This window comes from Chrysemys picta, chromosome 8 (genome assembly GCF_011386835.1).
Source record: "Chrysemys picta bellii isolate R12L10 chromosome 8, ASM1138683v2, whole genome shotgun sequence".
Classification (NCBI taxonomy): domain Eukaryota; kingdom Metazoa; phylum Chordata; order Testudines; family Emydidae; genus Chrysemys; species Chrysemys picta.
Window position 1 is genome coordinate 31,358,717 of NC_088798.1, and position 144,179 is coordinate 31,502,895.

General features: G+C 41.3%; 1 long non-coding RNA gene across 2 annotated transcripts; it reads right to left on the bottom strand.

Annotated features, from left to right (window-relative positions):
• Positions 1–24,665: 24,665 nt before the first annotated feature.
• LOC135973012 (uncharacterized) lies at positions 24,666–97,352 on the bottom strand. Of its 2 annotated transcripts, XR_010589692.1 has the most exons (5): positions 97,222–97,352; positions 82,835–83,042; positions 34,892–35,028; positions 33,312–33,362; positions 24,666–29,881 (listed from the first exon to the last, which is right to left on the bottom strand). It is a non-coding gene; the product is annotated as an uncharacterized LOC135973012 (long non-coding RNA). The 2 variants fall into 2 exon arrangements; XR_010589691.1 differs by lacking the exons at positions 82,835–83,042; positions 97,222–97,352 and adding an exon at positions 35,302–35,405.
• Between the last annotated feature and the right edge of the window lie 46,827 nt (positions 97,353–144,179).

Consider the following 144,179-nt stretch of genomic DNA (forward strand, 5'->3'; position numbering starts at 1 on the left):
CTTAAACAATCAAAAGCAGAAGTCCTTACTAAGACCAACAGATTAACGTTCATTTTGAGTTTCTTAATAACTATTAAGACATGAAAAAAAAAAGCAACAAGCTAGGAAATTGTTCAGGAAGCAAGATCATTTCCTTATTCATACCTTTGTTGCATCTTCTCAACATTTTGACCAATTTACCTCAACATTTCCTGGGGCGGAAAGTCAAACAAGCACATCCTAGCATAAAATTATGATTCTGAAATTTCAGGTGGATTGATTTAGCATAGGTGAAAACTGGATATATAATAAAAAGCTAACTCCAACCTTAATTATAGACATCTATATCTTCTCTCCACAATAATAAAGAGGGAGAAATATATTCAGTCAGGTTAACTATTGCATGACAAAAAATATTTTTACTTAAAAAGAAATTGAGAGGCAGTACTAATGTATGCAAAGTATACCCAACTTGTGTGTTCAAATCCCAATGGGATTTAATTAGTCACTGGGGATGCAGATACATTTTATCCATTGTACAGATGTATTAAAACAGCAGAGCTGGACTCATATCTGGTGATGAAAATGATCATTTTATGCATTGGTTCCATGAGTGTTTTTTATTAGTGTAACAGAACAAAGAAACAACTAGAACCACAGCAGACACTCAGAGATGAAGCACGACTTGGATGGCTACTATGTTCTTTTCACACTTAAGTGTGAAACTCATCCCCAAGCAGTGAGCCAGCACCTGACCCCTATTTTGAGTGCTTAAGTGGGACTTTCGTGGTGCACGGGCCTTGTTCTGATCTCCTTCTCAGGGGTCAATTTCACTCATAATGAACCAATTTGTACTTAGTACCTTAAGAAAACGTTGCAGAATTAATTTCCTTTAAAATTGTATGATAAGCAAAGACCTGAACCTTTAAAACAAATAGTCTCTTTTAGCCAACCTCGATAATCAAACTCTTTCCAACAGCGTTCAGAATCTTTGTTAACTTGGATACAGAGTCTAATATTTTGTAACTATTGTATTTTGAAAGTGTCAGCTCTGCCTGACATAATAAGCCGTAAGCACAGAGCCTAAAAAATTCCATTAAAAGTTAAAGTTTCAGTCCAATAAACAAAGGTGCATGAGGTAATGTATCTACAATTCTCAATCACAATCTCTTTTATTATGGCCTATTTCAACTAGTGTGATCTATAATGAATGTATTGGTTTTTGTTTCATTCTGTAGGTGCAGCCAGTGTATCTCTGCCCTTCCTCCTGGTTTGCTTGGTAGTTCTGGAGCCTAAGGGAGGGGTGGATTAAATTGGAAAATATAAATAACAAATCAAAAATTAAAAATTGATTGGATAAACAATTTCCCTTAGTCTGTTTCTTAATAAGTGATCGATTTTTTGATCAATATTCATTATTTCTCAGAACATACCAAACTGTTTATTGAACAAATGAAGGGATAGAACTACAATGACATGAAATCAAAAAGGTGAACCAATTTCTTTAATAACATGGGTTGAACAGTCCCTCTCATCTTACTTGGTTGTTCCACACTGCATCACTTGACAGTGTAGCCCTTTTATTTAAAAAAACCAACCAAACAAACAAAAACAGAACAAAAAACCCTAAACTAAACTACAAATTAGAAATTCAGGAACATGGAGGATGCGATTCATTAAATATTGGCAGTAATTTGCATAAGGAAGCATGTGTGGGTGCGTATGTAGGCATATACCAATGTGCTGATTTGCACTATATTTTTATGTGCAATTTAAGAGTTCCTTCTTTTCGGAAATTGTTTTGTAATCTTTCCCACTAGTCTGTGTTACCCTACAAACACTTCAGATTCTGAAAGAATATTCACATCAGTAAAACATTCACAAAAAGTTTTCGATCACGTCAAATGTATTTCTCTAATAAAGTTTTCATTCATCAATATCAGATTCAGCAACACATACAAACTATATACTGCATCCTGACTACATACATCAAGTTATTTCATATCACTTGGTGTAACATAAAATAATCTGTCCTGTTGTGGTAGAGACTTATTATTTATTTACCTTGAGGTAAAATTTGTGTCCTTTCTTTATTTGAATGGTAGAGGACTAGATCTTTCAGAGCTGTAGTCATGCTTTAATTATATGAGTAACCCCATTGTCTTGAATGGGTTTATCCATAAAAGTAAGAGTTTGCAGGATCAGGCACTATGTTAACAACATAGACCCAAATCCCATGAATACTGGATCCCAATGGGAATATTCATCTGGGTTCTAGTTTGCAGGACCAAGGCTATACAAAAAACAAGCAAGTTCAATACCTGTGGCCTCCAGGCCTCTTCCGGCTCCTCAGGGTACACGGAGGCTGGCACTCCGGGCCAGTCCTCGTCGGCATCTGAGGATCGGGAACAGCCAGGCATAGGTTCCCTTCTGGGACACTGCAGAACAGGCGGAGCATCCTTCTCCTCTGCAGGCTCTGCCCCAACTGTGCTGCAAGGCCTGCCTTTTATACTTCTGGCCATGCCCCGGTACTTCCAGCAAGGGGGGCAGGGTGATCTAAGCTCCGCACTCCAAGGCGAGTGTAATGGTCCCTCACTCTCCTGCTCGGAGGGAGGCCACTCAGCCTCACTACAATATTTCTTGGGGATTTTTCAGATTGCACAGATTTGATATGTGGGTCCCATACATTTGCTTCTACCAGAATTAACTGCATGGGCATCAAAGACCTTTCTACCATATTATTATTATTATATGCAGCTCTTACATACCTTCAACAGTAGGTCTCAAAGCACTTTATGAAGGAGGTCAGTATCATTATCCCCATTTTACAGATGGGGAAATTGAGGCACAGAGTGGCGAAGTGACTTGCCCAAGGACACCCAGCAAGTCAGTGCCTCCCAGTAGTTTTACCAGACTCTAAATGCATGCACCAAATAATTAAATCAGTGAAAAGCAACAATTGAGGAAAAGCTTAGTAAAGGATCACCAAGTCCTCCAAGCTACATCTCTGTGGAGTCCCACCAAAAGCAGTGGCGCTCTGCACGGGCATAATGGTTTTCCTGCTTGTAGGATCAGGGCTTTACACATCATCAATTCCATGTGTATGGATATATGTATGTATATTGAAAACAAATGTTTTTTTTCCTGCAGAGAGACAGGTAATATTGTGCAGATTGTCTAACTCAGTCACTATAATGGATTTGATTAATTTTGTGTAACATATTTCAGCAATATCTGGCAATGAACAACCATGTCAGGATAAATTTTTTCCAGTACAGTCATATTCTAAAATGTGTTAATTCATTAAATGAGCTTTCAGCTTCCATAGTCTCACAGATTTTCCTTTGATACACATCTGCCGTGTAATGTGTTTGTTAAAAGTCCAGTTCCCCCTCACTAACTTGAATAAAACATTTGTTATTTGTCACTAGTAGAATGTTGAATTTCTTTAAGTGGCTATACCTTCTGGTATAGACAAGAGGCAGCTATCCCCTCTTGGAACAAAGTGAGGATGTTTACTTTCCGTGAACTGGCCAGAAGATGGTGCTGAAGAGCAGTCAGCAAGTGTTGGCCTTCCTCTTTTCTGTTTTGATGACAGAGATAATCTTATCCATAACAGACCCCATGGTCCTCAGGGCACCTAATTACATTGTCAAGGAAGGGTCTCCTGCCTAATGCCACCAACATGTTATTTTATATTTTTAAGATAGCATAGCAAGTTCAAAGCATTGTTTTACATCCCGTTCATTAGATTAGTCCCAGGTTGCCTGTGTAAACACATTACACACAGAGCACTTTAACTTCCGGAGAATTATCCACTCTCACATGTCTGCTACAGAAGCAAGTAGCATGACATCAGTTTTGGTAGTGATAAAAATCAAACATTTTCTGAAGCCATTATTGTCTAAAATGTTAATGCAGTTTACTTTTTTAAATGTGATCGATAGCTGGGGGAAAAGTGCCCATAAATTACTAAAGGCAAATACCATTCTATTAGCACTCAGGAGATTTTGCAACATTTGCCAGTCCATGTTTTGCTGGGAAAAAAAATTAATTTACTGAAAGCCTACTTTTTTTTTTTTTGTTACCTGCCTTTGTCTTTCTCAGTAAAAGAGATATTTTTATCATGAGTCATTTAGGAGATGTAATTCTAATGTACTATAGCTATAGGTTTCAATTAATGTTCTACCCTTCTGACAGTCTTTACGTTATATGTTTTATGAAATCATTAACTATTGTCATGTTCCTATTATGATACCATTAGGAAATAAAGAGACTTATGTAAATGGAGATGTAAAAGAAATGTATGACAGTTACTAGGAGCAACATCTGTGCACTATCATACATGCTTACACTAATTTTCTAAAGATTGTTCCATTCATTACAGAGCATTGTTCCTTACTATGGCACAACCCTTATTTCCATGCAGTTAGGGATTGAAGCAAAGAGAGGGTAAATGAGAGCCTAATCAATACCACTTTTCATTTCGCTTCTAATGTGCTGCCTTTCCCTTTCTTTTGCTCATGCACAAATCCAAAAAAGATCCTGACGTTACAGTCATAAAATGTAATTCTTCTGCAGAAACACAGACAATAATGCTTTCTGTATTCAGGCGAATTGCATATTCTAATGGCATTTGGCTAAATTGAGTATGGATTTAACATCAAAGGCTTCATGAATTTTTCAAATGAGATATTAAAGTCAATATTTCAAGTGAAAGATATTTCAATTTAGTTGCATACACAACAATAAAAAACTTCTACAAGGCAGAGGTACTAGTGGTTGTGGCAGTATTAGTTCATTCAGGAAATTATTAGTTTATAAAGAAAATCAAACACAAGGTTGTGATATGGCAATGACACTGAATACGTCAGATTAACCAATATGCATTAGCGTACTTTATCTCTTGCGGTCTGAAGCAGAACTTGCCACTAGCATGTTCAGTAATCCAAGCAGGGCTTGGTTTGGGGGGCAGGGTTTGTTTTAGGGTATATTTTTGTGTATCTTGAGGTTTGGTTTTTAGGTTTTTGGAACTGAACTGATTAGCATAAAGATTGTATTCCCTCTTCAGAAATTTGCATATTTTCATTTCTAATGGCATAAATGTAGTGTGTGCAAAAAAAATTACTTTTTAATGTAAATGGATCTTGTGTCAAACTGTCAATACTTTGGATGGCTACACAATGCTGCTGCTCTTATGGGGAGTTATTAAATGTTCAAATTTAGTGCCAATGAAAGGTGTACTGAGCTCTCTGAAAACACTTCTCCCTATGCTAGTGGACAGATCCATAAAGACTTGCAAACAGTGCAAACATATGCCTCTGTGGCTCCTTTCCTATCTGTTTTTAGGTGCATCAATGCAGCATAGCAGTGTGTCATTTCAATCAGCATGGTGCTATACTACCCATGTCTTGACATATCACTGAAGAACACTTATATCACTTAACACAGCATGGATTAGCTCAACATATATATCTTATGGAATCATCCACTTATATAGTGAGGTAGCACTGTGCTATCATAAAATCAAATACATCATTTGCTCAAACTGACTACTATTATCACAGGATCGAGCACATTGTTACTTAACAAGTAATAAGTAATAATTAAGGGGAGCACTACACTTGTAGTCATCTGCCAGTGCTACTGTTATTCAGCACTACGATTACAGTGGCTAAAAGCCTTCCCGGCCTACATACATGTGCTGAAGAGCATACTTCTTCCACGTAACCCAGCCGTAGGGCCTTAAGTGTGTCCCTTAAATTAGGAAACCAGGGGAAAGTCTGAAATTTTTTTTAAAATAAAACAGTTATCAGGTCATTTTGGCCTGAAACTTAAGTATTGACAGAACAAAAATCCTTCTAGTAACAGAATTTTAAAATGTCCATTAAAACAGTTGTGTGTTTGGATTTAAAACATCCACCTGCAATGTTTGTAACCTAAATATTTCAGCACTGTGTGGGTGCCCAAGATCCAGAAAGTGAATTTGGCTATACGCACCAGTGAAACTGCCAGGTTGATTTGCATTGTCCAAGGTATATAGAATGCAAAAAGCAAAGAGCATAAATGTTAACAAGCAAATTAATCTTTTACCATTTTCACTTTTAATAACCTAAGATTCTATTTTCAATAAATATCAGAATATTAGTTTTACGATTTCTAGTTATGGCTTTTAGCCTGAGAGTGTCCCTTTAATATCCAAACAGAAGTGGTAGCTGCCACTATTGAATGTAATCGTTTTAGGGACAAATGTAACTCCCAGAAACAATATATCTTGAAATGATAAGAATAAGATAACCGTCTTGCAGTTCAAAACATTCACGAGAAACAAGAATAAAATCTGCCAAATTGCCTCTTGGATTTAGAGACACAATTTCCTTTTATTCTTTTGTGAACTGGGCATCCACACCTAGTAGGTGGCTTTGAAAAATCTCAAGTATTCATTGAGCACGCATAAGGAATTGGCAAAGTTTATTATCTCAATCAGTCAACAGTTACATAAATAAATTAAATGGAGATATCCCATCTCCTACAACTGGAAGGGACCTTGAAAGGTCAAGGAGTCCAGCCCCCTGCCTTCACTAGCAGGACCAAGTACTGATTTTGCCCCAGATCCCCAAGTGGCCCCCTTAAAGATTGAACTCACAACCTTGGGTTTAGCAGGCCAATGCTTAAACCACTGAGCTATCCCTCCCTCCATCAAAGATGTTCTCATATTCTTTATAGAGCTGTTTGAAATTATCCACCTTTTGATTTTTTTTGGTGTCAAAATTTCTAACTGTTCCCATTTCTGACCAGCTCCCATCCTTTACTTCATCTCACAAGACTTCTTGCTGTCGGGTAAACCATATAGTGGATGAACAGACACTGTTACAGTTAAAGATTCCTCCACAACCCCTGACACTGTTGGAATGAGCATCTGAATGTAGTAATTCAATATTTTTCCCTTTTGTTACATATGTGTACACTGAGGTAAGAGTTCTTTTCTCACCCGAAAGATGCCAAAATTAGAACTGATTAGAATGATTCTTCAGTTCATTGTTAACTAAAAGAGAATATTTAGAGCTAAGCTCACAATAATACATTGAGCTATGATATTTGGTACTCTGCTGGGATGACAGAACACCATGCCAATAACAAAACAATTCACATCTCATCCTGTACACAGCTCTCCTTTAAAACATGAGCTTTTATTAAAAACATAAATGTGAGTTTTCCATAGAAATAATTGAAGAAATTGTGTCATCTAAAATATGATTTTAAGCCCCTATTAACTGGTGATTATCTGCACTGATCCACATTACAATTCCATTGCAGATGTTGCTGACATTAAGATGTATGATGCAGAAACTATAGGAAGAGCCTGTTTAAGACAGGTGAATATTTAGTAGTAACTCAACATGTGCAGTATAAAATGTCTTTCATGGGAGTTCAAGGTTTTTCCTTTTCCCTTCCAATTTTATATGAATGTTTATAAATAAAGGGAGAAATGAAAGTCCATTTGGCAGTCATTTGATTTCTCTAGTTTAATAGCCTTTAAAATTTGCCATTTCATCATTTTAAGTTTCTTTCCCATAGGATTTTTTTTTTCATTTTGCTCATCTTCAGAGAAGAATCACATCACTATTTAGATTGAATTCATCCAAAATGGAGTGGTCGGTTACTTCTTTTTCGGTATCTAAGATCTTTACAGCTCGAGCAATAATAGCTAGTTGCTGGTCTGCAAGTGTGCAGCCAATTATCATCGTGAGGGTTGGGGTTGATCCTATCAGTTCAATTGTTACAGATTCCAACACACCGTGAAGTTGGGAGTTCACCAAATGTCACAATGTGTGAGATTCCATTGTACACAAAGAGGAAATGACTGCAGTGGAGTACAGTAGAGAAGCAGCTCACAGATGGCCATGAGAGAAGGGACAGTAGAGGGGATGAAGGAGGCAGTCAAGAAACTAGGACAGAAAGCTGAAAGGTCCCTGAGTAGTCACATGGACAAGACAACTTCACATGAGCCAAGCACCCCTCTGGTCTATACCTTCACGCACCTGCCTAATCAAAACTGCCTCTAATTTGAATCTCCTTCTTAAGAACACAGGATTCACCATTCATACCAGCTCATTTGTTACATGGATAGTAAGACCATTTGTTTAGTGAACTTTTATTGTAGATATTTTTCAAATTACAGATTTTTTAAAATTTGAAAACTCAACTTCAGCCCTGATCCTGAAATGTGCAGAGGCCCAATAAAACCAATAGGGCTCTGCACAACCACAGCAGTCAGCATGAACACTATATATTGCAGGATTGGGACCGAACTCTGTAACACAGTTTAACAGCTATATTAGAACCAAGACCCCACTATTGATTTAAGAGCAATAGCTATTAAAATATCCATCACCTTCTTCAGTTTAACCTCGCATTATCAGATGATGCTGCCATTTAATGACCACCAGTTTGTAAATTTAGGTGATGTGCAACATTTGCCAATTTCTTTAAAAAATCCCAAATCTGATTCCAGAGGCCCAGGCTTCAGAACTTTGTTGTCGTAGTTTTTGCAGTCATTAAAAAGAGTAGGGCAATACAATAATTCCAGACCCTGTTTAAAATGTCAAAACTATTGCAGCAAATTTTGTGATGGTGTTCAGTCTTATTGAAATAACTGACAAAAACAATTTTGTGTCATTTCTCTTGTTTTCCGGTCAGGTCACAGTAATTCTTTTTTTTTTTTAAACACTACCCAGTCCTACTAATTCGTTATGGTAATATAAAGCACATCAGAGTTTAAGATCTTCATGTACTTCTGCTGTTGGATTGTGGATTCTATTTGTTTCTTTCTTTGCCTTTTTTTTTTTTTTTTTTTTTGCGCTATTGATTGAGGAACATGTCCATACACAGACATGCAAAGAAAAAGCTTTAGCACATCTTGGGTGAGTCATTATTCCAACATGCTTTATATTAACTCCCACTGCTTTGGACATGTGAACATGAGCAATAGCACATACCATATGTGAAGAATGTGTTACTATTAGACATTACAAAGAGTGATTAGAACCAAGCAAACACAATGCCAAATTATTTATATGGATTTGTGTGAATTCCAATCTGCTAGGGAGCATATTTCAGAGTACAAGCTTAATGATAATCTTATGTTTGCCTCTGGCTGGGATGATTTAGTTGGTGCTGGTCCTGCTTTGAGCAGGGCGTTGGACTAGATGACCTCCTGAGGTTTCTTTCAACCCTAATCTTCTATGATTCTTTAACATAACCTGAGATGTTTCCATTTTGCAAGACATTTCATATTTCTGACAGTTCTGTGTAGTGTGTTAGATTTCAGGAGAGATTTATTCCTATTCCAAGGTATTGTGGCAAGAGGGAAAGATGCCAGCACCATCTTGACTGATCAAGGATGCCAGCTGACCTTTACAATGCCCCTGACACTCAATCAATAATTTCGTAAATTTCAAATCACATCAAACTTGCACAAAGTAGAAACTGTCAGTTGTATGTTTCAGGATCAAACTGCATGTTCAGTGAAATGCCTTTCTGCAATTCAGTATTTCAGGACAATTGTGGTCTTTCCTTTTCTTTTCATCTCATAGAAGCTTGAAACCACACAGCATGCACTGTATTATTATTCCTCCATTCCTCCATCTAGATGGAGAAAAACATATAGGGCCAAATTTAGTCCCCAAAGACTTATTATCATGGGTATGAGGGCACATGAATTATGAGGTCTTAAATGGTGTATAGCACCTGTGCTGGCTGTCAAGATTTGGGTGCATTTTACTCTATATGTCTATATAGTGTGATAAGTTAGGAAAAATACAAAAGGAAATCTAAGGGAGAGGGATAGCTCAGTGGTTTAAGCATTGGCCTGCTAAACCCAAGGTTGTGAGTTCAATCCTTGAGGGGGGCCACGTAGGGATCTGGGGCAAAATCAGTACTTGGTCCTGCTAGTGAAGGCAGGGGGCTGGACTTGATGACCTTTCAAGGTCCCTTCCAGTTCTAGGAGATAGGATATCTCCATTAATATATATAAAGTAATCACTATAAAAGAATCCCACCATATATCTACTGAGAAACACTTGGAACTGAGTGTTTTACTAAGCCTACTGAGTAATTATATAATAAATACAACTATCTATGTCTCTCTCTAGATATAGATCACATACACACACACCTCCGCCCTCACTACCATAGAGGTACTATGGACCCAAACCTGCTCCCAAAGAAGACAATACCAAAAGTCCAGTAACTAATTTTTTTAAATAGTAGCAATGCTAATGTTCTGGTAATTGCAATATTAGTGTCAAAAGGTTACAACTGCACAAAGGAAATCCTTTACAGACACAAATCTAGACTTCTTACCTCTCATACGCCCCTTGGGAACCTGACATTGTTCAGTTTTGGGGACAAGGCACGGACTAATCAATATCTATCCACCATCATAACGGACTATCATCTTCAGTGTTTCATGAATAATGTCAATAAATAATATGACAAAAAACCAAGGACCAACCACATCGTTATTAAGAAATAGAGTTTTTTTAATAAAAGGTAAAACTATTCGTTAAAATAGATCATGAAAAAAATGCTTTCTATTCCATATGACATGACCATGAGACAACATAAAGCCTACACGAAATCTAGAATCTTAGATCCATCAGACTGGTTAATGCATAAATGCTGCCAGTGCACAAAGTCGCATAGAATAAGCTTAATTCAGATGCTCAGCCAGTGACTGAATGACAGAAATGAGTTGAAGCCTCCCTATGAAAGAAAAATCAACTAGCTCCTGTCCATAATAGAAGGCCCAAGGAAGCAACAAGACACCAGCTGTACAAGGGCAGAAGTTATTTAATCAAATGCAGATTTGTACCAGAAATCTAAGAAGTGCAAATTGGAACATATACCTAAAATCATAAAGTACTCTATGTAATTCCAAGGAAAAATTATTTGAAGCATTCAGAAAGGTGTGAGTGTACATAATTCATTACATAAAACATGCTTATTCCTGGTTAATGTTAGTGCTGAGTTCCTTGCTTAAATGAACACTCAATTCATGTACAAATTGAAAATAAACAAATAAAAAAAGACACATGTATGACATCAGTTACTGGCAGCAATCAAACTGCAATTTGTCCCTAGAATTCTGGAGCCACTTCCTACCAACACATCACCAAGTTATGCTCAACAGTCCACTGATTTGTATACAGCATCTCTCTTTTGCTGGTCAGAGCAGTTGGCAACTCCTATCAAAACACTTTGGGTTTTATTCAAATGATAATTTTGGTCAACCCCAAACTGTTAGCAAATTCACACCAAATTCGCTAAATGGTTTTAATTAAAAAAAAAGTTTTTTCAGGCTAATTTCTCAAGAGACCTTAAATGGCATTCAGAAAAACAAGGAAGAGAAGGTGATGGTGCTCCCTTACACTCAATAGCCCAGTGGCTTGGGCACTTGTCTGGAATATAGGAGATCCAGATTCAAATCAGGAGCAAAGATTTGAACTTAGGTCTTCCACATTGCAGGTGGGGTGCTCTCAATAGTAGGTATTGGGTATTCTGGGGCAGGTCTCTCTGTCTTGCTTTTGAAGCTGCTCAACTTTGTATAAATAATTAAATAGTCATCAAAGCAAGGACTAGAACACAGGTGGATGCCCTAACCACCTGTAATGAGTCATCTTAGACTCTCATGAGTCATCCCTGAGCCTAATCACCTGAGGGCTCCACATCTCAACCAGGAAAGGGAACTAGGTGTGGTGCCTCATACCCCACATTATGCAGATGTTATGGATGTATACTCATATTTGTTCTGATACTCCAAACATCATAAGGATAATGCCTGCCCCTATTCCAGCTGAGGCATTCTGAGTGTCCATAATTAACCCTAATCATTATTATTAACCATTGATGTCAATCCTTTTTCAATTATTTCCTAACAATTTCTATGTGTCAACACGACCTACCTACCTACCCTATTGCCTAGTGACTTAACTGCCAAAATTCCTTTTTCACAAGACGTGTGTGTGGTGTACCATCCCTTTTGTGGTCTCCTGTTTATCCTCTCTGAATGAAGGTGCAAAAAATATGACCTCAGGTTATATTCCTTTAGGCCTGTACTATCATAACTAAAATCCAGCTCTTAGCATAACTACTTCTAATAAACTTCCTGCTAATACAGCAAATCCTTAATACAGCAAGCCTGATTAACCAATTAGGTATGTTCACCTACTTGTGCCCATGTATGTTCCAAACTAATAAGCAACACAGCAAGGTAAGTCATACCCCTCTGATAATATCATTACTCTAATTGAAACAGCAAATGCAGGGGAAGCAGAGAAAGGTCATAGGTCAACAATAGTAATTCTCACTCTCTCTCTGTGGCCCAATAAATAACCTAGGTGAGTGCCCTAACCACTGGTCTATTGAGTATTGGGGGTGGGGGAGGTAAGAGTGAAGGACATGATAGTGGGTTGCCAACTTTCTAATTGCACAAAACCAAACACCCTTGCCACACCCCCTTCCCCAAGGCGCTACCCCACCCTTCTCAGAGGCTCCGCCCCAGCTCACTCCATCCCCATTCCCTCTGTCACTCGCTCTCCCCCACCCTCACGCACTCATTTTCACTGGGCAGGAGGGGGTGCGGTAATTGGTTGGGGGTGCAGTCTCTGGGGTGGGGCCAGGAATGAAGGGTTTGGGGTGCAGGAGGGGACTCCGAGCTGGGGGGTGGGGCTTGGAGAGTGGGATGGGGCTCCAGCCTGAGGAAGGAGGTTGGGGTGCAGGAGAGGGTTCGAGGTGTCAGCTCTCGCAGGGAGTTTGGGTGCAGGAGGGGGTTCCAAGCTGGGGCAGGAAGTTCAAGATGCAGGCTCCAAGAGGGAGTTTGGGTGCGGTGGAGGGGGGGGGCTCAGGGCTGGGGTTTGGGGTTTGGGAGGGATTTCAGGGTGCGAGCTCTAGGCAGTGCTCACCTTGGCTGGCTCGCCGGAAGCAGCAACATGTCCCTCGGCTCCTAAGCAGAGGCACAGCCAGGTGGCTCTGCGTACTTCCTCTGCCCGCAGGCAGTGCCCCTCGCAACTCCCATTGGCCGTGGTTCCCAGGCAATGGGAGCTGTGGAGCCAGCACTCGGGGTGGGGTGGGGGCAGCGCACGGAGCCCCCATAGCCGTCCCTCCACCTAGGAGCAGAAGGATATGTCACCACTTCCAGGGAGCCTGCCAGTCCAGTCAGAGGTGCTGACCTGAGCCGCAAGGGTCCCTGTTTGACCTGTCATTCCAGTCGAAAACTGGACAGCTGGTTATCACCAGAGCTGCTATCACCTCTACCTCCTCATCCTACATTTTGTGAATGCCTGCAATAAAACAGTTTTTATTTCAGATTGAAAAATCGTATCTCCCAAATACCTCAGACAAGTCAAATAAAATGGTCAATTAAAAAAATTCTCCTGTGAAAAGGTACCCTTTTCCCATGAAAAAATTTGTTTGGGACATTTCAGGTGGGAAGGTAAAAAAATCAGTCTCAATACTGAAAGCTGCTAACAGATTTATCTACCTGTTCAGGTATTGCTGCCATTCCATAACAATCTTGTCACTAAGGCTCTGATCCTATCTCTTCTCTGAGTTTGATCCCAAGTTCACAGAAGTCAATCGGAGTCTCTTCATTGACTTTAATGGCCTCTGACTCAGGACTTATCTTCCTGCATCACTTCCCACCCTGTTGTACAAGAGACCGTGTAAACAAAGCAGCAAAGCCAATAAGCAATAGCAGTGTATATTCTGGTAAAATGTTGTATTCATAGAAACTAGCACTCCATACTGTAAAAATAAAATTGTACTATTATCTACATATGTGATGTTTTTCAATGAAAATAGAAATCTGGTGTTTATCAGCTTTCCAGTTTTAACAAATAGGAATGCCATTTATTCATTATAATTTGAAAGACAAAATACAGTATCTACCCACTATCTCTTTGATAAACTCAGTCCAATGAATCAAATGCACAATACATATCACAAACAATACATAAAAGATCCAATAAAAGATCAGAGACACTGCATGCATAATCTGGTCTATCGATGCAGCCCTGCTAGTTGTAAGTAAATACAAGAGACTGTGTGTGTTGCTATGAAGACCTACATACTATAAATTCTTTTATAAAATGGATCATTATTTATACATCACCATAGGTGTTCAGGGCTCCTTACATACAGGATTAGTTATTATCTCTCCAATATCAGTGTCTACTAGTAACTACATACTGGACACAATAAGGTACAGGTTTATATTTATAATTTATGTACATATTTACAACGGTTTGCTCTGGAAATGTCATTGTGCTGTGAACTGAATACTGAACTGGGAACCAGAAACTTCTCAGTTCTAATCTTGGCTCTGATACCCGATTCCTCTGTAGCCTTGAGCAAACCATTTGATCTCTGCTTCCACATGTCATTTGTAAAATGGCGATCTGACTGCTTACCTATAGAGAGGTGTTGTGATGCACCTGACTCTTCTCTCAGTCAAGAGAAGTTTTGGAAGCTTGTAAAATGTTTTGCAGTTGAGTATTGGTTTTATTACATTGCAATCCCATCTGAGGGGTGGAAAGTAAAATAGTTTCTAAAATTCCAATAGTTGTCAATTGTTTTCTATTAACATTGGGTCTGATACGGCAAACACTATCCAGCATAGTGGTTTTTTACTGAGTATTGTTCCGTGGACTACTGGAGTTTATAGGATCATTCCCAAACACATTTTTAGCAGTGAGGGTAATTAACAATTGAAACAATTCACCAAGGGCTGTCTGTGGTGGATTCCCCATCACTGGCAGTTTTAAAATCAAGATTGAATTTTTTTCTAAAAGACATACTCTACTTCAAACAGGAATTAGTTCAGAGAAGTTCTGTGACCTGTGTTATGCAGGAGGATCAAACTCGAGATGATCACAATAGTCCCTTCTAGCTTTACTACTGGCCCCAGTGACACCAGCTTCAGTACCTCTTTCATTTCCTTCTCTCACAAACTTCTCTCGCCTTCTTCCATGGTGTCCCTGTTGCTTAGTACACGCTTCACAAACGGTTCCCCTAAGTCATCTCCCATGCCCCATCCACTTAAAAAAACACCACCTCATTTCTGCATGAAGTGAAGACAGAGGAAATGTATTTTAAAATAAAAAAGTATGAATGGCATCAAAGTGCCTATGTGCCTCAGTGAGCTACCTTGTGATCTTTGTATTGTCATCTTTGTTTTTGCTTTCTCCTTCCTCACCCCTTTATTGTGGTTTGGTCTGACCCTTATGTGTGACCTTTAGATTCTAAACTCTCAGGACAGGGACCATGTCTTTATTTGGGCCCCAAACCAGCAAACACTTACATATGCTTAGCTTTAATCATGAGAATAGTCAATTCACGTCAGTGAAAATACTCACATGTTTAAAATTAAGCAAGTGAATAAGTGTTTGGTGAAGGGCCTAGCACATAACTGGGCAGCTGAAAATAAAAACATGATTAATTTTCTTCCATTTTTATTGCTTTCCACACTACATAATTAGAGCCACATTAGACATTTTATTTTAAATTATGTTCTTAAAAGAATGTTGTTTTCCGCTGGAGTAAAAATCAAAACTCATTTCTCTTCTATTTTGGTGTAGTTGTAACATATTACGAAAGCTGAGCATCATTTTAAAAAATATTTTACTTATTTACAGAAGTGAAGGAAACATTTGCTTTAGCACTATCCAACTGAAAAAACATTGGTTTATAGAACAACAACAAAAATCTTCTGTAAGGTATTAGAATCCTGTGCAATTTCATATTTGACTTTAAAACAAAAAGTTTCCCTAGCCTGTTTTCACCAAACTAAGCTGATGAAGGGGGGGGGGGGGGGAATCACTTGCATTCATCATGAAAAATACAGGAAAATGGCTGGTACCACTGAGTGTGTTATTAAATAAAACATATACTTAGCATCAGCCCTTTTGGTACTGTCATTGTATTCCTCAATACACAGCACATTGACTTTTCATTCTTACTATTCTTTCCACGTAGAGTTTAAGTTTCACTGTGGCTCTAATTCTATGCACTGGAAAGGAAGTCAAAAGATTTCAGACACTGTTTAAATATCCAATCCAGCAGACCTGATGCAGTCAAAATTCAAATGGTAATCCTATATGAGTGAAGTCAGAATGATGTGGCCCTAAATTTGGACAATAAGGGCCATGTTATCAGCTGGCATAAACATAGCAATGAAGCTATACTGTTTTACACCAGCTGAGGATGTGTCCCATTGGGTGAAACCCTACCATGGCCTGATGGTCTCTCAGCCCAGAGGGACAGTAGATTGAATTCTGAATCATCCTCTGGATCCCTTTTGCATTTAGGTGTTGCAGCTCTGCTGGTCATATATTCATACTCACTTTACACATATTCTCTTTTTAATAAAAGAGTGCGCTTATAATATGTCTGTGCATCCCAAATGTCTTATTCTAGTTGCCAAAATCAGAAAGGGACCTTTATGTCTATTCCTCTTCCTCACTGAATACACTGACATCATCATCCTGGGACTAACCCATGCTGAAGCCCAGGTATAATTTGTGTCGAAGTGGCACCAATATAATTCTGCCCCCACCTCTCTCCACCCCCTCCCCCCCCCAAAATAGTCTCCTGAAAGAGGAGTTGGAGTCAAGGGCCCCAGTTAGCTATCCCTTGGGAAGGCTCTTTCCCTACTGCAGGTGGTGCAACATCACTTTGCCTATAGAAGAATATAGGCAAACATGAACAACACTTCTTTGTCATATACCAAATAAATAATCAACAAAACCCAAACACAATCTGCCCATCAAAACCTAGAAATTTTTCACAAACTACTCTTTCACTGCACAGATCATAAAGTGAACAAAACAAAGGAGCTGGAATGAGGTGAGTAATTTACTTCTCCAAGCTGTGGACAGAAGGAAACAAGATGTTGCACTCCACTTGCTCATATTCCTCATCTGGTTTGATTCTCATGTGTCTATTCTATCTGAGTATAATTTCTAATGGTAAGTATATGATACATGCTTAATCTTTCTCACTTAGGCCCAGATCCACCACTCCTCTGATACTTGAGAAAGGGGGCTCTGTAGAGGATCTCTTCAAGGATCCCCTCGTGTCCCCTCTGGAAGATGGCATTTACCTTCCCCCCTTATGGAGTCTTCCTGGGGACCTGGGGATTACAGTGGACGAGAAGCTGGATATGTTTCAACAGTGTGTCCTTATTGCCAAGAAGGCTAACGGCATATTGGGCTGCATTAGTAGGAGCATTGCCAGCAGATCAAGGGAAGTGATTATTCCTCTCTATTGGGCACTGGTGAGGCCACACCTGGTGTACTGCATCCAGTTTTGGGCCCCATACTACAGAAAGGATGTGGACAAATTGGAGACAGACCATGGGAGGGCAACAAAAATGATTAGGGGCTGGAGCACATGACTTATGAGAAGAGGCGGAGGGAACTAGGCTTATTTAGTCTGAAGAAAAGAAGAGTGGGGGGGGGATTTGATAGCAGCGTTCAACTACCTGAAGGGGGGTTCCAAAGAGGATGGAGCTCGGCTGTTCTCAGTGGTGGCAGATGACAGAACAAGAAGCAATGGTCTCAAGTTGCAGTGGGGGAGGTCAAGATTGGATATTAGGAAACACTATTTCACTAGCAGCGTGGTGAAGCATTGGAATGGGTTACCTAGGGAGGAGGTGAAATCTCCATCCTTAGAGGTTTTTCAGGCCCAGCTTGACAAAGTCCTGGCTGGAATGATTTAGTTGGGGTTGGTCCTGCTTTGAGCAGGGAGCTGGACTAGATGACCTCCTGAGGTCTCTTCCAAACTTAATCTTCTATGATTCCCAAACCTGGCAGACCCCTAATATCTGCATGAGGCCAGGGCCACCCAAGATGTCGTATCTGCTGCCGCACCAGCTATGACTCTTCATGGGTCCCCACCTCATCAGCACCTGAGGGTCCAGAAGTGGGTTCTGCCATAAGATACAATACACTGCCTATTGTATTATCGCCTCTCCCTAGTCATCTTCCCCAGGCTTAGGGCTGGTCTTCACTACCAGGGAGATCAACACTGCTGCAATCGATGCAGCAAGTGTCCATTTAGCGAGTCTAGGGAAGACCCGCTAAATCAATGACAGAGTGCTCTCCGGTCGACCCCAGTACTCCAGTTCTCCGAGAAGAGTAAGGGAAGTCGACTGGAGAGCATCTCCCATCAACGCAGAGCAGTGAAGACACGGGGGTAAGTTGATCTAAGCTATGTCGACTCCAGCTACGTTATTCATGTAGCTGGAGTAGCATAACTTAGGTCAACTTACCCTGGTAGTGAAGACAAGCTATTAGTTTCAGCCAGTTGCTTTTCACCGAGAAAATGAAATCACATAAGCAATGGGACAACTGGTAGGAGCTACTGCTCAGAAAGTTAGAGGGAGCTGTGCTCCCCCTCCTCTGCAAGCAGCAGAAGAGTGCCCTTCTCTATGGCTTGGGAGAGTCCTGGTCTCCAGAGCTCCCTATTCTCCCTGATTGTTGAAATGGTCTCTTTCTTTCTTCAGGAATTGTACACGGGACTTGATGTGTGATTTGTTCCATTTGGATCATGGAAGCCTCTAGAGAAGCCGTGAAGTACTGAAATCGGGATCTGTTGCCATTTCTTCAAGAGATACGACAGGAGCTTTTCTCCCAAAGATTAAAGCATGAAAATGCCTTTTCCTGACACACCCAAAAGTGTCCAGAGGTCTGCACAGAGGAGTAACAAATGGGAGCTTTTCTTGTAAATGGAAAATGCAAGAGTTTTAAAAGTACAGTTAGACACTTAAACCTCTCATTTGAGCACTTTACAATTCATTCATCTTAAAAAACATTGCCTTTTATAAACTACACCTGGTCTGAGTACCAAGGCCTGCTTATTCCATTTAGTAACATGAACTTTTACATTACAAATACAGATTATGAATAGTCATTTGAGCACAGTTCAGATGCCTCTATAAAGCTAGCAAGAAAAAATTACATTTCCTTCTTTTATAAAATGCAGTTTTCATAACTCCAAACAGCATATAGCCCCTCAATCCATGCCTACCAGGAGGCCTCAAATCCACAGGCTGTGACCTCTCAGGCTGTTTTCCAATGACTCATTTTTAATTTTAAAGAAGCATTGTCTCTAGATAGTAAATTAACAACAGCCTATAGTGCATACACACAGTCATCCATCTGCTTAAGGCTCTTGTCATATGATACCAGTCTTGTATCTATAGACTTCATCTGGTATTCAAAAGCTATCAACCCTGCCTCCAAGATAGCCCACCTTCTGGCTCCAGGCTAGAAAAGTGACTCTCCATTTCCAATTCTAATGAATGCATAGCTAACAGCAGTTTTTCCATTAAGGATCTGGTGTCCTTAGAAAACATAGACAATGCTGGAATTACTAGGATCCAGAATTCTAAGGGAGGTATGGGATGGAGGTAACTGAATTTCACCTGTAAGACAGTGATCCTAAGGCAGCCTAACCACTTCATCTCACTCCACTCATCAGCTCAAACAACATGAAACACACTTACCTTCTGCTTGTAATGTTTAGACATTACTTTTGATACAACTGCACTCTATTGGATAAAATATGTCAGGGTCCTTTAAGTTTTTATTATCAAGTAACATTGATTAAGCTCCTTTCTTACTGAAGGATCCTAGAATTGGTTTAATAAGATATACACATTGTACAAAAATAATTTCATCCAGCACTGAAAGGCAGCCACCTCTGGGATACAATGTAGCAGCTGTTTCATAGTTGCTATGTATTCTATTTAATGCAAATTATGTAATGATCTAATTTGTATATTAGAAGATTATTTCTATATAACTACACATTTCAACTTTAAACTAATTGTAAGGTTTTAACGCTAGTGTGGTTAATGAAGTCCTCTTGTTTATACAGGGCAGTAGCAGAGCAAGCTTCACACATTCTTTGTCCTACCAGAAGTCTCATCGGGGGAGGGAGGGGATGGGAACTTTCTCTAGGGATAGTAGAATAGTTACGCCTTTGGGGTCCATGGAGGTCTTGGCCTCTCTGCTGAGTGTGCCAGTAAGTGCAAAGCATGGTGGTAGGTTTCTAATGTGGGAGCTGGAGCTCAGACCCACCAAACTCATGTCACATATGAGCTACAAAACATTCATTACATGATGACAACCCTCAGTTCCCTATTGAGCTGGCCTGGATGCAAACTAGTTCCCCAGCAAATGCTTACTCTCACCCCAATATACACACACACCCCTTTGTAAGCACCTATAAAATGGGAAATGCTAGGATTAGTTATTTGTGCAACCTGAATTCAGCCCCCTTGTATTTATGCATTGTGATCTCTCATTACACAATCACATACTGTCCCCCCCCCTCCCCCGCCCCGCATTTGGGTAGTCATTAAGATTTGAACGCAGGTGTGACATTCTGCACTCCAGAGCACCCCATATTTACCATGGTGATGTAATTCTGATATGTTTTGTACAATGCCTTGTGAGGTGTCATTCTAAAAGTCTTGATCTGCTAAACACTAATATCTCGTTGGATTGTATGTGCTGTCATTGTATGTGAAGTTATGAAGTTTTGCTATGTATGTGTTAGTGAAAGATGTTGTAGTTGGAAACATGCAAAACTAGCCTTTCAGGTACAACACTGAAGAAGCTAAACAGTGATAATAGCCCATCAACAAAGGCAATGGACCATGGAAAAGGCTTGTCCTCACCTGGGAATGCTTCAGCCAGTCTATAAATAATGGCTGCTATGACTCAGCAAGGAATGAAAGGGCATGTGACCAGCCCACACGCTACTGAACTCCATTTTGGTACCTGTACTTTCCCATAACTGGGCTGGGAACCTGGTTTGGAACAAAGGGGTTCCCGCCCTATAGAAAAAAATATATAAGGGGGAAGTGACATAATGACTAGGACTCACTCCCCTACAAGACAACACCTGGAAACACCAGAGGAACAAAGACTGAACTAGGGAAGGGGTGTCCCAAGCGGGAAAGAAGAAAGCCCTGCCTGTGTAAGGAAGCTAAATCCTGCTTGTATCATCAGTATGGGTGAGATGTTGCTGATTCAAATCCTAGTATGTAGTAGACTCTAGTATGTAGGAGACTTAGATTACGATTTTGTTTAATTTCCTTGGTAACCTGCTTTGTTCTGTTTGCTATCACTTATAATCACAAATCTATCTTTCTGTAGTTAATAAACCTGTTTTATATTAACCAGTGTGTAATTGAGTGAAATGTTAGGGAATCTTAGCTCTGTTAACAAAGGCTTGTGCATATCTTCCCCACATCCAGGGGGGAGCGGACTATTTAATGAGCTTGCACCATACAGACCCCTGTGCAGTGCAAAACAGTATAATTCTGGGTTTATACTCCAGTAGGGGTGCAAGACTGGGGAGCAGGGAAATTGGCTGGTGCCTTTATTGTTGGTCCATGAGTGGCTTAGGTAAATCACTCAGGTGACTCAGTTGGGTGTGTGATGCCACCTGCTGTCACGTTGGGTGATAACGGGGCCTGGAGAGGCTGGCTGGGTATCAGCAGCAGAGCAGTGTGAGAGAGGCCAACCCAGCTGAATTGTTAGGGGGCACAGCAGTTCCAACAGCTCCCAGCCTGCACTCCAGGGGTACAACCCGTTACACCAAGACTTTCCCATTCACTTCCATTTAAGTTAAAGGTGCAACTGGCAGGTATAAACTGGCACAATTTCAGCGAGTGGGTGGGCAGTGGCAACCTGGGGATTGTTATAGGTGTGGGAGAGCCTTCCCCATTCTTTCCTTCCCCTCATCACTCTTCCTCATTCTGCTCCCATCTTTTTTCAGTCCCGGCCCCTTCTGCCCCCCTTCCTCAGTTCCTGTCAATTGTTGCTGTTGATGCCTTCTCCTGCTCATGGGACTCCATGCTGGCTGGCTGCCACTGTAGCTTCCATCAGCTGGTAGGAGAAACCGCAGCTCTTGCCCATGGGTTAGCTGGATGTGTGAGGATTCAGCTAAGCTGTGGGAATGTGTGACAGGGTTGCTATATGAGCGAGTATGACACAAGATGCATGACACTTTGTGGATCTGCTGTTTCACAGCTCACAGCAGTGCAACAGTTTAGGACAGAAAGCCTGGGCATCATTATGGGATGGGGGGTGACTCATTCTCCCAACTTTCTCCTGGGAGTAGAATTCAACAGTCTTTGCCTTCCATGCCCCAACTTCGGGTACCCAACTCTAGGATACATATGTATTAAAAATCTTCTTTGCAGGGGTGCTGCCACTAGGGGTGCTGCCACACCGCCAGCTTGAAGTAGTAATAAACAAATACCAAATAAATGATTTCCATCCTCAGCATCCCCAGTATAAAAATTGTTCCAGCACCCTGCTTGTTTGACTTCCCACTCCTACAAGTTATTCGGTATAGATTTCTATACCATCTCCATCACTATAGTATCTGAGAGCCTAGGCTGTTGTTTCCACATCAAGTAGACAACAATAACACTTAGCACTTCTACAGCACTTTCCAACCAGAGGTTTACCGAGATGAATATTAAATATAATTATCCCTATTTAGAAGATAAGGAAACTAAGGCACAGATCAGTAACATTACTTGCCAGTTTCATACAGTTAATGGCAGAACCAGAACTAGAACCCAGGTCTCCTGTGATGCTGACAGACCAGGTTCCAGCTCATGCTAATGCCCCAGGCCTCACTAAACCCTTACAAATGCACAGCTGGAAACCAGTCTTGCTTACCTCTGTGTTAACATGATCAATATTGATATTAGATGTTAAGTTGATATGAACGTGTTTAGTGCTTAAGCTTTATAAAATGCTCGTGGGATGCTGCATGTATTGATTTCTCTTATAACCTCAATGCCCCATGGTATAAAGGTATACTGAGTGTTTGCATTGTAAACCACCACACAGGAAAAGCAGCATTAATTAAGGTAGGTGCTTGTCCCACATACAGGAGGACACACTGAAGGCAAATGAGAGACTGTGTAGCATCAAAGGGCAGAGGCTCTGTTGACTGCATTCCTGACTCCCTCCAGGAATGAGAAACTTACTCATAAACCCACCCCATCAATTTAGACTCTGGAGTAGAGGGGATAAAAATGCCTGACAAGGAGAAACTGAATCTCTTTGATGCTGTATGAATTCTGAGGGGCAAAGATTCCAAAACATAAGCAAAGAGATCCCCATGCTGCTTGGCATAGGTTAGCCCCCCCAAAAAATTTGAATTGACAGATTCCTATAACTTTGTCACCTTTTGAATCACCAGACAAACTCATTTGTGTAGATATGCTTGCTTGAACCTGTAAATAACTCTCACTTCTTTTTCCTAGTTGATAAACCTTTAGTTAGTTTATTACAGGCTTAGCTACGGGTGTTGTCTTTAGTGTGAGATTTAAGGTACAGATTGACCTGGGGCAAATGACTGGTCTCGGACTGGAAGCAACCTGGATATTTTGTGATCTCTGGTGTATGTGATCATTTATCTCTAAGTCCATCTTGCCTGGGTTACAAGATAGACTGGAGTATCAATGGGAACTGTCTGTGACTCCATTATAAGACTATTGTAGTACTTTGGGAATTCACATTTGTTACTGGGTTGGTGAAATCTAAACTATAGAACATACAAACAGTTTGGGGTGTCTACCCTGCTTTTTGATAGTCTGCCATGAGGCTGGCACTTTGGAACGTGAGCCACTCCAGACAACCTGACAACTCCCATTCCTATGCCCTTGCAGCTGGACCATGATGCTCACAGTAGTTCTGAAAGCTAAAAAAATTGAATTGAAACGGGAAGCCTGCTACTCGGTCACACCCATTTTACACTGGTACAACTCCACTGACAGCTGGAGTATTACTGCTAATTTATACTTATGAAAATAAGAGGAGAATCAGGTATGATATATTTAAGGAGATTTGTAAAAAGTCAAGAAAAAATAAGGGCAAAAGATATACATATAACAAATTAACTAACCTGCATAATATACTGTATTTGAGATCATTTATCAGTCCTGTATGTACAATTAAATGCAGTACTATATGGCTCTCAGACCCCACAATGGGTGAAACTCATGACGGCACCTCTAGGCAGATGTACATTATGTGTGTGTTTAACTATTAGAATTGTTAAGCCTTATATTTAAGACAAAGGTATCACCCCTCTGAAGACTTCAATCACAAACATGCCTGGATACTTAAACACAGCAGCAGTATGTACAAGCACTTTTAGTTTCTAGTTGAAGAGGAAAGGCTGACATTACAAAAAAGTGTTTGGAGGGATTTTTGTATTTTTTTTTTTTAAAGGTTCTGTACACCACCACCTGTCTCATCAGCAGGACCACGCTAAGGGATGGGCCTCTAGGCACCTCAGTCCCAAGATTCTCCATGCCTCATTCTTCATCCACGCTACTAGTAATGTACCATCACTGGCACAGTTACACCTGAACACTCTGGTGCTGCCAAACACCTGGCTTGATTTTCCACTGTCCAAATGAAAAATAAGCATAATCTGCTTTTTGAGGATACAGCAAATGAGGGAGTTCATGACAAATTGTGTTGGTTTATGCAGAATAGTGATAATAAGATACAAATGAGAATTTTTTGCTTAATGAATAATACCAATCACGTTTCAACAAATGCTGTGCCCTTCTAATTAAAGGGAATGCATAAAATCAGCTTAATTTATTTGTGACGAGTTATACATAGTTTAAATATTTACTACAGATTTACTCTGACATTTGAGAAGATTTTAAACATTTCTTGCCATAAAAGCAGACCTATTCATGTAGAGCAGGTTGAAATTCTAACTTTTGCACTCCCGTTCGTTATGCAGCATGTGATGCATACCCTTGGTTTTCAAGATACAAGAGAAAGGATATTGTTGATTTACATGCTAATTCTCCAACTGTTACTAATTTTCTTGATTCCTGCTTCCAAAGTTGCACTTCCAACATTCATCACTGTAGTACACTAGAGGGGTTGAGCATCTTTCTCAATAAATTACAGGAACTATGACTAATTATAGTGATATTAACTATGCAAAGTAATGTGTAACTTAAAATGGATACGTTTATCATTTCAAATTATGCTTTTGACTCTTGATGGCCTAATCCATGGCTGCTTTTCTTCCCACCCCAAATACAGACTATAAGCTGTGCTATATTTTCTAAAACATTGTTTTACAGATTTAGGGACTCCTCATAAACTTGATAAATGGAAATAACCCATTTATCTCCCATAAAATGCAGAGTGAAATAGAGGACAGGTCTAGTAAAAGGGCATGCAGCACCAAATCCTGATTGCTTTAGTAAAGCAGGGTGAATTTGGCTTCAGTGGATTGGGCTACTTGCATGAGTTTGGCCCATATACTGTATATCCTTCTGATGTTATGTGGGAAATAATGGGTCTGCCTATAAGGTGTGTAGTTCTTATTGTCACAAAAGCTTCCAAGGTATTTTTAATAGAATGCAGATTATGTCCATTTCTCCCTTGACAAAGTATCGACTCAAAAGAGCTCCTTTCTGGAGTGCAATGAAACCAGTGCCAGACCTCAGGAAACTTACATTGGCATAGAGTTATACTGACCCTCTGCATGGAAGCAAATGCCACCCTGTGAAATAACCATTACGTCAATCTTGCACACCAGGGATGCTGTGGAGTTTATTCTGTATTCACCAGAACAAAACCTGAGAATTAGAGAGAGGTTGGTCTTGAGGTGAGTGCATTGGACTGGAGAGCTGGGTTCAAATGCTTGGTTCTGCCCCAGACAAGTCAATCTCTCAGGGCCTCGCTTCTCCATCGGTAAAAAGAGGGTAACAATGCTTCTTTTCTCTCTCTTGTCTATTTAAGCATGTAAGCTCTTTGGGGGAAGAGACGATATCAACCTGTCTCTCTCTGCAGTGCCTACCACAATGGAGCAATGATCTTGGCCAGGAAATCAAGGCACTACTGATAAATATTTTCTTTAAGAATTCTTCACATAAAAATGCTCTTAATTCAGTAAACAGGGCTGAGAATAAATTATTTTATTTCTGCAGTAAGAAAACAAAGTATGTCAAATGTTTAAAGTCTTCAGAATCACTTTCGTCCTAAAAGAAACTTCCAAACAGTTTTGCCAGTATTTCCTATTATATCAATGGGAAATCTGTCAAACCAGTTCAACTTTCAAACCATTAGGACCATTTCTAGTGGGACCAGTGACTGTGAACAAACAAGTTAGAACCATTGTCCATTTTTTTTAAGGGTTAGTCATGTTGATTCTTCTGTACTGTAGTGGCATGTGCCATCCAGGTTGCAGCATGCATGTAACAGTAATTGTTCCATGCCACTTGTGTCAACAGACACCAACTTTACAATATTCTCGCAGCACAGAATTTATTTTTAAATTGTTGGGGTTTTTTTGGTGTACAGGGGAAATTATTATTTTAAAGGTAAACAACTGTTTCAAGGACATGAGGATTCTTCTGGTTATGGAATTCATGATCTGCAGGAACTAACTACCATAGGGGAAACACAAAAAAGGATTGAATTTACCCCTCTCTGAATATACACTATCTAGGCACAAACAGTCTATGTGTTACTGGGTGCTTATAAAGCTCTCGGGGATGCTCAGCCAATTGCAATGAATATTCCACACTTCCAGAATCATATGCAAGATGACTCACTCAAAGAAAGTAAAACTCTAATAGAGTTGCTACCAGGGGAGAGCAAGTATTAAACCAAAATATCTGCATTTAAAAAAAAACATTGGAAACCAAAACTACTATTGTTTCAGTTAAGCTGTTTTACAATGTGGCAATCTAGCCTTTGCATATATTTATAATTGACTTTTATGGTAACTTGTTCACATTTTGACAAGCAAGGGAAAATTGCCGCTTCAGACTTACACCCACTGGGCAGCAGGTAAATGAGGTACTTATGATTCAATTAGATGTTCAAGAACTTAAATAAATAAATCAATAAAACCCACAAAGTATCGTAAGTCATGCTGCCTCACAATTCAGACAGCACCAAGGAATCTGGGAGAACCACAAATATTTGCAGAAGACAGACAAAGCTAACACAGATTTCTGGAGCAGTGAAAAGGTTTATGCATTGTCAGCACATCAGGAAACCTGGATCTTTCCCAAATGGAAAGAATGGTAGTGTTTGGGCTTAGAATTATTGCACCATTTCCAGTCAGTTTTTGTTGCATTTAGCAGCACTGCTATTTTGTGACGCTTGCTACTCTGCAGTCCTGGTCCTCTGGACAACTAGCAGCCATCCTGGACTTTGAAGACTGCAGTTTTTAGAGTGAAGCTGGACTTGAGAAGGTGACTACCTCTTGGCCAATGCTAGCTGAGCATAAGCCAGCCCCCCTTGAAACGTTTCTCCTTCCTGAGGCTGGGATGCTTGTCAGTTGGGTGGCTAGTTATGTGCTGTAAACAGTCAATAGAGCTGATTTTGGCTCTTAGAAGGTATCTTGGTAACAAGTGAGGGGAATCAGCTATTTTATAGCCACACTCCTCCCCCTTCCTCCCCCCCAAAGCCCACACACAACCAATCCCTCTTCCTAGAGGTTTATCCCCTTAAGGAAAGGCTGCTCTTCTAAATAAACCCTTTTGAGGTGTTTGCTGGAGGCAGAGCTGCTCCCTGAGCCTCACTTTGGATTACACCCAAAACTGTTGCCTGCTCCACACAACCCTTCAGTCAGCTTTGGGTCACTGAGGCAGATCTCCCTCAGCAGCCTCGCTTTTTTCCCCAGAGCAACATGTGGACACATGGCTCTCCAGCCCCTTCAGGCATCCCACCCTTAGGTGGTTCTGCCTCCCAGATAGCTAGCCCTCAGGCCTTACGGCCATTATGTTACCACACCGAGTACAGCCATTCCTCATTCTACCACCACTTCTCAGGGGTTGCTAGACCAAGCGTCACCAATGATGTACTTCCTTTCTGTAAAAGATATTTTCACCATCACTGCTCCCGATCTTAGCATACTTTAAAATGGGGCTAGTGGGGTGACTGTATCTGTTCCTCTAGAAAGATCATTTACAACATACTTCAGGATATCTGAATGCCCCAGTTAATCACTTGGGGCTGACACATGTGCTTAGAACAAGGAAAACTGTGGTTAAGGGAGGAGGAATGGAAAATTGAGACCTGACAGGTTTCCCAGCTCCAATTACAGTATACAATAGAGTATTTTGATATAGTGGCTCTGATTACCAAGCAAGATATACTGCACAGTTGTTTTGGTGAAAGTACAAGAGGAATCATTTAAAATTTTAAAAACATCTCACAGCTGTTTTTATCAATCTCATCTGGACAAGTATTCTGAAGTCCGTTGCCCCTTGTAATATTTTCTAACTCTCATTGCAAGCAAATTTTCTCTCAGTAAGTCATTAAGAGTTCACAGTCTAATTAAATGAAACTGCTGTATTGTAAAGTTCACCACAGATGCATCATCAAACATCCTCTGTAAACAGAGCTTCTCAAATTTGGAATTTCTCTAATGAAACACTAATCTACTCTAACAATTCTCCAACCAGCGTGTCCCAAGCAGGAATTCATAATTTCTTGTCTTCTTAACAAGTATCTGGTAGCTTAGCACGGTTGATCTCTGGAGTTATATGTAACAAATGTAAAATGATAATCCAAAAAAAAAAATGAAGGTGAGAAGTCTGAAAGTGGACAAATATTTCCACAACTCAAAAACATTTAACATGTCTGAAGTATGTATGTACTCTGTACATGCATTGAGTTCTCATTCCTGTGCTTTTCAAGAGTCCAGGAATTTTAAATCTATAACAACAAAACTGAACTACTGCCAAAATAAACTTCTATAGCCTTAATCCTAGATGCCTGATTTTAAAGTCATTGTTAAAAAAAATTCTTGTTGCCATGGTCAGCCAAAGCACCATCAACCTTCACAGATATGCCATCACCCTATATAGATACATCATTCCTTGCTCCCAGGAAGTGAGTCACACTTACAGGGCTATTAGACAATTTGGGTCAAGCCAATTAAGCAGGGTTGGACAGTTTGAAAGATGCTTTGGCCCAATTGCAGTTGCTTAACTATCCACACACCACAAGATAAGGATAAGGATGAGTGAAAATTCCATAGTCTGTCCCACTTGCTAATATACAGCGAGTTACAGGGGGGGAAAAAAAGATGGGAATTTGCTTTCAAAATCCAGGCAAAAGTTGAGAGAGGCAAAAAGAATTCCATCATTGCATACTGGTATGGAAGAGTATATATATGTGTAGTCAGGAGCGGCGCCAGGGTTTTTGCCGCCCTGGGCGGCAGTGCTCCTCCTCTGAGCATTCGGCGGCGGGGGTCCTTCCGCTCCGCGTCTTCGGGGCACTTCGGTGGTAGGTCCCGGAGCGGAAGGACCCCCCCGCCGCCAAATTTCTGCCGAGGATAGCAAAATGCCGCCCCCCAAATCCTGCCACCCTAGGCAACCACCTAGGGTCGCCTAGTGGAAGCGCCGGCCCTGTGTGTAGTGTTAAAATATTTGCCTGAGAATGGGTAGGAACATAGGCTCAGTTGGGCTGTCACTTGAGGGACTTTGGGATCAAGCTAGAGGTTATTTGTTCCACCAATGAGTACCTGAGGCTTCTAAAGGAGATTAGTCATTTGTGGAAGTCAGAGTAGGTAGTAGCTTTGACATGACTTACTGTTCCTATATTCACCACTACTAAACAAAAGTGTGGTTTGTTGCCTTTCCGGTTACTGCACAAACTTCACCCTTCATTTTCTACAGTCTCCTGTTTTCATCAAATCTTGGAACTTTTTGGAAATACGAACACTTAGAGACATTTCCTTTTTGAAATCTTGTTTCTCCTTTCCACGCTGTTAATTCTTGCGGACTGGCCATCCCATGTAACTGTGTTGTCTGAAAAGCAGTGAATGACTTCAAATTTAGTAATATACAGCACTTCCCAATGCTTTTTAAAAAAAAAAAAAAACCACAAAGATACACAACCAGATTTTGGAAAAATCCTTTCTAGAGGATGTTTAGAGCCCAAACCTCCCATGTTGAGAATATCAAGTTTCCATCAAAAGGGCTGCCTAACCCTTACTATTTTAGCTGCTGAAAACTAAACCAGAATACTTGTTAACTCTAGCTATTCCTAGGAAAGAAAACTTCTACCAGTTGGGCCCATTAGCACAGCTTCCTCACTCTGCATATCAGCTCCTCATAAGGAAGATTTTTAAATAAGACTTAGGTGCAATTATGGCAATGATCAGTTCTGAGATATGCTCACGTTTCTTTAGCTCCTCTAGACAAGACTTCCTCTACGAGTGTTTCAAAATAAGAAAAGTCTGACGACTTTCACACAACCTTGTCTCTTCTAGACAACTACAGCATACTTTCTCCTCTACATTTTTGTTGTAGCTGTGTGTTTGGTCTGGCATTAAAATAGACAGCACACATGCCTTACAAACACTAAAATTGTCTTCTTCATTAGCTTACAAAATTCTTCCATTAGCCATCAAAGGCTAGAATTTCAGAGGTGCTGAGCACTCACAGCTCCTACTAACTTGAGTAGGAGCTAGGAGTGCTCAACACTTTTTGAAATATCAGGCCATGTCTGTATATAGTCCAACTTCACCAATGGCACGATATGCTGAGAAGTGCTAATGGCCCACCATCCGGAGTCTTGAATACAAGACAGTCAGAGACTTCATTAAAATAAATGGATGTGCTGGAGCATTCTCCTTTGTGCCCAACAGCCTGAGCAACTGAGATTCTTTGTGCAAACCAGCTGGACACAAAGAACGGGGCTGATGCCAGGAGCCAGACTGCAAGCCCATGAGACAAAGTATAGTGCTAACAGGTATTATGAGATTCCAAAGCATGGGAAAGCAGTTGGTTCCATGCTGACTGAGTCAATAGTATCAGCAGTTGCAGTGTGACCCTCTAAGGAGGAAGAGGCAAAGATACAGCTGTTTCCTGGGCACAGAGACCAAGTGTCTGGTTTGGGATTTCTGCAAGTGCCTGTGTGCTGTACATTCCTACTGCTGTTCAGTGGAAAAGCTGTGTCTCTTTCTGCGAATAAACTGATTACGCCAAGGATTACCCTGACTCTGTCTCCAATTTCTCATCCAGATGGAACCACCCCACAAGACTCCAAAATTCAGCTCTCTGTTCAGCTGAAGGATCTGGTCAAATTTACTCATCTTTGAATCTCTCCCAGTATTATTAACTGGATAGAAACATCAACGGAGATTGGGGCTGTCGAGGCAATCCAAGTTTGGCATGCCCACCTGAGGCTTGACCTCTCTCCTGAACACCTAACACTGGATTTCTCAAGAGCATGGATACAGCCTTATATTGGTTTATTTTGCACTCCTTCACATTTTACTGATGTCCATGAGACAAGTCTCCATCAGTACACATTGCAGCCCATCTCAAACACTTCACAGATGCTTTGATCTGATCAGAATTACAAGGCACAGATCCTTAAGCACCAGTTGATCAGAGGAAAACAGACCATCTGATTTTGAATGACATGATTTTGAATAACAGCCTTAATTTTTTGTGCACTCTGTCCAGTTTCAGTCCCTTTATGAGGCCCTTTTCCCTTTGATCAGGGACCTGAACCATTTCTCCAGTTTGCAACACTGTCTTGTAACCTTGATGAAAGTGAAAGCTCCAACTCTAACAATAGAAATGTTAGGCAGAACAATCCTACTGGTCCCCCAGTATGCACTTTTCTGCTCATGGCTTGATTTTCCAAATTGATTTTCCTTATCTAAGGACACTGAAATTAATAACTCAGGAGGGGTAAAGATGTTTCTCTCTCCCCTGCAATGTTCTTCAAAGGATGTTTCTTACCACTGTATTATCAGAAAAATCCAGAAGTTGTTTTCTTTCCATTCAGATTTACAAATCTTCTGCATTATCCATGCCCTATGTGCCTGAAAATAATCCCATGTAATAAAACTATGTAAGAGTTCCCAGATGGCCATCAACACTCATAAATTTCATCTGCTATCAACATCCCTCTCTTCTTGCCACTTGTAGGGGGGACCCCACATTTGTTTCAAAGAGTGTTTCTGAGAGCAACAGACCAGATCCTCAGCAGGTGCAAACTTTCATAGCCCCACTGACATCAATGGGGCTTCACCAATTCACACTAGCTAACCAGAGTTCCATTCCTGAATGCTACCCTGAGCCTAATGTAGGTTAAAACTTATTGCTAAATACCTAAAAGTAAACAGTGAATCAGAATTATGAGATAAAGCAAGATGCTAATGTGCAATCGTACCATGTTCTCCAGTGCACTCAGATCCAGTCACTTATTTCTAACGGTTTTTAACATGTCATTCAAACTTTCTTCTAAAATTGCAGGAAGCCAAGACCCTAACTTGTTACCATTCAATTCTGTGCTGCTTAAGCCATTACAGTTCACTGAATGATGATCTCAGACACAGAGATGTTTTCATTACTCTGCTTAATTTGGCAGCTCATGCCTCTGAATTCTGTTTCCATGAGCCATTTCAAACCACACACACACACATACCAGAGAGTGTTCATATTTTTGGATAAAATCTCTGAGCCCACCATTGGAAAAAGCTGCCTCTCCAATTGCTCCTATTGACAGTGAAACAATTTCCTGACTAAAGCTGCTTGTATTCCAGATTTTTCTGAAGTCAGGATATCTGAGTTAATTTTGGATCAGTGTTCTTTAATACAAAAGTGCAGCAGTAAATACCAGAAATAAGAGTTTCACGCTTAAGATACTATATATCAGAAAAATGTAACAGTCTATCAGTGTTTCTTACTGCTTTGTAGTTACCTGATAAATTTGGGACTTTTACATTCCCCTCCATGTACTGAGCATCCATTACATTTACACATTTTACGTCTCTAATATTTTGGCAATACATTTTCCTGAATCAGTTGATGACATTTAATAGAACGTTTAAGACACAATATAAAACCTTAAATGCTTTTGCTTATTCTGGAAAAAAAATGTGCACATAGATTGGTTTTCAAATTAAAAACTACATTGGTAGAAGCATTTTTTGCTCCTGCTATACATATTAAAATATAACTAAATGCCTCTCCTTATGCAATACTGCAGCATAAGTACAAATAGCAGGCGTTTGTACTTTACAAGCAAGCTATATGATTAAGGAGCTATTAATGAAGTGAAACAAAACCACAGTGCTAGAATGTAATAGTCCATGAAATTCTTATTGGGAGAAAAGGAATCTGCAGTGAATAAATATTAACCTAATGCTATAGAAAACATAAACAGAAAAAAAATGTATTTTTAAAGCCAAAATTTAGGTAAAAACTGCTGACTACTTACGGAAAGTTGATTTGCATACCGCAGGGCTCCATCTGCTGTGGAAAATATAAGCTGCAAGAATGATTTAATATTTAATAGAAGTAGTGGCCATTGTTAATTATAATTTGCACATTTACAAATCAGCACTGATAGCAATACAAATTATGAAATATAAGGGTGTTATGCTGGATACTGGGGAAAATAAGATGACAGATAAAGTTAATGGAGTATCCCTAACAACAGCTCTGTCAGAACACATCAGAGAACTAATCCAGTTACAAAGAGCCTGCAATGGAAAATCTATTTAAAATATTAAAATGCTGTTTGGTAAAAGCTTTTTCATAGTGCATTTTACTTAAACAGTTGCTTATTGCTCATGGGTCATTAGCTGTACACTGAAATGCATTCTGCAAACTGCTATTTCAAAGAATAGTAGAAATTAAATAAGAAATATATTTCTGCAGCATTTTTACTGAAGGATAGGAAGAGCTTTCTGCAGACTTTGAGATAGAAACCAATATTGGGTAGCTCCAAGATACATGCTGTAAAAAACTAAAAGATTTGTCTACAGGCAACCATCACAAATACAGAACTTTTCTATTCAAGGCCCCAGCCCTGCAAGGAGCTCTATGTAGCTCTAAAAGTCCACATGCATGGGGCTTCTTTCCAAGATCAAGGGTCCCAATACTTAATATAATATAAATATATGGAGATATACCTATCTCATAGAACTGGAGCGACCCTGAAAGGTCATTGAGTCCAGCCCCCTGCCTTCACTAGCAGGACCAAGTACTGATTTTTGCCCCAGATCCTTAAGTGGCCCCCTCAAGGATTGAGCTCACAACCCTGGGTTTAAGCAGACAAATGCTCAAACCACTGAGCTATCCCTCCCCTGTATTTAGATTCCAACACAAAACTATAAATTGACACTTACTGAGAAATTCCCATTGATTGTTTTCATTAATCTTCTATTTCTCCTCACTTTCTTCATCGTGTAATATGGATCAGGTAGATACTGCTAATGCACAACCATTTCAACAGCAATTTTTGTTCACTGAGTCACTCATGCTGCTTCTGATGTTTGTTTTAATATCAATAGGATGACGTGCATTAGCAATAAAAAACCTCTTGTATCATTTAAGTCAACAAATAGTTTAGTGCCTACATGAAAACGTAGCTTATAATATACAAGAAGAACATGTAAATTACTTAGCATAGTATATTTAAGCCAATTATGCTCTTTTCCAATATACCCAAATGATATTCAACTCATGAAGCCACAACTGGCACCTCCATAACAACCAACATACTAGTAACTACCTTATAAACTAGAAGTACCTAGTACACAGGGACTTGATCCTGCAAGATGCTTAACACTCTAACCTAATCCAACAAAACTTCTCACATGGTTAGATGCTTTGCTGGATGAGGTCAAAGCACTCAACATTGAGCCTCAAGTTATTTTGTATTTATGTGCAGGATAATTTTCTACTTACACTCCTATCTGCTTCTAACTAAAATTCACCCCACACTACCCCTATCCCAATGCACAAGGTCCTAGCAAAGGAATTGTATGGAAAGTTGTAATGGGAGACACTCACCTCCTGAGCACATCCTGCTGCTGTGTGGGTACTGTAGGCCTTTTCCCACTCCTGGCACTGCCTGCAGGTTGTCAACCTCCCTTGTCCCATCGTCAGTGGTTCATCCCTCCAGCTGGGTCACACAGTCAAAGTGATCACTTTCCAAGATAAAAAAAAAAATCAAACTAAATTGTCCATCTGCACTCACCAGGGTCTTCAGCCCCAGCTCTGGTCCTTTAAATTCAGCTCTTTGTTTGGGCTTCTAAACAAGCCTTGTCCCCTTCTCGGAGCTCGGGAATCCAGGCCAACTGACTCCTCCAGGTTCCAACCCAGGGACCCTGTACACAGCGGAAACATACCACTCCTTTCAATAATTTTCTGCTTCTTCCATGCGCCTCTTCCCACCTGGCTCCTTTATCTTCATCCCTTACCTCAGAATTAAAGTTTTCAGGTCCTCTCTCCTCTAGTTTGAGCAAATGCAGCCAATCAAGCTCCTGTTTCCAAAGAGAAGCACCCTTCCTTGCACCTCTGGTCCCAGCCAGAAACTGACCTGCTAATATCCTGCAACTCCTTTTATCTAAGCCTGCTTAGCTCTGATTGGCTGCTTCTGTGCACCCTCTCTAAGCAGGCTTGGAGGACCCATCTTTGCTGCTCCTTTCCTGGGGCAGCATGTGGAAGAACCGCAGAGCATCAAAGGCTTAGTACACCCTGTCACAAAAGTACTATGCAGACATGGGGGAATGGAATCTATCCCCAAATCCCAGGCCTTCAGTAGCAGGGTAACTCTGCATCATCTAATTAACAGCTGGGTTGAAATAGGTTTGTATGTAGATTGTTATAGTGGGGTCTCCATAATCCAAATTGTCCTGTGGGGAAGGCACAGAGCAGCATATAAGCCTTGTGCATACTCTGCATGGAGACAAACTTTACCCCTGAGAAATGTGGCAATAAGACTTTCACTAGATACAGTGCTGATAGGGACACATGAAGACTAAAGCTATTATTATGGTGCCCCTCAACGGACCTTGACAATGCAGTTTTAAATGCCACAGCCACATGCCTGATGCTATAGCAGACAGAAATCCAATTGTTTCTACAGTATTGGCAGATATAATTTGTTACCTAACCAGAAGAACCTGAAGTGCCTCTTTATCTAGGGGTAATTGCTATCTACCAATTGCAGTTATTAATCTAATAATCTGTGTAAGTAAATTAATAATTATTATTATTTATTTGTATTATGGTAGCCCAGTCTTGAACCAGACCCTGTTGTGCGAGATGCTGTACAAACACACAACAAAAAGATGAACCTTGGTGTACACGCAACTTTGAGGAAATGTCATGAGGGAACTGATCCTGCTACATTTGAAATCAATGACTTTACTTCCATTAACTTCAGTGGCACAGCACCAGGGCCAAAATGAGCCATCCTGTCCTCAAGCAAAGAATGAATAACTGTATTTCCAGGTTAAACAGTTCCTTCTGTTGAACTCCCATCGCTTCCTTCTCTGAGTACTTGGTTTGTGAAAAAAGCCTCTCTCTCTCTCTCACACACACACACACACACACACACACGAAAAAAGGAAAAATAGATTTTGCTATTTTTGACTCTGAGTCTTTATTTATTATGGTGCAATCAGAAAGGTGATTATAATACTATGAAAATTAACACCAACAATTGCATAATTTACTCAAAGCTGTTTTTACCATCCTACTTACTTATGCTTTGTGGGGCATGGGGGGAAAGGGGGGGAATTGCAAGCACTTTCCATGACACACATGCAACTGGGGCAGTGCTTCAGGGCAAAAGCTACAGCTGTTAAGACCTTTTTTGACCATCTATATCCTGGTAAATATACAGCAGCTGAGGGTAATCTCCGCTTTTTGTTAGGCGACAATTCCACTTCACAAAAAAAGATATTGCAAGGCATAACACTGATTGCTGCAAGTTTCTCTCTTTTGCAGAATACAAAAAATGTCTGATTAGCAAAAGAAATGAAAGGAAGACAAAAAATAAAAATAAATGGTTCAAGCAGAGCAAAGCAATTCTGTTAAAATAATTATGAAAACCCTATAGAAATAACTAAATTGCTTTAAAATATTGTGAAGTTCCCTTTGTGCTATTCTAGCAGTGCAAAGAGGATTTAAAGCTATCTTAATGCACAGCTGGGAGAGGAGATTCCCCTGGTGTAACAATCTTCAGCTGGCATAGCTATCCCTACACCATCTCCTCACCCACCCACATACCTCATCATCAGGAAAATTCTGGAAAGACCAGGGCCAGGAAGGGGGTATGGCCAAAGAATAATCATGGTTGGTGGAGCAGCTCTATGGCAGTTGTTACCCACTAGTGCAGTTCGAAAAGCCTGAGGCTGCCTCAATTTGTGTTGGGTGCTGTTTTGTCCCCTGAAAGTCGCTAGATTCAGAAGGCCAGAAAACCCTTAAGCTCCCTCTCTCTCCTCAGTTGTACCAAGTGCTGCTCTGGTGCACCTGGTGATCTGGCCTTTCAATCCTCAGACAATGTAAATGGTTAAATTAATGGTTGGTCAAACCCTCATCCCCTTACAAAGCCCAAACAATAGGCTGTGTGTAGAGGCATTCCATGCAGTGAGGGAAAGGGAAGCCTCCCTCTCAGGTTGCAAAGCAGTAGCAGGGTCTGTCTACTGGCTCTACAGCAGACCCTCCCCACATGGCCTTAGTTGCTCCTGCATGTGTTGCACTCCCCTTCTACGGGGGGCAATGGGCAATATAGCTGGTTAGCTAGAATCCACTGACTTTTACTGGGCCTCATCCTTCCAACACCCTCCTCAAAGGGCCTGCCTGGAGCAGAGGAAGTGTCAATTCACCCAATGATCCTTCTGTGTTCAGGGTACACTGCACCTGCCAAAAGGGTACAGGATTTACCCCACAATGCATTTATTTGGAGAACAGATTTTAAGAGGTAACATGATTGTGATGGTCTCTAGAGGTGCTGAGCCCACTTCCGTAACTAAGGGTAAAATTGGGCCCTGTCTCTCTTTCCCATCATGCACCTTTTGCTTTTAGGAGTGTACAGCTCCTTGTGATCCTACAATTGAAGCTCAATTTAAAAAATAATCTAATGAGATCTAAAAACGGTTATGGTCTTAAAAAATGAATCATAATTATTAAATTAACACATTAATTCCCTAAATAATATTTTGGTTAAGTAATGCTGTAGTGTAAAGTGTCACTGCCACAATGTCTTATCAAAAACCCAGATGAACTCTTACAAGGTAATGCAGCAAATCAAACATCCATGGAAGTGGAGATTTTCAAAGGGGCCTAAAGCATCCAACTCCCATTTGTACCTTTGAAATTCTCTTCTGTAATGGCATCTTTGGAGTTGTTATATTCTTGGGTCAGTAGGACAATGGAACAGGCTGCCTTAGGAGGTTTTGGAAGCTTCTTCACTGGAGATTTTCAAAAGGAGGTTGGATAGCCATCTGCCTTGGATGGTTTAGACACAACAAATTCTGTATCTTGGCAGGGGGGTAGACTACATGACCCTTGTGGTCCTTTATCTGTCATCCTATATCTACTTCTCAAATACTTGAGTAACAAATAAATATTTTCCAAAATTGTCTAAACATTTGTACACAATAGTGAATCTAAAGAAGCTGATGTTATTTACTAGGCACTCTAAAATGCTGCTTACAAAACAAGACAAGAACCACAATAGCAGCAACTTTCCTATAACATCTTAGTAATGTCTCTCCATGCTGCTCGAAAAGGACCACTTCCAGAAACTGCAAGGGGAATTCATGTTGATGACCTACTTAGTACTTGTCTGATCATAATGATGAGTTTTGTGATGTAAACACTAGAGGTAAGAGTCCCACACCCACTCCAGCACCTTTTTGCTAGTTAAAAGAGCCAGAGCTGCATAAAGGGGCCCTTAGCTTTCTGGCTAAGGAAGAATCCTCCTGTCACAGGCATTGATGGAAGACAACCAGAAGGCTGCTTTCCAAAGACCCCTTCACAAGTGCTGTTGAAGGGAACGTATCATGGGCAGAGCCGTAGCACTATGGAGATTCCAAGCAGTGCTACAGCCCATGGGGCAAAAGTGGCTCAACAACCAGAATCTCATCCTAGGAATTTAACTCTGACAAGAACTCATTCATACATAGGCCCCAGAACAGCTATGGTCAGGACTTGCAGTCACTACTCAGCCCAGGTGGAATATGGACTTGTGACTTGGGGTGAAAAGCTTCAAATCCCATTCTCAGTATCCTAAGCCATCTAATCCTCTGATAACTATGTTCTAATAATTTCCTTGGTATTAGATAGCAGAAATTTCCATAAAAATAACTGCTTTAAAGTGAAACCATTTAGATCTGATTTTTGCAAAACGCACTAACAAAAAGTCTTAAATACGCTTCAAAGTACCTGATTCAAGAAGGCACTGAACAAAATCAAAAGCTGCTTTAAAAGTAATGTAACTAGTTTGATTTAAAAACTCACAGTAGATGTGGATAAGGCTAATAGAAGCATCTTTATTCCATCTATTGTGCTTACTGGGGGATGCTGTAGCCTAAATGGTCCTCCATTAGGGGAGGCTCAAAACAATGAACAACTCAGGTATAATATATGATGCAAAACCTCAACTTCAGAGGATACTACCCATGGCAGCCAAGATCTTAAATTGTCTTGCTTTTCTGGTGTAAATGGACTTTTTATAAAAACATTCTTATTGGTTTAAAATTACAGAATAGAAACAAGAAGTGCAGTACATGATCAAGCAAAGCAAGCATCTGGCTGGAACAAGTTTAGTGGTGCCACATAAGTCTGTGAATAATCAGCATTCATTAACGTCCAGAAAAGTGAAGAAGCAAAAGCAGAGTAAGGTTTGAGTAAACCACCAATCTTTGTATAGCAGTGGTTACCGACAGTACTTAAGCTGAAGTTAATTGAAGGTATTTCTGTAACATCATGCAAGTCATAACATACACCAGCCATTGGAAACTGCATCCACAGGACACATCCCCTGAAATGGAATCCCAAATCTGAAGTTTGAGGCAGAATCCAAGTCTCCCCCGACTCAAAGCCAAGACTTCATTTCAGCTAAATATTTAAGCATGTGCTCAAGTCCCTCCCTATGCCGCAAAGCATTTAAGCACATGTTTAAGTTTAAAACACAGGCCTATGTTCCATTGATGTCAATGAGATTTTGCACATTGCTAAAGAGAAATGGGCTGCCAAATTGGAGTCCAAGTGAGATCTCATACCAAAAAGGAGCTTGGCTTTCCAGATCAACATCCTGAGATGTACTGCTGCACCAGCCAGTGGTTCTATTTGTGGTATTTATGATGCAGTCAGCAGACAATGTTATGCTTCCTTGGTCCAGGCCAGGACTTTGGAAGAATCTTGTGCATTGACAAGAGTACCTCAGGCTGTATTAATTAGTTTGGGAAGCTGAGAGGACTGTAGGGTTTCAGCCAATACCCAATAGCCTCAATAAGGAATTACCTTTGGATTTAATGCCCTATAGATTCTCAACCTTGAGCAAACATTACAACATTGACAGAATGGTGATGCCATTACTAGAAAATCCACTTTATAGGGTGGTATTTCTGGGACATAGACCAGGGATCGGCAACCTTTGGCACGTGATCCGCCAGGGTAAGCCCCCTGGCGGGCCGGGCCAGTTTGTTTACTTGCCGCATCCACAGGTTCGACCAATCATGGCTCCCACTGGCCGCGGTTCGCCGCTCCAGGCCAATGGGGACTGTGGGAAGCGGCGGCCAGCACATCCCTTGGCCCGCGCCACTTCTCACAGCCCTCATTGGCCTGGAGTGGCGAACCACGGCTAGTGGGAGCCGCGATCGGCTGAACCTGTGGACGTGGCAAGTAAACAAATCGGCCCGGCCCGCCAGGGTACTTACCCTGGCGGGCCGCGGGCCAAAGGTTGCCAATCCCTGACATAGACACTGTTGTAGTTCCAAGGGACAAACTGGGAAGTAAAGAGTTGTATCTTACCCCTGGGAAAATCGTCTCCAATTAATCTTCCCCTTCTTTCTAGACAGTAATATTACAGATCATGTATGCTACAAAGCGACATTTCACTGAACACCTGAGAGAATCTCTCATGTGATGCTTCTTGGCTGGCATCATATTTACCTACAAAAGCAAATTTAAAAATAAAATACAAAATCAGCCTAGGATCAAATAAACAAGACATGAATTACTGATTTGATTCAGCCTAAAATTGCATTGTACAGATGGTACAGTTAAAAAGGTTTCTTCTGACTTTTACCAGTAGTTATTATAAGATAATACCAAGCCCAGGCCTAGGCCTGCATGTGTAGGGCAATACCACTAAAGAAAATCATCCAATTACCATACTTAAAATATATATTGAAAATATGATAAGGGCAACAGAAATAAAGACAATACTGTTGAAAATATTGATTATTTTTATGATTGCCAGTTGATTTTTCTGTATGCTTATCAACATATATACCTGTGTACTTACATTACCACTATTCTACACTACCTGTAATATTCATTGGGGGCATTTACATATGTATACCTTCATTTAATATGGAAAATACCCTCTCTTTTTAAAGGGTCTTTGCTATTAATTGAAAACTATTGAAAAGTTTTTATCCTCATTTTAAAAAGGTAGAAACCTGGGCTGTTCCAAAAGTTTGCCCCATCAGAATCAATTAGTAGGGTAGGAGTTTCATTGAATTTACTTACTCCCATTGTAGTCAATGGAACTTTCATGATTAATGTAAATGGGAGCAGTTAGGCCAGTGCTGAGTGCTTTTGAAAATCCCATTTATAATCTCCTTTAAAACTCATGATTAGGATAGTGGAACAAAAAAAGCAAGATAATTCTACAATTATTGCTTATATATAGCAGCAGTGTGCATGTACACACACGTGTATGTATGCAATACAGTCTACACATATGAATACACACACAAGCTGAATTTCTTTGCTGAAGACTTTGCCAAGTTACAGCTAAATGTGATTTGAAATTACCAGTGTTACATCAAATAAATAGGATTTATAATGTAAATGCTAGAAGAACTTCTATAATAGGGATCCTATGATGCACTGCTATAACAACATATATTTCACTCTGTTCAGTTAGAGATGTTTTTCCTTCTTTTTCTGAACATTTGAGAACAGTAAGTGAAATGTTAATTTTTTTAAAGTCAGTACCATCTAGCTAAACCATCCAAATCATTTTTGTATACAGAGATTTTATTTCTAATCTTTCTCTGCAAGCTGCTTTGTTAAATCCTAATGACAACTTTTATGCATAATGCATAAAATAAACTTCACCAATATTTAACACACTTTTATAAGCATGTAAAACCTTTTTATAAGTGAGATGACACACTGCAGGGCGTGCAGTCACAGTACACTGGGAAAACCACACTTCTCGGGTGACAAAGCACTTTGCTTTGCCTCATGCCATTAATTTCCCACCATCCAGTACATGTTATCTTGGTATAGTTGTGCATCATATTATCTATTATTTCTTTCACTAATAGACATATATAGTATGAATGCCAGACAAATCCCCATTCTCTTGGCTTGAATCTAGGAATGATACTACTTCGAGGGGGGGAAGAAAAAAATATGACTTTATCTAATTTAGATAGCCCCTTAGTTAACTAGAACACTCTCTATTAGCAAATATGCACCTATAAAAATACAGACTAACAAGGAATCAGTCTTAGCATTCATAAACGGATGCTATAAATCTTCCTTATGCACGAGGCAAAGAAATCGGAACAACAACAATGTATCACTAGCCTATGTCACTGGAATGATTTGTTTTACTCGTCTAATCTTTACCATATCTAAACTGACTATAATAAATGAATAATTACTCTGAATACAGTGCAGTTAATTGAAAGTCTGCTTGAAGTATAAAACCAAGAAATCATAACAACAAATACAAGGTTTAGTCAGTGTTTAGGAACTTGTCTTTGTCAATAATTTTTAAGGTTCAGTGTAAATGATACTGTTTACTACTATACATCATCTAACGTTACTCTAGAAAGTCATGAATTATTCCAGACTGCCTATGAATATTAAATAGTCTTTAGAGTCATGATATTTCATCAGCACACACCCAGGTAGTAAAGCCTTTTGGGGTTTGACTTTTTAAAATGAAACCAACGTAATCAAGTATGTTTTATTCTTAAGCCCTGATTTCCAAGTGCACTGTGAATGTATGTTCTCATATTTGTGAAATTCAGGCTTTCACCTGAACATGAAAGGTGTGTCATCTAACACAGAGACAGGTTGTTTTCCAGAGCTCCCATCTGGACATTCAGTTGCTATTGTGTGTACAAAACAATCTGAATTCTAAGAGGGGCATGCATTAGAATTTGGATAGGCAAAAATCCATTGTTCTTTTAAAAATAGTTTTTCCTTAGAGATCATACATTTGTGAATAAGTCCTGAGGCTGAAAATAAATTTGAAAAAATAATCAGTTGAATGAAGGATACAGCTGAAAGATAATTGTTAATTACCTTGGCCAATGGAAATGGTCTTTTTGATAATCTTTTAAAAATTGTAAGCTCCAGAATTTGCAATGAAGCGGTGTGGTATAGATTTTTCTTTCTTGAAAACAAAGACTTAGTAATAAAGACTTGTATGAGCATAAGTGCACATACCCAATTCTTTTTCCATTGAACCTGACCTGCAGATTGTTTTTTTCACCTACGCAAGTGGTGCTATAAATTCGACTAGGACTAAGGTTAAAAAGAAACATGGATGCATCCAAGTACTTACTGTACAGAATACACAACGCCACCATGGCAAATAATCCATCCTTTTTCCTATACAGTCTTGTGCAACCTGTGCTACTTTATTCCTAGCAAACCAGAAGCCCCAGATTTGAAATTAGGTTATCTAATTTAGCAGAGGACTGCTCTCAGGCAGCCACATGTCTCCTTAGCAGGGCCGGCTCCAGGTTTTCCGTCACCCCATGCAGCGGAAAACAAAGAGCGGATCGGCAGCATTTCGGCAGCAGCTCAATCGCACTGCTCCATTCTTAGGAGGCGGATCCTTCACTCCCTCTCTTCCTCTTCGGCAGAACTTTGGTGGCAGCTCAAAGAGGAAGAGAGGGACTGAGGGACCCACTGCCAAATTCCCGCCGAAGACCCAGATGTGCAGCCCCAAGAGTGGCTGGACTACCGCCCATTTGTATTGGCCACCCCAAGCACCTGCTTCCTTAGCTGGTGCCTGGAGCCGGCCCTGCTCCTTAGCAAACTGTTGTGTATGTACAATTGCTACAGGATGGGGAAAGTCACTATGCTGGATGGAAAGAGGTTGTCCAGAATCAATAATGTTAGTCATATAAAGAGAAAGTTCACACGTTAAATGCTGCTATTATACCACTGTCATCTCACAGAAACTCAGCATTTATACAGCACTGCAAAACAATTTCAATATATATTTACAATAGTGTCTCTAACCATCTCACCATGAAGGCACGGGCAACATTCAATTATCTAAGTAGGGGCTAAAATGCCATGCTGCACAATAGAGCAATGCCAAAAGTCCCTAACTGACTGCCATTATGTGCTATAGGCAGTTGTTCCCTTCCTCCACTCTCTCTTCATTCTACTTGTTGCCCATGTTATCTCACCCACAGTAGCCTGGTTTCTAAGAGAATACGGGTTTCTACAACAGAATGGGCCATCATTCGTAAATGGTAAGTATGTAGTACTGCCATGTAAGGTGGCTACAGTGTTTGGAAAATGGAAAATGAGACTCAAACATTTTGCAACATTTTATTTCAGTTTTACCAATGTTTTTCACCTAGCTCTATTAATGTAGATTAAGTGTTTTCTTTTTAACACGTCCCTTTATTGACATAGACTCCTCTCCTGTACAACATAATGCTACATCCATTCAGAGCTGACATGTGGGGGTCAAACAGAGTGGACTGTAACAGATGTTCACACTTGGACCTGTTACAAAGTGACTTTCTGTCAGCATCCATTCTAAAATACGATAAAGTAGAAGAGAATAATTATAGCATTTAACAGCAGTACTAGCAAGGTAAGAAACAAAAAGGTAAATGTTGGACCGTAAATGCCTACTGGGGGACAGGCTTTGGCAGGCCTGCCAGAGAAGGGAACATGGCTGCCTCACACTGAGTAGGGAACAGAGGAGCAGAAGCAGCATGGCTCTGCTCTTCAGCCAGCACACTTATATTTAGGTTAGGAAGGATTCAATTTTTATCGGTAAGTGTTGGTAAAAGTCAATTTCACTGTACACACACCAACCAATGAAAAATATTTCTATTGACAATAAGTGAAATGGATAGGCAAAGAAAGAAAAATGCTGTATAAGAACTTTTGGATTGGTGTGGAGGGAGAGGGGGGGCAAATGAGGCATCAAGACTCCCTTCCCCTTCAGGCCTGGCAAAACCTCGCCCCACCCCCACTAAGACAAGGTAATCATCCAACAGGGGAGCACAATCCTCTCTGAACTAGCTTGGGCACTCATAGGGATACATGATTGAAGCTCCCAACTCTTGTACAGATTTCATGGCCCAAACCATTCCAAATGTTTTGGCAGTTCTTCAAATGCAATTCAGGGCATGGTCAGCCATGTGAAAACAGCTGTGTGGGTTAACTGAGGTCCCCTCTCCTGCTCACAGCAAGAATTATCCCTTGGTCCTTGCACCAGATTTTTCTCTCCTCAATGACCCAGAAAGAATCCCAGGAGCAGCAGGATACAGTTGGGACCCAGACAGATTTTCAAGGTCAGCCGGTTGCGGTGGGAATCCAGGCTGGACCTCACAGTGAACAGGGGCTCAGACAGGGAGGCCCCAAGGGGAAAAGGTAGAGCAGACCAGTTCTACAAGTTCCTTCCTAAGTGTTGACGAGCTACCCAAGCAGCAGGAATCAACGGAGCAGGAAGTGAAGGATCTCAAGTGCTAGAGACAGCAGCTGGCCATGGATCTCCAGTTTGCTAAGGAGGAGAAAAAGAGCCTGCTCCACTTAGTATGTGATGGAAGTGGAGGCTCAGTGTACAGGGACGGACAAGTTATGGAGGCGAAGGTGAACTAAAAGGGCTCTTAAATGCTCTCCAGGTGAGAGAGACCTGGGAGAGCAGACCCTAATTAAAGGGGGCAAAAGGACAGAGAAAAACACTTTCTTGAGACAGAGAGGTCAGGGAAAGAAGACCCTGGTAAAGAGGAATGAGAGAAAGTAATAGAACTACCACCCCAATCCTACTGGGGAGGAGAGGGGTGTGATGAGGGGGACTAGGCCCAAAAGGAGGTCTCAGGGTTCTGCCACACCCATCCCAGGAAAGGAGCAGTGGAGAAGTCCTCCAAGTAGCCTAGAGTGGTTGCGAGGAAGCAACCAAACAGAGGAGTTGCTGGAACAGCCAATCAGGGGTCAGGAGGGCCCTAAAAAAAGGAGTTGCAGAACAGAGCAGCAGTTAATTGCTGCTTGGAGCTGGAGAAGAAAGAACTGCATGCCTGGGTGGAAGAGTAGCAGGACTACAGACAGCTACGTCTGTTGTCAGGGACCTGGGGAGCAAGAGGTGTTCCTGGCTGGCTGTCTGCCTGCCAGGACTAAGCCAAAGACAGTTTGCTAGCAGGGATCAGGGGAGCACTGAGGGAGCTCCTTGCTGGCTGTGGGGACTGAGTAGGGACTGAGCTTCGGGAGGGCTACAGGAAGATAGTATCTCCAGGGAGGATGTCGTGGGGATACAGCCCCATACCAGGGCTGAACTGGTTTAAAGTCCACAGACACACCCAACCAGAGGAGGCATTCACAAGAGGTGGGTGCTGACCCTGTTACAGAGCCAAATTATGGCAACCTTAATCCTCCCATTTCCTATCTTTTGAGAGCTTGACTTTGAAACCTTAATTTTTTTAAGTGTGGTTTTCTTCATAAAAAAACTAAAAGCCATAAATCCTATCATATGGAGCCATAGTGACCCCCAATGTGGGTCATCAGCAGGGTCCAGACCAGAGGTTCCCAAACTATGGAGCATGGTCCCCTTGTGGAGGGAGGGGCAATAAGGTTATCGGGGGCACAAAGATGCTGAAAGGCTGGAGTCAGGAGGGGGCTCTGTTCAGAAGGGGAAGCAGACAGGGCTCTGTGGAGAGGGTTTTGTAGCCAAGACGAGGCTCCGTGCCCACTTCACTTCCCCACTGCTGCAGCTGCTACCAAACAGCAGTTATGCTCCTCTGCTGGGGATGTTGGCAGAGACTCTGCGAAGAGGGAGGCTACACCCAAAGAGTACTGCCCCCCTCCCCGCCAGACAGAGCTCCTTCCTGACCCTGGCCCTTCAGTGCAGCTCCAGGGCACACAGCCCCATTCACTTGCCCTGCCCAACAGAGTCTGTGCCGGGAAAGCAGAAGGGGGCCACGCTCAATGGCTGAAGTCAGCAGGAGGTCCTGTCTAGCAGGGGGCCAGTACTCATGCGTCCATCTTTCCACACCCCACTTAACTCTGGCCCTTCCGTGCTGTCCTGTTCACTTCCCCTGCACCAGTGGGGAGTGAGACAGGCAGGGAGCCAGGTCCCTGCAATCAAGACTGTCCTGACTGCGGCAGGGAGCGGAAGGTTTCCTCAATTGCCATATAGCTAGTACCTCCCCCCCTCACCCCACCCCCACCCGTGGTACTGGGCGCCCCACCCCTGATCCCCATGTTACTGGGTACTCCTCCCCCATAACCCCATTAAAAGGGGTGTGCACATGGGACATGAATTTCTGAAGTGGGGCTCAGCAAAAAAAAAAAAAAAGTTTGGGAACCTCTGGTCCACACCTTTAGATCCACAGCACAGACGTCTACCACTTCAGCTAACACAGTAACTTGTAGCAGTAATAGTCCATCATTCTCTGTGTACCAGCTCATCAACAGGGGGATGAGAAATGCACTTTGCCAACTGTTTGTGGATAGCAAAAGAATGTAGAAGATTCAGAACTCCTGGGTTCAATTCCAGACTCTGGAGGAGCATGTCTCTAGTGTAACAGAACTTCTGCCCCTGTCCCTCCAGCCTGTCTCTTCCCTTTTATCTGCACCACCCCTGCGGCCTTCCTGTTCTGTTCCTATCTATCTCCCACATTCTGGTTCCTATCCACCACCATGCCCCAGTTCACATCCCCTCTACCTGGGCTCCTCCCCACCCTGCTTCCCTCTACTCTATATCGTCTCTCCTGTCCCCCGTTTCTCACTTCTTTGCATTCACGTCAGGCAGCTTCCTCCTCCTCCACACTACCTTGGGGCCAGCCAGCAGGGAGGACACAGAGCTCAGACTCCTTGCTCTCCGTTCCCATGCCCAGCGCCACAGCAGCCTCTGGAGAAGGAGCAATTGCAAGGAAATTGCTTAGCCCCTGCACCTCTGGGCTGGAGCATACTCAGTACAGATGGAATATTCAGACAATTTAACTGCCAGACTAACAAGTCTCTACTGGGCATGTGGCAACTGCAACTTTTCAGAGGCTTGTAACTTGGCCAAAATTTGGTGAATTTTCACAGAGATGGCACAAGGCACATCCCTGATACTAGGGTTACACACCCCTGCCACATTTCAAGTCCCTGATCCCAGCTAAGCTGGTCCTAGAACTTCAACAAAATGGCTATAAGAATTATCTTAACATATATAAAGCAATGTATTTTCTGCTAATATAATTCTCAGAAACAGCTCAACTATTTTAACTGAAATAAAAAAAGAAAAGAAACGAAAAGAAAATTGAGCCTCAGGCAGACACCTGGCATGGGAAAATTGAGCCCAATCAGTTAACATTTGACACAGTTACAAACCATTAATTTAGCAAAAAATGAAGTGTATGAAGTTTTTATTTCTGAACTCACATGGCTGTGACAAAGAACATGAAATAACTATAGGACTTACTATTATCTATCGAGACAACATGTGCTCAGAGCTATACACAGGTGGACAAGATTCTGTCTCAAAGGGCTTGCAGTCCAGATTAGACAGACAATACATTATAGGCACAGAGTACAGCAAACTGGCCAGTTAGGGGCCAATGTTTGAAAATGGTTTATTGTTTTTATGGGAGATTTTTGCTCAACGTCTTTATGGAAAGTAGATTTTAAAGGAGAGACATGATTGAAGAAAGGGTTGTCTTTTGGCATATGAAAAGGGGGAAACTATTTCTAAAGCTAGAAGTTAAGGCTCATGCTACCGGAAATAATCTTTGCAAAACAAGATAAAAGAGCTAGTTAAAACTCCTGTCTAGAGATCTTGCATGACCCCTATTTCTCAGGAACAGCAAAGCAGCCTCATTGCCCAGGTGTAAGCAAGTGTGCCTATGTGTTTAGGTTTCTTAACAAAGTATAGCATGCCATCAAGAGACTATCTTATTCTATTGCAAGAATTTCTGGTGCCTATTAGCAGTCTGTTGAAATGATCCTTAATAAAGAGAGTCTTCATAAAACACAGAATCCTCTTGGTAATTTGTTGTTGCATGAGTGCACATACAGTATATGTGCATCTCAAAGTACATGGGAAAAGTCACAGATGGGATAATAAGTCTTTCACAAATGGAGCCTTAAATTAGTAAAGAAAGAAAAGATGATGCTTTCTACGGCAATGATTTTATTTTTTCCACAAAGGAAGTTGAGATATATCTATCTGAAGAAAAATTACTACAAAGCAGCTGGAACACTGGAACCTCCATAATATATTGCACATTTTAATCATGTTTGATACAACACTTTATATGGATATCAATTATACTAATGACTCTGACATAATACCCTTGGGTGCCTAAGGGATATGTATTGTCACCTCCCTTTTGTCGTAAAAATAGTGAATAGTTCTATATCCACACTAAAGTAGTTTCTTTCATTTTTATAGAACGAATGAGTAACACTGTAAAAAAAAAGGACATTTTATCCCATATTAGTTTAGCAAACAGAAGAGATTTCACATATGACAGTACTAAATATGCTCTTAAGCTGCAAATAAAGACAAAGCCTAAGGGGGAAAATTCTAATAAGAAGCAATGCTAGAAGTTTTTATTTCTGGATCTAAAGCAAAAATATTCCACTTAGGTATAGTTTTAAAGGTACCATATAAGAAATTGAGGTTTCCAATAACTTTTATGTTTGATAAAAATCACTTCAATTTGAGCATATTTTAACACTGAAAACAACTGGTTTTAAGTGTAGAGTTATTTGTGTAACTTGTCTATATGCATTTTACTGAGTAAAAAAAGCTGAAGGTTTGATCTGTAAATGAACTACAGCAGAACTTCCCAAGCTGTGGTCTATGGAACACTTGCTCATGTCTGTAGACAGCTGGCAGGTCACATGGCTCTAGTTCCCCTCATGACTGGCAGAGAGAAACAGTAGAAGGAAGGGGAAAATGCCAGCCTCCATTGTCCCCATGTTAAATTTTCAAAAAAGCACCCCTCAGACTTGAGGCACTCTCCATAAACAGCTCCAAAACTAACACATTATCCTCCTTCTAAACCCTCCTATACTATGATGCCTACAAAACACTCAACAACAACTAGGCCACTGGAGTGCTGAAACTACTGCCTACAATCCTGACCAATAGTATCTTATTGTTTACGTGTACTTCCCCATCTGTTGTCCCTTGTTTTATATATAGATTGTAAGCTGTTGGGGCAGGGACCATTTTTCTGTTCTGTGTTTGTACAGCACCTAGTACAATGGCCTCTTGGTCCATGACTAGGACTCCTAGGCACTCAAATAACAAATGAAGCTCAAAATTATACAGTGTGATTAAGGATCCCCAACACACACACACACACAAAAGTACAGAACACTTTTAGATAGGAGGCAGCCATCCATTATTACCAGCAGCATTGTCTCAATTCTATGAACAGATCTGAGGGACTTAGGTGTATTTAGCATCAACTCTTTAGCTATTGCTCCAATTATTTCTCAGAAATGTGAGGCTAGACCCTGAGCGATTACCTTTGCAGGCTCCACTGTGGCCCGAGAATGTTTCTTGATAGTAGGCCAGATTATGGCATGCTTTGGGTGGATGCAAGTTTCCCTCAAAAAGCAGTGTTAATATCGGTCACAAGTGTGACAAGTGATTCTGGGCATCTTTGAACAGCACTGTGGGCATGGCGGTAAATCACAGATGATGACACATTCCTTCCTTGTCTCCTAAAGGATCTTGTCCCATGTGCTGAACTATGTGAAGAGCAGAAATGTGTTTTTGGACCTAGTGTCACTGTATGGCTGTGATGCCCGGGCAGGGCATCCAAGGTGCTTGTTTCCAAGAAGAGGGCTGATCGTTCCTCACATCCGCTAGAACTGGCTTCTGAGGCAGCGTGGAAGCACCGGTGACAAAATTATTCAACGTGCAGGAAAGTTTTGTAGGGTGAGATTTAGCTGCTCCTAGAGCAGCAGAAGTGGAGAGTGATTTCATAGCCTCAAACAAGGCTGCAGAATAGGATTTTAGGAGGTCGTTACGATGTTTGAAATCCTTGCTTGAATTTCCTTTTTGCTTCTGCTTAATCCATCACAAGTCATCAGAGATCCATAATGATCTGCGCAGGGCAAAGGGTGCATTTAGGCTTGAAATGCCAATAGTAGGGTGTGATCATAGTGCTTTCCCAGATCTTCCACTCCCTGGCTCTTTGATCAATGAAGGAGTCCATGGAATTCAGTGGAAAAATGGTGGATTTCCAAAACAAAATGCAACAAATTCCTTAGGTTTTATTATAACAATGCCGAACGCTAGGGTATATACAAATACTTTTAAAACTCTTGTATTACATTAGCTATTTCTGCTATTATTGCTAGAAATAAGGCTAGTCAGAATGTTTATAAACCCCTTGCATATAGGAAGCGCCCACCCTGCTCTGGATAAAGCATAAACCCAGTGGCCAAACATACCTCCTTCCAGTATTTTTTTTTTTTTTAGATTTGGAAACTTAAATAATAGCATCCTAATAAACTTTGTTCTAACGACCTCTCTCCCCAAGCTTAGCTTTTCCAGGGGTTTTTCATCTCAGACCCTAATTTCTTTACTCCCAAAGAGAACCTTGAAGCCATACTTCTAGGCTGGTTGGAGCTAATTAAATCCACTTCCCAGCATAACAGCAGTAATTCCACTGAATCTTCATTGAGGGTTCAAGAAGCTGAGCACAGGATGACTTAAAGGAACCTAACATACCTATGTAGGACCCGAGAACCTGTAAACCCTGTTATATCGCCATTGAAAATGTCATTTTAAAATCAGCCACTAAAGGAAAAGGAACCCATAGCTAAAAGCGGAAAAACAATTTTTATCGTGTTCATGTTTTCTACACTTCTATTTTGACCTTCTGAGAGAACGTATAAAAATACGTTAGTTTGTGGTGATTTTCCCCCCCCATTTGTAATTATTTAAACACTGATTTTGATTCAGTTATGAAAGCTGACAAGTGATTATGCCCCCTGTTCTATGTGCTTTTACCATTTTGAACAAAAAAAGTAAAACCACCAAGTTATTTAAATATTAAAAATCACTAATGCATATGCATAGCAAGTAACTACCTCTCCAAGACACTTCAGAAGAATTGTACTTAGTACTTGTGATAAATTATGTATTTATTGTAACAGGGTCAGAAGCAATGGTTATAATTTACTACACTTGGTCAAAAATCACTTTTTTATAAAAAGTGCTTCACTCTCAATGTAGATTTGGATTAGAACTACAGTCATGTTGATTTATATGGAGAGCAACAAATATCCAAGACCAAATTCTGCTCTCGGTTACAGTGGTGTAAATCCCAAGTGTAGCAACTCCATTAATTTCAGTGTAATTTGTGCTGTTTTATAAAAGGGAAACAGAACACAGAATTTGGCACTTTGTGTAAACTCTTCACAGCATATGAGAGTCCATGTTGTGCTGCTATGGCAATGCAAAAGGAGAACAGCTCTACTTATACACCAAGCAGATGAAAGACAGGTGCTAATAGGAAAGTGAAAATGGCTGAAACAATGTAGGTCATCTTAATGAAGGATACAGAATGGAATTAAAAGGTCCCATTATTTTGTTTCGGTTTTCACAAAAAACGTTAGTAATGATTGGATGTCTAACATAGTAAATGCCAGTGAAAATGAGGTAGGATCAGAGGCTAAAATAGGGAAATAGGGAAGGAACAAGTTAAAAATTACTTACACAAGTTAGATGTCTTCAAGTCACCAGAGCCTGATGAAATACATCCTATAATGCTCAAGGAGCTGACTGAGGAGATAACAGAGCCTTTAGTGATTATCTTTGAAAAGTCATGGAAGATAGGAGAGATTCCAGAGGACTGGAAAAGGGTAAATATACTGCCTATCTAGAAAAAGGGAAATAAGGACAATTCAGGGAATTACAGACCAGTCAGCTTAACTTCAGGACCTGGAAAGATAATGGAGCAAATAATTAAGCAATCAATTTGCGAGCACCTAGAAGATAATAAGGTGATAAGTAATAGTCAACATGGATTTGTCAGGAACAAATCATGTCAAGCCAACTAATAGCTTTCTTTGACAGGGTAACAAGCTTCGTGGATGAGGGAAGGGGGAAGCAGTAGATGAGGTATATCTTGACTTTAGTAAGGCTTTTGATACTATCTCACATGACCTTCTCATGAACAAACTAGGGAAATACAACCTAGATGGAGCTACTGTAAGGTGGGTATATATCTGCTTGGAAAACCATTTCCAGAGAGTAGTTAGCAGTGGTTCACAGTCAAGCTGGAAGGACATATCGAGTGGGGTCCCACAGGGATCAATTCTGGGTCCAGTTCTGTTTGCAATCTTCATCAATGATTTAGATAATGGCATAGAGAGTACACTTAAAGTTTGTGGATAATACCAAGCTGGAAGGGGTTGCAAGTGCTTTGGAGGATAGGATTAATATTCAAAATGGACAAACTGAAGAAATGGTCTGAAGTAAATAGGATGAAATGGTCTGAAGTAAATAGGATGAAATTCAATAAGGACAAATGCAAAGTACTCCACTTAGGAAGGAACAATCATTTGCACACATACAAAATGGGAAATGACTGGGTTCTCATGACAAATTTGTTGGTGGCCTCAGAATGCAGCCAACACCTCTTGCTGGAGGCCGCTCTCACACTATTTCCCTAATAATTAATGTTACGAAAACCAAATAAATATGCACATATACATATCCAATCACTGTAGTTTATTTATTGCTAGCTAGTAAGTCTTTTGTGAAAAGTGATATTAACAAACATACAAGTATCACTTTTCACAGCAGACTTATTCAGCCCTCATAAGTCTGAGGACAAATTAAGCCCTAGATGGAGGGTTAGGGGAGGCAGCAGAGGCCAGGGGGCAATGGGCATGGGTCGGGGGAGGTAGTGTGGCACTGGACCCTGAAGCCCCACAGCCAGAGCCCAAAGCCCTGCAGCCAGAGGATGGGGCCCAGGGACGGAGCCCGAAGCCGTGTGTCCAGAGCCTGGGGCTGAAGCCCAAAGCCTGAGCCCTACCGACCCTGGGAAGGAGGGGAACTCACCAGTTGCTTGCTGCTGCAGCGTTGTGCCCCAGGTGTCTCCAGAGTGGGGCAGAGCCCAACCCCTGCTGGGGGCCCCAGCAATCAACACCAAGGAGGTGCATCCAGGAGTGCATCCGGTTTGCACACACACTCCAAATCACCACCCAGAAGGCTGTGGCCACAAGAAAAGCCCCTGGTGGCCGCATGTGGCCACGATGGCCGCATTTGAGAAACACTGGCCTAGGAAGGAGTATTGTGGAAAGGGATCTGGGGATCATAGTGGATCACAAGGTAAATATGAGTCAACAGTGTAACACTGTTCCAAAAAACAAAAACAAAATGCAAACATAATTCTGGGATGTATTAGCAGGAGTGTTGTAAGCAAGACACAAGAAGTAATTCTTCCGTGCTACTCCACACTGATTAGGCCTCAACTGGAGTATTGTGTCCAGTTCTGGGTGCCACATTTCAGGAAAGATGTGGACAAACTGGAGAAAGTCCAGAGAAGAGCAACAGAAATGATTAAAGGTCTAAAAAACATGACCTATGAGGGAAGATTGAAAAAATTGGGTTTGGTTTAGTCTGCAAAAGAGAAGACTGAGGGGGAACATAACAGTTTTCAAGTACAGAAAAGACTGTTACAAGGAGAAGGAAGAAAAATTGTTCTTGTTAACCTCTGAGGATAGAACAAGAAGCAATGGACTTACATTGCGGCAAGGGCAGTTTAGGTTGGACATTAAGAAAAACTTCCTAACTGTCAGGTTATTTAAGCACTGGAATAAATTGCCTTGGAGATTTTTAAGAACAGGTAAGACAAAACACTTTTCAGGGATGGTCTATATCAGTGTTTTCCAAACTTGGGATGCCACTTGTGTAGGGAAAGCCCCTGGCAGGCCTGGCCGGTTTGTTTACCTGCCCCGTCCGCAGGTCCGGCCGATCGCGGCTCCCACTGGCCGTGGTTCACTGCTCCAGGCCAATGGGGGCTGCGGGAAGTGGCGCAGGCCGAAGGCCGTACTGGCCCCCGCTTCCCGCAGCCCCCATTGGCCTGGAGCAGCAAACTGCGGCCAGTGGGAGCCGCGATCGGCCGGACCTGCGGACGGGGCAGGTAAACAAACCGGCCCGGTCCACCAGGGGTTTTCCCTACACGAGAGGCGTCCCAAATTTGGGAAACATTGGTCTAGAGAATACTTAGTCCTGCCATGAGTGCAGGGGACTGGACTAGACTAGATGACCTCTCAAGATCCCTTCTAGTCCTATGATTATCAGAGGACTATAAAGTTGTTCTCACAAATCTCTACACTTTAATATTTCAAACTCCTCACTTTCTTTAGTTGGTTTCGTTGCTGCATATTATAGCAGGTGCTGGTAGCCACCCCTATATTTAGGTCACCTTATACCTTCCATTATTAAATATTCTTGCAACCTTTTTGAGTCGCTCTAATGCTGCCATTGTGTGTGTCAGGTTTCTGACATGTGGCAAGGAGGAAGCCCTTGAGCTAGAGGAGTGACTTTTCTTTATCCCATTTTATTCTGCCCAGGGTTGGCAGACGTAGAACCTTTGAAAAAAATAAATAAATCTCCATTTCTCTTCTGTCTCTTGAATTAACAGCAACATTTTGGCAGCCTGCCAAAAAAAAAGCAACCTACAAAAAACCCAAACAAAGTAACTGAACATTCTAATCAAAGGCCAAGCCCATGCTACTTCCAATGCAGAAGCAGCACACAATGTACTGGGAACTCCAACTACAAAATAGCCACTTTGGTATGGTGATGGGGAAGATCCAGGTGGGACTACGTTCAGCCACCCCCAGAAGATCAATCCCATAGTCTCAGTGTCCATTCTCCTGCTGGGATAAAGCCTTCTCCTGCTGCCATCTAATGTAGCTCAAGCTGTGCTGCAGAACTGGAGGCTCAGGACTCAAACTCTGCTGATGGAACAGGACGAGGTGTTGAAGTTGCACATAGCAGCATGTTTTTATCGTTTCCCTTTTTTACTAAACAGCTGATTCATTCCCTGAGCAGCATCCATGCTTTGCACTGAATGAGACAAGCGTCCTGTGGAAAAATAGCATGGGACTATGTAAAAGACTAACTCACAATGTATGCACAGAGGAGGCTGAAATAAGGTTGCATCGGCAATGAAAATTCTGACATTTCCTAATTTTCAAGTGCTTGACTCCGTAATATTCTTTTAATGTATTTTTGTATACAATATGAATATTCACACACCAGCTAATATTTTCCTTGATAGGGCATCAATATCCTTGACTGTTGTCATTCCTACCTGAGTTTCCTATCTTCCAACTTTGGCCAGATCATCAGATACCTCACTCTCCTATATACCGACATGTGATCAAAACCATCGTAAAGTCATTTATTGCCTCACTCTCTGATCCTCTGGGCCTTCTTATGAATTGCATTGTTGATAGTGTTTTGGTTTCTTCTAAAGAAACCGAGGACCACTGCATGAGAGTCAGCAAACGTCACAACAGCAACAACAGAAATACATGGTTGAAAGGCAAAAGGCACTTTGATGGATAGCAAAGTATCTCGGGAAAAAAACATCCACTATTGTGAGATTGTGGACAGGGAATACTGCAGGAATGAAAATCAATAGAGATGGGACCAAGAAATATCCACTCTGCAATTAGATCAGGCTTTAACACTTGCCCACATTTTTGGAGGAAAGAAATGATCTTAAGATTTGACACCCTGGATCAAACCCTTACAAAAGACCCTGTAAGAGTTGCCAAATTCATTCTCGAACTTCATGGCTTGATATGATTGTGGGAGAAGACAACATACACACACCTTGCTTTCAATTCACTAACATGGATAACAAGTAGGCACATCATCCCCATTATCACTCACAGCAGTCTCTCAACACAGATCTCAGACAGCGCTCATATGTGTGACAACTTATATACCTCAGTGAAACAATATTTAAAAACAGGGAATTACTGAAATTCCCTCTCCTGAGGGAATTAACCTGACAGAGTTTATCTACAGTTCTGGGATAGTACTAAGAGAAGAGACTAAATCCCATAGGCACTGACTTTTGTTTTTGCCATTGGGTGCTTTGGAAGAGGTGTGTGTGGTTGGGAGGGGAGCAGAGGGGGCACTCTGCCAGTTTTAAGGGAGGAGGCTATTTTCAGAATATTTATACACCTCTTTCATATTCTAGTTATTGAATGTGTCTATCATTGGTATCTTTACTATTTTAATAATGATTAAATTGTTATGAACGACAATTACATTATCATGAATTACAGTATATTAAAATCATTGCAATCACCTACAAACTGTCTTCACTAACATCCCAGTTTACAGACATTATGTCTCACTGTAGCTCTCTGGGTGAAACTGTCAGCAGTCTTATTTACATCTAGTTCCCTGGTATTGTCTTGATGCACGTTAAGGACATGAGCTTGTGAACCTCTGGCTGGGGGAGGCTAGGCCCCAGCCCTGCCCCTTCTGCCCGAGTCCCCGCCCCTTCTGTGCACCCCGGAACCCAGAGCCCCCCCATCATGGCCACCGGTCCTCACCTCAGGCTGACTAGTGCCCTCAGCGCCCCCATCCCCAGAGCGCCGGGAGGAAGAGTGTGCGGCGCACCAGGAAGGCACTCAGCGTGGCCCCAGCCTCTGGAGCCCAGCGGCACTGCCGAAGCAGGGCCCACGGGGCAAAGTGTGGGAGGGGCCATACCTGGCTGTTTGGGGAGGCTCAGCCTCCCCTACCCGCTGCCCATGGTTAAGGACAGCTACATTATTCAGTTGCATCTGTCCCATTGATGACCGGAGATAATTTTTAAGTCTTCTGAAGCTGGAGAATGGAGTTCAGGATGATACAGGCACAGAGAAAAGGATTCCTATAAATATAAAACATATTGCTTCCAGAGTACTGCAAATGACTCCAGATCTTTCTTGATGGTTAATTTAGGCACCATCATTTTGGATGTATAGTTGGGATTATATTTTGCCACGTGCATTACTTTGCATTCAACATTCAATTTCATCTGCCATTTTGTTGCCAAGTCACCCAGTTTTGTGAAATCCCTTTGAAACTCTTTGCAATCTGTTTTGGATTTAACTATTTTGAGTAATTTTGTATCATCTGCAAAATTTGCCATCTCACTGTTTACCCCTTTTTGCAGATCATTTATGAATATGTTGAACAGTGCTAGTCCCAGTACAGACCCCTGGGGGACACCACTATTTACTTCTCTCCATTCTGAAAATGGACCATTTATTCCTACCCTTTCAGGATCATCTAACTATCCTTAATTTAATGACAAGCCTTTTGTTATCTTAATCACCCTGCTTCTGTTTACAAACAATTCCTTGCCCCAAGGGCAGAAGTTGTTAGCAGCACAGAACTCGTCACATTCCACACTAAAGCTCTGGCTCCTGGGTGCTAAGCACCCACTTTTTTTTCTTCCATGGGTGTCTGAGCCCCAGAGTTGGTGCCTATGCTAAATCCCCTTCCCTGAGGCTGAACTGTAACACACAAAAGAGCTTTTCTATCAAGAAAATAAACAATAAATGACTATAATTTATGATATGTTCACATTATAAGATGCACGATACATGATAGAAAAGGCTACATCTTCCGGCATTCTTAATTCCACATATTTTCTAACAGCTGCATTATCTTGTAGATCAATGGACATTCTTTGATGTCTCATGGCTAATGAAGAGTGTCACCTCATGAATCCTTGTGGTGAGAGATCTTCAGAGCAAAACCAAATGATTCTGACACCCAAAGGATATACAAGGCAACACATGAGAGTAAGTAAAGTACACTACACTGCATCTATTTATATTACTTGAAAAAATAAGAAATATTTAAACATCCATTTTGATAAATAGAACTGTTAGAGATGGAGACTGATTTGCCCACACCATTCAATTTATAATATACACAGCATTGATGATCAGTTACAAGAAAAGGTGAGAAGGAAAAAGAAAAACCTGGCTCCCTCTCCTAAAAACAAAAACATTAAGATTATCATAAAGTAAGTTTCAGAGTAGTAAGTAAAATAAAGTAAGTGATTTCCTTGTTAATTGACCACTAGCGATGTCTCTCTCCTGTGGGCTGACTGGGAGGCAAGACTTTCCTGGAGGTACAGCTTCTATTATACAGCTGCAACTGGTGCTTTTGTTGGTTCTCTTTTACATTTCCACCGACAAAAGTGCAAGGATAATGCAAGAGTTTCCTTAATTAAATTTGTCTCTTACATAGCTAATCTCGACATGTTTTGCAAGTTTTGCTGGTATAGGTGATTATCCAGATATAGTTGTATTTCTGTACAGGATGAGAATCTCATTGAATCTGATCATTTGAGCCACACTCTTGTGTTTACCCATATTTCACGCATGCCCACATAGCATTGGTAGTACTCCTAGAAGCAACACTAATTTTATAGGGTCATTTTCTCTTTGCACTGAAAGTACAGTAAAACTTGTGTGCTGTACATATACTTTTGATTCCCTTAGTTGTTTGATCACATTGATGAAGGGATATGCAATCAATCTCCCACTAAGACAGTGAGTGGTATTGGCCATAACTCATTACTCCATCAAAGGATTTGGCATTTCAATCGATGGGAAATGATGTGTGATCATTCTAATTTATTATACATCATTTCCCATCAATCGGTGTGCTGAAGCCTTGACATAATAAGTAGTTACAGACATTGTCAATCATTCTTGGTCAGACACCTCTGAATGCTGCCATTTGGTGCACCCACAACTATTCATCCAAAATGCAAATTTCCAGCCAAATCACTCAGCGCACAGATTTTGCTAGAATAACATCAAGTGATACTATTAAGAAATTTTGTAGATAAGTCCCGAAAGCTTGGGGCACCCACCAACATTACAGAGAAGATGGGTGGCATGAAATTGTACTTATCAGAATATTATACACAAAAATTAAAAATAATTTCCCTGGTAAGATGGTGAGCCCTGATTTAGGCAAAGGCCAGAAGTGTACTGGACTTTAATGATATCACAAACTGTGATAACGGTCTAACCAACAAGAGAAAAGGCTGAATTCTGCTCTCTTATAATTCTGTTCTCTATGCAACTCCCTTTGACTTCAGTAGTGCTATATGGGCATATGAAAGTCATCATTTAGCCTCACCTTTGCTCTCAAGACCAAATACCTTGGAGCTACCCTTGAACACCCAACATTCCTTTTCTTTTCATAAGAACGGCCATATTGGGTCAGACCAATGGTTTAGCTAGTCCAGTATCCTGTCTTCTGATGGTGGCCAATGCCAGATGCTTCAAAGGGAATGAACAGAACAGGGCAATCAGCAAGTGATCCATCCCGGTCATCCAGTCCCAGCATCTGGCAATCAAAGGCTTAGGGGCACCCAGAACATGGAATTGCAACCCTCCTGACCATGTTTGCTAATAGCCATTGATGGACCTATCCTCCATGGAATTTATCTAATTCTTTTTTCAATCCAGTTATAGTTTTGGCCTTCTCAACATCCCCTGGCAATGAGCTTCACACAAAGCACAGTCATCTAGTGGAAAAGTACTCCTTTTTTGTTTTAAATCTGCTGCCTATTAATTTCATAATTCCCTTTTAAGTTTTCCTTTCATACCCCAGAGAGCATTGCCAGAATTATTCCTTATCTTGATGATGGCTTTTGTACAGATTCTAATTCAGATTTATCACTTGCCTTAATGTAGTTCCATCTTTTAAGAGTACAGTAATAGAACCATAACTTTAGTTAGCTCCAGAATGCCACAACACTACTTTTAATCCAAGAAGTACAACATCATCCACCCCAAATCCAGCCTCACTAGCTAGTTATTGATTTACTAATCCAAATCAAGAGAGTGTTTGTTTTTAGAATTTTTCATGGACTTATTCCAGCTACCTGATTAAACACTGCATCTAATTACTAAGGCCTATGAACCTACAGCATTGGCCACTTTTCTACCCCATCTGCAAGAGACTATCTGGAGAGCGGTTATACTACCAACATAGGGACACAAGGCACTGTCACTGCTGATCTCTAAGGACGGATGAGATATTAGTGGAAATGGTACCGAGGCAGGATGAGGTGAGACAGTTCAAAGACATAAAACCCAGTGTGATTTGGGTGCCTAACTCCTAACTGAAAACCTATGAAAATCTTTCCCATAGTGTATATTCCTGCAAAATACAAGGTGTCAAACTAGATGGCCTAATTATTCATTTCCAGTCCTACTAATATATTATGATACGTTTCCTCCTTGGTCATTCTTGTATCCTTTTCTGCTCCTCTCACTATAATACAGCTTACGTTGTTTCTCTTACATCTCATCATTTTCTCATGTCCCTCTTCCTACAGGATATTGTTTTGCCCTACTGTGTGCTAGATTTAAAAGCTATTGTATCCAGTTCTGTAAAGCAATCGCTCCTAATCTGTAAACTGGTTAGAGATACCTTATATGAAAATGCTATAAATTGAATCAGCCCTCTCTCTGCTCCCTAGTCTTTCCAATACTCTCCATTAGATTGTCAGCTTACATGAATACAGTACTGTGGGGTTTAGTGTGGCCCCTAAAGAGGCAGACTTATTTATTCTGCTCCTATAAAATTCTCAACTTTCCCTTTCTAGTTCCTATTCCCTCAGTTCCCCTGTGCTGCTCCAATCCTCTCACCAGTTTCCATTCTGATCCTCTTTGACAATGGCAGTTGCCACGAGAAGAGGCAATATGATATACAGCTTGGATGTTGAAGATAAATATTAATGAAATAAGGTAGTGCTGAGTTAATATCTTTTGTAAAAGTTCTGCAAAAGTTTCCACAAATAAAAAAACCTGTTTTTTGTTGTTTGAGTTATAAGGAGATATTACTGCAGAGAGCTGGATTCAGTATCTCTTACACATAACCCTCTTAGATTCACTCCCCACTCCTCTATTAAAGGAGTTTACTCTCAAAGAAAGTTCACAAAAACACCACATTTCAGAGACCATTGACTAAAAACAGATTCTGAACATGTAAAAGCCAGTATTAACACTGGAAATATCATTCGGCGTTCTAGAACACTCATCCAAACAGGGAACATGAACGTCATGTGACCTGTGCATCTAATTCACTCACACAGCCTGAGTTTCTAATTTCAAATACTTGCAACAAACTGCTCACCAATGATCTCCAGACAAAAACTTATTTGGAGAAAGTATATGGTGAATAATTCTGAATAGCAAATTTGTTAAAAAAAAAATTAAGAGCAGCTCATGGACAATTCACAAACAGAAAAAATTAAACTTGTTACACAACTTATTCACTATGAAATATTTTTTCATCTCTGTTAGCTACCTGTTTCCAAAACACCCTACCCATTCCTAACAAAGAGAATGTTTGGAGGAGGACAAGTTTTAGCCACACTAAAAAAGACTAGTACCTTCCTGTGACATTTATTTAAAAAGGTATTTTCAATTCTTCACCTTCAAATGAATTCACCAAAATGTTTTTTTTGGGGGGGGGGGGGTAAAAGAGAGGAGAGGGGCGGGGGAGTGGAGAGGAAAAAGAGAAGTTACATGTTGATCTACTTTGGAAACAAAAATAAATATCTCTTTGCTGAGAAAGTGCATGCCAAGTTTTAGCCTGATAAGATTTGAAATAATAGTTATAAACCTCCCCAAAATGGGACTTAAATAATGAACAGACTAACTATAGCTGCACTGCCAGGTGCAAATTTAATAAAACATTATAAATGATAGATGGAATGGTATTTCCAGCAGATGTTTGTATTCCCAAACAAAAATCTTCATTAAGATAGAGTTAAGGTTGTAAATAGATATCTATTAATTTAAAACAACATTGTGGAACGATGCACATTACTCATTTAGAACACCATGGTTTTGAAAACCAGGCTAGAACATTGTAATTAAAGAAACCTAAGTGTTTTAAAGACAGTTATAATTAAAATAAACCCCAACCTTTCTAAAGTCTGGAATTGGGGCCCAATCCTGGACATCTGGGCCCCACGTGGATGCAGCTGTGTGCTCACAGTCACAACGGAGCTGGATTAGGGCCATAGCATTTTATAATTCAAAACACATGTCACCATTTAGGGTTCCAGCACCAGCCTTAACTTTGTTCTGCTGCTGTGAATCTTTGAAGTTCCATTTGACACACACTTTAACTTCAGCCCCAATCTTGAGATATTCTCTGGAACTGAGGGGTTTATAAACTTCCCAGGCCTAATGGCGCTCTCTGGTCCAGAGATTGTACCACAAGAACAGAGAGTCCTGAAGGTGGAACGCCTGCTAAAATTAGCAATTCCACAAGACAGTCCACCAGGCTTGGAAAACTACAGACCTTGCCCTGGCCAAGGTAGTTCTCTCAGGTTCCACAAAGTTAATGAACCCTGCCAGAGTGCCTGATGATTTTAGAAACTCCATCAGCAACCTTGCAGAGTTCTTACAGGTTGAAATTATAGGGTGAAATTAACACCTCCTCACAGTTCCTGATACACTTCCAACCTCCATGCAATGCATAAGGCTGCAGAGTTGCCCATGTATGGGTGCTATTCCAACCTCTGGGCTCCGTACCCCCAACAAGGGAGTTCCTCATCCTCATCACTGGAACTACACAGATGCACTGGCACTTCTCCAATACATCTACATCTAGGGTGACCAGATTACCCAGATTAAATATCGGGACGCGGGAGGAGAAGGGGAGCAATGGTGCGGGGGGGGGGGGGAGGGGGACACAAAAAAGTGGCAGAGCCAACCCCCCCCCCCATCCACAAGAGCTGGAGCATGGCCCCGGAGACACAGGGGGGAGCGCGGGGCCAGGGTGAGTGAGAGTCCGACCTGGCCCCGAGTGCAGTCGGGCAGTACCTGGAGGGAAAGGAGGGGGGCGGCCCGCGGCTGTTCTCCCCACCTGGGCAGCGGGACTCGGGAGCAGATGCAGCTGCAGCTCCCACTTGGATGGCCAAGCTCGGCGGCTGCGGCTCTGGATCCCAGGCCCGAACCCCACCCCCCGAGCCTGGGCCTGTTGTGGGGACCCAGCAGCGCGCATGCTGCGCCCAACCCCTGGCCAGTTGCATCTGGGCTGGCTGCCCAGCTGGTGCAATCCTGCAGTGGCGGCATCGGCAGCCCAGCCCCGTTCGTTCCCCTGCGGGACCCAAGCGGGACGGGGGCGGTTGGGACCTGCTGCTCCCACTCTGAGGCCACCCGCGGGATAGTACCAGCTGGGCAGCCAGCCCAGACGCGACTGGCCAGGGGCTGGACGTAGCGTGCACGCTGCTGGGTCCCCGCAACAGGCCCGGGCTCGGGGGGTTCGCGGGCACCAGAGCCGCAGCTGCCGAGCGCCATGGCCGCTTCCTCCCCCCGTGGCAGTAGGGGCTGCAGCAGCGGCTGCTCCCGAGTCCTGCTGCCCAGGGGGAAGAACAGCCGCCGCCTGGCCCCGCAGGCCACCCCCCTCCTCTCCCTACCACCCGACTGAGTCCTGCCTGCGCTTGGGGCCAGGCTGCACTCTCAGTCACCCCGGCCCCGCGCTCCCCCTGTGTCTCCGGGGCCTCCCTCCAGCGCTTGTGGACATTGGTCAGGACGTGGGACAAACAAGCAAATATCGGGACAGTCCCGATAAAATCGGGACATCTGGTCACCCTATCTACATCAAGTCCCCTTCACAGTGACCTACCTAAACAGACAGAATCCTCATCCAGTGTGCAGAAGGTACAGCTACCCCCCTGCTTAGTGTCTGTGTTTGCATCCCCACTACCACAGCAAGCTGAAAGTATGATACAAGATTCCTCTATATCTATTATTCTCTTTATTTTTACATAGTCCTTACAGGTAAACATATGCAAATAATTCTAAAACCAAAATCTCAGTTATATTTACCCCCAAACTACCTTTCCTGAAATGAGATATAGAGGACTAAGATGATCCCAGAAGTTTTTTTATTTCACATTTTGATTTTAATGCACTTTGTTGTAAAGAGAATAATATACAATAATCTCAATCTATAAACATAGGACCTAATTCTGCAATTCTTACTCACGCAAGTAGTCCTGATGATGTCATTGTGACTACTCATTTAGTAAGGATTACTCAGATGAGAAAGGGATGCGGGATTGAGTACAGAGATCTTGAGAAAAAGTTACTGTAAATAAGATTTCTCTCTATATGGGTCTAGTACCTCTCTTTCTTGTTGATTTATATGCTCAGAATAGTTTCCAGTGAAATTCAGTCATGATTAACAACATTTCTAAAGATGTAAGCTGGTCAAAACAGATGCCTTATCTTTTCTTTTCAACTAAGGCCTGGTCTACACTACGACTTTAATTCGGTTTTATCAGCGTTAATTCGAATTTACCCTGCAACCGTCCACACAACGACGCCATTTATTTCGAAATAAAGGGCCCTTTAAATCGATTTCTGTACTCCACCCCGACGAGCGGAGTAGCGCCAAAATCGATTTTAACATTTCAAATTAGGGATAGTGTGGCTGCAATTCGATGGTATTGGCCTCCGGGAGCTATCCCACAGTGCATCATTGTGACCGCTCTGGACAGCAATCTAAACTCGGATGCACTGGCCAGGTAGACAGGAAAAGCCCCGCAAACATTTGAATTTCATTTCCTGTTTGCCCAGCATGGAGAGCACAGGTGACCACAGATAGCTCATCAGCACAGGTAACCATGCAGGCCGATAATCGAAAAAGAGCACCAGCATGGACCGTGAGGGAGGTACTGGATCTGATCGCTGTATGGGGAGAGGATTCAGTGCTTGCAGAACTTCGTTCTAAAAGACGAAATGCCAAAACTTTTGAAAAAAATCTCCAAGGGCATGATGGAGAGAGGCCACAATAGGGACTCAGATCAGTGCCGCATGAAAGTCAAGGAGCTCAGACAAGCCTATCAAAAAAACAAAGGAGGCAAATGGTCGCTCTGGGTCAGAGCCACGGACATGCCGCTTCTACGCCGAGCTGCATGCAGTTCTAGGGGGGGCTGCCACCACTACCCCACCTGTGATCGTGGATTCCGGGTCGGGGATAGTCTCATCAGCTACACCTGAGGATTCTGCCGGTGGGGGAGAGGAGGAGGAGGATGAGCTTGCAGAGAGCACACAGCACTCCGTTCTCCCCAACAGCCAGGATCTTTTTCTCAGCCTGACTGAAGTACCCTCCCAAACCTCCCAAGCCAGTATCCAAGACCCTGACCCCATGGAAGGGACCTCAGGTGAGTTTACCTTTTAAAATATAAAACTTCTTTTAAAAGCAAACGGTTTTTAATTATTACTTTGCCCTGAGGACTTGGGATGCATTCGCGGTCAGTTCAGCTACTGGAAAAGTCTGTTAACGTGTCTGGGGATGGAGCGGAAATCCTCCAGGGACATCTCCATGAAGCTCTCCTGGAGGTACTCCAAAAGCCTTGCCACAAGGTTTCTGGGCAGTGCATCCTTATTCCGTCCTCCATGGTAGGACACTTGACCACGCCATGCTTGCAGCAAGTAATCTGGTATCATTGCCTGACAAAGCCTGGCAGCGTATGGTCCCAGTGTTTGCTGGCATTCAAGCAACATCCGTTCTTTATCTTGTTGTGTAATCCTCAGGAGAGTGATATCACTCATGGTAACCTGGTTGAAATACGGGAACTTAATTAAGGGGACAGAGGTGGCCATTCCTACTGGGCTGTTTGCCTGTGGCTGAAAATAAATCCTTCCCTGCAGTTAGCCAAGCGCAGATGGGAAATTGGCCCTGAGCTTTTTGCGTTTGGCTAGCAGGGAACTTCCCTGTTACCAGCCACGCGGTGGGGGGAGGGGTACCATGATCATCCCAGAGAATTCATGGCGGGGGGGGGGGGGTTGGGTGGTTAGTTTGTTTTCTGCTGCTGCTGAATGTTAACAGAAAAACTGCAGCACTCTACAGGCTTTGCTTGGTATGTGGGAAAGGAGGGCGCAGAAGCCGTAAGACAATGGCTTACCATGGCCGCATGGAAGCCAAATTCTGTTGCCCGGACCTGTGATCTCTAGCAGCAAAGCCACAGGCACTCAGTATTAAGAGGCAAAATGCGACCTTGCACAGAAATCACATGTGCTATGTAATGTGAATAGTGTTGGTCACCGTGAAAGAGTATAAGCATTGTTCTGCAAAATGTATCTTTTTACTTCTAAAGGGAGAAATCTCCCTTTGGTTAACAAGTTGGTTTTTTGTTTTTGTTTTTTCCAGTCTGGCACCCATAATTTTCATTGAATTTGCCCACCCCCAAGCAACAGGAAGTGAAATTCTATTTGATCTCACTTGAATTAATTTGTAAGATACTTTGTGGAGATGAATACATGGCTAAAAGAAAGACGAAAAAATGTGCTGAAGTAAAAATGTCAATGAGATACTATAATCGTTTAAATGAAACAACTGCACTTTATTCTTTGAACTAAACCTCTCCTTATACTAGGAATTAAAGATACACTACACATAAAATATTTTGCAGTTAAATCTGACATTTTCTTCTTACTCTATATACTGTATGCACACCTTAAAACGTACCATTTCATATTTTCATTTCCACGTGATATGGAGAAAAATGTACCATATGGAAAAATATTTTCTCTGAGTGCTTTGTGTCCCAAATGAAATTGCAATTTCTTAGCAATTGTAAAAAATAATCCACTGCCATTTTGGGAGAAAATTGCTAGTAAAGTCAATGTTGTGTGTAAGTCAATTTTTCTCTCTTGAATTAAAGCATGACCATTTATGATGAATCTATTGGACCAAATTCTTCCTTGAATTACATGAGTATAAATCCAGAGTAACTCCAGATTTATATCTGTGTAATGAAGAGTAGAATTTGGTCCAGTGTGTATAATTACACACCTGAGGAGGGAGGAGTGGGGGAAAGTATCAGTAAAAAAAAATAAATCAACTTTAGCTTCAAAATTCTAAGAGATTACAATAAATGATGAGCACAGCATTATTTCAACTTGTAAGAAAAAGTATGTCTGGTGACCATTCGATGGGATGGATCATTGAGGAGTAAGAAATTAAACAAATTTAACAAGCTGGTATAATAATTAACACCTAACATAGGTTTCTTATATGTTAATGCCATAGTCAACACAAGAAAGGGATAGAATATCGCTCGATGCCAGTCAGTTTACAGTAAAGAAGGCCAACATGAACTCTGCATCCACACCCAGGGAAATAATTTGGACCTGTGTGTAGCACGAAACTAAAATCTGTAGGTTCACAAACTATGTGACACATCAGAAAGGGAAGTGATTTACTCTGGCACAAGCCCCTGTCATAGATGCTTCAATATTGTTGTCAGGACTGGTCCATCTGACTCAACCTGACCTTCACAGGGATGCAAGAGTTCTATCTTTCTAAAACAGTCTCCCTAGAAATTTTGGAATGAAGTTGAGGGGTTGCCATGCACTGGAGTCTATATTCCAAGCACTCTCTAACCAGCTACTCCATTTAGGATACAACCAGGTCTGCACTTAGGGTGTGATCTATTTTGACCCCCAATGAGTTATTCAATCAGACTCTTCAGGTCTAATTTGCATTTACTCTTGGAGTATAAAGGGGCCTCAAAGTTTGAATAAATTAATATATGGTGAAAACTGGCCTTAGTGTGAGTGAATGAGAACCAGGATCAACCATAGTGTGCAGTACTTTTTAGTATCATGTCTTCAAGAAATGCTTTGATAATGTCCATTCAAAAAATGCAGGCACATCTGTACTTGTGTGTTCAGACAGGTCATTTGGGATGCACATGTGTTCTTTCATTAAGTTAATCAAACTGCATGCACAGATACAGATTTTCATGCACAAATGCAGGTATACTCATTTTTTTGAAAGTGGATCTGAGACAATACTTTTTGGAAATTTGTCCCTGACATTTGCTCCAGGCTTACTCTTGAAAAACAAACTGTCCATTCAGAAGTAACTCTGTTTAGGATTAAACTACCAATCTTTTGGGTCAATGTGTTATATCCACTGATCCTGAAAACACTTACACACATGGTTAATTTTCTGCACAGGGCAATTGCGTAAAGTTAAGCATGAGTTTAAGTGTTTGCAAGATCAAGGCCACAGATTGTAAGTATAAGAGAAAAGAAAAAGAATATCAATTTAAGAGTCTTTTTCTAATATTATTCCTCATGCATGGTTTCCAATTAAAAATTAGCAGGAGATTAACCCATAGTATCAACCTGGTACAATCCAATAAATTAAAAGAATGGATTCCTCATATTCCTAATCAGGTTATTTTAAAAAATCCATCATGTTAAGAAATTATCAGTTATAACAATTTCTAAAGTCAACTATAACCAATGTGCAGTATACGAGTTCAAACACATTTTTATCACACACGGTATCTAGCATACCTGAGCAGCAGACATTTTGACACGACAATTTAAAATAAACCAAAATGTCTCCTTCTGTGCCATCACGCTAATAGGAAAGATTTACCCTTTCTGATACATTGTGTCAAAAACCACAGACGAGTGTCCCGATGTTGTGCTTATTGAGACTTCAGAGGGAAACAACTCTGAAGCAGCCATTTCAAACCATCAGACACCTATTTGCAAAATACATTATGTATTTGAAAACATGTTCATAAGTTTGGTTAAGGCATCAGAACACATTGCTTCAAACTTCCTTACATTTTTAGCAATTAAAAACAAAAACATGATTTTTAGGACAAGTAAACTCAGTGAAAGAAACAACTAAGCTCAGAAACATTAATACTGGGAATGACTCACCACCACACTGAAATCAGTGGAGCTAAACTGATGTAAACTGGAGGAACACAGCGATGTATCAGACCCTCTCTAGTTAAACACATGGTGACTCAAGCATTACAAAACCAAGGAAATTCAGAGTTAAGACTGACATGTCATCCTTTGCTCCATGCTGCTATGCTTTTTTTCCAGAGATGCCTGAGTCAGGAACTGCATTAGTCTTGACATTGACTTTTTTTGCTTCTACAATGCATAAACACAACTTTAATGTTATTTTAAAACTTAGGAAATTTGGTTTGTAAATAGCTTCAAAATTACACTCTTGTGGAAGAAAAGTTTCTCGTCACTAAATATGCTTTACCCCTTGATATACATAAAGATTTTTTAAATACAACATAGAGAGGGATTCAACCACAGAATTCAGAGCTGGATCCCTAATCCTAGAAAACTTTAGAGGTGTTTAGAGATGAGCTTTTTGTTCAGTTATCGAAATAAGGACCAGCCATGAAATTCAGATCTCCATTTAGATTCAGAAACATTCGCTTTCCACTAAAGTTTGGGGGTGTTCCAACCTGCATTTAGATCCAGATCTTATTACGAAGGCTACATTAATTTAACGTGCTGCAACAAGAAAAATTAATTCTTGCCACAGATACTAAAAAATTCAAAGACCTACAGTTCTTCAAAGGAAACAAGGGCCCCATCTGCTGATGTTTAAATGTACTACATTAACAAACAGTACAGTGTTAGCACTGATAAGAAATGTATTCAAATGAATAGCAAAGACGAATAGTGACATTAGCTGGGCTACATTCTTCTTGCATTTTCTTCATAAATGACAGTAGCTCTTGCAACACTTTAGCATGAATAATTCCCATTGAATTGATAGCGATGGGAGTTTTGCGTGTGGAGAGACTAAGATCAGGCCCCAAATCTGCGTGGCAGTGAAGTGAAGGAAATATATAGCCAGACTTCCATTTAAAACAAAATAAAAACAAACAACCCCAACATCTATAAAATGGAAAATTATTGAAAATAAAAGGATTGTTTTAATCATTTCACCAACAAGTGTCTCGATATACTTAAATCTATAATTTCTATCTTGTGTAAGGGGGCTTTGAAAACCAACTAAGATTAGGCACCTAGGGAATAAAAGTCAAACTTTCCTAAAGTCTCTAAGACATCTGGTTAGGCAGTCTAAAGATTGCTTGTTAAGAGGTTTTAAAACTAAGCAGCATTTTGTCTACATAAACCCTGTATATATACTAGAAATTTACATTACCGTAAAGCATATAAACGGTGAGCTTAACAAAGACAAAAGAAATGTTTTTAATATGTACAGGTATATTTAAAAAACATACTCTCTAGCGGAACAACCACATTGTTTAGAAAAGGCAAAGGCCTCCATTTTCAAAAGTGCTAGTGAATGTGGGCACCTAACTTGAGACACCTTCAAAGGGCCTGATTTTTAGAGGATGGGTTTTCACCGCTTTCTGAAAATCAGACTCTGCTGAGTGACCTTTTTAAAGTGCTTGGAGGCCTACAGATGAAAAGTGCTAGATAAGAGTGAGGCATTAATTATTTTTATATGATGTCTCAAGGTGGGCACCCAAAAACGGAGGCACCTATACTCTCCAGTGATTGAAAATGCAAGGCATCAACAAACTGATGAAAAATAGTGGTAGCTATTAATAATTAAGAAGAAATTGTGCAGATACATCTGACTTGGTAATTCCTATATTCTTAGCTGGGTTAAATGCTCAAGACCTTATCTAGGCACAAGTGACTCCACGTTTGCTTGGCCCACAATAATTCTTTGTACTCCCTGGTTTTTGCCCCAATAGAGGTTTTCCACTGCATCAGAAATTTCCCTCTGCAGCATATTCTATGGTTAGACAATTCTCCCTTTTATTTTACAGCAAGGAGGTAATGAAGCTTTTCTTCTCCTGTAATATGGAGTTGAAAACCACTGGGTGAGGCATTCCACAGCACCCTCCTCCCAAATTAGCCTGCTACTTTCCCCAGCCTATCATTGTGTCAGTTGGTCTGTTTGTAATAATGCTGAACTGGGTAAGTCAGGTGGTGAATATTATTAAAGAGGCCAGAGCCTACAGTTTTGATCTTTCCCTGTCTGGCAGCTCCATTCCAACTGTCAGTCACAGAGAATAAAGATCCACGATGACCAAATATATTTGGTCCCATATATATATATATATATATGGTGCTTGCATACATGAACGTCTGCATCTGAGAGTGTAAACACCACGACTGCCTGTGCAAATAGTGCATGCACACTTGCCTAGTTAGCACCTAAATGACCATTTGAGAGCACAACCATGGTACTTGCAGGCACAAATAGCATGAACCTGTTTACATGTGAAGATGAGCCTCTGCTTTTTAAAAAATTTGGCCCATGGAGTCAGAAGGAGGAAGACATCAAGATCATCAAACAGCAGAACGGAAAGACTCCTCAGTGCACACAAAAGATGAAAGTCCCATAGAACCATAGAAGATTAGGGTTGGAAGAGACCTCAGGAGGTCATCAGTCCAACCCCCTGCTCAAAGCAGGACCAACCCCAACTAAATCATCCCAGCCAGGGCTTTGTCAAACCAGGCCTTAAAAACCTCTAAGGATAGAGATTCCACCACCTCCCTAGGTAACCCATTCCAGTGCTTCACCACCCTCCTATGAAATAGTGTTTCCTAATATCCAACCTAGACCTCCCCCACTGCAACTTGAGACCATTGCTCCTTGTTCTGTCATCTGCCACCACTGTGAACAGCCAAGCTCCATCCTCTTTGGAACCCCCTTTCAGGTAGGGGAAGGCTGCTATTAAATCCCCCTTTACTCTTCTCTTCTGCAGATAAACAAGTCCAGTTCCCGCAGCCTCTCCTCAAAAGTCATGTGCCCTAGCCCCCCAATCATTTTCATTGCCCTCCGCTGGACTCTCTCCAATTTGTCCATATTCTTTCTGTAGTGGGGAGTCCAAAACTGGACGCAATACTCCAGATGTGGCCTCACCAGTGCCGAATAGAGGGGAATAATCACTTCCCTCAATCTGCTGGCAATGCGTCTACTAATGCAGCCCAATATGCCTTTAGCCTTCTTGGCAACAAGGGCACACTGCTGACTCATATTCAGCTTCTCATCCACTATAATCCCCAGGTCCTTTTCTGCAGAACTGCTGCTTAGCCAGTCGGTCCCCAGCCTGTAGCGGTTTCATCTCAGTCTCCAGGTAAACTTGTTTTTAAATGCACCTCAAAGGCCTATCCTGGTCTGCTCACTGGGGGATTACATAAGGGAATTATACCTGTTCTTCTCCCTGGGATTGTGCAGAACTGGGAGGTGCAGCCCAAGGAAAGCTGGGTGCTTATTTGCATGAGCTCTCCTGCCCAGAACTTTTCATTTCCCCACTGTGGGGACTTTTGGGGTCTGCTAAGTATCTTAAGACTTTCTGTCACGGATCCAGCATCCATGGCCTTCTACTTATATGGTTCTGAAGCATGGAGTTATTTTGTGCTGGATCAGACACTCAGTAATGAAGAATGAAATGACATGCATCAATGATTCCCTTAACCATTAACAGAAATATAATATATAATCAGGAAAACTTCTGACATGCAGAATATAAGATATGCAAATATACTAGACATGCACACAGGATTCTCAGCTTTCTGCACCAAATGCTTATGAAATCGTATTTCCAACTGGTTAGTGGTCAGGAGTTAACATGCAAAAATCCCACCACATGGATTTAAAAAACAATAATTAGAAATCAAAATGTTAGCAGATTCTTCAGTGACCATGAATGTAATCCACAGAGTAAACACTGGCTTGACATTTGACTGAATAAATTAAAACCCAAAATAGTTTGAATAAAATTCAAGATATTTTACCAAAGTTCAGCACATAAAAAAATTAAAATCCTCCTTCTAACATATGTTGCCCTATTGTGGTTCCATGGAGTTTGTTTATGACTGTGTCTTAGTAGAGTACCTACTACCTAGCAGCATTTCTATTATGATAAAACCTATTTTGTCATGTTCAGAACCTACCTGTTGAAATTTCCTTTGGGATGAAATTTGTTTAAGCAAAGAATTTGAAATGGCAGTAGCGAAGATAACCTTGCCCACTGCAGAGCAAAGAAACTTAAAAATTAAATGAAATCTCCTGGATCTGTTGTTTCCACAAAACAAGATTTCCTGTTCACTAAGCAAAACAACAACATCTTACAGCAATTTTTATAAACTCTGCCTTTTCATCAAATTGCTGATTGTTCATCATTATGCATTGACAAAAGAAATGAGAAAAACTTAAAATTGTCAGAAATCAGCATGTTCGAATAAGTTCAGTATGCTTATGGGGAAAAAATGGACAAACTCTTCTCGGACTCCAGAAAACACAGAGCAAACTTGCTCTCTAATCCAGTCAGAACAGACAGGCATTCTCCATTGCACTAGTATCCATCAGGAAAACATATCTGCATCCGTTATGTGTGGGTTAGAAATAAAGTAATTGTAATGGAACATTGTCAAAAGGTGAAGTTCTGCTACTTTGAAAATAAAATGTCGCACGTATGCCTTGGCATATCTGCAGCATTCAGAGAACAATACAGCTGTGGCAGCATTCTGATCCACTGACACTGTATCTTCATTTCTTTCCACAGCTTCTTCAAGTGTTTTGCTTATGGGTTTATCCCAGTCAGTGGGTTTATTAAGAATCTACCAGTATTTCAGCCTATGGTATTAGCAAGACTAGCAATAAAGCCAAGTATGAATTATTGCATAGCAATAACCCCTGTACATGTACTTCATGTATAGTCACACAGCCTAAATGTTTCACAAAGATAGGACAGCACCACTGCAAGTGCTTCAGTCAATCCCTATTCAGGACAGAACTTAAGTAAATTCTTAAAGTTAAGTATGTACTTAAGTCCCATTGACTTCAATGGAACTTCAGCACATACTCAAGTCCAATTGAAATTAATGGGACTTAACTGAATGCTTAATTTTGTGCACACAAGTAGTCCCCTTGACTTCAGTGCTTGGCTGCTTAAGTGCTTTCCTTGAACATGTCTTCAGAGAGCAGCAGCTATCACAGTCTGAAAATAAATTCAGGCCTGCCCTGCAAATTTGAGCCACATCTAATTGGGGTCCATGCATTTCACAGATCCTAAAGTTGCCTATAATCATCACATTAACCAGAAATCTCATTTGTCTTGTTACTGAAAAAGACAAATTTTTTTTTTCAAAATTAAGATCTTTTCTGTTTATATTTCCTTAGAAGCTTGAAATAAACATCTGTTTCAAACATTTATCCTTCTCTAGTGTGCATGCACTGTTTCAAAAGCAGTTGCTCACAACTGCAAGCTCTATTTTATATTTTCTCCTCTAGAAAATATATGACTTAAAACGTGTTTTTGGAGGGAAAATAAGAAATGCATACATTGTGCAAACAGGAAAAGGTAAAAGCTGGTGCTTTGCTACCTTCACAATAGAGCTGGTCACAAAAAAATAAATAAATACCAAAAAAAAAAATCACATTTTTGAAGTTTTGATTAAAAAGTTCCATTAACATTTTCAAATGTCTGCATTTCTGTCCAGCTGTCAACCATACTGCACAATGGAAACATCCTTTTGAATTTAACTTTTCTTCAAACAACTTTTTTTTGTTTGGGAAGAAGTAGTTCTATTCTTGCTGCTTTTTGATTCATTTTGGAGACATCCATTGATGCTCACTAACATGTTAATGAACAGCACTGCAAGCCTGGATAGAACTCTTTTTCAGAGCTTATTAATACTTCCCTTTTATCAGCCAGAAGAGATGCTGTTGTGTGACAACTGAATGCACTGCCTCTGAAGTGCTCCCAGTCACTGCTGGACCACAGAGCAGCAGACACGGCAGAAATGAACATCACTACAAATAAGAAGCACAAAGACTTCTCAAACAGCTACAAGGAAAAAGCAGAGACCAGAGTTTCAGGATAAAATGAATGCCCCACTACTTATGTCATTATGAAGTTAGGATTTTACATAAGATTCCTATATGTTAAAGTACATTTCAGTATTTGCTAGGGAAACACTTGAAAACATACACAGGTCTAAGTGACGGTAACTTTGCTTTTTGATGAATAATCCCACCATTTAGATAGTGTGCTCTTTGGGGCAGAGGGTACCTAGCACATTTGGTGCACTACTACAATCGAAGTAATAAACAATAGCAGTAACATGCTGCAAAGGAGAGAGGACTTAGGGTACAAAGCCTGAGATGTGAAATATCCAAACTCCTGGAAACACAGGTTCAAAGCCCAGCAGCCATTCCTTAGAGATGGATACAATGAGTTCCATACACTGTGCATGGGTCCTTTGGATGAGATTTTAAAGGTTGTCAATATCTTGACAGAACTGCACGTGCACCAAGGAAAATGTTTGTAAGAGTAAAAGTTTGTCCCAATATCCCCCTCAGTTTTTTAAATGTTGCGTAGTAGCTGGCTGGTAGCTATCTACCACTGAGAGAGATACCTTTAGAGTGGTATTGTGTGTGAAGTGAAGATCTTTAAAAACGTGTCTATTGCTTTAAATAGAATTCTGGTGTATTTAGCTATAAGACTGTAATGCCGTTTTTTAGGGGGGAGGGGAGAATAGTGTTTATTGCACTTTTAAATTTCAAAGCACTCTCCCTACATGCAGGGTTGGCTCTCAGAGTTCAGTGATGAATGTCAGATGGCATACAAACAGTGTTCTCTTATGGGGAATTTATATCAGTTCTTTCTTGTTTTGTTCTCTTTCAGACTGAACGTCTCCCTCTTCTTCTTGTATAAGGAAGAATGTAACAATCACCAATACATTTTTGCTAACCAGCATTTGCCATGATCAGGGTGTAATGGAAGAACAGCACAAAGCAGTGTTCCCAACTTTCACGGTTTTATCATGAATCTTGTGATATTTGCCAGTTTTCTTAAAGCCACAACTGCAGAAGTCATGTGAATATGACAGATTCTCAGCATTCATTTAAAAAAAAAAAAAAAAAGAAAGAAAGAAATTTTTAGTCCTCATGGATGTGGATAATAGTTAGAAAACAAGCCAGTGCATCCCAAAGGCTCAAAAATTAGAAGGCAATTTGAAAAGACCCCTTTTGTTTAAAAAGAAAAATCTTAATTTTTAAACCAATTTCATGATTTTGGGGGCCTGAATCTTGGTTTTGAACACCTAGGGTTGGCAACATTGTGATTGGCAGGGGATTTTAGCCTCTTTTCCAGACTGAATAACCATGCTGGGCATTAGTAAGGAATGCACAGGCAGAAGGAATTAGAGTGATGTGGCTAATGGATTTTTCAACTCACTGGCAATTCAAAACCAATTTTTTTAAATTATAATTTCAGGTCAAACCAAAAAATCTCTCCAAATTTCTGATCAAAAAGCAAAACTCATTTTGAATGGAATGAAGTGCTTCAGTTTGATTTTGAGCATTTTTAACCATTTTTAGTTTTTTTAAATAAAATTAAAGGAAATTTTGAAGTGAAACGCCATTTCAAACCAAAACCCTGAAATGTTTCCTTTTGAAAAAAATCAAACATTTAGAATTTTTTTCTGATTCTATTGTTAAGGGTTTTTTTCCCCCTCTTGACTGAAACAATGTAGCAAAATCAATACAAATTTGCAAAATGCTGTAGTGTTACTCAACCTGTGTTCTTCACAAAAAGTTTCAGTCAAAATATCTCCCCCAGCTCTAGAAGGAATTTTCCTGCAGAGGTCATAGGGTAGCTCCATTAGAGGCGACTTCAGCCCCATCACTGGAGTAACATAAGGAGGCCCTCACACTGGTCTATCCTTCCAGGAGAGGATCCTGCTGCTTTGCTAGCTCCTCCCCTAATCCACCCAGGACTCACCCCTTCATGTTCCTCTGCAGTGGTATGCAGGAAGCCCCACGGAGCTGAGCTGTGCACCATTCATGGGGTGCCTACATTCTGTGCCAGCCCCCATATCCAGCTATTTTCTGCTGCCTGTGGAGCTACCATCCCCACAGGGACAGACCATGGATTGTGGCCACCTGTACGTCACCATCTCCGTTTACCTCAAGGGCTACTCCCGTATGCAGTTTGTGAAGCACTTTGGCGGGTGGGCAGGTGGGCGGGGGGAGAGGGAGGGGGAAGAGATGCCATAGAACTATAAAGCAATATTCAAAAAGGCTATTAGGCATGCAGATCAGTTGTGTAGAGAAGCACTTCCTCCCATCTGGAACACTTAAAAAATAAGAACCATTAATAATATGCTTGACACTGATCAAGATGCAAAACAGATTGTACCCTCTTTGGGGCAGAGACTATCTAAACCAGACAGACACAGAGCAGACAGAACACAGTGGGAAGCCCAGAAGGTGGAAGAACTGGGATTTAAAAAAAAAAAAAAAAAAACATTTTCTTATAATTATTTTCTTAATTTTCTCCACTATGCCTGAAAGCAAAAAGGCAGTGACCCCATTGGGGCCAGACAGTACACACCGTACCAAGCCAGTGCTCTTTGGCCCTAGGCAGAAGTCCTGCACTTCTAATTGGTTCTATAGGGGGCCTTCTGTGTCCTCATATGCCCACTCTTGAACTATGAAAACAGGGCAGAATTTGCTTTATATCACATACAGCTTGAGATTTAGTCAAAGGCAGGTCTCTATCATGTTTAGCATTGTTCTCTATCCTCTCACACAGAACCTTTATTAGTTATACAATATGGAGCTTTTCATATAAATTCAATAACTGCAGGAGGGAGAGAAACAGAAAATATCTTGCCAGATGGAGAAAATTGAAACATTACCCTTGTTTCTTTGCCAGCACAGATCCATTTTGACAGTCTGGAAATGATTTATTGGGGGGATGGGGGAGGAGAATATATTTACACTGGCAGAGATGTTATTGATTGCCATACAATGTTCAAATCTTTGCATTGTTTTCTATAGGATTACTTACATGACTTACATATGCAGCCAAACTGTGTAGCTATGTTTGCATTCTGATGTGTGCATGAAACAAATGAACACCGAGTACTGTACATGATGCATGGTATAAATTTCAGTCAAATGTTTGCAGAAGACGTGGTGGCAAAGAAATGATGCAACATGACAATTCAAAAGCAACGTTCAAAGAAAACAGATTACCTTTGAATATATGAATAGGTAAATTCTACAGCATGTCCAAGATTAATCATGGTTGTTATTTTAAAAGAAATAAAACGTTAAGTATATTGCTATGCAGCAGTAATATCAGGCAGAGATCTAGTCTTAAATTAAAAATAGATATTTGTGTGTACCTAATTGATTTTTACATTACATTAGCCAGCCAAAACTGTAACCTTCCATGACACAGTATCTAAATAAACATTTATTAAAATATTTTAATTATAACAAGAGTGAAAATATTGTTTCCAATTATGTTTTCAGAAGGAAAAAAAATCAGCACAATTAAGAATTAATGTAAAAATAAGTGTAATGTAACCAATGTAACAACAACATTGTATCATTTATATAAAACATTTTAAAAACTTTTTAAAGAAAATATTCATTGTAATGCAGATTATCCATTTATGGTCTACTGTGGCCTCAGGTTTTAACCTTGAATAATAATAAGGTGGGAATTTTCTTTTCTAAATGGAGTACGTAATTTTGTCCAGGATACATGAATACACTCAAACAGATCTCTGTGCAGCAGCAACTCACAGAATAGATCATTACAGATATGACTTACATGGTCATTCCTGCCATTCCCCAGCTAGTACAGGATAGCTCCCTACACTAGCTTAGTGCTTTGTCCAGTCTAGTTTTAAAAGTCCCAAGTGACTGGGCTTCCATCAATTCCCTTGGGTGACCGACTAGGATAAAATTGACTTATTCCCCGAGATTATCATGGTCATGAAATGACTTTATGAGTTTTGCCATATACATACATTTATATATATTACACACACACACACACCTGCATGCACCAATATCCTATGGCCTTCTGTTCTCTTTTATGAAATGAAATAAACCATGTCAGGATCTGAAATCATTTGGAGGTTGAGTCAGGCACAACATACAGGTGTAATCTATAGCTCACAGTACTGATACGTTGTCACACCTTATTGAAATCATACATAGCTTGATAATGTAGCTCCATATCACAGATGGACAAATAGAAAGGGGAATCAGCTCCCACCTCCCCACAAAGCCTGAGAAAACTGGCTTCATGCTTGTGACCAATGCTATGATGAGGAGACAGAATCCTCTTCCTTATCCATTAGCACCCAGGCAGCCTTTTCCCAGTGGCTACTACCTTGACCCTTGGAGTCTTTTCTGTTTCTCTTTATCCATTACAATTTAGTGAGCTGTTGGAGGTGCTTCAATCTAGCACATGCAAGTTTGGCCAGTGTTCTTCAAGTTGTTCTCGTAGAGAGACAATGGATTAATTACAGAGGTGTTTATCAATACCTCTTTTTGAGAGGGTAGGATTCCAGCTTCTCTTAAAGAAGTACTGTTAGAACCTAGCCCATGTATCAGTTTGCCCCTTGTTCCCTGAAAGTATCCTCCTCCTAATCCAAGGGCATTTTGGAAGTTAGTGTTTAGAAACATTTCTGATGTAGCATATAAACTGGCCTTCATTTATCTTGACTGGTTATAGTGAAGGGGCTTGATTGTCCTCTCATTTACACAGTTGTTTATCAGAAGTAATACCACTGAGATGTAACCAATATAATGATGGTGAAATCCATCTTAAAGGGCTCAATTCACAAAGACTAAGGGAACGTAGAATCAGCATTACAGCTCCTAACTTTCAGGCTCCCTGCTACCTAATGGAATCCATAGCATTGTGTTGGGCACCCAAGCTCCCTATACAATACTTGGGGAGAGTTAGGCACCTATGAATGGGATCCACAAAGAACCAGAAAGTTACACAGGGAGCTGCCTAAGCTAGCCAGTAGGAAATGCCATGGGGAGTGGTGTGGCCGAAGCCCCACACCGCAAAGGGAGTGGGGGGGGGTGGAGGGGCAGCAGCACCACCAGCGTTTTGTGCAAGCTTTAATCATGCCTACTGAATTAGGCCCTAGGAGCGAGAAAGGCAGGGGGAACACCTGGTTCAAGGATCCCACTGGGGCTGGGGTTAGCTTCTGGGTGTCAGGACTTAGGGGGCTGTCTGCATGCCCAGTGGCAGAAATGTAGCCTCCTAGGACTTGGGGACCTACAGGGTCAGGCAGCAGCTGAGTGAGCATTTTGAGGATCCAAATTTTGAACTTAGGTGCCTTAGTCTGTTTGTGGATCTAAACCAAAGTTTTTATTTACCTTAAAATTTCCTAACTAGATTGGAAACTGTCCACCCACACAAAGCTTCTGAGAAATTACACTTGCATGACATTCCTAGGTGCAGTGATTTCTGAGAGGTGCAAAACAAGCAAACATGCAAACACATACTGTATGTGCACCTCGCTTCAGTGGGCTTCCCTAATTCCATACACAAATACAGTTGTATAGCTGCACATAGCCTGCAATTAGAGCTGGTTAAAATTTGTGTGATGGAACTTTTTGCCATCAGAAAATGCTGACTCCACAAACATCAAAGCTTGTTGTGGGAACTTAACAATTCTGATTAAATTTTAGATTAAAAAAAAAACCACACCTCCTTGTTTCAAATTATCATTTTGACTTTTTATATTAAATCTAAAGAATAAGCTTCAACCTTATTGCAACTAAATATTTCAATAAGATCATTTTAATATTTCTGAAACAAAAATTTTCGGAATTTTCATTTCTTAGGAAATTGACTTTTTGTTCGGATTCAGGACTAAAAGGAATTTTGAAATATTGGAATTTTTCATGAATAGAAATCCCAAGTTTTGACCGTCTCTACCTGCAATGCATTGCAAACCTCTAAAACGCATATACAGGAAAATCTTGGTATCTTGTTCTACATTGACAATGAACATTAAAATGAGCAATACAGACCTGGACCAGAAGAAATTAAGAATAGCCATAGGTCATATCGGATAGAGGATTATGTTCTCACCAATGTAGAAAGATGCACATATTTGGGCAGCACCATCAGCCAAGACGGTGGAACAAGCCAACACATCCGGAACACAATCAATAAAGCCAGGAACACCTCCAGGAGCTTAAATATAGTCTGGAAATCATCAAAATACAACACCAAAACCAAACTCAAGATTTATCAGAGCCGCGTACTTTCAACATTACTTTATAGTGCAGAATGAGAAAGTATGACATGTCCAAACTGTTTTCATTACATACAACCTGCCTCAGAGAAATCCTCTATCTTTTGGCCCAGAACAATCACAAACCAAGATCTATTGACACAGTGCAGCCAAGAGGATATGAGCACCATCATTGCCAGGAGGCATTGGAGATGGGTTGGTCATGTGCTTTGGATGGAAATTGATTCCATCACCAGAGTAGCAATAAGATGGACACCTGAAGACAAGCGAAAATGAGGCCTCCCAAAAACAACATGGCAAAGAACTGTGGAAGCTGAGCTGAAAAACCTGGGGCACAGTAGGGGAACCATTGAAAGACTTGCCAGAAATACAGGAGTGGAGGAGCTTCGTCGCTGCCCTAAACGCCAGAGGCATAACGGGAACATGATGGTGGTGGTGAAGGACCCGCTCCACGAGGTGATGTGACCCGTCATGTTACTATGCTTAGCAACACACTGTGCTGTTCTCCCCTTCAGTCTGAACATTCATTATTCCTCTCACAAATCCTTCCCCAACTTAACTGTATTCAATGGTTTGAGTTTACATCTTAACATATGGCTAGAATACCTGTGTGACATGTCCAGTTTTGATGCATCCTTTTACTTGCTGAACAGCAGACTGGGAACAGGAAGTACTGCTGGGAGAGAGTGCTGCGCCATTATTGATACGGATTCATTTAGTTACAGTGCAAATGGTTTACTGAAGAGTTGGTCAAAATCATTTGGGATGATTCAACATCAATAGTGCATCATTAGCTATAAGCCATACTGTCCATCTGTAATCAAAGTGAGATTTTAATTAGCATTACTCTACGATACATTCATTAAGATAATTTAAGTATGAAATTATTACAGTAGGATAATTTAGTTGCAATGAAGTTAAAACTAATACAAATTCTAGCCAACTTAGACTCTGGTGGATTAAAATGTGAGTGGTCTACCAAGTAATTGTTAAAAGTAGCACCTTCTCTCTCTTATTAGATTTACTCTGTCTATACTCCATCATATATGCGCAAGTGATTCAAGTTATTACCATGTTTTACTCCAGCTAGGGCAGCAAAGCCAATGCAGTTCTGGAAGAACTAACTGAATTCTGTTCCCTACTGTGCATCATCCAGAGTTGTTGACTGTGTTCCACTGGTTACAACAGGGCAACCCTAGTGAAGAAAGTGGTATTGCACAGGTATAACTGAGGGCAGAATGTGGCCTGCATTTACTAGTGATGATGAGCAAGCAGCAAAGAATCCAAGAAGAATAAGCACCCCATCTCAGCTCCCAGGATGTTAGCAGGGCTTATAGGTAAGGGAAGGAAAAAAATCAGCACAGGATATCTGTTAACAGAGCGGACAGTCTGCAAATCATTGACACACACAGAGCCTCACGACTTCATTTTTACACCTTTCAGGGTAGGATCACATTTTAAACTTTGCTGATGATACTCAGTTTTGGCCTACACACAGAACTTTTATTGATAGCTCATTATTTTGATGGGAGCTGGCATGTATCCATGCACACATTTGTTTCCATCAATAGATATCTCGACTTAAATGTATATAATTATTCTGGTTCAAAACTGGCACAACTCTATTTTAGTGAAAGTTAAAAATCAATGTAGGGGCAGTGTATTTGCATCCCCATGAAGAATGTTGGAATGACATGCATTCATTTCTATTGATGTTATATATCTATGTCAGTACTATCTAGGGGTTTGGTGGTTATTGTATTGCTGGCTAACAAGTGTGTAAGGATTAAATCCTGCAAGACCCAAAACAATGGTTGGATACAGAATTCAACTACCTGATGCTCAAATGAACAATACCAGGAATCCAATGTATAAATATTACCTCCAGCTCCCTGCAGGAGAAATGCAGGTGCAGGAGCCCTGCTTGAAACTTTTAGGATATCTTTGGATGAGAACTTTCAAACAAAGGACTTTTGAAATGGATAAAAAAAGGCAGCCTGTGACCTGAGGGAACATACTGACAAGGGGGTCAGACAGAGAGGCAGCACTCAAGGGGTGTGGTTGCCTTGTCCAGCCCCAATACCTTGGGGGGGAAGCCGGGGGGCCTGGGTTAAGGATACTAGCAATGAAAAGCTAAGTAGAGGTAAGATGAAAAGCTAAATATGCCTGTAGCAGGGTGATCACCCACTCCTGCCCGGAAGGGCTTAAAACAGCCCTGGGAGAGGGCTGGGGTAGGGGAAAAGCTGGGCTGATTGGCAGAGCAGATGAGGCCACACCCCAAACTGAGTACAGCTGGCCTTATAAAAGAGCTGTGAGCCAAGGGCTGAAAGAGTCTCCCTCTAGCTGAGGAGGGAGATGGACCTAGCTGCCTGAGTGCTAAAGGGTACTGGAGTGAAGCAGGGCTGGGGAAAAGCCAGAGGAGCTGGGGAGCTTTGTACAAGGCCCCTGGAGGTATTGGGTTGCAGGGAAAGGCAGCAGGTCAAAAAAAAAAAAAAAAAAAAAAAAAACCTTGCCTAGGATGACTGGCTTATACAGACTGCAGTCGGCCCCAGTGAAAGGTGGCTAGATGGTGACTGGCAGTAGCCCATAGGCTGAGGTAAGGTGGGAACAGAGGGTGGGGGTTCTCTGGGGGAGGGAAGACCCAGATCTGTGGGGTATTGCCTGGAGGGGCAGCACCCCAGGTAAAAGGGCACCGGGGTCCTGGGAGGGACATGGGGGCTAGCGGCAGCAGGACACCTGCCTGCAGAGGGTGCTCTGCACTGAAAAGAGCTAATTCCCTGAGACGACCAGTAGGAGGTGCCCCAGGGGTGAGTCCCGCCCCGTTACAATGCCTATTGTCTGACCTCTACTAAGCTTTTTATTTCCAGCTTAAGTAGAAACAAAGATCAGAGGCTTGGCTCACTCTTCAACCATAGCAATCCCACTTCCAGTTTAATAAACCAGTGAGAAGTCCTCCCACTGTTACACACCACTGCATGAGTCACTGCACCACTGACCCACCTGTTTACCTATCTGAGCACTACTGTTCTAGGATCAGTGTGGTCACCCTGCAGCCAAGTGGCTCCAGAAAACTTACTTGGGTCAGAATTGTACTCAATTGTCTTTTATGATTGGCAAAGGAAGGAATGAGTTTGAATGACATTTCAGTCATCTCCATGAGCCAACCACTCGCATCTAATTTAAGGTCCAGGGGAGGTAGGAAAAGGAAAGGGGTCATCTCTGTGCGAAGACCCCCATCTATGAAATTCATTAGATTCAGTTCTCAGCCCTTTGAAAAAAAAAAATCTACATTCTCCTTCCTGTTAACCTTATATCTATCTTTACCCTTATACACATCATTTTACGCTGATGTTACTCAGCTGCTCGGACTCTTGACACTGAACAGACTCCTCCTTTTTACCATCAGCTCATGTGAATTAGTGTCTGTGTCTCATACTCCATCAATACATTGCTAATTGTTTGTATAACACTTGCACCTGGCGGCACCAAACAAGACCAGGGTCTGAGAGCACCAGTCGTTGCACTAACACTAGTAGAAAAGACACAGTCCCTGTCCCAATCTAAATAGACAAAACAAACGTTGGAAAAAGGACATGTAACTGTCAAATAAATGTCCTGGAGATGTAAGCGCTTCCCCTGGGTAAAAGGGGATACCTCATACACAACTGTGTTATAACCCTCACCCTCAGCAATTCAAAGCACCTATTTGTCTCCTCTTTTTGACTATTACACCCCTTCTCTTCCTTCATATACATTTACCTCCTCTCTAATATCAAATGTTTAATATTTACCATTCACATCCTCCCAGATTCACTACTGAAACATCCTCTCTTTTGGCACCCTCAAACCCCTGCTCACTAGTTGCCAATGTATGCATCTTGTCATATGTACCAAGGAATATGACATCTCCACTCACGCTAATTCATTTCAGGAACTAATTCAAAGTTCCATCATTTTCAAAACTTTGCATGGATTTCTTCTGCCCTCTCTCATTGCTCTTATCTAGGTTTACTTCCTTCTCTGCTCCATCCATTAATCTAACAAGTGCTTGCCTCTACCTCACCATATAGTCTCCCCACCATTGGAGCAGGGACCACCATTTCATTGACCTTCATCTTTAAGATCTCATTTTAAAACAATTGGTTTCTCCCTTGCCTATTCTTTTACATCAACATTTTCAAAACTGGGTGCTTACAGTTAGTAAATCCATATAGAAATGCCTAAATCAGTGGCCTGATTTTCAACACAGCTAAGCACCCAGCATCTCTCATAGTATCATAGAAGACTAGGGTTGGAAGAGACCTCAGGAGGTCATCTAGTCCAACTCCCTGCTCAAAGCAGGAACAACCAACCCCAATTAAATCTTCCCAGCCAGGACTTTGTCAAGCCAGGCCTTAAAAACCTCTAAGGATGGAGATTCTACCACTTCTCTAGGTAACTCATTTCAGTGCTTCACCACCCTCCCAGTGAAATAGTTTTACCTAATATCCAACCTAGACCTCCCCCAATGCAACTTGAAACCATTGCTCCTTGTTCTGTCATCGCCACCACTGAGAACAGCCTAGCTCCATCCTCTTAGTAGCCGTCAACTACCTGAAGGGAGGTTCCAATCAAATCCCCCCTCACTCTTCTCTTTTGCAGACTAAATAAGCTCAGTTCCCTCAGCCTCTCCTCATAAGTCATGTGCCCCAGACCCCTAGTCATTTTCATTGCCCTCCGCTGGACTCTCTCCAATTTGTCCATCCTTTCTGTAGTGGAGAGTCCAAACTGGATGCAGTACTCCAGATGTGGCCTCACCAGTGCCGCATAGAAGGGAATAATCACTTCCCTCGATCTGCTAGATACGCTCCTACTAATGCAACCCAATATGCCCTTAGCATTCTTGGCAACAAGGGCACACTGTTGACTAATAGCCAGATTCTCGTCCACTGTAATCCCCAGGTCCTTTTCTGCAGAACTGCCGGTTAGCCAGTCAGTCTCCAGCTGTAGCAGCGCATGGGATTCTTCCGTCCTAAGTGCAGGACTCTGCACTTGGCCTTGTTGAACCTCATCAGATTTCTTTTGGTCCAATCCTCCAATTTGTCTCGGTCACTTTGGACCTTATACCTACCTCTCCCTCAGCTTAGGGTCATCCGTGAACTTGCTGAGGGTGCAATCGATCCCATCATCCAGATCATTAATGAAGTTGAACAAAACCGGCCCCAGGACCGACCCCTTGGGCACTCTTCTTGATACTGGCTGATAACTAGACATTGAGCCATTGATCACTACCCGTTGAGCGTGAAGATCTAGCCAGCTTTCTATCCACTTTATAGTCCATTCATCCAATCAATACTATTTTAACTTTCTGGCAAGAATACTGTGGGAGACTGTATCAAAAGCTTTTCTAAAGTCAAGGTATATCACGTCCACCGTTTTCCCCATATCCACAGAAGGCATCTCATCATAGAAGGCAATCAGGTTGGTCAGACTTGCTCTTGGTGAATCCATGTTTACTGTTCCTGATAACCTTCCTCTCCTCCAAGTGCTTCAAAATGGATTCCTTGAGGACCCGCACCATGATTTTTCCAGGGACTGAGGTGAGGCTGACTGGTCTATAGTTCTCTGGATTCCCCTTCTTCCCTTTTTTAAAGATGGGCACTATATTTGCCTTTTTCCAATCATCTGGGATGCCACTCTGTCACCACGAGTTTTCAGTGATAATAGCCAATGGCTCTGCAATCACATCAGCCAACTCTCTCAGCACCCTCGGATACATTGCATCCGGCCCCCTGGACTTGTGCATGCCCAGCTTTTCTAAATAGTCCTTAACCTGTTCTTTCAGCACTGAGGGCTGCTTATCTTCTCCCCATACTGTGCTGCCCAGTGCACCAGTCTGGGAGCTGACCTTGTCTGTGAAGATCGAGGAGAAAAAAAAAAAAAAGCATTGAGTACTTCAGCTTTTTCCACATCATCTGTCACTAAGTTGCCTCCCGCATTCAGTAAAGGTTCCACGCTTTCCCTGAACAACTTCTTGTTGCTAACGTACCTATAGAAACCCTTCTTGTTACCCTTCACATCCCTTGCTAGCTGCAACTCCAATTGTGCTTTGGCCTTCTTAATTATACCCCTGCATGCTCGAGTAATATCTTTATACTCCTCCCTAGTCATCTGTCCAAGTTTCCACTTCTTGTAAGCTTCCTTTTTGTGTTTAAGCTCACCGAAGATTTCTCTGTTAAGCCAAGCTGGTCGCCTGCCAGATTTGCTATTCTTTCTGCACATCAGGATGGTCTGTTCCTGCGCCCTCAATAAGGCTTCTTTAAAATACAGCCTCATGAGATGCTGTCATAGGCCTCACCTCTAGAGTGCCCACTTGGGGTATTTATGGATGCTTCCTTTGTCCCCAGCAGCTCTCTCCTGCAGTGGGAAGGGGGTCACTATCGAATCAGTCTGAAGAGGGCTGTCTCCCTCCAGCTACAAGTATCAGGGAGATGGTTCATTCTGCTCTTCTGGGGTTAACAGTAGTCCAAATGAAAAGGCAAAATTGAGTAGTCCCACAGTCCACAAAAGAGTCCAGGGTTGTCCCACTCCTGTTACAGGGGAAACAGGTCAGTAGTCTCTGAGGCAGGGCTATGTGCCGAAGGGAGCTCAGGCCGAGCTTTCTCTGCTCTAAAGAAGAGAAAAACAAAGTGAAGAAGGTCCCTGTACTAATCCAGAGGGACCAGGCAACAGAGAATCTTCAGCAACTTTCCTAACCAGCAATCCCTGTTCTGTGATTTATATTTGTCACCACTGAATGGCACCACTTCTGAGCTTGGATCCCTCCTTGGAAGGAGCCACCCTTCTTCAGGTGGGGCAGGACTCACAGGTACACCAGGTTAGAGCGGATTGTGCCTAAAGGACCTCTTGATCCCCTTCCTGACTGGCATGAGAATCTGTCCCACCACACCACTTCTTTAGATGCCTAAATACGGCTTGAGGAGCTTAACGTTAGTCACTCATTTTTTAAAAATCTTGATTTTGGTTTGCTTTCGCTTATTGGCTTTATAGATATTTATTAACTCCAGAATGCTATCAATGTCTTTATATCACATTATGTGGCTGATGCCCTACACTGTCTTTGCTTCTTCTGCTATAGCTATTTAGTTTTGTAATGCTTTTTGATATCGGGCTTGCATGAATACAATAGTTACCGACTGGCACAAAAGGAAAAAAGAACAGACATCTCTATAGTATTTGTTTGACTTAAAAGCTGATTTATATTATTCCAAAAATATAAATAAGGTGTATGTGCACAGTCTAAATAACTTCCTGTTTCCTCCCCTGACTAATGCTGTTTGACAAACATTTTGAAATGTTCTACAAACACAAAAATCTGAGTCAGAGTTCTAGCAGAAAGTAAAGATAGTAGCTCTGCTGGGGTTCTCTGAGACCTAATAACCTGAGTTAACATGATGCCATCTTGTACTGTACCTTGCAGTATATAGCATTTTATAGATGCTTACTTTTAAGACAACTACAGTATAAAAAGGTCTGAAGCGACCATTGGGTTCTCTTCCTTTTTAAACACACTAACCCAGGCTGGGGAGTTTCCAGCAAAACCCCCACATTTTCAGTCTTGTTATTTGCATATTTACTATGCAGCTCATGAGTACTGTTGTATTAGATAAAGGTTTGTGAACCATTGTGTAAGTGGCTCCCATTCAAGTGAATTACACATTTCCTATCAATAACCGTGCAGAAGCAAAATAGGTTCAGAAATAATGAATACATTTGCACAATGGCATTCTCGCCAGTCTTGGGCTTCTCACAACTGTACAATTTCCCCATGAGTACAGACAAGATTGCACTGTCATTATAATAGGTAATCATTAGATTTATCTTTTATATAATTTGCAGCATCTTATAGTATTAGATGTGCATTTATGTAGCCTCATTACTGCCAGGAGTCCTCTTTAACTGAGATGATAAGTAAATAAAGTAGAAATTATACACCAACAAGAACCTGGAATATGTTGTTTTACTGTATGTCTGAGAGCTCCCTTCAGCAAAGCTAATCTGCACAGCAGTTACCATTATTTCTACCTCAATGAGCATTTCCTAATTGCTGTGTTATTGCTTGTGAAAAAAATATATTATTAAAGTCCACAATTTATGACTTGTTGCACATCTACACACGGGAGAAAAAAAACCTTTCATTTCATCAGACCTTAATAGGTTTTGAATGGGGTGATCAGCTGAGGTTATTTTCCTCTTGAAGATCTGTTCATTACCGTTTCATAATGTCAATGTCTCCTTCTAACAGTCAAGATGCATTCATAATTTATACAGAAACCTGAAGATATTATTAAACCAAATCTATTTAATTCTCTGTGAATCAGCTCAAGCCTATTTTGGTAGCTATTTGTAATGAAGAACAATTATAAACCCAAGGGAATTAGTACCCCTTTTAGTTCTTAATGTTCTATACCCTATTATTGGTTTGCTGCCAGATAGTGATCCATAGAGCATTAGAAATGTGTATTAATATTATCTTTACAAATGCAATAATATTTAGTGGAGGATCAAGTTTTGATGAACCCCTCTTTTGCACTAGTTAAAGCTCTACATTAGGGTAGTCAATTATTTTGTGTCAAGGTCCAAATTTCTTGGTTATGGTATAATCAAGGTCCAGTCTCCAGAGAAACATTTTTCACACCACAATAACAATAATAAATAAAAAGATTTGGGGGTCTGTTCAAAAGCGTCTGGCAGTCTGGATTCCACCCACGGTCCATCTATTGACTACCATTGCTCTACATTGTCAAAAAAGTCAGCATTACCGCTTAGCTCTGATGGGAATACTGAGGACACTGGGTGACCTTGAAGATTCAGTAACATTCAAAATAGCATAAGGCAGCCATTAAAGTTAACACGTGCTTCAAAGGTTGTTTGTCACTTTTGTATTTATTCAGATATGAACTGCCTGCAGGTAATGGGATGACAGGATGCTCTGCATTCTATTCAGAGCAGTGATGATGGGGGATTTTTTTTTTAAGTGGACAATCCAACATTAAAAGATCCGTAAAGAGATGACCAACTACTGTGCACTTCAGACCAGACTGATACCCTGGCCTATACTGAACAGTAAGTTTCACTATGAGGCTTCTCATTGTAGTCAATAGAACCTCTTGTGGTACAAGATACTAATCGATGTTCGTAAGGGATGACAATCCATCCTTTTCTGTTGATTACCAATGAATAATGTAGTACATCCATCTTAACAGTGAATATTTGCTATTCTTAAATCATCTTGACTGTGAAGCAAGATCTGAGCACACATAGAAAGAACCAGGTATCAAAAGAGAAACAGGAGCCAGTCCTTGCTTTTAATCTTATTCTTGTTATCTTGAGTGGTTTCTGTCCCTGAGGTAAAGTTTTGGAAGATGAAAGAAGTAGGGCAGGAGTTCAGTAAAATAGAACAACACCAACAAAAATCACAATATATAGTGACCATATTAATACTGAGAATTTCTCCAAATTTTGTGAAATATTTTAGTATATTTCCTATATTCCACAACAGAAATCTCAACTCTTGGGCTTTTTTTCAGGATTAAACACACAGCTCCCAGCGTAATCAGGTTTTGACAGGATTTTGAACTATGAGCCTCATGAATGCTGCAAAACCCAGTGTGATGGTCCACGCCCCTAGGGTCAGGGCCGCGTGGCCTATCCATCACAGTCTATGAAGCAGCCCTTCAGTGCAGGACAGCGTGGCCTACTGGCCAGAGTCTATAGCACCGCCCTTGGGTGCAGGACAGTGTGGCCTAGCGGCCAGAGTCTATAGCGCTGCCCTTGGGTGCAGGACAGCATAGCCTAGCAGCCAGAGTCTACAAAGCATTGGGGCGCTGCTTATGGGGTGGGGCAGCCCCGGTAGCGGGGTCCGGGCCCACCCAACTCCACCGAAACACGCCGAGTTTCCCCAGGTGGGAGGTACCACTCCATCACCCTCCCTGGGTCATTTCCTACCAGAGTCTGTGTTGGGGTTACCCATGAGATGTCGGGCCCTCTGTGTTCGGCAGGGCCAGTCGTCTCCAGGATTTCCTCTAGTGCAGGCAGGCCGTGGACGGCTTTGATTCCCGGTGCTGTCAGAGGCTGTGGCTGGCCCTCCGCAGGAGCTTCCCAGGCAGGTCCTTCCCCTGCAGCCTCCAGCCCAGAATGAGCTGGTCTCCCTCCTTTTATACTACTAGAGCACTTGGAGCATGTCCAGTCTTGCCAGGGAGGTGGGAATTCTGTGTCAATACCATGGGTTTAACCCTGTCTGAGGTAGTGCCAGGGCCGGCTCTGGCTTTTTTGCCACCCCAGGCAAAAAAGCCTCCCGCCGCCCCCCGCCTACCCCCAGCGTGGCAGGGGAGGGCACCGAGCCCGGCCGCGGGCCGCTCTCCCCAACCAGCCAGAGTGCCGGGGGGAGGGCGGCGAGCCTGCCGCGGCTCCGCTGGTGGCCAGAGCCCCGGGAGGAGGGCGGCGAGCCCGCTGCGGCTCCGCTCTCCCCGGCGGCCAGAGTGGGTGGCCAGAGTGCCGGGTGGAGGGCAAAAAAGCCTCCCGCCGCCCCCCGCCCGCCCCCAGCGTGGCAGGGGAGGGCACCGAGCCCGGCCGCGGGCCGCTCTCCCCAACCAGCCAGAGTGCCGGGGGGAGGGCGGCGAGCCTGCCGCGGCTCCGCTGGTGGCCAGAGCCCCGGGAGGAGGGCGGCGAGCCCGCTGCGGCTCCGCTCTCCCCGGCGGCCAGAGTGGGTGGCCAGAGTGCCGGGTGGAGGGCAAAAAAGCCTCCCGCCGCCCCCCGCCCGCCCCCAGCGCGGCAGGGGAGGGCACCGAGCCCGGCCGCGGGCCACTCTCCCCAACCGGCCAGAGCACCAGGAGGAGGGTGGCGAGCCCGCCGCGGCTCCGCTCTCCCCCGTGGCCAGAGTGCCAGGGGGAGGCCAGAGAGCCCAGCCGGGGCTCCGCTCTCCCCGGCGGCCGGAGCCGGAGCACCGCGCCACCCCCCTCCAGGTGCCGCCCCAAGCACAAGCTTGGTGGGCTGGTGCCTGGAGTCGGCCCTGGGTAGTGCAGGGTAAGCAGACCCCGTCACACCCAGCAAATTCAAAACTATTGGTGGGGAAGAGTTTCTTCAGTGCTAGTAGTTTCTTCCAAGATGACAGACAGACGTGTTTCTCTTATGACCAAAAATGAGTGAAGTGTAGAGGTAACAAGCCATCATCTTCAGCAGCATTAAGGTTCAAACCAGGGATCTCCATAGGTGAAAGCAGGAGTATCTACAGCTTGAGCTAAAGGATTAAGTCCTGAACCTGGCAACTGTGGCAGTCTCAGATGCTCTGAGGATCAGGCTGAGGGTATGTCTACACTGCAATTAAAAACCTGCAACTGGCCATGCCAGCTGACTCAGGCTCACAGGGCTCAGGTTAAGGGGCTGTTTAATTGAAATGGAGACATTTGGGCTTGGGCTCTAGGATCCTGTGAGGTGGGAGGGTCCCAGAGCCCAGGCTCCAGCCCAAGGCCAGATGTCTACACCTCAATTAAACAGCCCCTTAACCCAAGCCCACAGCAGGCGTCTAATTGCAGTGTAGACATACCCATAGAGGGAGATACAGAACATGTTGAAGAGTGAGTTCCCTAGACTTTTCATTACATTTTTGATTATGCTATTTTTAAAGACCTTGACATCAACTGACAAGTCTTGAGCCTAAACACACCAAAGAGTTCACTAAGTCACATTTCTGTATACATTTAAGGGGTGTCCCACAAAAAAATTCATTCATTTTAGGACCAAATTCTGTTCCTAATTGCAATGCTGTAAGCATGGAGTTACCTCAGATTTACACCCTGGAACAGTGCAGAATTAGACCACCAAATCAACAAGTTTTGGAGGGTGGGCCTATAAAACAATTCTTTTCTACCTCCATCACCACCAAGATTTAACAGCTTCCTGTTCATTATGAACACAGCAGTATGCATAGACTCAGTCTGAACGATTTTGGGGAGGATTAGTGAAAGGAACTTTAACTCACTTATATATAAAAGATGTGTTTATTAGGGGGGAATCTTTAGGTTCCAGACCTTCTCTCCCTCCCCACCTTCCTGCTGCAGAAGTGGAGCCCACCTCCTTGCTCCTCTAACTCTAGCAATTGCTTCATACCAATTTACATTTCTAACGATTTCCTGCAGTAGGAAAAGAGCTAGAAACTAACTTAAAACAAAATATGTGAAACCTGAGATTCTCCTTTACAATTCTTGTTCCTCCAGGTGAGTGTGTTTGGGAGGAAGTGGGGGTGTGGAAGGAAAGGAGAGGAAAGCTGCAGCTCAAAAACCAGCTCTGTCTGTATGCAAGGCAATGTGTGAACAAAAGTACAAGCCCTGCCTGGAATGCAATTTGATCTATTGTGTGTGTATATATATGGCCATATCTGAGTTTTGTATTACTCAAACCTATAGAACATGAAATGGAGCTGACATTATAGAGCATAGTCATTTCTTTCAGACTGGGTTCCCTGCTAGTCCAATCACAGATTGCCACAATAGGAGCCACTGGAACCTCCTCCTTGCATTTCAAATACTGCAAATCAGTAAAGCACCAAGCTCTAAAGAAATAAATAAAAGCTTTTTTTTTTTTTTAACCTCAGCTTATGCCAAAGCTCACTGCTATACTGCCCCAATGGAAATAATTAGGTTTTGTTTTTAAAGTGGTAAAAGGAAATAGGTTCTCTTAAGTGCAATTAAAACTACATCACATACTGAACCCATTGCTGTTCTGTTTTGATTGTCAGGTTTTAAGTACAAGTTCCTAAGAAAGTATTATTAGTGATTATTACTTCATGTTAATATATTATAGGTAATGTCACAAGAATTCATGAGCTCCCTTGATCTTTAAAAAGAACCTGAGGCAAGCAGAGCACCTCTCCCAAGTAAAGACTGCATTTATCGCATCATTATGATGCGGTATAAATGAAGCACATAAAAATTATCCACTATCTTTTTTAACAAGCTAAGTTTTCATCCATTAAAAAAAATTGACTTTCATTTTCTTGGCATGTAAATGTGATTTTAAAAACAACAAAAAACTTACAACTCTTCCACTTTAGCATGTCCTTATGAAAAATAATTCAGAAACTCCTCTGGCATTAATTGTGGGGGTTTTAAGGGTCGATCTGAAGATCAAAGAGAAGCCTTTAAGTATGAAGAAGCCTATTGTTTGATGATGCTTTGGGCTCAGCATGACATCTACTGTTCTTCTATGTCCTGCTTTTATTTTGAATGTGAGATGATAAACAAAGTATAGTTAGAACAGGAAGATGAGTGAAAAATTCAATGAGTTTCCAAATCTTACTTGTTACTAGTAGCCTTCTGTTTAGCAATGGAATAATATTCCTAACCTGTAGCCAAACATTACTTCAGTTTAACCCTCCACTAACCAGCGAACAGTTCCATTGGGATGTTCTCACGACAGGAACAGAATCTGGCAACTTCATGTGATAAATAATGACACATGTATATAACGTGGCAACCAAGTTTATTTATACTTTCAAGTAGTTATTGCTTCCCCCCCCCCATTGGAATGTGTTAATAATTAAAATGTTCATCTGCAATCTGGCAACAGACACTTGAGCTTGATTTAATTATGGTTTGCTTTGGTTTTGAACCAAAAACAACGGTGATTAAGGAAGCTAGCAGTGCCTCTTCTGCTATAATTCTTGAATCTTTTCTCAAGTTTAGGGAGGAGGGAGAGATAGACAAGGAAGATGAGAGAAAAGGAAATGGATAGCATGGGAAGTAAACAGCATTACTTCTAAAGCAAGCCCTACAATACTTGTATGCAGTTAGTGCTTCAGAAAGAAACAAAAGGACAAAAAGTGCATGTTTAGTCTCTAAGGTGCCACAAGTACTCCTGTTCTTTTTGTAGAATAAGATAGTTAGATCATGGACATGACAAACATACTGGGGTTATAGGAGCTGAATATAGAGAGATATATAGACTATTAAAAAAAACAGGAATGAAAGGGGTAGGAGTACATCAAAAGAAAGATTGTCAGCATCCAAGAAACTGAACAAAGGTGGAACAGGAATCTTTATGGCCAGAAATTGAAAAGAGTAGTAGAAACAATTATGGCCAAAATCCTCCCCCCAGAGTCCCTCTTAAGTAACTAAACCTAGGCATTGAGGAACTCCACCAGTGAACACTGTTTCCACTTGTAACAGGGTGGCACCCACCTCTCGCAAGTGCCCTCTGGATTGAGTGTGCATATGCACCTCTCTCAATTTGTGGTGATCTGTCAAGGGTTTCTCAGGCAGTTTTGGTGACTCAGCCCTCCAGCTGAATCACACAAACTTTATGTGAAATAAACAAAGCTGATCCCTTCCAGGCTATTAGTCCAACAGCGGTCTATTGCAATGCCTCTCAGACTTTAAGCAGTCTCACAGTCTTTACACAGTCCCGGCCCTGGTATTGAGGCATTGCCTCCAGGGAGGAAGCCCTGGGGATATGGTTTCACCCTCTCCAAGCCCTTCTGGACCCAGCTCTCCAGCTAGGCCACTAAGAAGTTCAGGTTCCCTTCTGGGGGTGTATCATAGTTCAATATTCAGGCCACTTCCCCAGTGGCTAATGGGGGGCAGGGAGGAACCCGGTCCCACCTGCTACTCCAGGTCCCAGCCCAAGGACCCTATGAATAGCAGCCACGTGCCACTGTGTCCTCTTTAAAAAGAAGAACAGGAGTACTTGTGGCACCTTAGAGACTAACAAATTTATTAGAGCATAAGCTTTCGTGGACTACAGCCCACTGAAGTGGGCTGTAGTCCACGAAAGCTTATGCTCTAATAAATTTGTTAGTCTCTAAGGTGCCACAAGTACTCCTGTTCTTCTTTTTGCGGATACAGACTAACACGGCTGTTACTCTGAAATGTGTCCTCTTTAACTCTTCACTATTCTGCTCCAGTCCTCTGAGCCACTTTCCCACACCCCCTGCACCTTCACAAATGCTTCACCCTTACTGTTGGGCGTAAGTCTTGCACTCAGTCCCAGCAGCCAGCCAAGAGCTCCTTCTTGTTCCCCCGGTCCCTGCCAGATACTGTCTGGCCACTGTGCTGTAGTCCTTCAGCCCATTAGGTGCACTGCCTTCATTCCTCAGGCTCCATGCAGCAAATGTTTGACTGACTCTGCAGCTCCTTTTTTATCGCCCTCCTGTATCCTGATTGGCTGCTCCCTGCAGCCACTCTAGGCTGCTTGGAGAATCTCTCTACTGCTCCTTTCTGGGACAGTGTGTGGTAGAACCCTGAGGCCTCCAGCAAGAGACCTCTAGGCCTAATACACCCTGTTTCACCATTTATCCCACTCACAAACATTGTTGCATTCTAAAAGAGCTGCAACTACTCAGGAAACAGACCTAAGTATTTTTGTGGACAAGTCAGTGAAAACTTCTTCTTAATAGCTGGCATTGATATTAGGAAAATACAAATATTGAGGGAGAGACAAAGATAGCTATATTATTAAAGGGATAAAGAACAACAGTGAAAAATGTCATCTAATGGTACTTTTCTCACTTTAAATATTCTCTTAAATCTTGGTAACTTGATCTCAAAAAGTATGGCAGAAACAAGAGAGGTCCAGGAAACAACAGTGAAAATTATTAGAGGCATGGAAAGATTTTATATGGAGTTGAAAAGATTAAGGGTCAAATTTTCAAAAGTGCCTAACTGACTTAGAAGCCTGAATCCCATTGACTTAGAAGCCTGAATCCCATTACACTTAGGCTCCTAATGGCCAGATTTTCAAAAGATATTTAGGCTCCCAAAACTGTAGACAGATACCTACTGGAATTTTCAAGAGTACCTATGCAGGATAGGTACCTAACTCTCATGGGTTTCAATTGTGAAAATCCCACTATGCACCTATCTGCATCTTTAAACATCTAAATACCTTTAAAAATCTGGCCTTAACTAAGATTAGAAAGTGGGATTTAGATGCTTTTGACAAGTTTACCTTAAGGCTATTTATTCTAGAGTACAGACAAGTTAGAGATATATAAAGTAATGAATCATATACAGAAGGTAAATGAAATGCTTTAATCTACAATCTTGGATAATACAAGAAATTAACCCAGCTATTGTTTTAAATTATAGAACTTACCTTATGAGAGCTTTCAAGTGTTATGACTTCCCCTGTTTTCCAGTGGAGAGGCATATTATTTCAGCCCTCTTTACTTCATTACATTTTCAAGATTGTTAATTATTCTCTTTCATAACACTTAAGAACACAACTTTTGTTATTACTCTTCCAAATAATTCAGTGAAATGATTACAATATATTTACATTACAACAGAGAGTTTTTGCTTAAGTGACACAAAGGATGTGGTTGAAAGGAAAAATGGAAAGGAACATTGTTAAAAGGGTGATATAAAATGCAGGGCCTGATTCAATAGGGTACAGAGTGATTCCTGGGGTATGCCAAGTGTCCTCAGCTCCTACTGATGTATGTGAAAGTTGAAGGTGCTCAGCAGCTTGCAATATCAAGCCCCTGTTTGAAATTAAAACCTAGATAAATCTTATCGGGGAGGGTGGGGGGGAGAGAAAGAAGAGAGATGGAAAACTACCAATCACACCTTCTAGGAATGAATCAGAAGCATACAGAAGAGTAGTAAGAAGTGCTCAAAGGTTCCTAGGAGCTCATCAAATGGATACACAGGTGCATGTGGATGGACAAGGAAATACAGGAAGCAATACAAGAAAAGAAACCACATATATAAATATAGGAAGTCATTACTACAAGATGACACACAAATCTACAGTAGGGTAACCCATCCTATAGCAATAAAGTCAATGAAAATTTTGGAGCAAGATCACACTCTAAATTAGAGCTGGTAAATACTGAAATTACTATTCTTCAGCAAATTCTGATATTTTAAGGGGGGTATCTATCTGAATCAAAATGAAAAACTGAAATTTTGAAATCCGCCATGAAATTACAATTGTGACAAATTTTGATTCAGGACAATTAAAACATTTTATCCAGACTTTTATATTAAAATAAAATTATACATTATAGTTAATTTAAAATAGTGTATGTAAAATATTAAAATTAATTAAGTGCACAGAATAGATGTTGATCTCTAAATGAGCAGCTACTTAATATTTTGTTTTATCCCCATTGTATTTACTGCATACTATTCAAAATGTGCTCTAAAGACAGAATTATTAATTTCCTTATGGCATTTTTCTAAAGACACTCACCACTGTAGCATCTGCTTCACAAGCATTAATCAATCTATCTTCACAACACAGCTGTGAGGTGAGAGAATGGTGTTATCCCCATTTTACATATGAGGAACTGAGGCAAAGTCAAATCTACCCACTAATTTTGGGTGTCCAACTGGAGATGCCTAGGACCTGAATTTTCAGAGTATTTATCATTATACACTGCTTGATATGTTCAAAAGCACAGCTCCTATTGACCTCAGTTGCAGAGAAGAGTGCTCAGCACTTCTGCAAATCAGGCTCCAGGGCCTCACGTTCAGACCCAGAAAAGAACACACAATTAGTAACCATCTATGAAAAGATTGCTCTAAGTGACTTGCCTATCATCACGTAGGATGTTTGAGAAAGAGGGGCAGGGCTAGAATCCACTTCTCCAGGGCAGCATTCAATTGGCATAACCATGACATTGTCCTTTCTCTTCCTGCAATCCGTGCTCATTCACTACACACCTTCCAACTTCTGTAACAAATGAGGCAGCTTCCTTTACTACACAACCCTGATTCATTCTCAGAGAAGGGTCCCGTCTCTTCACTGAATTAGGTCCTCATTCAGAAGTCTCCACTGAGCATTTGCAAAGTGTAATATTTCAAAGTCTCATAACCTGGGCAGATTTTCAGATGGAGGGTGAAAGGCACATTCTTCACACAAAGCCCACTTCCCCTTAAATTTCTAGTCCTGCTCCAAAGCATGGGAGTGGTAGATCAGTTCAACGAAAAAGCTCTCCAGCAATTTTGCCTAGCCTCATTCTTATAATGGTCTTATAATGGGAGGTGTTGGGGAGCCTTAATACTAGACAGCGCAGCACTATCAGTCCTGCCTATAGGACAAATATTATCTAGAAATACAATATTGAAAATTAAATGTTTACAAATATAAGAGCAAAAGAGAAAAAGCCACGGGGTGACAGTTCTGTATACAGTGCAGCAATAAGAGTGGTCTTCCTATAGGGGCAAAAAAGGCACCTACCTATCTCCATGCAAATCATTTTGAAGGAGATTAGCATCAATGAAAGCTAGAGGAGAGTAACCCACTCATTCTGCCATAAATATCTCCCTATTTCAGTGAAGCGTAAAACACAGAATAAGGAAAGTGATTATGGTGAAAAGATCATTACTAGCCAGCCCTGTGGATAGTATAGTCCCTGAGATTCATATGGGCACCTGCTTCCACGTTAACTGCATAAAGAACAATTCATCATAAGTGAACATGTAGGAGTGGTGGAGGACTCAATGGTCATTGCTTGCATTGGAATTTATGATGAAAAAGAAAGTTAATTAAGTTCTGCAGTCAAATGCTTAGGGGGGGAAATTGAAAAGCTCCCAAACGCAATTCCTTGCTAGGGTAGATATTTTTATATTTGCTAATCACTGTTAAAAGCAGTTAATTTTATCAACAGAGAGAAGTAACCATTTTCTTAAAATTACTCTTGGAGGAATAAAATTGCATAGAAACAGTTTTGTCATCTGGTGATTTGCATTTCAAAACCAAACAAAAAACAAAATTTACCAGGCATTCTCTCGACAAAGACAGTGGTAACTCCACCACATGGGTGAGTGGTGAGAGTGTGTAACAACAGACAGCTGAAATGAAGAGGTTGCTGAAAACAGTGGGGAAAATGGTTAGTTTCGTGAAAACACAGTTGTTTTTTTGAAGATATTAAAAATTCTTAAAATGGTACATATCTTACTCCTGGGAGGATTCTGTGTCAAAACATTAAAAATTCTTCAAATTGTATTAGTCAAAATAATGCAATATAATCACACCAGTTTCAATTGTTTTGGTAAGTTATTTAAACTACAATACAGAAAAAAGTCACAATAACTATTCAGTATTTCCTAAACACATGAAAGTTAAGTTACAAATACTTGTTAACTAATACCCTGAATTCCAGTTAAAATCTTAGATTTTCATTTAAATTATATTACAGAACAGCAAACAGAAAAAAAAAAGTAGACTGTCATTTAAATGACATGAAAGTCATACAGTTTTGCTAATCATTGTCCTGGACCTAGCTGGGTACTTTGGGAAGTGCTTGGTTCTGATTGTCCTGACATTTTATTGAGTGCTTGGTAAATGTTTTATTTGCCCTCAAAAGTCTTTTTTTTTTAATGGGTAAGTAAAATCTAACATTGTGCCACTTTGGCACATGAAAGTGAGAAAGCGCCTAGATCTTCCTAGCGGATTCCCTTACTGTCATTTATAAGGCTTTACGTCACTCTGGCAATGTAGGGGCCTTAAAACTTCTACAGGTTTTTATGCTCCTGAGGGAACTGACTGATAATGGGAACAGTTAACTAACAATAACTAACAGTTAATTAACAATGTTACTATGCAGACAGGTTGCTACATTTCTGCCTCAGATAATGAGATCAATTAACCATCCACATTAACAAAATGTGGGGGGGGTTGTTTTTGTTTTGTTTTGTTTTTTACACAAAAGCTATTTTCTGTAACTTAAAAACTAAATTTTCAGTAACATGATCCTAATATTTAATTCAGTGGGTTTTGTTTTTCAGTTCTCAAGAAGTTACATTTTACTAGGCAGACAGGCTGCTACACTTCTGCCTCGGGGACAGAGCCTTCCTCCCGCATCACAAAAAGGCCTACCCTCCTCCACCTCCCTCAAGCCACAGTATCAAGAGAGAAGGACAGAGTCTCTCTCGCTTGTTGGCCAGCCCCACCCCCTGACGGTGATCAACATCTCCCCCACAGGCACTCACGCCCTGCCCCTGCAGTGATTTGTGTATCTGAAGCTGCTCCAGGCACACTGGAACAGACGCGCTGCCCGGGCTGTTGGGGAAGAGATGTGTGTGTGTCCCCCAGATTTCTTTTGCGTTTTTCTGTGCAGGGGGCACAGATATATGGGGTCCATATGAATTCTGTGCCACTACATCGGCGCAGAATTCTGTCAGGAGTAATATATCTACAATAAACTAACAAACATTAGCTCACCACTGTGGGGTTTTTAAAACTGTAATGCAATCTTTTTTAATGAAATGATTGACAAATATTTGCAATACACAATAAATAATAAAATAAGGCATATTATTATTTATTTGTATTTTAGTAGTCCCAGTCATGAACAAGGACTCACTGTGCTAGGCGCTGGAAAAATACAGAACAAAAACATGGTCCCTGGCCCCTAAGAATTTACAATGGAAGTAGTACTCAGAATTGCCTGCATTTGTTCTAGTTAGTCACTTTTCAATGAGGGAGAGGGATAGCTCAGTGGTTTGAGCATTAGCCTGCTAAACCCAGAGTTGTGAGTTCAATCCTTGAGGAGGCCATTTAGGGAACCGGGGTAAAAATCTCTCTGGGGATTGGTCCTCCTTTGAGCAGCGGGTTGGACTAGATGACCTCCTCAGGTCCCTTCCTGATATTCTATGAAATTTGGGAGAGGGAGTGTAAGGATTTGATTTAATTAATCTAATATACATATGATAACAAATGTGTCAACCAAACAAGAGACTTTGTTTCATGTGCTCGTCCAAATCTCAGATGAGCTCTAGTGGCTTTTAAAAAACATACTGTTTATTGGGACAAGCGATGCCGCACTCTATAATGCACAAAAATAAAGACTTTACTGAACCAAAGAGCATACAATCTAAAAGACAAACACACAGAAGAGCAGATGTACCGGGAAATCCAAAGGTGGGGTAGGATAGTGGGTTATTTGATTTAAGAGGAGTAATTGCTGTTGCTGTTGTTTTCAGTAGTGCCCACAATGTGGCAAACATAAAAGGAGGCACAGTCCTTGCTCCAAAGAACTCAATCCATTTAAATTATAACTTAATGTTAAATTATAACCTCTGACAATGGGGAAATCCTCTGGCGGGAGGGATACAGGCTACAGCCATAGGTGCTGTAACTAGGGGTCCTGGGGGAGCTGCCACCATTAGATACAAGGTTTACAGTTTGGTTCAATGGCTCTCAACACCAGCACTATACAAATGGTTTCAGCACCCCTGGATACAGCAGGGATCTGCCAGAGCCTTTTCCCACTGCCTGCCCCCTGCCAGAACCTTTCCCTGCTGCTACATATAGGTACACACTGCAGGGAGTGTGGACACAGCCTGTCTTTCACTGTGGCTTGTTGCTACATGTACCCTACCTGCTGTGGCATGTGTAGACAAGTTTGTAGAGCTTGTCTACACAGAGCAGCAATGTGCACTAGACAGGTGCGATTTCTACAGTGCACCAATGTGTCATGCACTAACTGGCCCATGTAGACCTTGCTGGCAAGAATTAAAAGTTTCCTAGTGTGTACTAACAGAACTACATTAATGCGCCCAAGGGAATGTCTAGTGCTCACCAGCAGGGTCTGCATAGGCCAGCTAGTGTGTGACATGCTGCTGCTCTTTAGAAATCACACCCCTCTAGTGCACATTGCTGGGCCATGCAGACAAGTCCCTTTGTAAGACTTTCCCAAGAAATTGTACTTAGTACTTTTGCAGTTTCACACACACAGCAATTTTTCCAGTGATCTTATGAGACTATTAAGTTCATCCATCTGATGTAAAACACTTCAGATTTTACTAGATAACAAGGAGAAACCTTTGGAAATACATACTACATAGCATTCATATTAATAAACATAGACCGAAAGGACACCACTTTATGAAAAGTGCCAATTACATGTTTTTGTATTTATTATAACAAGTGGTCTAAATGAATAACAAATAGAAATTATGATGATGTTGCAGTTGTTCAGTGCATTTACATGCCCTTTGAGTAATTTAAAATCCAAGTGACACATTCTGACCTGTTTGTCATTGGCAAATTCAACAAGTTAGCTCATAGGGTGCATCTTTATTCATAAATATCAAAACAAAAAAATAACAAATCACCATCATCATGGATGAATAGCCCTCACAGCAGGAAAGACCCCAATTCTCCTTTATTGGATCATGCCTGCCCACCTCTGCTCCTAACATAGGACCATGTGATCCACTTCCTCTGGGAGATCCCTAGACTATCATCCTCATAAACCTCCAATCTGAAGGGCTGATATAAATTATCTCTAATTAGATGTTTTAGTGCTGACATAGGCATGAACCAAAACATTTCAATATGAATTCAAACTCTTCTGTAACTTTGGGTGTGTTCAAATTCAGAGTTTTGGTTTAGACCTATCACTCAGTCCTATAAGAGAATTGGGACCATAAGCAAGCAACCACAGTATTCGCTAGCTGTCATGCAATGCTGTCTCTCTACCACCACGTTTGCCAGCGACACCTGGTTTGGAAGACCTGTTCCCCTGAATAAAAAAGTTAGACATTCATCCAAACCTCCTATGATGATTAGCCAATCTCAAGTACTGGCATTCAACAATGAATACCAAAAATAAAAGGTCACAGTGTTGCCATGAAAACATCAGTAAAACATCCACACACATGGATAACAGACATTACATTCAGACAGGATGAGCCAATGGTCAATACCAGTCTTCGAGAAGAAGTTTCCAGTGCATCAGCCTGGCCAAGCATGTGTGTGAAATGAAAAGGAAGTTGCACCATGTGTGGTGAGTGGAAAAAATGAGAGACATATGTAGCAGAACAAAATGGCGGTTCCCTTAGCCAGCCACACCTAAACTTTTTACAAGCCCAGAGCATGACCAGTAAGGCAGTTCACATCTGAAACCACCATCACTAGCTGGCAAGCAGGCAGCCACAGGAAGGACACCTCATTGCTTACACTGTTAGTGTTAGCTGCTGTGCTTACTGCTTACACATACTTTATGGCTGAAATTCTTCTGTTGGATATTCACGCACACTTCTACTGACTTCAGTGAGAGTTGTGGGCACAAATTCAAGCCTGTAAGGTACAATATACAAAGGCATAGCAAGTGAATATATGTTCCCTTAAGCTGTTACATGGTATTCTGTATACAACAAATTCATTAAATCATGACAACTCGTTAAATGTAATGGGAGATCCACATGAACATTCAGTGGCAGGATTTGGCCCTCTCTTTTAGTGTTCCTTCTCTGCAGTACTACAACAGAGGCCAAAGTGTTTCTTAATTTTAATGCATACCAATCTATTAAATGTGTTTTCTACTTGACTTTCAACAACTATACAACATGAAACCAAAAGATATTCCTCTTTATACATATTTTATAAATTGTTTCAAGTTGCACCTTAAAAGGTATTTAACTTTTTCTCTGGGATCTTGATTCTCGTTAATGGCAGTAGGAAAGTCATTGTCCTTGATCTAGAACTGTTTAGCAAGAAAGAGTCAGGGCTGGAGGCACATGAAAATATGTCAATCAGATGTAATTGCTCTCCAAGAGAAACCCTATCAGGCTGCACAACAAGAACTCATACAGAACACATGGATTCACTGCAGCACCTAATCTACTAATGAGCTCAGCTTGTTATTTTCAGACTCAGTGTTCAAGAAGTTCAGCACAAGAAACATGACAGCGAAGGACAATACTGCTTAGATAGATTTAAATATTATTTATTATAGGTGAAGCTGATAGTGCAACGTATGGTTAAGGTTGCCAGACACGTCCCATTATAAAATCCTGTTTTAAGTTACTTATAACTTTGTCAAACTTTAATTGTTGAGCCTGAAATTTTCCATGCCGGGTGTCTGCCTCGGGCTGATTTTATTTTTTTAATTCCAGCAAACATGGTTCAGCTGTTTCCAAGAATGAGATTAGAGCAAAATATATTGTTTTCCCCATATTAAAAATATTCTTACAAGCATTTTGTTAAGAAGCTATGGCACCTACATTCTTTGGAGCAGGGACTTGAAATCTGGCTGGGAGGAATCACACTGGAGCAGAGGATATGCCTGTTGCTGTTCCCATTGCCCCGGGGGGGGGGGGGGAGGGGAAGAGGGAAAAGAACCGTGATAAGGAGCCAGTTGTGGAAGGAGAGAAAGGACTGGGCCAGAAGCAGGCTGGGGAAAGGGCAGGGCAGAAGGAATCAGGCTTTTGACCACTAGAGCACAATCCCTTCAGAAACCTGGAATGGAACCCAAGAGTCCCAAGTCTCCCCATTCCTCTGCTATAGCAAACAACTATAAAACCCACAGGCAAAGTGTTGCGTTTCACCTCCTTCTAGGGGCCAGTCCATGCAGAGGATAACAACCTACTATTCCTATCGGTCACTCTATTATCTTAAGTGGCAGAAGTGCCTTGATGTAAAGGTTCCAGCCCTGCTAATGAAACATGTGGATATCAATATAATGCATGATGGAATCGCTCTCCCCCTCCCATCTGCTTTTTTAAAAAGCTACCAAATTGCACACAAAAATACTTTGCTAAAAGGGCATTAGGGTTGCAAAGTTAAGCACTCAGAAGTTAGGAAATTCCAGAATTAAGATTTCTTGTACAACATTGATTCAGCTCCCTTGTGGATATGAATTATGATAGTATCTTTAATTTCATGATCACATACTATCTTTTCTACAGTACTCCTACCTCATTCAGTGAAAAGTATGGACCTGCTCAGAAAAATGGTGTATGGAGGTGGCTAATATGTCAGACCTGTGTCTCACTTGTTGCTGAAGTTGGTAGGTGTGCAGTGAAAGAGGCAGGGGTTTGCAGGAAAGAGCTCCTGGGTAAAACAACTGAATGCTGCCCCAGAGAACTGGATTCGATCCCTGATTCTCATTTTCTGGGTGCCCAACTTGTTACTCTGGGTTCTGATTTGCAGAAGGACTGAATGCTCACAGTTGCAATTGAAGTCAATGGGAGCTGTGTTGTGAACATATGAAGTGTGATATGATAAGCACTCTGAAAAATCAGGTCATAGGTGTCTCAGATTGGGCACCCAAAATTAGTGGATACATTTAATGTTAACCTCTCTGTACCCCAGCTCCCCATCTGTGAAATCGGCACAATTATACTTCCTCACAGGGATGTTGTGAAAATTAATTCATTAATGTTGGTGAATCATTCAGATGCTGCAGTGATGAGCCCCACAGGTAAACCCATGAGGAAATTAATAATTCCATCTTCATAGCAGAGTTTGTATAGTGTGCAGTACATAAGGCCTGGGGCCAGACATTGAACAATGAAGAGAAAACAAAACACTGAATAGCTCCTTGTCCAGTGAGCACCATTTGTCCTGTGCACTGAACGAGGCATGGATCCTGTGAGGAAAAAATAGTATCTGATCATGTAATGAATGACTATATCATAATGCAGACACACTTTATTAAGGATGCTTACAATTCACCCCTTCCCTCCCCCACTCCCCAAGTGTGAATTTTTTTAGTGTTTATAAAACATGGCAGAGAAAGCTCTGAAGTTTGAAACTCTTCTACCATATGCCAAACAGAGTGTGAACGCCTTAGGGCTGGGGCCATGTTTATTTTGTGTTTGTAGAGCACCTAGCGAACATTGATGATTGCCAGAAATAAAAGGAGGCTGTCTCTCCTCATTGTCTTGACAATGTACTTCTACTAAAACCTGAAGTGATGTTTGAGAGAATACTTCAGTTTCATGCGCATTCAGTCCTCCATAGTCTTCCTGGTGAGAATGTCAGTGTGCGTGCCAACTTGTCAGTTTTAGTGCTGGTCTTTGTGATGTGGATGCTTGCCTATTGGCAACTGGGCTGTGACCCACCAACTCATTTCTAAGGGCCAAATTTGTGGTCCCTGCACCTAGACTGGTGAATGGGCTGTGGAAAGAGAAGTTCTGTGGGTGAAATGCTGCCCGTAGAAGGCCAATGAGCAATAGTTGACCCCATCAGCCTTAAGGCTAAACTAACAGCTGCAGCTGCTGAGCCCCCCTGCACAAGTGGATTTGGATGGTGCATCCACGCAGATGCAGAGGCACAATGCTAGGATGAGATGGGAATAGAGACAAGGGCAAGCAGAGGGCTCAGAGCCCTTGCCCAAGGTCTTTGTTTTCTCCTCCCCTGCATCACAGAACTCCACCAGTTTTCCTACTTTAGGGAATTTATGTGACTCTACTCGGATCAGAGAATTTGGCCCTCATGCTGTACAAACCCCAAAGGGTTGTATTAATGTGAGCCAGACCTTCAGGGGCCATTTGCAGTGATTACCAGCAGTCAAACCCGAACCCACATAAAAATCCTAATCTGCCTCTCCTTGCAGGTATTTCTCCCTAGCCCTATGAACCTTTTGAGATCTTCTGGTGTTTGGTGGCCACTTCTGAATGCCCCTTCCTGCTCTCAGTGGTCTCAGGTCGCACGCTCCAATTATCCCCCATGTATTTAACGCACACCCAACACGCTGTTTGGGTCACCACCAGTTAGGGTTAAAAACAATCAGCTTGGATTTCGCAACCTCATCAGGAACCTGAGCTGATCTACATGAAGGTAACATAACCTGATTGTGATTCTGGTTAGATTCCCTTATGAAGCTTTCCATAGTCCTACAGTCCACACGGGCTAGGGGGACTCATTATATAATAAACACTTGTGCATTTCATCCGTCTTTCTGATGTTTCTTTCATCAGGTATGATGAGTAAAATAAACCAGAAGTCACCTTGACCTCATCTACTTTGATATCAGGTCTGATGTAAATCATCATGATTCAGGGCATCAGCAAACACCAAGAGACAAAGCTTAAGACGTTACTCCATGGGCAGGTTATTACATAAATTGTCCAATATGGAGTTTCATGCACCTTCCTCTGAAGAAAGTGGCATTAGCTAAAGTCAGAGACAGGACACCGGACTAAAATAAGGGTAACATTTCTACAGTGCTCAAGTGACACAGTCCCATTTTACCCTAGACATTAATTGCTGAAATCCAGTATGGCAATTCCTACGTCCAGAGATAACCCATACCAAAATCCTCAGGCTAACAAGATGAATATCTAGGGCACAACAGAAACTGAACTGAAATTTGACATAGAAAGTATGTATTATCTGGGTAGGTGGGATCTTTTTGTTCCTTCCCTCTGCAGAAGTGACGCTCAGCTGCCTGTCTCCTTCAAGCCTCTCGATCAGTTGACATTTTTAAGACCAGCTTCATTCAAACAAGGGCTAAAATCATCTTTTAAAAATAATCAGTAAGAGCTGAGTCTCCCCTCCTAAAGCCCAATGGCTGATCCTATTAACAATTGACTCATGCAGGGCCCTTTGAGTTCATCAGTGCACCTGTCCCTATCACTTAGCACAGAACTGCTAAGAGGCTTCTCTCTGCTGCTGCCAAGTGGGAATAGGGCTGATTCCGAGCACCCCAGAAAGAAGTATACTTCTGCTTGGCAGTTTCCCTGAAGCTAGGCAGCGGATTAGACAGAAGACAGTTTGAAGACTCAGGAAAAGTGGCTGCTAGTCCAGGAGGCTGGCACTGGTGTAGAGACCAACAGGGCCACCAACCTCCCTTCCATTGGTGGAAATTAGGTGGTCTCTTACAATTTGTTGGAAGGCATCTGTGGTAGAAAGGGAGGGCATCTGAGCATGTGGTTTAGGGTTGGGACATTCAAGCACACCTCACATATTTCTCTGCTGTGCCAACACCTTCCCACCATATTTGTAAGACATGTCTGAGCCAGGAGCAGTGGAAGGCGGCTTGCTGATTAATCAGAATGGTGTGTGAAATAACAGGCACCATGCAAGGTAGAAGGAAGAAAAAGTCTCTATTACAGGAACCTGGACAGCTATGGACTATTCTATTGTATTTGGAGTAATAATTACAAACTCAGTGGAGAGTTAGAAAACATTGTAGCAGCTTTGTTAGAAAGCTCAGTTCAACTGCATGAGCAAAATGAAGCTGTGTGTTCTGGCTTATTCCAGAGCTGCACACAACCCACCCACTTACCTTGTCATACTTACACTGAAGGCAAAACAAGGTAAGTTTAAAATAGAACAGTCCAAGAGAAGGGTTGCAAGAGAAGTTTTATTTTAAAACTTACCCAGAAAGAAAAAACGTTGTAAATAAATACTCATTTCATTATTAATACTCCCTTCAGTCATTAAAATGTATCGGTTGCCCCAAAGATACCAGTCTGATACAGGATCATATTTCTGATGTGCCCCCGATTTCAAGGAAAGCTTCACATCAAAGAGAGAACTGAGCCCTTGCCAGTTTGCCCATAACAAAACCTTTGCCTGTAAACCCAATGTGCATTTATTGTACCCAATGTGCAATAAATGTACAGCACCTATGGAGCTGTACATTTATTAATAGCAATAAAACCAGCTCAGCTTTACTCTGCAGGCCATCCTATAGCCTGAACCAGAACTGCTCATGCAAAACCCTCTAACAGAAACGGTATTGTATTCATTGCATAACTGTATTAAAATTTGCTTAGAATATTCACCAGCTTACCTGACTGAAAGTAACTTTTACTTTACATGCATTGTACGGTATCATCCCTTGAAGAGAAAGGCCTCACAAATCTGCCTACAAGATACCAACTAGGAAGTCAAACACTGAGATTTTACAAAGTCTCAAAAGCAACTGAGTGGCTTTGCTCCTCAGGGGAGTGAAGCCATGAATTTGCAGATCCTGTGAGATATCACAGACTACTAGAGACTATTCCACAGGTCTGATACTTTTTAAGCAACAGCTTTATATGCACACTGAAAATGATTGAATGTATGTCAAATGCCTGCTTTTTCACTTTGGAATTGTAGCTACTGCAAGTACTTTCATGGTGGAGAGTGGGGGGCAAACCAACAAATCTTCTGTTGCCTTATTGTTGTGAAAGAGGATATCATTGAAATACATTTAACAAGGCATCTACTGTTTGGGGAATTCACAGTGATTGAGTTCCAGTTCATTACTTTCGGGGCTATGGTGCTATTGTCAAGGCCTCGAAACCAGTAAGATGGCCTAACCCCCAGGTTAGAAAGGCTACAATAGCACAAAGGCAATTATACTGCAAGAAAAATGTTGTCCACTAATCAGCTAGCAATCAATTACTAAGAAGAGAAGATAACCCTATCCCCACTCAAGCTCTTCAGTATTAATAGTGCCATCAAGTAATTACTTTAGGCATGGGCAGGTGCATGAAAGGACAGACTCTATAGTACACTGCATCTAAGATTAATGAGTTCTGTCAATTTGCCCAGCAGACATCTGATTCTTCTGCTTTATGTAGCTTCTAGTTTTACACATGCCTCAGGGTTTTCTCCCCTGAAAAAACTAGCTTGTAATTTAAATACATTCAGTAAGCTTATATCTTTTTTAAAAACACCCTAATTTTGTAAGTAAGACTGTACTAATTTGAATGAGAAACACGGCAAGTAGTTCCTAATGACTAATCTTTTAGTCATGCTTTATTTTTAGTTGTAATTAGTCATGTGGATCCTGGGATCGCATAAACGATCCAGAATCCAACAGTCATAGTATCCTTCATTTAACTCACTCACTCTGCTAAACTGTCAATTTCAAGAGGTAAACATCTGAAGACATTTCAGTAAATAAAGGCATTGCCCAGAAATCAAAACAAAGCAAATCACCTCTGCTAGGAAGTATATTGTTGTTAAGAGTTAGCACACATGCTGAATGAGCACAGCTGTCAAATGCAGCAGCATTCTGCGTGGACAAGCCCTGGCCTAGAGAGTTAGGTCAGGGATTCCCATCCATTTGTGTCAGGGCAGAAGTTCCTTAGATACTGAAATTAATATCTGGAAATTTCCTGCTTCCTTCTTAAAGGTTATATTTATACTGTAACCAGCAGAGAATCTCAGTATTTACAAAGGGCCCCTATTTACATACAAAGGGTTAAATTTCCAGGCTAACCTTCGCCAAGATCTCCCCATTTTTTGAAGTGAATGCACAACCATTAACACTTAGACCCTGTAAGCTATTCAGAACAAGGATAGTCCCTTATTATGTATGGCATCAATTCAGCAAAACACTGAAGCATATGCTTAAGTCCTATTTAAATCAATAAGCTCCCAGTTTTTAAAAGGTATTTAGACCCCTGAAGAAGCAGATAGATGCCTAGTGCTTTTGAAAAATCCCATTAGGCACCTATCTACATCTTTATGTGCCTAAACACCTTTACAAATCTGGCCCTAAGTGCTTAACTGAATAGGAAAGAGATTACCCATGTGATAAAAGTTAAACACATGCTAAAAGCACTTGGTTGAAGCTGGATCTATATGTACAGCCCCCAGCACAACAGGGACCTCATCTCAGTTTGGGTGTCCGGGTGTTACTGCACACTTACATCACAACAACAAATAGGACAGTCATCTGCTTGTTTTGAGCTTGCAAATCAGGACACTATCCATGTGATAATATTTGCATGTACCAAGTCTTCACCCCTGAAATTTTGTGGGTGGAAGTTGCACCCACAAATGAGGCCAGGCTGATATTTGGCTGGAAACTCAGCTCTCAATTGCTTTTTTGTGGTGATGCAAGTATTGTCTTATTTATTTCTCCCCAGAGCCAAAGTCATACTACTCCTTTCCTTTTCTGTCACTGTTATTTCTGTATATAAAAAAAAAACACAGCTCAGGGGTTTTGTTCTCTTACCTTCCATTTAATGTCACAGCTGACCACCCATGAAATCTTTCTTGAGACTGCTTATTGGATATTAGATTTTGCTAATTAATTCTCTGGATTAATTTCTTCTGAAGTAATGTTATCAATTGTTTCCAGTAAAGGGAAGAAAAACAGACCAGCAGTAACTTGATTTTCACATAAATGGATTAAACCTACACAAATGCGGTGGCTGCAGATATCATTGATCCATGTTCATTGGCTGTTGCTGTTTCAATTGTTATTTGATATGGTAAGGGACAATGGAGTGGGAACTGTTTTTGATTTGCAGCAACTGTTTCTAAGAAGATATCAGCAACTCTTCTACAATGTATAACTTACAAAATTCATTCTATGCATCTAAAGCCACTAATTCTTTAAGTCAGAAATATTTTTGAAACTCATAGTTTAGGGCTTCATCCTGAAAAATGCTGAAAACATAGAAGACATTGGAAATAAAGGGCATGCAACACAGAATTCATTCAGTGCCCTAGGCATGAACTCTCCATACAGCAAAATATGCCAAGAATATTACCAAAAGGAGAAATAGTTTTACAAATCAAAAGGAGGCAAGAAAAAAATAGCAAGTGTTCTTGAAAACCATGAACACTATATTATCAACTAAATTATATAGCACATGAAGGCAAATATTTATATAAATGTTTAACATTATACAATATTTTAGTGGGGGATTTTTAAAGGCACAAAGGGTAGTTAGACACCCAACTTCCACTGAAAATTAATGAGAGAGGAGCATCTAACTCATCTTTGTGCCTGTGAAAATGTCCTACTTTCATTTTATTGTGCTGGGATGATTAGAAACACAGCTTGTCTTACCAGAGTAAAGAAAAGCCAGTAAGAATTTACAGAAGTCTACAGTGCAGACTACTGGGTGTAGTGTGGGAGTGGAGGACCTCAAAAGACGCAGTTGCAGGTACTCAATTCTGGTGCCTGTTCAATGCTAATCCGGACATAATTTAGGGCACCCTAAGGGCTGCTCTACCCTATGCTGTTGGCCAAAGCCTCAAGAGGATAGCCACCAGCTGAAAATAGATGGAGACTGTTCCTCCTAACTCTTCCTGTACTGGAGACAGTCTGTGTATATGGGGAAGTGGTGTAAGAGTCCCTCCTCCCTGCGTGTCAAAAGGAACCTCAGCTGCAGTAATCCAGTCACTTGCTGACCCCTTTGTGCCAGCATGGTGCAAAGTGGTGAGAGAATGTGGCCCTCTATCCTGAAGCTGCAGGACATTAGAGTAGGAGGAGGAGAAGAATAAAAGGGAGAAAAACCAAACATTCAGAGCTTATTAATGGTATTACTGCAATCTAGATACAGCAGTAATTTAGTCTCATTGAATTTTATGTTTTGCAGATTTATCCTAATGTTAGGAGACACTTGAGGCCAAATTCTGCCCTCACATCTGTTCACATTCCTCCCATTGACTTCTGCCAGGGCAGAACCTGATGCTAAAACATTCATGGAGTTTGTGCCATCAGATAGCAACCCTTTATTCTGATTTCAGTGTCTTTGATCTGGCTGATCCAACCAGCCACTGCAACATGCTATCTGAAAACATTTTTTTGGCTCAATCTTTCCTAACATTTTTGAAAAAGCATGCCAACAAATCTTACCATTGATAAATGAAGGACAATGTATTTATTACAGATGCTGGATAATACAGTATAATCTTCCCTTTGTTTAACTACATACTAGGGCAGTCAAGCGATTAAAAAAATTAATCGTGATTAATCGCACAGTTAAACTGTAATAGAATACCATTTATTTAAATATTTGGGGATGTTTTCTACATTTTCAAATATATTGATTTCAATTATAATACAGCATGCAAAAGTGTACATTACTCACTTTATATTTATTTTTGATTACAAGTATTTGCACTGAAAAAAATAAGAAATAGTATTTTTCAATTCACCTAATACAAGTACTATAGTGCAATTTCTTTAGCATGAAAGTTGAACTTACAAATGTAGAATTATGTACAAAAAAACTTCTTTCAAAAATAAAACAATGTAAAATTGTAGAGCATGCAAGTCCACTCAGTCCTACTTCTTGTTCAGCCAGTCACTCAGACAAACAAGCTGCCCGCTTCTTATTTACAATGTCACCTGAAAGTGAGAACAGGCATTCTCATGGCACTCTTGTAGGTGGTGTCAGAAGATATTTACGTGCCAGATGCGCTAAAGATTCATGTGTCCCTTCGCACTTCAACCACCATTCCGGGGGACATGCGTCCATGCTGATGACAGGTTCTACTCAATAACTATCCAAAGCAGTGCGGACCGAGTCAGATGCCACCAGCAGAAGGTTGATTTTCTTTTTTGATGGTACTGTAGTTTCCGCATCTAAGTGTTGCTCTTTTGAGACTTCTGAAAGCATTCTCCATACCTCATCCCTCTCGGATTATGGAAGTTACTTCAGATTCTTAAACCTTGGGTCAAGTGCTGTAGCTATCTTTAGAAATCTCACATTGGTACCTTCTTTGCGTTTTGTCAAATCTGCAGTTAAAGTTCTTAAGTTCTTAAAATGAACAACATGTGCTGGGTCATCATCCAAGACTGCTGCAACATGAAATATATGGCAGAATGTGGGTAAAACAGAGCAGGGGACATATAATTCTCCTGCAAGGAGTTCAGTCACAAATATAATTAACGCATTATTTTTTAAACGCATGTCATCAGCATGGAAACATGTCCTCTGGAATGGGGGGCGAAGCATGAAGGGGCATACGAATGTTTAGCAATTCTGGAATGTAAATACCTTGCAATGCCGGCTACAAAAGTGCCAAGCAAATGCCTGTTCTCACTTTCTGGAGACATTGTAACTAAGAGAGCACCATTATCTCCTGTAAATGTAAACAAACTTGTTTGTCTTAGCAATTGGCAGAACAAAAAGTAGGACTGAGTGGACTTGTAAGCTCTGAAGTTTTACATGGTTTTGTTTTTGAGTGCAGTTATGTAACAAAAATAAATCTACATTTGTAAGTTTCACTTTCATGACAAAGATTGCACTACAGTACTTGTATGAGGTGAACTGAAAAATACTATTTCTTTTATCATTTTACAGTGCAAATATTTATAATTAAAAATAATATACACTTTGATTTCAATTACAACACAGAATACAATATATATGAAAATGTAGAAAAATATCCAAAATATGTAACAAATTTCAATTGGTATTCTATTGTTTAACAATGCAATTAAAACTGCTATTAATCGTGATTAATTTTTTAAATCACGATTAATTTTTTTTTAGTTAATCTTCTGAGTTAACTGCGATTAATCAACAGCCCTACTACATACCAGATTGACCATCATTTTTAATAGAAGTACTACATTTTTGCACTATGAAACTTTCTTCAGAGACATTCCAGTATTGCAAGTTCAAATGCTCTTCTCAAATTGCTGTAAAATTAGGATATAGCAAGAGAGAGAGAGGTGCTATTAATGATAAGATAAATACTGAAAAACTTTGACTGACTGACTAATACTTACAGCTTGGGATATTTTGCACACATTACAGCTTGGTATTCACAATATTTTGCTAAGACAATGATCTGTTGCAGATCTGTTATCTGCATGCAGGAACCTTGCCGGATTGTAAATACAATAGCTGCACTTTTCTAGTTTACTGAAAAAAATCAAATACTGTCTGTCACAGAGTTAATCCACAATGTCATCAATAAATGAAACTCAAAGTATGTGTTAAAATTAGGTCACTAAAAAAATGTTAAAAATGGGCTTTGAGTAGTATATAGCTATATTTCTGACTGCTCAATAGCATATTGATGATATGGTCAATATACCTGGCCCATTTGAGTAATTAACATGAGATATGACTGCAAATATGTATTTGTTATGCAACCAGGTGTGGGTTTTGAATATTTATGTAGAAGTGACTATGAAACTGGACCTTCTTATTCAAGAGTTCCTCCCCCACCCCCGATGTATGTATTTAGATTTACACATGCTGACTTTAGTGTCAAAAATAATAATCAATATTACCTTTTAGTACTGTGGAGAGAAGCACAGCTAAAGGAGAGCAAGATGGATTTGATTCAGACACATCCATTGTTAATTATTAAGTTCCATAACTCCAACTGCAAGAACCAAATTTTACCAATCCAATCATTCCAGTTGTGAAAGCCAACATTCTACCCAACTAATATAAGGGGGATGCACAGCCAAAACGAAAGGCAGACCTAGGCCTATTGAAACTTTATTAGTGGGAATGGGTGACAGTGGATGGATCACTTGGGGATTACCTGGTCTGTTCATTCCCTCTGGGGCACCTGGCATTGGCCACTGTAAGAAGACAGGATACTGGGCTAGATGGACCTTTGGTCTGACCCAGTATGACCGTCCTTATGTTCTTATTACTGGTGGTAATTCCTGAGGTGGAAAAAACACAACTTTGACTTAGCTGAACTGGCGATTAGGGAGTCATCCTCTACTTGTCAACTCTGCAAATTTAATAGGAAATCATTGAGAGCCAATAAGCATAGAACCTAATGCTATTTTTACTGGGTCACTTTTCAGAGTAGTATTGAAATTGATGACAAGGGCAGAAACCTACCAAAAAAATTAAAAAAACAATCTAACCTTGATATATTTACCTGTTCAAATATGTTATCAGCCACCCCTTTCTTTATTCCACTGGTATCATCCTTTATTGCCCACTTGACCAGCAAGCATTTTAATGCAGTAGTCCATGCCTCCCACCTTTATTCATGGAATGCCCTCCAAACAAAAACAAAAAAACCAACCCAACAATCCATGAAGCCACTATCCTTTTATCCTTCAAATCCCTCCTCAAGACACTCTTATCCAGTGACCCCTAGAGAACACCACTAGATATTAATGGCTAGGCAGGTGGTGAGCTGAGACTACTGATCTGCTTATTTGTCTCCATTAGACCCCAACAACATGGTATATTTTACTATGCAGCTAATCTACAAAACCATGCTTATTCTCAGTCCTCCCTCTCTTCACCTTTCCATTTCCTTAATTAATCCATTTTACATCTTGTCAAAAACTAAGACTGTAAACTCTTTGGGGCAGGGACTTTCTTTTACTATATCCCTGTATAGCACCTAGAATAATAGGGGGTGGTGACTGGGGCTTCTAGTTGCTACCATATTACAAATAATAAATAAGACTAGGACACTACATAGGTTTACTTCTGAAGACCACTTGGACATTACAGCTAGTGCATCACAGGGCTGCTTTCTTGTTCAGTGGAATCAGCTGTAGGGAGTAAAAAACACCTGTTTCCCTACCAGCTTATCTGCTTCCAGATGCAATCCAGATGCTGATTTTGATCTATATAGTTTGGGGCTTGGTACCTGCTAAACTGCCTGGACTGCTTTGACAGCAGGAATCAACTTCTAACAGTCCCTGGGTGTCAAAGATAGGAGTCTGCAAGCAGAATATTTTCAGCAATGCAGCCCCTGATTCAAACTCCTTTCTCCAACTGGTGCATCAGAGCTTGGCTCTGTTGAATTCCAAGGCCTGGTCTAAGGCTCTCCTAGGGTATGTCTACACTACGAGAGTAGTTCGATTTTACTTAAAGCGAATTTGTGGAACCGATATTACGAAGTCGAATGTGTGTATCCACACTAAGGACAGTAATTTGACTTTGTGAGTCCACACTAACGGGGCAAGTGTCGACATTGGAAGTGGTGCACAGTTCCCGCAGTCCCCACTGCCCACTGGAATTCTGGGTCGAGCCCCCAATGCCTACTGGGGCAAAAAATGTGTCAAGGGTGGTTTTGGGTAACTGTCATCATTCAACCGTCACTCCCGCCCTCCCTCCGTGAAAGCGCCGGCGGGCAATCAGTTTGCGCACTTTTCTGGTGATTGACAGCGCGGACACCACAGCACTGCGAGCATGGATCCCGCTGCGATCATCACTGCAGTTATGGCCGTTGTCAACACCTCGCACCTTATCATCCACCTTTTTCAGAGGCAGATGCTGAGAAATCGGGCGAGGAGGCTACGGCAGCGCGGTGAGGACTTTAAGTCTGAGAGGGGCACAGACCTCTCGCAAAGCACGGGACCCCACTCCGTGGACATCATGGTGGCAATGGGTCATGTTGATGCTGTGGAACGGCGATTCTGGGCCCGGGAAACAAGCATAGTGCTGCAGGTCTGGGATGAATCACAGGGGCTGCAAAACTTTCGGATGCGTAAGGGAACTTTCCTGGAACTTTGTGAGTTGCTGTCCCCTGCCCTGAAGCACAAGGACACCCGGATGCGAGCAGTCCTGACTGTCCAGAAGTGAGTGGCCATAGCCCTCTGGAAGCTTGCAAAGCCAGACAGCTACCGGTCAGTCGCGAACCAATTTGGAGTGGGCAAATCTACCGTGGGGGTTGCTGTGATGCAAGTAGCCAACGCAATCGTTGAGCTACTGCTCTCAAAGGTAGCGACCCTGGGAAACGTGCAGGTGATCATAGATGGCTTTGCTGCGATGGGATTCCCAAACTGCGGTGGGGCTATAGATGGAACTCACATCCCTATCCTGAGACCGGCCCACCAGGCCAGCCAGTACATTAACCGAAAGGGCTACTTTTCAATGGTGCTGCAAGCACTGGTGGACCATAGGGGACGTTTTACCAACATCAACGTCAGATGGCTGGGCAAGGTTCATGATGCTCGCGTTTTCAGGAACTCTGGTCTGTTTAGACGGCTGCTGGAAGATATTTACTTCCCGGACCACAAAATAACTGTTGGGGATGTGGAGATGGACCCAGCCTACCCGCTAATGCCCTGGCTCATGAAGCCCTATACAGGCACCCTGGACAGTGAAAAAGAACTCTTCAACTACCATCTGAGCAAGTGCAGAATGGTGGTGGAGTGTGCTTTTGGACGTCTGAAGGGGAGATGGAGAAGCTTACTGACTCGCTCTGATCTCAATGAAACCGATATCCCCATTGTTATTGCAGCTTGCTGTGTGCTCCACAATCTCTGTGAGAGCAAAGGGGAGATGTTTATGGCGGGGTGGGAGGTTGAGGCAAATCGCCTGGCTGCTGATTACGCCCAGACAGACAGCCGGGCAATTAGAAGAGCCCAGTGGGACGCGCTGTGCATCCGGGAAGCTTTGAAAGCTAGGTTCCAGAGTGAGCAGGGTAACCTCTGACTATTAAGTTTGTTTAAACAGAAGCTGAACCTGCCCCCATTTCTTTACCCAGTTAATGTTGACTATCCTCTCCAGTTACCAACCCCCTTCATCCCCTTCCAACACACCTTTAAAAATAAAATAAATGAAACTTTGTTCATTAACACCGTTTTCTTTATTAAGGATTTCATGGTAAAGTGTTGAAACTGGGACGCAGACTGTGGTGGGGAGCGGGTGTAGTGATGGAAAGGACACTTCCAAACTCGAGGAATGACAGGCTCCTGCTCCTAGAGCGGTCCGCAGTGGTGGACTGGTTGTTTCAACGGAGCCTGCCATCCCTCCTTTTCGGGACTCTGTGTGTGGGGACTTCGTGGCCGGGGAGGGTGGTTACAGATCCCCTGCTGCGTGGCTCTGTCATCCAGGCTAAGGACCGCTGCATAAGATCTGTAACCGCCCTCCCCCGCCACAAACTCACATAGCCCCCCCGACACAGAACATGAAAACCATCTCCCAGACTGACCAGGGTGCCTAGTGACTGCAATGTGTGTGTGACCTTCTGCTGAACCTGCCCCCGTGTCTGTACCCTGGTAAAGGTGACTGTCCTCTCCAATTACCAACTCCCTTCCCCCCCTTCAAACACACTCTCCTCTAAAAGAACATGACGGAAACAGTAATTAACAGAAACGTATTTTTTATTAACAACTACACAGTTAGGGGATGAAACTGGGACGGGGGCTTGGGTGAAGTGCTTTTGGAGTGAAGGAAAGGACTTATCAAATCTTTGGGAATGAGAGCCTTCTGTTACTTGAGCAGTCTGCAGGGGTGGAGTGACTGTTTTCACGGCCCCTGCTGCCCCTCCTTCTTGGGACTTTGGGTGAGGGGGGGATGGGACTTTGTGGCGGGGGAGGGCGGTTAGAGATAGAATTCAGTGGAGCTCTGTCCTCCTGCCTCCGGTCCTGCAGAACATCTACAAGGCGCCGGAGCGTGTCCGTTTGCTCCCTCATTAGTCCAAGCAGCGTTTGAGTCGCCTGCTGGTCTTCCTGCCGCCACCTGTCCTCCCGTTCGCTGTGTGATCGCTGGTATTGTGACATGTTCTCCCTCCACTGGGTCTGCTGTGCCACCTTGGCTCGGGAGCAGCCCATAAGTTCTGAGAACATCTCGTCCCGTGTCCTTCTCTTTCGTCACCTGATCTATGCCAGCCTCTGGGAGGGGGATGCCGGGGTAGCTCGGGAGATACTCGCAGCTGTGGGATGGGAAAAAGGGAGTGAATTCCTCACAAAGATACAGTTTTGCGAACAATTAATATAGTCTCTCTCTGTGAACAAGACCATGCACATTACCTATCACATGCGCACTCAGTACAAGGTCGAATTTTCGGCCTTCCCATTGAGTGCCTGGGGTCTTGCTGTACAGATCACACAAGCGGGGCCGGACAACGGAATTCGGCTAGCAGGCGGACATGGTAAGCCGTAGACTTTTGGCTGCTTAAAGCTTAATTTATAGCAGTGCCCTCCTTTCACGTACCAAGCAATGCTCCTAGCATTGGCCAGTTCCTGCTGCCGGCAATCTGGTCAGCATGAACTCTGCCCCTGTCCCACCCCCCCTTGCGGCTGTCCCCGGGAAAGATCCCTGCATGCTGCCCCTGTCCCGCCTCCACCGCGTGGCTGTAAACCGCCGGTTACAGTTATGTAAAGGAACAGGCAATCAGTCCCAATACTAACATTCCCCTAATTCAAAGCAGGTCACCATGAGTGATATCACTCTGATGAGGATTTCGGAGACAGAGAAAGAGCACATGCTGCGTGAATGCCAGCAAACACCAGGGCCGTATGCCGCCATGCTTTGCGAGGCAATGATCCCGTAGTACTTGGTGCTAGCCTGGCGCGGAAAAGTTTCCTTCCATGGAGGACGCAATAAGGCCGCTCTCCCAGGAACCTGATGCAAAGGCTTTCACAATACCTCCAGGAGACCTTCATGGAGATGTCCCAGGAGGATTTCTGCTCTATCCCCGGACATATTGATAGAATTTGCCAGTAGCTGCACTGGCAAGGACTAAAAACTAAAGTGCCTAGGGCAAACTAATCATGAAAAACCCATTGTTAAGATACCATTCCTATTCTGTTCAAAATAAATGTTTAAAACACTTACCTACTGATCCTTCCCCTGATTCACGGTCCGGGTTATGGCCTTAGGAGGGTTGGTAGGGGATCTCCGTGAGGGTGATGAAGAGATCCTGGCTGTTGGGGAAATCAGCTTTGAAAGCGCTGTCGACTGCCTCGTCCTCCTCATCTCCTTCGTCATCTTCCCCGTCCGCGAACAGCTCCGAGGAAGCGGCCGTCGACAATACCCCATCGTCAGAGTCCACGGATAGTGGTGGGGTAGTGGTGGCAGCCGCACCTAGAATGGAATGCAGTGCCTCGTAGAAACGGCATGTCTGGGGCTGGGATCCGGAGAGTCCGTTTGACTCTTTGGTCTTCTGGTACCCTTGTCTCAGCTCCTTGATTTTCATGCGGCACTGCATTGCGTCCCAGCTGTATCCTCTCTCCGTGATGGCTTTTGAGATCTTCTCATAGATCTTCGCATTCCGTTTTTTCGATCGCAGCTCCGAAAGCATGGACTCATCGCCCCACTCAGTGATCAGATCCAAGACTTCCCAATCAGTCCATGCTGGGGCCCTCTTTCTATTCTGGGATTGCATGGTCACCTCTGCTGGAGAGCTCTGCATCGTTGCCAGTGCTGCTGAGCTCGCCACGATATCCAAACAGGAAATGAGATTCAAACTGGCCAGACAGGAAAAGGAATTCAAATTTTCCCGGGGCTCTTCCTGTGTGGCTGGTCAGAGCATCCGAGCTCAGACTGCTGTCCAGAGCGTCAACAGAGTGGTGCACTGTGGGATAGCTCCTGGAGCTATTAGCGTTGAATTCCATCCACACCTACCCTAATTCGACATGGCCATGTCGAATTTAGCGCTACTCCCCTTGTCAGGGAGGAGTACAGAAATCAATTTAAAGAGACCTCTATGTCGAAATAAATAGTTTCATTGTGTGGACGGGTGCAGGGTTAATTCGAGTTAACGCTGCTAAATTCGACATAACCTCCTAGTGTAGACAAGGCCCTATTCCATCAGACCTTTGCTTGAGGAGAAGAGAAAAGTGAGATAGAAGTCAAGATACTCTATCCCAAGAACTGATATAGTTAATAAGTTCTTCAGTGTTGTACATGCTCGTCAGATAAACCTAATTTATAAAAAACATAGATGAACAACAGTTTGTGTGAACTCTACAGTAAATGAATCATTTTCTTTCGCAATATAGTTTTTCCCTGCACGTTCTTGGCACTGAGTTGGTTCAGTCTGGTGACTGCTTTAGGCCAGGTTTCCTGACATTTGTTTTTTAATTAAGATTACTCTCAATTTTCTCAAGAAGTCACCTCGTGGGGAACTATGCCATTTGGAGGCTCTCACTAGTAAAAGCAAAAATCTAAATAATATTCTGGGTAAATGGGTAGAATTGGTGGATTATAACCAAATTGGATTCGTACGGCAGTGACACATTTAAGGTGACAGAATCCACTGGGGCTAGAGAGGGAGAACTTTGGGCAATCCTTACAGTTAAGGCAATGCATGTGAAAAATCCTAGGCAGAGAGCTACTCAAGCATTGCAGTACTTAAGGCTTGCTTCAGCAGCTGGGAAAAAGGAGTGCCCTGTTCATCCTTTCAAAGTGGTGAAACAGGGCCCACTTCTGCAAGCCCCTCAACAGTCTCCATGTGCTGGTGGGACTCACAAGACCAACCTATCCCCAGGGAATGGCAAAATAAGGGGAAAAGGAACAGCTCAGTATCAGGAATTTGTAGACGTGCCTGTGCTCAGGGGCGCTCATGTAACTGACTTCCCCACCTTCCCCACACTGCAAAAAGGCCACCACTTTAACTGCAGCCCTCTCATTCACATCTAGGGTGACCAGACAGCAAATGTGAAAAATCGGGACAGGGGGTGGGGGATAATAGGAGCCTATATAAGAAAAAGACCCAAAAATCGGGACATCTGGTCACCCTATTCACATCTCGAGCAGCAGAGAGTACAGGCAGGGCATTGTCCTCTGGCATGTCTGTAAAAACAAGCATTTTCTCAGGTGGTTGAGGCCTCCTCAACCCTTGATTCATGCAATGTGGCACTAAGGGATTCTTGCCCAAATTCATGATGAGGAAGGAGGAGCTACTTGTACCTCAATTGCTGTTGTGGATGCAGGGGCTTCATCCTCCATTCTCCAAATGCCATTTGTCAAGGGGGCAGGCTCCTACCGACGTATAAGGCATTATATGCAGTTGCTTCCAATGGAAAAGAACCTCCTCTGATTAAGGAGCAGACTCTTTCTCTAAGCCTAGCCATAGGGGGGAGGGATAGCTCAGTGGTTTGAGCATTGGCCTGCTAAACCCAGGGTTGTGAGTTCAATCCTTGAGGGGGCCACTTGGGAATCTGGGGCAAAATCAGTACTTGGTCCTGCTAGTGAAGGCAGGGGGCTGGACTCGATGACCTTTCAAGGTCCCTTCCAGTTCTAGGAGATGGGATATCTCCATTATTATTATTATTATAGGTTTACAGAATTTCTATAGCCCAGTTGCAACTAAGGCAATTTGGAGCTGAACAGAGACCACTGGTGGTCTAATGTTTTGCTTTTTTTTTTTTTTTTTTTTTTTTTTACTAGATGCCACTTTGTTTTGGAGCTGAACTTTTTTTGGTCAAACATTTTTGATTAGATTCTGTATGTAAAAGATTTATATTGAAAGAAGAGCCTGAACTTTACTCACTCTGGCTGGGATTATCAAAGGAACCTGAAGAAATTAGGATCCCAAATCCCACTGAATTTCACTGGGAACTGGGCACATAACTCTTCCAGGTCCATCTGAAAATCCCAGGCTTAAAATGAATATTGTACAATACAAAGTATTTGCCCTGAGTATTAAGGAAACAAAAAACTTCACCTTTTCTGTTCTGCTAGTTTAATTTTCTAAACATTCCTTCTCATAGATTGACTCGGTAGCCACATTAGAGTAAATCTAAGTGGAGTAAGAATAAGCTTCTCATTCAGCCACACAGTACACTTGATTGGAATGGATATTGTACATAATATGTCCCTGCAGATGTTTTCTCCAGTGGGGCACATTGAATTTCATTTAAATGCCAAGGCACAAAATCTAAAACAATGTGACTTTAACAAAAAAATCTGATGAGGAATTTGATGAGAAAATGGCAAGAATTCCTGTGGCATTTGGGTAACAATTTCAAGCCTTCATTTTAATAGAATAAACAGGATCATATTTCATTCAAATCTGGCAATGAGATGAGCTTTGGGTATTACATTGATATAAACCAATAAAGAATTTGCAAATTTGAAGCACTAATTAACAGACACAATATTAAATGAAAAAAGTTTGCTCGAGGGGCAAATATATTTTGAAGACTTTCAACTTTTATTAAAAGACATTTTTGAATAGCTTCTTTTGCATTTGACTATTTTGCAAGTTTTCAAGAGGAGGAGTATGGAGTTTTTAAACTAATACATTTAATATAGTACGATCCAAACTACTAATATAAACGTTTCATTTCATCCATTTTGAAGCAATAACTCAATCTCATGTCACCTCAAGAGGTAAGAAAAATAAGTCAGAAGATGAACCTAAATATCAGTTACTAGTAGGGTTCTAGCCATGGTTATTTTCAGTTTAATGGGAATAATGTCACCTTCCAATGAACTGTATTTCTAAAACCTTGTATTTATTTTATTTCTAAAATAAAAAAGCAGCACCCTCTAGAATCAGTGTGTGCCATTATTGCAATTCTAGTGGGAAAGGGTTCTGAAGCTTTGGTTTACCAGTCACATATGTGCCATAGTAAGAGGATTTTCTCTATCTAATTGCAATGCTGCACATAGTAGCCTTCGTGATACTACAATATCTAAGACTTATGTATCTAAAGGCTCATACTTCAGAAAATGGGAATGTCAGCTAGAATATTAAGGAATCAAATCTGAGACCGACCTTCACATAAGATATTAGAGTCTGTTTTTTGAAACAAGTGGTTATTTCATCCTACGCATATCATCAAAAGTCTGCTGATGATAAAGTCACCTGCACTGAAAATTCAGCAAATATGCTGCACTTAAAAGTTGTCACATATTTAATTCATTAGCATGCCAGCAATCTACTTGTTTCAAGAATGAAAATATATGTATTACATACCATTTCCTTCAGTATAGGGCTATGGGATTATTCAGCACAGGCATTTACTCCTATGACAGTTGGTCTGGACCCCCCTCCCTTATACCTTCATCCTGGGCAACTTTTTTTTTTTTAATATATACCCCTTTCAATATCCCTATCTTCAGATGGCTGATTGTGGTATCATTTTTTCTTTTTTATTTAAAGGAAAATTATGAGGTAACTTTTTAGAAAGGCAATTGATCTGCAGCTTGTAGATAAGAGGCCTGATCTTTTGTTCAGATACAGAATGTGCATCAAAGTCAAGTTTAAACACTTTGTGTGCACTGCTTAATTCTGCCAAATGAAAACTTGTAGAAAATGGAATATAAAAAAAGCCATTAGCCATAAAAATAAATGACAGGGAGTTGGGGACCTATTCACTGAAGATTTGTGTATCACTTGGATTCAAAATTCACAGAATTTACACATGCCCACAAAACTGCATGAATTTTATGAACTCCTTACTTATTGAATCCCACCTATCAGCCTGTGTCTAAAGGATGCACAGAATAGTAAGGAGTTAGGATTCTACAGGAGGCTGCTTACATTTTTAAGGGAGAAATGAAGGAAACCCATATATAACCCTGTGCAGGAGCTAGGGCAGTGTGAAATCCACTCCCTCTTCTCTAACCTGGGGGCATCTCTCAGGATTATAGCATGTACCCCATATGGGCTAGAAGAGTGGCTGGTGCAGCTCAGTACCTTGTAGGTGGGAATTTCCAGCCACAATATCCATGTACAATTGGATCTAATGTCCCTCCCCAGCCCACCCCCAACCCCAGAATGTGTTCAAAGCCAGCTGGAACCCATTTTTCTGGGATGTAGAGATCCTGTGTGTAGATGTGCATATACATCCTTTAAGCAAAAGGCCAGAACGAGCCCTGTGCAATAGGGGAATTTCACCCTACTGTAAATGAACACAATTTATTTTCCCAACAACACCACATAGAAGGCAAAGGTTTCAAATGCTTAGGTTCAAAAGTTAAGATTGCAAGGGCTTATCTCCTATGCTGGCTTTATCCCAGTAACAATACGCTATTAGGGAAAGAGATAAAATTGTGTTCTGGATAAAAAACAGGTAGTGGAATTAAATGATCAATTTTAATATGGAAAGAGGTTAATCTATCCATCCATCTCAGGTACTTATATGGTCTCTATTACCTTAGAACAGAACACCACACTGGGTCAGACCAACGATCCACCTAGCCCAGTATCTATCTTTTGAGAGTGGACAGTACCTGACACTTCAGAGGGAATGAACAGAACAGGGCAATTTTCTAGTGATCCAGCCCAACAGCCAGTCCAAGCTTCTGGCAGTCAGAGGTTTAGGGATGCCCAAAGCATTAGGTTGCATCCCTGACGATTGTGGCTAATAGCCATTGATGGACCTATATTCCACTAATTTATCAAAATCTTTTTTGAAGCCCTTTATACTTTTGGCCTTCACAACATCCCATGGCAATGAGTTCCACAGGTTGACTATGCTTTGTGAGAAGTAGTACTTCCTTATGTTTGTTTTAAACCTGATGCATATTCATTTCTTCATGTGACCCCTAGCTCTTCTATTATGTGAAAAGGTAAATAACGACACTTCTTTATTCACTTTCTCAATACCAGTCATCATTTTATAGACCGCTGTCAAATCCCTCTAGGCTGAACAGTCACAGTCTTTGTAATCTCTCCTCATACGAAAGCTGTTCCATAACCATAATCATTTTGTTGCTCTTCTCTGTGCCTTTTCCAATTCCAATATAACTTTTTTGAGAGGGGACAACCAAAACTGCATGTCGTATTCAAGGTGTGGGTGTACAATGGATTTACATAGTGATGTATTTGCTGTTTTATCATCTATCCCTTTCCTAATGGTTCCTAACATAGCTCTTTTGACCACCACTGCTCAGTGAGCAGATGTTTTCAGAGTCTATTCATGATGATTCTAAGATCTCTTTCTTGAGTGGTAACAGCTCATTTAGACCCCATCATTTTGTATATATTGTTGGGATTATTTTTTCCAATGTGCATTAATTTGCATTTATCAATATTGAATTTCAGCTGCCATTTTCTTGCCCAGTCACCCAGTTTTGTGTGATCATTTTCTAACTCTTCTCAGTCAGCTGTGGACTTAACTAACTTCAGTAATTTTGTATCATCTACAAATTTTGCCACCTCACTCTTCACCCCCTTTTTCCAGATCATTTATGAATATTCTGAACAGTACAGATCCTATGCCTTGTTTCCTATCTTTTAACCAGTTACTGATCCAGGAGAGGACCTTCCCTCTTATCCCATAACTGCTTACTTTTCTTGTGAGCTTTTGGTGTGGGACTTTGTCAAAAGTTTTCTGAAAGTCCAAGTGCACTAGATCATGCTTGTCCCCGTGCTTGTTGACACCCTCAAAGAATTCTAATAGATTAGTGAGGCACAATTTCTCTTTACAAAAGCTATGTTGACTGTTCTAACATATCATATTTATCTAGGTGTCTGAGAATCCTGTTCTTTACTAGAGTTTCAACCAATTTGCCCGGCACTGAAGTTAGACTTGCCATCCTGTAATTGGTGGGATTGCTTCTGGTGTCTCTTAAAAAAAATTGGCATTACATTAGAACATAAGAACGGCCATACTGGGTCAGACCAAAGGTCCATTTAGCCCAGTATCCCATCTTCTGACAGTGGCCAGTGCCAGGTGCCCCAGAGGGAATGAACAGGTAATCATCAAGTGATCAATTCCCTGTCGCTCATTCCCAGCTTCTGGCAAACAGAAGCTAGGGACACCATTCCTGCCCATCCTGACTATAATAGCCATTGATGGACCTATCCTCCATGAATTTATCTAGTTCTTTTTTGAACCCTGTTATAATCTTGGCCTTCACAACATCCTCTGGCAAAGAGTTCCACAGGTTGATGGTGCGTTATATGAAGAAATACTTCCTTTTGTTTGTTTTAAACCTGCTGCCCATTAATTTCATTTGGTGCCCCCTTGTTCTTGTATTATGAGAAGGAGTAAATAACACTTCCTTATTTACTTTCTCTACACCAGTCATGATTTTATAGACCTCTATCATATCTCCCCTTAGTCGTCTCTTTTCCAAGCTGAAAAGTCCCAGTGTTATTAATCTCTTCTCATACGGAAGCCGTTCCATATCCCTAATCATTTCTGTTGCCCTTTTCTGAACCTTTTCCAATTCCAATATATCTTTTTTGAGATGAGATGACCACATCTGTATGCAGTATTCAAGATGTGGGAATACCATGGATTTATATAGAGGAAATACGATAATTTCCGTCTTATTATCTATCCCTTTCCTAATGACTCTCAACATTCTGTTCACTTTTTTTGACTACTGCTGCACATTGAGTGTATGTTTTCAGAGAACTATCCACAATGACTCCAAGATCTGTTTCTTGAGTGGTAACAGCTAAACTTAGATCCCATCATTTTATATGTGTAGTTGGATTATATTTTCCAATGTGGATTACTTTGCATTTATCAACATTGAATTTCATCTGCCAATTTGTTGCCCGGTCACCCAGTTTTGAGAGATCCTTTTGTAGCTCTTTGCAGTCTGTACTATCTTGAGTAGTTTTGTATCATCTGCAAATTTTGCTACTGTTTACCCTTTTTTCCAGATCATTTATAAATATGTTGAATAGGACTGGTCTCAGTACAGACCTCTGAGGGACACCACTATTTACCACTCTCCATTCTGAAAACTGACCATTTATTCCTACCCTTTGTTTCCTATCTTTTAACCAGTTACCAATCCATGAGAGGACCTTCCCTCTTAATCCATGACAATTTACTTTGCTTAAGAGCCTTTGGTAAGGGACCTTGTCAAAGGCTTTCTGAAAATCTAAGTATACTATATACACTGGATCCCCCTTGTCCACATGTTTGTTGACACCCCCCCAAAAGAATTCTAGCAGATTGGTGAGGTATGATTTCCCTTTACAAAAACCACGTTGACTCTTCCCCAACAAATTACAGTATGTTCATCTATGTGTCTGACAATTTTGTTCTTTACTATAGTTTCAACCAGTTTGCCTGTTATTGAAATCAGGCTTACTGGCCTGTAATTGCCAGGATCACCTCTGGAGCCCTTTTTAAAAATTGGCATCATATTAGCTATCCTCCAGTCATTTGGTAAAGAAGCTGATTTAAATTATAGGTTACAGACTACAGTTAGTAGTTCTGCAATTTTACATTTGAGTTCCTTCAGAACTCTTGGATAAATACCATCTGGGCCTGGTGACTTATTATTGTTTAGTTTATCAATTTGTTACAAAACCTCCTCTAATGACACCTCAATCTGGAACAGTTCCTCAGATTTGTCACCTGAAAAGAGTGGCTCAAGTTTGGGAATCTCCCTCACATCCTCAGCCATGAAGACTGATGCAAAGAATTCATTTAGTTTCTCTGCAATGGCCTTATCGTCCTTGAGTGCTCCTTTAGCATCTCGATTGTCTAGTGGCTCCATTGGTTGTTTAGCAGGCTTCCTGCTTCTGATGTACTTAAAAAAACTGTTTGCTATTACTTTTTGAATTTTTGGCTAGCTGTTCTTCAAATTCTTTTTTGGCCTTCCTAATTACATTTTTACATTTCATTTGCCAGAGTTTTTGCTCCTTTCTATTTTCCTCACTAGGATTTAACTTCCACTTTTTAAAGGATGCTTTTTTGCCTCTCACTGCTTTTTTTACTTCATTGTTTAGCCATGGTGGCACTTTTTTGGTTCTCTCTGTTTTTTAATTTGAGGTATACATTTAAGTTGAGCCTCTATTATGGTGCCTTTCAAAAGTTTCCATGCAGCTTGCAGGGATTTTACTTTTGGCACTGTACCTTTTAATTTGTTTCACTAACTTCCTCATTTTTGTGTAGTTCCCCTTTCTGAAGTTAAATGCTACAGTGATGGGCTGTTGTGGTGTTTTCCCCACCACAGGGATGTTAAATTTAATTATATTATGATCACTATTACCAAGCGGTCCAGCTATAGTCACCTCTTGGACCAGATCCTGTGCTCCACTTAGTACTAAATCAAGAATTGCCTCTCCTCTTGTGGGTTCCAGGACTAGCTTGTCCAAGAAGCAGTCATTTAAGGTGTCAAGAAACTTTATCTCTGCATCCCGTCCTGAGGTGACATGTACCCAGTCAATATGGGGATAGTTGAAATCCCCTATTATTATTATTATTGAGTTTGTTTTAATAGCCTCTCTAATCTCCCTGAGCATTTCACAGTAACTATCACCATCCTGGTAAGGTGGTCGGTAATATATCCCTACTGCTATATTCTTATGATTAGAGGATGGAATTACTATCCACAGAGATTCTATGGTACAGTTTAGTCCATTTAAGATTTTTACTTCATTTGATTCTATGCTTTCTTTCACATATAGTGCCACTCCTCCACCAGCACGACCTGTTCTGTCCTTCCGATATATTTTGTACCTTGGTATTACTGTATCCCATTGATTATCCTCATCCCACCAAGTTTCTGTGATGCCTATTAGATCAATATCCTAATTTAATACAAGGCACTCTAGTTCACCCATCGTATTATTTAGACTTCTAGTATTGGTATATAAGCACTTTAAAAACTTGTTACTTTTTAGCTGTCTGCCATTACATGATGTAAATGAATGGGACTTTTTTTCGTTTGACTCTTTCTCATCAGATCCTACCTGTATTTTATCATCTTCCATCCTCTCCTCCTTACTAGGACATAGAGAATCTCCATTAATAGATCCTCCCCTAAGAGATGTCACTGTCCAAACCATGTGCTCCTCTGTACCTGCCGGCTTTCCCCTAGCCCCTAGTTTAAAAATTGCTCTGCAACCTTTTTAATTTTAAGTGCCAGCAATCTGGTTCCATTAGCTACCATCCAGTCATCTGGTACAGAGACTGATCTAAGCAATAGGTTCCATATCATAGTTAGTGGTTCTGCAATTTCATATTGGATTTTTTTCAGAACTCTTGGGTGAATACCATCTGGTCCTGGTGCCTTACTACTGTTAAATTTATCGATTTGTTCCAAAAACCTCCTCTACTGACATCTCAATCTGGAACAGTTCCTCAGATTTGTCACTTAAAATTAATAGCTCAAGTAGGGTGACCAGATAGCAAGTGTGAAAAATTGATATATTTTTTCCAGGGCAGTGTATAGTTGTGTATATAAGACAAAGCCCCTACTATCAGGACGGTCCCAATAATATCAGAACATCTGGTCACCTTAGGTTCAAGTGTGGGAATTTCCCTCACATCCTCTGCAGTGAAGACCAATGCAAAGAGTTCATTTTGCTTCTCCGCAACAGCCTCGTCTTCTCTGAGGTCTCTTTTAGCACCTCAATTGTCCAGTGGCCCTTGTGATAAATGAAGGGGGGGTAGCCCCCTTTTATGGGCACCCAGCCAGTAGCTATAAAATCCCTCTTAGTAGCTGTTCTCTAATTGATCTACCTGTAAAGGGTTAAAAAGTCTCACTGCTATGCATAGGTAAAAGGAAGTGAGTGGGCACCTGGCCAAAAGAGCCAATGGGAAGGCTAGAACTTTTTTAAAATTGAAAAAAAGACTCTCCTTTTGTCTGTCTGTCTGTTGTTCTCCCAGGGAGAAGCGGACAGGGCAGTAGCTATGCTGTAAGAAGCTTGGGCCAGGTATGAAAAATCATCAGTATCATACCTACAAACTACTCATTTAAAACCCCAGATATGTAAGTAGATCAGGAAATGTCTAGGAAGACGCGATTAGGTTTATCCCTTTTATTTCATTATGGCTTATGGATTCCTCTGTGCTAACCCCAGGTGCTTTTGTTTTGCTTGTAACCTTTAAGGTGGACCTCAAGAAAGTTGTTCTTGGTGCTTAATTCTTGTAGTTGCTCTTTTAAAATCTAGCAGTAGCCTGAGTTCCCAGATGTATCTTCTTTTTTTTTATTAATAAAATTTACCTTTTAAAGAACAGAATTGTGTCTTAAGAGGTTTGTGCACGTTGTTTAATTAACTGGTGGCAACAGCTGATTTCCTTTCTCTCCCCCCCTTTCTTAGCTCTTCCCCAGAGGGTGGGTGAAAAGGCTTGAGGGTACCCCAGAGGAAGAAATTCCCAAGTGTGCCTTCCTGGGCTCTCAAAAGGGGTTCTGCACTTGGGTGGTGGCAGCATCTACCAATCCAAGGTCAGAGAGAAGCTATAACCTTGGGAGCTTAATACAAGCCTGGAGTGGCCAGTATTAATTTTTAGAATCCTTGCGGGCCCCCACTTTCTGTATTCGAAGTGTCAGAATGGGGAATTAGCCTTGACAGCCCCACTGATTGTTTGGCAACCTTCCAGCTTCTGATGTACTTAAAAAAAATTGCTGTTAGTTTGTGTTTCTTTTGCTAGTTGCTTTTCAAGTTCTTTTTTGGCCTGCCCTTACACTTGACTTGCCAGAGTTTATGCTTCCTTCTCCTTTGCTCACTAGGAATGAACCTCCAAAGTTTAAAGGATGCCTCTTTTACTCTTACTGCCTCTTTTACTCTGCTGGTCAGCTAGCGTAGCTTTTTTTAGGGGAGGAAGGGTGTCCTCTGACTGTTTTTTTTAATTGGGGTATACATTAACTTGAAACTAATTATGGTGTTTTTAATTTGTCTTCATGGAATTTCCAAAGCATTTCACCCTTGTGACTGTTCCTTTTAATTTGTTTAACTAGCCTCCTCATTTTTGTGTAGTTTCCCTTTTTGAAGTTAAATGCTACTGTGGTGGATTTCTTTGGCATTTTTCCTCCTACAAGGATGTTAAATTTAATTACATCCTGGTTGCTATTACTGAGTAGTTCAGCTATACTTACCTCTTGGACAAGATCCTGTGCTCCACTTAGGACTAAATCAAGAATTGCCTCTCCACTTTTGGGTTCCAGGACAAGCTGCTCCAAGAAGCAGTCATTAATGGCATCTAAAAATGTTCTCTCTGCATTCCATCCTTAGGTGACATGTACCCAGTAAATATTAGATAGCTGAAATCCCCCATTATTATTGCATTTTCTGACTTTTAGCCTCTCTAATCTCCCTGAGCCTTTCACAGTCTCTGTCACCATCTGCTTAGTAGTATACTCCTATTGCTGTACTCTTATTGTTCAAGCATGGAATTTCTATCCACAGAGATTCTATGGTACAGTTTGATTCATTTAAGATTTTTACTTTATTTTACACTATGCTTTCTTTCACATATAGTGCCACTCCCCCACCAGTGCAACCTACTCTGTCATTCTTATATATTTTTTACCCTAGTATTACCGTGTCCCATTGATTTTCCTCATTCCACCAACTTTGCACAATGCCTACTATATCAATATCCTCATTTAATGACAGCACTCAGACTCACCCATCTTAGCATTTAGATTTCTACCATTTGTACATTTTGTCAATATTCAGTTGCTTGCCTTCGTGTGTTATTTTTTAAATGGGACTCTTTTATGTTTGATTGTTCTTCACTATCTCATACTTCACCAACTTCTTTTCTATCCTCATTTACTAGGATTTAGAATTGCCTCTTCAATAAATTCATCCCTAAGGAATCTCTCTGCCTAGACTGCGTCCTCCTCCGGGTCTATCAGCTTTTCTCCAACCCCTAGTTTAAAAAATCCTCGACAACCTTTTTAATTGTACATGCCAGCAATCTGGTTCCATTTTGATTTAGGTGGAGCCACCCTTCCTGGGTAGGCTTCTCTTTTCCCAAAAGGTTCCCCAGTTTGTAATAAACCTAAAATCATCATTCCTGCACCATCTCATCTGCTCACTGAAATCACGGAACTGGAAGCACTTCAGTGAATGCTACCATGGAGGTTCTGGACCTAGCATCCTAAATTTGGCCTCTGGGACCTCACTCCTACCTTTCCTTATGTCTTTGGTACCTATATGTACCACAACCAGTTCCTCCCCAGCACTGCCTGTCTGTCTAGATGTCTTGTGAAATGTGCAACATTCACTTAGTATCTGAGCACAAACAATGGGGTATCCCAAGATGTAGTACCAGAACCAGTCATATTTAGGATTGTTACTAATGATCTGGAAGAAGAGGTGAACAATGAATTGACAAATTTGCATCTGACCAAAAGATTTGACTAACCTCAATGATTTTGTAAGGATCTATGAATTAGCAACACAATGCCAGATGCATTTAAAGTACTATAGAAATGTGCTTATTGGAAGAAACAATTGAAACTACATATTGATGGGTTCTAAATTACACAAGAAAAGGGTGAGACATCACTGTGGATAGCTCAGTGAAAATGTATGCTCATTGTGCAACAGTGGTCATAAACACAAATAAGATATCAACTGTGCTAAGAAAGGAATATAGGGTTACATGGAGAATACTCTGTCATCATATAATACCAATTGTGAACTTCTATTTTTAATAATGAGTTCAGTTTTAGTAATTCCCATTTCAAATGAAATGTCGTATCAAAAAAGTAAGGGTTCAGAGTAGAGCAATGGAAATTAGAGGCATGGAAAGACTTCTAACATGCAAAGAGATTAAAATATTAGGACTAATTTAGTTTAAAAGATGATGAGTAAAGGGTACATCAGAGTGATACAAACGAAAGAGTGACATAAAGAAGATATATTAGCCACTTACATTTACCCTTTTGCATAATGCAATATCCAGTTGATAGTGAATTAAATTAAAAGGAAACAAGTTTAATTGATAAGTGAAATATTTTTAAAAGCAATACAATTTTAACTTGTGGAACTCACTACCACATGATATCAATGAGGTCAAGCTCTTAATAGGACTTTTTAAAAAAACAAGTAGACATAGAAAATTATAATATCCACAGCTATGTTATGCCCTGATCCTGCAACGATGTATGTGGGTGCTTAATTTTACATGTGTGAATAGACAAATTGGTATAGATTTGACTACCACATACATAAAGTTAACCATTCTAAGTTTCTGCAGGACTGGGGACTTAGATAAGATACAACATTTACAGAAAGGTATCAACTATCATGCTTTGGGATATAAACCAAGCACTACCTTCATGAGTTTAGGTAGGAATTCCCCCTTAGGTGAGTTATGTGGTTTCACACCTCTCTCTGAATCCCCAGATAGTGGCTACTGCCAGAGACAGGATTCTAGATTAGACTGACCATGATTCAATACATCAGTTCCTACATATGTTGGACCCTAACATCTGCATCTCATCAATCCAATGGGATCTTAGCTATACAAAACAGAGCACTTATAAGTTGGGTATTTATCCGCAGATTCTGCTAATAATCCAACTCCCATTGTTGAATTTGCTCACCCAGCCTAACAGGTGACCAAATTTGTAAACTGAACCCATAGTATTCAATTTTATTGTAGATAATAAAAAATCTAAACATTTATTTTAGAAGAAGCCTGAAATGTTTATGAACACAGAATCTTAAACCTCAGGGCCAAAAGGACAAATATAATATGATTTTACAAAATTATGCTTCAGGCTTTTGAAACACTTATAATTCTTGAGTAGCTATTTGAATCCAACAAAAAAAGCAAGAGCACTGTGCATAATCTTCCTTTAAATACACAACTTCAGCAAAAACCCTACTCTGATCTATTTCTCCAAAGTAGCTCACTTACAACAGGACACATTTGCTATAAAACAAGGATATATTACATTTTAATCCTTTATTTCTTAAAATTCTTTATTATCAAGATGTTTCCTACAGACACATTAGCAGCGGTGCCAAGAAACATACACAGGAAAGGCATTCAGGAACATGGTGCTAGGTTTTCTTCAATAGTTATGGCAATTGAGAAAAACACATTATTTGAATAATCCTATTCTAAACAACAAAATCACGTACAATGTCCCACCTTGTAGTAGGCTGGAGATGAAATCATCACAGGGAGACAAAGGAAAGTGGTAGTGTTAAACAAAAAACTCTTTAATCAAGGAATTGTACTTATTTTAAATTTTCAATAGCAACAGCTGGGTTACAAGGTTCCACCAGCTCAAGCATTTCATCAATGGCGCAGAAAAGAAATTGCTTAAGGGTGGGATTTTCAAAAGCTTTCAGTGTTGGTTTAACTCTACTCTCATTGAAGTCAATGGGAGTTACTATTGACTTCAATGGCAGCAGAGTTAAGCCGGCTGACACTGAGCACTTTTTAAAATTCTACCCTAAGCCTTTGCCACTTTAGTTTTTTTATTAGAAAAAATATATACACACAAGTCTGCAGAACTGCAGTAAAACATTCAGAGCTATGCATTCTAGAAACCAAGCCCTCAAGATATGGGCACTTGTATGTACATCTGATCTCATATCTTCACAATCTTGAATGCACCAATATATTTTCTTTCTTTCAAGAATAAATCTGTTTTTAAAACATGTGTATTGACAATTAAGCAGACAGAAAGTGTGTGTTGTTACATGTGTGGGATTCCAGAAGAGCTACCCAAATAAATCAAAACGCTCAGAATGAACTCTGTATCATGATCTTGTTCTGAATATATTTGTTTTAAATAAATATAAAGAGCCTTTTCTCAACCACTCATTCCAAATTCTCACTTACGTGAATGAGATGCTATGCATATGTATCAACAGGTCAGTAGATTTTTAGCAAGGAAAAGAGATTAAAAACACTAAAGCAAGTGCTCTGAGATGAAAAGGAAATTAGTTTGTATGAATTCTCAACAAAAACCACACAGATCTACAGGAAGTTACTGCAAGAAAACAAAGCCATTGCACTGTTATCACTCCAAGAAATACTGGCTCCAAACAGTCACACAAATCTCAGGCAACCAGTAACCAATGATTCCTTGAAACAAAGCTTTTAGTATCTTCTAAAAGTCAAAATAATGAATCCATAGTTTGCCCCCCTTCCTCCCCTCCCCCCGCTTCCATTTTTAATTCCCAAGTAGGCACTTCACACAATTCATCTGGCTATAATCACGCCATGACACATGGGTTAACTTGAGTACAGCACTTCAGTAATACGACATCAGCACAAATTTGTCAATTCATTTTTTCCTATTTCGTTTTGCATATTGTGGTCCTGAGTGTAAAGTCATCCTTACCACCCATTCCCATAAGCTATTTGCTAATAACAACATTTGATACCTAACGCAATCAAACAGGTGGGAAAGAAAGTCTCAAGAAGGCTCATCATTCAAGTAAGAATTAGTGCGGCATAGATTAATAGACTGCAAGGCCAGAAGGGACCATTACATCATCTAGTCTGACCTCCTGCATACCACAGGCCATAGAATTTCACCCCATCACCTTTCCGATAACTTGTATTTGACTAAGCTACCACCTCACATCTGCTGCTGCTCCCCAGATTCCCTGAGACACATTGAAAAGAAACCTTCTGAAAACAGGCATATAGTGTCTGTGCTGACTGCCAGCATGAGTGTAGGGGGAAGGTCATTCTAGCGAACAACTACAGCATCTCCTCCTCCAGCAGCAAACTTCTAACTCTAGGACAAATAGTTAGTTTATAACTTCCACTAACCAGAGCATTTACAGCAACTGCCAGGCAATACTAGCACAAGCACACTCTCCATCAGCTATGGAGAATCCCATAATGAATGAGAATCCAGGGGTAAGGGAGTTAATCACAGGAGTTGCTCTGGCTCAGCCACAATTCTTGTTGGGGGCTAATAGTAATAATTTGGACACAGACATCTTTCTCCATCTGTGTAACAATAGAGAGGGAGATTGGGGGAAATCTCCCTCATCTCTCTCTCTGCTAGCCACCCAGTGAACAAAAAAGTTATTAGCGACATTACATACGCTAGGCAATAACACTATTGGTACTTTTCTCAGATCTACATTTTGATTATATTTGTCAATTGTGAAGAAACAAAAAAGTTGAAAAGTTACTTTAAAAATTTTTAAAGTAACTTCAGGAATCAGCACAACCCCACTTTTCCTTTTAGCCAACTGTTCAGCCACAGGCAGTACTGAAAAGTTATTTTTTCCCTTTTAGTACGACAGGTAGAATTGTCACTTAGGGCATCAAGACATTAAAATTGTTTTTTTTTAAAGTATCATCCTGTAGATTCCATAACACTAGCATTCTAGATAATCTCCCATTGCCTTTTCAGTCAAGGAAATCTGGCTAAAATTGCACTATCTGACCTTTGGATTAATGGCCCTGCCTCTTGTCTGTCATACTAATAGAGAGTTTGGGGAAGTAAGGACTCATCTGGAAGCAATAGAATTTCTGTCTTTGTCTTTCTTTTCTGGACACTAATGGCTTTTGGTCTGTCCTCTTCACTCAGTGCATGACACATGTAGTCATTCTATTTTAGTTGTCCATTAACTTAAGCATTATGACAAGAACAAAGCAACCCCCTAAAGAAGGAGAGTTTGGGTACACAGATTAAGTTTCGACAAATGCTTTGCTTATAAGGTGCTGTTTTCAATTGTCAGTAATGTTTATCTGAGTGCAACAGTATCCATTACTAATTAAAACGGGCTGCTTAAGCAAATACAAAAGGTCACAAGTCCTGCAGATCAACATATTGGTGTTACTATTTAGTTTCCCTGTGTATCACTGTCTGATGATTTATTTGTGTCTTCAAGTCATCTATTTTTCTAAGTAAGAAGTGTGGAAAATCAACAAGCAGAGAGCCACAATAGGTGGTCTGAAGCCCAAAGCTCCAATGTGGCACTGGATATTGTTTCTTTAAGATCAAGTAATATACAGCATAACACTGCAAATGGAAGTGAAAAAGTAATTCATTCATTTCCCTGGAGGTTTAAATGATCAAAGGCATAAACTATATAGGAAGAGTAGTTTCTATCAGGAAAAGGGACACCGGTATTCTACCAGATTTTAAACAAGATTTCATCTACTGTATAAATATTTGCCATTAGGGTACAAATAAAATGTATAATACACCAATGGTAGTGCTGTATAAAGGATAGTTTTTGGAGATGTAGCAATATACAGTTGTGACAGGTTGGATCACAGAAACCCCCTTGGGAGCTGCCACCTGATGTACCAAGACTAACCCTGCTCCTGTTTTCGCTGCCAGCTCAGGACTCCAGCACCCTGTCTTGCTGAGCCAGACACTCCCGTCTGCTCCAACACAGACCCAGGGTCTGAATAACTTGCCCCAAAGCTGCAAGTTTACCTGAAAACAGCTCACAGAAGTGTGCTTGTCTTTAGCACTCAGATGCCTAACTCCCAATGGGGTCTAAACCCAAATAAATCCATTTTACCCTGTATAAAGCTTATGCAGGGTAAACTCATAAATTGTTCGCCCTCTATAACACTGATAGAGAGATATGCACAGTTGTTTGCTCCCCCAGGTATTAATACATACTCTGAGTTAATTACTAAGTAGAAAGTGATTTTATTAAATACAGAAAGTAGGATTTAAGTGGTCCCAAGTAGCAACAGACAGAACAAAGTAAGTCACCAAGCAAAATAAAATAAAATGCGCAAATCTATGTCTAATCAAACTAAATACAGATAAGATCCTCACCAGTTCCAGAATGCTCCCTTTTACAGGCTAATCTCCTTTTAGCCTGGGTCCAGCAATCACTCCCACCCCCTGTAGTTACTGTCCTTTGTTCCAGTTTCCTTCAAGTATCCTGGGGGGTTGGAGAGGCTCCTTCTTTAGCCAGCTGAAGACAAAATGGAGGGGTCTCCCCCGGGTTTAAATAGACTCTCTCTTGTGGGTGGAGACCCGCCTCCTCTCTCCTGTGCAAGTCCAGCTCCAAGATGGAGTTCTGGAGTCAACTGGGCAAGTCACATGTCCCTTCATGACTCAGTCTTTACAGGCAGAAGCCATTGTCCACATGGTATCTTGTATGTCTCCAGGAAGACGTCTTATGTGGATTGGAGCATTCCAAGATGCATTGTTTCCCAAGTGCTTCCTGATCAGGTACTTAACCTTGCAAATTCCTTCCTAAAGAAACTTATCAAATGCCTCACAAAGCTTACTTAGAAACCAAGCAAGTATACAGCCCATATTCTTAACCTCAAGTAGAAAATGATATATGTGTACAGATAAGATGAATAGATATAGTAGACCATTACCTTTATGGAGATATATTACATGGCACAGGCAGCACAAAACATATTCCAGTTATGTCATACATACATTTATAAGCACACACATCCCCCATAAAGCCTTATGGGGTACACTGTCACAAGAGTATATATAGTTTGTTTATAAGAATTTTATTCAATTCTGTAATTTGCAGCCATAGCTGGTTGATCTCTATTATACCACTGAAATTGGAAGGGTCTTTCAGTTCAAGATTTACCCCTTACACTGTATTAAATATTCCTTATAATTAGGACACTAATTAGATAAGACATAGTCAAAAGAGTTGCTATGAGGTTTGATAAGTTGTGCTGTACTTGCTGCAGCTTGTTTAGCAGAGAATTAGAAACATCATATTGAAAATTTGAACTTAATTGGTGTGTAGGCCTGATGTGGAATGAAGGCTCTTTATTTAGTTCTGACTCAATTATAAAGACGTTGGGTCTGACCCTGCTCCCATTGAAGTCAACAGCAAAATGCTCACAGCCAAATTTTCCAAGGACCAGCTGTGCACATGCAGTGATCCCTGCAGCCATGCTTTGCTGTGCCCCCCACAATGATGTCTCTATTCCAAAGTCCTATGGGCAAATGCAGGCAAGCTGAAAATTAAGCCTGACAAGAGCATGTCTATGGTTTGCTTGAAATGAGATTCTGAAGACTGCCAAGCTTCTTAAGAGTGAGAAGACAAAAAGGAGAATCCTTAATTTTCCTGGCTGGCCCAAGAGCAGGAAAGACCCAAAACAAGTCTGCTCTCTGCTATGCTCTGGTGTCCCCGTTTCCCTTCTTTCCGTTTCTGATGGTCTGAATGAATCCAAGACATCACTCAGCTGCTCTCCATTTAGCTAGAACATGGACTAAACAGGCAAAACATTTATCATCAACAATGTTAAACTTTTATAGCAAACAAAACCTAAATTATCCAGCCATTGCAGAAGATACTATAATCAGCTTCTCTCTGGCTTTGGGAAAGAAACAGAGCGAAGTGTTCATTAGCTACTCTAAAACTACTTTTCACGCTCTACACCTTTATCCTTATGCTAGTCCCAAACCACTAACCTATTGTACTTAGGTTTAAATGGCTCTGTTAGCGTCTCACTCTGCCAGAGAACATTCACAAGTTGCCTTATTTCATCAAAGCAAAAAGCAGAGGGGAAAACGTTGGTGAGTTTTAAAGGTATATTTAAAATTACATATAGTCAAAGACCTACTGGTGCTATTCTAAGCTAGATCTTCTCCCCAATCTCTTCACCCAGCCCTCCCACCTCACCTGAATGCCCTCCCTCCAGTCCTAAATGATGAAAGATTCAAAGTCATTCTTCTATGGCCAGTACTTGTATCCTCCCCTTCTTGTGTGCCTCCTGCAGAGCTGAGACTTCCTCGGGGGCCGGGGGGAGGGGGGGGAGAGAGAGAGAGAGAGAGGAATTGTCTGGGCCAGTGAGAGGTGCCTGGCAACAACTGTTAACTTTGGATCCAAGCCCTCAATGCACTAGTCTCTGAATCCTAGAGGAAAAAGCAAGCCACTAGATAAAGCTTATAAAGAGGACTCAGGCTGTAGCACCCTCACTCAGCCATGCCTTTTGTCCACGGAGTCGGGCCCACAATAGCTAGCACCAAAACACAAGTTCAGAAAAATAAGCAAGTATTTACCACCTGGAGCACTGTCATCTTGATGTGGTGGTACTTGACTTGGTACATGCCCAGATACTAGGCTTCATGAGTCAGAAAAGTGACAGAGAACAGACTCCCCAAAATCCTCTGTCATTGTGGTTATTTGGCACTGTGGATATCACCCTCAAGATACTTGCATAGAACCACAGGCTTAGTAGAATCAATCACTGAAGGACCACCCCCTAACACTATAATGGTTGCTAGGCTAAGTGGATGTACCCCTCAACACCACTGAATACCTTCTGCTACAACCCTGTGCAGATTCTTCCAGGACAGGGCTGCAGAGCAATGACCTTACCTGTGACATAGTATATATTAAGAGGATTAGCCTAATTCCTGATGTAACCCTCAAAGCTCTCAGAGAGCTCTGAGGCTAAAAGCATGAGCTCACCAGATCCCTGGTTGGCTCCAGTGTAGTCCCCTCAGTGTAGTCCCCCCAGACTTCTACTGCTTCTACTTCCCCTTTCACTCCCACCTCAGAGTGAACCAGCAAGAACCTTTATCTAACACAACCACCCTCTGTTCTCTTACCTTTCAAGAATGCTGCCTGCCTCTTTTTCCACATAAGTACATGCTTAAGTACACTTGTTCCCACAGTTGCTTCTTTTTTTGTAGGAAAGAGACAGGCCCAGCAGACTCTGGAGGGGTGATGAGATGACCCCCTCCATCCGCTCCTAATAGCTCACATCTGCATGAGCAGTAACTACCTTGCATATGCCTAAATCAGCTTGGACTGGGCCTGTGCAATTCTGAAAATAGGTCAAGCATAACTAACTGCATGACCACCCCCAACCCAGCCATTTGCACAAGGCCATGCTTCAGCATACAAAAGCCCTGCATGTGCCTAGCCACAACTCTTGAAAAACCTATGCACACCTGTCTCAAGGTTGAACCCCAAAATAAGCGTCCATGTTGGAATTTGTAAATGAATGAATTTTTAAAAATGTAAACCTGACTCACTTCAGTGGAGACAGGATCAGTCCCACTTCCCCTCCCCACAATGTCACTTTTCTTTCAACTTTATAGTACTGTGGCTATAGAGTGTATAGAATGAAGTGGTGTCATGCACTGGCAATGCAGCTGACATCGTTAGCTTTGTCCTTCAGTGCAACCTCATTTTTTTCAGCTGTTTATATCTTAGGATCCATAACATTAAGACATACGAAAACCGTGATTCTTTATCATATTATGAAATTCTG